The 144,179-nt window shown below is 38.9% G+C and overlaps 4 protein-coding genes and 1 non-coding gene across 5 annotated transcripts; 4 read left to right on the top strand and 1 right to left on the bottom strand.

Moving 5' to 3' along the window:
• Positions 1-27,409: 27,409 nt before the first annotated feature.
• LOC140228725 (serine/threonine-protein phosphatase 2A catalytic subunit beta isoform) lies at positions 27,410-40,263 on the top strand. Its single transcript, XM_072309005.1, has 7 exons — positions 27,410-27,676; positions 29,967-30,176; positions 31,507-31,680; positions 32,530-32,619; positions 32,865-33,026; positions 34,540-34,658; positions 35,620-40,263. Exons 1-7 carry the CDS (start codon positions 27,575-27,577, stop codon positions 35,690-35,692), a joined length of 930 nt encoding a protein of 309 aa, XP_072165106.1. The 5' UTR covers positions 27,410-27,574; the 3' UTR covers positions 35,693-40,263.
• Positions 40,264-43,243: 2,980 nt separating this feature from the next.
• On the top strand, positions 43,244-53,220 carry LOC140228724 (small ribosomal subunit protein RACK1-like). Its single transcript, XM_072309004.1, has 7 exons — positions 43,244-43,469; positions 45,889-46,060; positions 46,741-46,888; positions 47,554-47,649; positions 49,596-49,706; positions 51,618-51,758; positions 52,403-53,220. The coding sequence occupies exons 1-7, from the start codon at positions 43,352-43,354 to the stop codon at positions 52,571-52,573; spliced, it is 957 nt and encodes a 318-aa protein (XP_072165105.1). The 5' UTR covers positions 43,244-43,351; the 3' UTR covers positions 52,574-53,220.
• On the top strand, positions 47,131-47,285 carry LOC140229362 (small nucleolar RNA SNORA17). Its single transcript, XR_011901287.1, has one exon. It is a non-coding gene; the product is annotated as a small nucleolar RNA SNORA17 (small nucleolar RNA).
• A 5,141-nt stretch (positions 53,221-58,361) lies between the features above and the next one.
• On the bottom strand, positions 58,362-107,306 carry LOC140228929 (A disintegrin and metalloproteinase with thrombospondin motifs 3-like). The gene is made up of 23 exons (XM_072309195.1): positions 107,277-107,306; positions 106,496-106,535; positions 105,282-105,718; positions 83,408-83,564; positions 82,364-82,614; positions 79,857-79,940; positions 79,091-79,238; positions 76,410-76,515; positions 74,437-74,580; positions 73,693-73,825; positions 71,991-72,104; positions 68,415-68,551; positions 66,747-66,810; positions 66,165-66,276; positions 65,651-65,784; positions 65,314-65,440; positions 64,828-64,908; positions 64,005-64,168; positions 63,374-63,611; positions 61,518-61,788; positions 61,195-61,405; positions 59,071-59,212; positions 58,362-58,638 (listed from the first exon to the last, which is right to left on the bottom strand). The coding sequence occupies exons 1-23, from the start codon at positions 107,304-107,306 to the stop codon at positions 58,484-58,486; spliced, it is 3,480 nt and encodes a 1,159-aa protein (XP_072165296.1). The 3' UTR covers positions 58,362-58,483.
• Positions 107,307-118,743: 11,437 nt separating this feature from the next.
• On the top strand, positions 118,744-119,943 carry LOC140228928 (G-protein coupled receptor moody-like). Its single transcript, XM_072309194.1, has one exon. It carries the CDS (start codon positions 118,744-118,746, stop codon positions 119,941-119,943), a length of 1,200 nt encoding a protein of 399 aa, XP_072165295.1.
• Positions 119,944-144,179: the final 24,236 nt, after the last annotated feature.

The raw sequence follows: 144,179 nt of genomic DNA, 5'->3' as shown, positions 1-144,179 counted from the left end.
TTCGGTGGCTTTGCTTATAAATCAAAATTCTTGACGCATTTGCCATTTATACGAATTTTCCCTCGTGGCAAAAGGAATGATACAAGAAATATTACAGTTGCTAAAAATAATGTGCTTTGAATTGGTGTTTTCTGGCCCCAGGTTCGATTCCCCATACATTAAACATTATTAGAATATTTCGATATTATCATTATTCTTGTTGTTGTTGTTGTTATTATTATTTTTATTATTATTATCATTGTTATTATTATTATTATTATTATTATTATTATTATTATTATCATTATTATTATTATTATTATCATTATTATTATTATTATTACTATTATCACTATTATAATCTCTATCGGTGTCTTTATGTCGTCATTATTCAGAATATTTAGAAGAAATGTAGGAGAGGGAGGGAGAGAGGGGGAGACAGTGTCTTTCGAGTGAAATAACTTGTAGTTTCATACACAGACAAGTCTGTCTTCGTGACATGTCATGGTTATTCTACTAATGTGATTTCATTGGTTACGGGCATCACTGACTCTCCTCGTCGCCGTCATTTGTGTTGGGTGCAAAACTTTGTAGCTATGACAACAAAAACGGGGGTACCATTGACCCGCATCCCCCCCCCCCTTTAAGAAAAAAAAAACAAACAACCAAAAAAAAAAAAAAAAAAACGTTCCGCGGCCCTGCTCCTGTACTATCGAACTCGGATTCGAAAATTCAACGCGTTGCATCTGATGGTGAACGCAATTATACTGATAAATAAAAATAATGAATAAGGCTTTGTCAAATGAATTGTGAGCACTACGTAATAAAAGACTGTGTATATACCGTGATGCGAATTTTCATCGTGAAACCAGCACCATAGTGAACTACCCCTGAAGCCACTGGACTGGTGGCTGAAACAGATCCTGAACCTGAAACTTGCAGCAGAGCAAGCGTGTGTGACAAGAGAGAGGATGGCGATGACGAACAGATGACGCATGCGCATCAGGAAGATCTGCTTCTCTTGGGAGTTGTGTATTATCATCATCTACTTATAAACTTTCAATGACATTGTGTCCGCTGACTGTTCTCGATGGTGTAACTTCTTGGAACATCAATGACAATTGAGACAATTGCACGTCAGACTATATTGAATTGATGCTTAAAACGACAATTATAGTTTCTTGCCTATTGATTAAAGGTATTGTTTACCACTGGGAGCAGTTATGTTAAAAATGCTCGAGATATCACATTCGATACATATGTGTAGGTCAGTTGTATCACAAAACATCCTAGCATATAAAAATTTTGCAATAAAGCCTAAAATATCAGGAGATACCATTATTTTTCTCAATAACCCATAGCTGTAGATGGTTAAGTCTGGAAACATTTTTATTATAACTATTGTTCACATTTTGTATATTTAACAATATTTAACATTGATTATACTGATTCAAATTTTTACATTGGTTGTTTCTATTCCTGACTCACGTTTTACAACTATTTTGAAGCACTAAAGCTGGGTTTTTGTTTCATCTGCAAGTGGCAAATAATACGTCTAACCTGCCTATACACCAGGACCCGATTTATTGATTTATAATGGAGCCTTGCGGTTCATTTTATCAAATTTGATTAAATGTCTCAGGCGACTTTTTTTCACTTTTTCTTGAATACGAAAGACGCTGATGAAACCAATGGAAGAACGTTTACTATAGAAAAGGTTTCATCACTGTCTAAAATAGGCAGTTTGATATTCTTTGGAGTGACCTTTTAGCTTCCGAAAAGACGTGACGACATTAACAACATTAAAATTTTACATCGTCGTCGGTGAAGGGCTTCATCACAATGCCATGCATAATCAAGACACATGGAAAGGAACTCGCACTCCACGACCTCGTCAGAGTATCGATTGGATATCGATTACATGATCGACTGACATCTCGTCATTGGATCGCGTCCGTGTCCAGAACGTACTGTAATTCAGATCTGATGCTAGGTTTTCTCGCCAAGGGGGTTGAAATCTGCCTCAACATTACGAAGCCAAGATTATCGGCATCACCATGGTTTGAGGGTACTCCTGAACTTTTGGTACACCTTCGTGGATTCCTCACAGACATGGACGAGGAATACAGAGAGTCAAAGCATATCCTCCATTCCTTCTATTTCTCTCCCTTCTTCTGTCTCCTCTTAGTTTATTACGTGCCACTTTCACGATGTTTCTTCGGAGAGAGAACTTGGTGTCCTCGGCCGAAAGTGTAATCTGACAAGCCTTCGAGTCGAGTCTGAGCACGACCATGAACCCACCAGTTATTCAATAATCGCTTTCAAGAAGCCTTCATAACTCCCTCGTTTTTGCCCCGACACATTGGGCGTGCAGCTATTCTTGAAGTTTACCATGAGTAATCCCATTATGCCCTCTTTCACTCTTTTGGTTACCCTCCTTCTCCCCCTCCTCCTCTTCCCCCCCCCCCCCCCCATTCTTCCGCTACCCTCCATCACCTTCCTCCTCCATTCTCTTCTCCATTCCCTCCTCCCTCGACTACCCCTCTCCGCTCCCTGTATAACGTGTTTGTGCCGCTGTCTGTGTGCTTTATCGTGGCATGTCGAGGTCTCGACCGGCTGCACAGCCCACTCAAATACCTAGTGTGTGTGTAATGCGGTTATTTGTGATGTATGTATGTGTGGCTGTGTTTTGTGTGCGTTCGTGTGTGCTGTGTCAGGGCTATTACTGTCAGGTAAAGAATAAGGAGGAACTTGACTTTGAGAGCATGTAGCGTTAAAGAATTCATCAAAACCCTGAATTCTTCAAAACTTTAGCTGTTGGAAAACTGGCAGCCTAACGGACAATGTCAATCTTATAGTAGACCGGCTAAATAAATTCGCCGGTGGATGCAGAATGATTCAAAGTTCCGACTGAAGTTTGTGAGAAATCTCCCATAACAAAGCCTGTTGAATTGGGTGCACGTCACGAGCTCGACACCCACTAGTCATACAGCCCACGAGTCATACAGTCCACTAGTCATACAACCCACGAGTCATACAGCCCACGAGTCACAGTCCACAGGTTATACAGCTTACGAGTCATACAGCCTACGAGCTTAGTGAACACGGCTCACGATCTCGACATCAACTAAAGTAGACCGACCAGTTATACGGTCCACGAGCTATAGACAAATGGGCAGACAAGGCCCATGAGCCCGACATAGACCAAAATGGCCTATAGGCTTGACATTGAGCTTATTGGCCCGTTTTGTTTTCGTGGTGTTGTTGTTGTTGTTTTTCTTTTTTGTGTGGGTTTTTTTTAGCGTCTAAAACCGTGGGCCTGTTTTACTTGGTGTCTATTAGCTCGTATAGACAATATGACTGGTGGGTGTATAACTCTGGGCCTTTTCTAGATGTCTAGCTCGCGGGCCGTATGACTCGTAGGAGATGTTGAGCTCGTGGGATGGCCTCATTAAATCAGCATGTGTATTTGCCTATGTCAGTGTTTGTGACCAACCATGTCGTTCTCTTCAAAGTCACAGATATGAACATTATTTATAAGAACGTCCATATTAATTCATATCAGTCAGATGCCTTCTAGAACAAGGAACTGTTGAATTTGTTCCACGTGCATTTCTATGACGAAATAATCTTCTCGAATAATCGCAGGATTATTTTTTTTTTCTAAATTGAGTCTTGTGACGTAAGATATTTGTTAGTCACGTGACCACACCTCTTCTTAGTCATCCATTAAAAGTTTTGGCAGATGTAGATAGTCATTTCTTATATAATATTTATTTTCCGCAAACTTTGCTGCTGTTTTCCCTGCTTAACTTTAAAGGCCGTCGTCTGTACGATGAGGAAAACACTTTGGTTGATGGAAAGGGCGTCCATGGAGCTACAACCCACGTGGCCAAAATTCAGAGTGGTTGACGATTCGTCATCGGAATTTTGGCAGATAATAGCGTGTAATATTCGAGAAATCTCGGGAGAGTTTGAGCCCCAACCTCGACGGGAAATTACTGTAACCTGTACAGGAGAATGAACAGAAGAAAAAGGAAAAGAAGAAGAAGAAGATGATGAAGAAGAAGAAGAAGGAAAAGAAAGATATCGTGATGAGGCGTATGAGTGTTCAAATCTGAGACTTGCACGACGGACTGTGAACTTTCGACCCAATAGCGAAGATGCGTGCTTATGGCCCCTTGTCGTGGCTGTCGAGTTCACCCACGCCTTGGCAGTCCTCTCTAACCCCGTTATTTTAGACACAGTTGGATAATTGTACGCCGTAAACGAAATGCATGAAGTGTGCCGCGTGGAGGTAGATGATTCACAGTTTCCTTGGGAGCTCGCTCGAGCTCGACGCGTTTCTCCCCTCTATTAATTTCCGTCATTAGCTGCTCGAACTGTTACATCGAGGGTACAGAAGTGAACCAATCGGAAGTCGCGCATTAAGGGCTACAACGAGAAAATGACGCAAGAACCAGACCTGTTTAAAACGTCATGGCAGCGCATCTCTGCTAGTAATGAATGTAGAGTATCCAGAGCTGCGCCTAATTCTACTTGGGCTGAAAATCTGGAGAGTAGATATAAATCGGAATTTTGGCTCATGATAGATACGACTTGCTAACAATATGCCTACACTGCTTGGTTTATAGGTCGAATCTCATCTTTCTTTCTTTTTTGGCTCCATCCTGAAATACGTTGCAAACAGTGAATTAATGGAAATCTAATCGAATCTGGATTATAATGACATAAAAGTAAATACTACATGGATATAAGTGATTCCTTTAAAGACCTAATTTACCATTTGCAGATGAAAAAAAAAAAACAAACAAACCAGCATTAGTGCTTTAAAATAGTTCTAAAATGAGAGTTGGGGATAGAAACAACCACTGTAAAAATTTGAATCTGTATAATCGATATATGAACAATAGTTACAATAAAAATGTTTCCAGACTAAACCGTCTACAGTTACGGTTTATTGAGAAAAACAGTGGTATCTCCTTATATTTTAGGCTTTATTGCGAAAATTTTGTATGGTAGGATGTTTTGTGATACAACAGACCTACACACACGCATCAAAATGTGATATCTTGAAATTTTATCAAATCACTGCTCCCACGGGTAAACAGGACCGTTAACATAGCAACCCACAGGGAGTAAAGGGACTCTGATCACATGACCGTGGAGTCAACAATGACCTGAATTTGATTCCCTCAAGTTCATGAACATGCATTAACTTTTTTCTCTTTCTCTTAGGGATTGAATTTGAATTCAAGTATAGATTTGATATGTGATGGAATTGAATTCAAGTACAGATTAAATACGTGATGGAATTTGAATTCAAGTAGCCTACAGATTCATTATGTCTGTATTCAATCTATTCCAATCAAAGACCACTGTTGTTCAATATGTATGCATGTATATACATGTATATGAATGTGCATGTACAATGATAATAAAGGAACCAACAAAATCAAATATAATCAAATCTTTATATCCCCTCGATCTGTAAGACGTTAAAGGGATGGTACAGTATTGGTGGAGATGAGAATTGGGCTCTTAACTTTTTGCAAGATACCAAGAAATCACTTATGATATAGTACAGAGAATACCATTTTAAGAGGAATTCAAAGTTTATTCGATTGATATCGGGTTTGGAATGACTGAAACATCCAAAAACACAAAGTAAAACAAAGCGATCGTAATAAAGTGTGGGTCCCACACTTTATTAGAATCGCTCTTTTTTGGATATCTCAGCCATTTCAAAACCAATTTTGATCAAATAAACGTTGAATTCCTCATAGAATTACATACTCTTTCATATTTCACAAGAGGTTTCTTATTATCTCACCAAAAAATGTTAGAAACCTGAAATTAGGTCTCAACCAAAACTATGCAATCCCTTTAATAACTCCTCCATAGCTGTAACTCTCGCTATGATTCTAACAGAGAGGCTCCTCCCCACAAATCGTCAGAGAGTGAGAGTTGAAGTATATTAAGGAGTGAGTAAAGGAATCCAGAATCACCAGAAAGAGGGTGATAAAAACCCGCAGTTATTCAAGCATTAAAACAAGAGAAGAACATTAATGTGGCTTGTAGCCTTCAGTATTGCGTGCTTCTTTATTCCATTACAGGTGCAGTGATGCAGCCGGTAAAATTATATTTGCGGGGAACTGCTTCCACATAATTATAACCGCATTTGGGTGAAGCCAAGGCATGACTGCAACCAGGCGAAGTAGTAGTGGTAGTAGTAGTATAGTAGTAGTAGTAGTAGTAGTAGTAGTAGTGGTAGTAGTAGTAGTTGTAGTAGTAGTAGTAGTAGTAGTAGTAGTAGTAGTAGTAGTAGTAGTAGTAGTAGTAGTAGTAGTAGTAGTAGAAATAGTAGTAGTAGAAGAAGAAGAAAAAGAAGAAGAAATAGCGGCAGTAGTAGCGGCAGTGGTGGCGGTGGTAGTAGTCATAGTAGCTTGTAAGTTGTAAGAACTATAACATAGGATGGGAATTAACCATCATTACATAGACTTGATGATGATGATGATAAGCATGAATGATATTATCAAGAAGAGTAATAATAAAGGTATAATTATGATGATAATAACAATGCTGCGTGATATCAGGTCATTATTGTTATCATTTACATCATAATTATTATTGTCATTATTATCATTTTTTATCTTTTTTTCTACATCATAATGGCAGTGCGCTCAATATGATAATGTTGCCAGGGAGCTCCATGCCGTTTCTGACTCCCATTTTCCCCACAACCTCTGCACTTTGGGTATCACACTATTTCTTTATGTGATCGAGGGAGCTACATGCATCAGCATCCGCATCCCCCCCCCCCCCCCCCCCCCGTGCCCACAGGGATGGGTTGTCTTCGACGCGCCCCTTCCACTCGGTTATTCTCTGTAAGCTATGACCGTTTTTCGCGCCTCGGCCGCTGCCCTCTATCCGTGAGCTCTTGTCGCACGATTCAATCACGCCCCCTTCCGAACTTTTCCGCAATTGCGTATAATTTCTCGTGGTGAGTAACAGTGCACGACTACGAATTCTTTCTGTACGTGTTGTTGTTGTTTTTTTTTTGTTTTTTTTTTTTGTTTTTGTTTTTTGGTTTTTTTTTTCGTTCTGTGTGTGGGGTTCCTCAGCCGATATTACTCTGGCTTCGTATACTTTCAAGCTCACCAGCGTTGTTCCTGCCATGTTTATCATCATGACGTATAACTTCTACAAACTGAACATGGTCTCATTGATTTTTTTGTCTTTCGCTTCGACGAAATTTTGTTGACGCATAAATTCTGCTGCACTCACGTTCTCGTCCTCAGTTTGTCCACACTATAACAATAGTTTAATGCGTCTACAACTTAATTCGACGTTAAACAGCCTTAATTCACCATGAAGCTGGCCGCCATAATTGGTTTAAGCGTTGCTATTAATAGGTTCTACTGATTTAACATCATCTAATTCTTAGTCTCATTGCCGTTTCCTATGGTTACCTCACACTACTTGAAAGAAATTTAGCTAATTTAGTTTAGAAGACGCTTTTTAGGCCCTATGTGTTAATAGTCCGGAAACTTGCAAAAGGTGTGTAACCTATGAACTAAACTGACTGACATCGGCTTGTATTTCGCATGAACACGCTCTCAGATATTATGCTCCTCAGGATCCTTCAGGGGAAATGATAAATTTGTAGAACTGCCGTCTCCACGTCACCTCCTCCCCTAGTCTAGCTTCTGGACTCTTTTTACTCGTAGCCGTGATTGTACGCGACAAGCCGTATGAGGGCGTGACAACCGAGGATTGCGATACGCCGAGAACTGCGATACCCGAGAAAAAAGAGTCCAGTAAAATACTTTCGCCGCGTCGAGCAGGGTCAAGAGTTCACGCTAGAGTGGTCATGAATATTCATGACTCGCAGTCAATCAGACAGTTTTACTAGTTAATGAGAATACCAGCTGATCGCACTCCCGCTGGTAGTGTGTGGTAGTGCTGCCCACCTCCATCCACTACACTACAGCATTGTCCACCAAAATAGGGGGTTTTGTTCTGAAGTTGAGCCCACTAACTTGTACTTCGATCGCCAGCTCATACTGCATTATGTAGGCCTACGTGCTTTCTTTATGCATGATGAGAGACAAGATGCCCATTCCATGATTTCATGAAGTCATCATATAAAAGTCTTTACATAAAATCAAGGAAATTCCAAAGATTCTCATAATTATGTAGCTATATTATGTATACAAGAGAAGTTAAGTCTGTGTGTCTTATGAGAGAGAAGTCTTTTCATGAAACGTAGCCTCCATCCAAATAGGGGAGCTGTATACCACGATTTTATAGTACGATGAAAACATGTTTCATTGGACATATAGGTTTATTGCAGATTACAGACTTTATTTTAGATTGATTCCTCCGAGAATAACAGAATGACATCCGTAAAAGGGTCAATCCCACTATATCCGCTAAGTATGTGATCTTCATATACATGACTTTTGATCAATATTCCAATAGATTTAAGGGATCCCGTGTCACATATTTTTGGTAAAGCAACTCTAGCAAAGATATTAAAAACCAGACCCCCCCCCCAAAAAAAAAAAAAAAGAAATAATAATAATACTATTATTATCATTACAAAATATCGAATGTAGGAACCAGATTCAAATAGTCGATCGTGCCAAAATAGATTTCTGTCTTTGAAAGCCTGATTGTAGATAGGAATAAAAAAAATTGTCATGGTCAACAAAGGCAAGTGAAATTCATTGGATTGCGCCTGCGGGTAGGATAACGAAGAGGTTCGTGTTTTTGTTATTATTTTTTTTTTTTATAAAGATCGAGTCAAATACAGACGGATTTTACTGACGAATTCCATAAGGAATTTTAAGATTCAACGAAACATACGTGATACCCTGCTATGAGATTCTCCTCAAGGATTATGACAGCCTTATATAGCTCAACTGCAAGGAACTACTCCCATATCTCACTATATAACACATTAAAGTAACTTTATTATCTCATTTCCATGGAAAAGCGCAGGTGGGAAACGTATACGTTACGAAAACTCACTCCCTGGCCAACATAACTCGCAGGATTCATCCAATTATAAACTTGAACGCTCTGAGGGAATTTATTCATAGTAACAACTTTCATAGTCAAACTACTTCATCTAAACGTAAAAGCAACATTATTCCTTGCGTCCTTTTACCAAAACACTTGTGGCTTGCCTTTAAAACATATTATGCTGATATATTCGTGAGGAATATGGTGCTGGTTAAAAGCTATGTCTGTTATTCCGAAGGTTCGTTTATTCGAAAATAAAGTATTGCTCACTATTTTTTTTTTCTGATAATGAAATAATGTTCATTAGCCGAAACTTAAAAGAAGGGTTTGTAGTTATGTACTTGTAAATAGTACACTTAACCATCACAACAATACCCGCTGTTATGTTCACACGGCATGTGCTGATACGTGGCGATAACAAATGTCAATTCTTTTGATTTTATTAACTGAATGGATTTAGAAGTACATTGTAACAGGAGGGTTACACACATCTATTTTCCCTGAAAAGGTGTTAGTGCTAACCTATAGCAGTAAAGCAAAACAAAGCAAAAGGAAACAAACTTGTAATGGTATACACTAAGCCGTGTTGATCGAAGGATGATAATACAACATGACATTGTAATGATGAGAAGGAGAATGCTTCACAGACGCAGGTACACAGTGACTCAAATTGTCTTATGACTTTGAAAGCGAACACTTCTTTTTAATGGGTGCTCACCAATGTGAATGCAGGACGGAATACAGGTCATTCTCATTGATACACACACAAAAAAAAGGGGGGGGGGGGCAAAATTGAATAAGATACGACTAGCAAATTACCTCCCGCAAAACCATACTGTTGAAAAGACATGCATTTTACTTCTCTTTTTTAATGGGAGTGGACTTTCTCTTGTCTGTATGGTTAAAGATCACCTATTGGAAAGCAATACCCCGAAGTAAATAGTTTAGCAAATATTTACACATCACAGATGATATAACTTTCGAACCCAGCTATTAGTAAAATTGCATTTATATGCATTGAACATCTGTATAAAAATTAACGATGCGCAGTGTGGGGCACGACATTATTGCAATTTGTCTTAACGGTAACGTACTATTATGTTTCATTGGAAATACCAGATATTTCTCCTTTAATCATGCTGTTAATGAACATCTTTAATTATCGTCCAACAATGAAGGATTAAAATTCTATAGGGCAGCTAGATTGAGGAGTCCATGTTGATATCATGTGATATGTATTGTTCTGAGGAGTGAACCCCGGAGACTGTGGTATCAAAGTTTAAATGAATAATTAATGAATTTATTTTGCACTACGATATATTCATAAGCAAGTGTCTGATTTATGCCCTTCAGCATGGTGTTGTGGAGTTTGCCTGTTATATCAAGGAGGCTCTCTCGCCTTCTCGATGATTATAGTTTACCTCCTGATTGTTACATGGCATCATCATTATAATGCAAGGTGAATATCAGAATTGTATGATATCCGCTGCCCTCTGGGATTGGTAAATGCTGAATAATTCTGGAGTCAGAAATTTCTTATTTCTGGTTACAGTTTGTTTTTCTGAAGGTTCATTTTCAGGGTTTATTATTACGATGGTTCGGTAATCCAAAACGAAATAAGGTTCGTTTAAAATACTAAAGGATTGGTCTTCCGAATGTTCGTTTGTATAGCCCCTAAAAGAAAAATAAAGAAAAAAAAAGTTTGCAATACCGAAGGTTCGTTAATTTAAAACGATATTGGTTAGTAATTCCGAATGTTTGTTAAAAGTATGCAATTTTTCCATTTGTGGATTTACGAACCTTGTTTCATTTGTTTGTTTGTTTGTTTGATGTTTGCTTGTTTGTTTGTTTGTTTGTTTGTTCTGTTGTTGTTGTTTTTTTGGGGGGGAGAGCTATCAAACCTTCAAAATAATAAAGTTTCTCTTATTTTCAGATTAACGAACCTTCGGGAAAACAATGCCTATTCAATTTTTGGATACATAACGTGTATAAGGTTTGCCACGTAAATTCTCCATCAAACATGTGATATCTTTATCTTCCTTTGGTAAATTAGGTCTGAAGAAAATACCAGCTTATTTTTTTTTTTTTAATCAAAACTGACAAAATACTATTCCTTGTGAAGCTCAACGCGGTAAACCTTTGTATGCTCGCGTAATCAAAGCGTGTTTTTGTATTCTAACCTGTTTTATTTCATAACACATAAAGCTTTGATGGCTATTCATCGATGAAATCACTTATTACTAGTAATTTCATTGTCAGAGCCACACTCAGAAAGATTTGTGGATGTTTTTATTTGAAATTGCGTGGTATTTAGGCCCTATGCTGATAGTATTGTGGTTGTGTTTTGAATTATTGTTCTCCGGACATATATAGAAATCCAATTGTAAACCTACTTGATACGTTTATACTTGGCTAAAAAAAGGGGGATTCCAGAAGTTCAAGGCTTCATCTTATAGGATTGGCCCACAAGTACAACATACAGTCGACTGCAGTCGTAGTATACCCAGTCAATTTGCATATAATATCAATTTGATATTTAGAATGAGTGCCTCGATTTTCAAAGTGTTTATGGATTCACTCGGACACGGTGCAGCCGACTGAAATACCTCTCTCTTACAAAATCCTGTTGCACAACTAATTATGATACGAGCAGTCATGGCTCCTGTTGGGCCCTATTTTTTGTACAAAGTTGAAAAAAAAAAAATTAGAGAGAAATCACTAGAGATAAACGATCGTAGATCGCCATTCGTTTTTAGCTCCATGGCCAAACTATACTGGGTAAGGTACATAATTATGCAATGCATGCATGCAGTACTCCATCCGCCCATGGTGAGACCAAGGACAGATCTGCAGGGTGTCGGGAGAAAGGTACTGAACTGTGTAATACCTAGAACAGTCGATGACTAGTCTAATCCAATTTCAGCAGTAAATTCAGCATTATGTGTTCGTATTAGGCCTACTATGAAGAAAAAGGTACTGTATCTTTTCTTCAGAAGAATTGAATACTCTGAAACCAATTTGTGACCTATATGGATCTACATGTCATTAATATAGATCACATACGAAATCAGATAGATGCGAATTCCATTTACTGAGACTGGCTAAACAGACTACATACTACCATACTCGGTGGGCGGGACCTGTCAGAGCGAATGATTTATCGCGTTCGGTCAAAATCCGATCGGAACTGAAACTTTCTTCCCGGACCCTTTTTCGTTGGGCGCGCAGTCTCTCGATTATCGCAATCAGAAAATTTGCGCCCTCTCTTGGTCGCACCAAGGGGGACGGAGCCCAGACTACTCCTCCCCCAACCCTTGGCCCCTTATATAGGATTTTGCATAAGATCACACGTTGTCATAACCCGGCATACAACGCAAACGCTCAAGCAAGAAAATTTTACTTTCGAGTTACAGTGAAATAGCATGAAGGCGGATGTCGGTGTAAAAGAGGCCAGCACTACTGGCAGCGCAAGGATTTTACGCGTGCCCAGTAATGACCGCAATGATAAACGCGTTTTGCTTATAAATACGGGGAAGAGCGATGCTATTTACCCCCGAAATGTTTCTGTTTAGACGATATTCTTATCGATTTTGAATTGGGCCGTTAGTGGTTAATGACTTCTGCTTACCCTTTGGGCATCCGTCAGCCTGTGATGGTGTCATCATTCATTTTTAATGTCAGCTCTTAAGAGAAAGCTATTAACCTTTCCGCGCGGCTCTCCACCAAGTGGTGTGGAATTAGAAATCGCTATTCCTCGGACGCAATTCCTAGATTCTCGTATCAAGTCGCCAAGAGCGGAACGCGTTTTACCATCTCGAACTTTATACGAGGCCTCTCTGCGCCTGTCCAATCTCACAGCGAAGTGATCGAGAGACGTCGGAAAAAGAGCGAGGGGGGGGGGGGATACAAATAGAAGGGGAAATGAGGGGTGGGGGATTGGGGTGGGGGATTGAGGACGGGAAATATGTATGTTATTGTGTCAATGGAGTTTCACGAATGCATCCTTACTCCTCCCTCAGAATACAGCTCGAATTGTTCTTGGGCTAAATAGTTATTCGTGCTCTTCTAAAGAGTGCACTTAAAATGCGAAATGTGTGATGGAGTAATGCATTTTGTTTCATGCACTCTGGAAATAAACATGGTGAGTGCATTATGGTATGTGTTCACGCATCTGCTTGATTGTTGTTGTTTTTGTTTTTATTCGCGATTCATGACATTTTGTTGACTATTATCTTTTTCATCTTATCCATCCAGTAATTCGTAAAGCTATCTATTCGCTTTTTTTATATATTTGAAAAGGATAGCGCACCAGACTTGGATGAGGATTAAATATTTCTCCTACAACATCCTGTGGGTATTATATATATATATATATATATATATATATATATATATATATATATATATATATATATATATATATATACATATATATATATATATATATATATATATATATATATATATATATATACATATATATATATATATATATATATATATATATATGGCAATAAATGATTGAAATTCTGGTCACGCTTAAGTGAGAAGGACTGTGCAGCAATGGGCACACGTTAACACAAATGACGTGAATGTTTGTTCCGGTTTGTGTCCGTGATCAGAAAGTCGTCATTAATAACAATAATAATAATAGAAAATACTCGAATGAAAGAGATAACTGTAAAGTACAGGCAACAATAGTTTAGTAAAGAAATTGTCAGTTTGTGGTTTCCATTATTTGTATTTAAAAATGGCATCACAACATTTATAGTTGCATAAACTGAATTTTGTGGATTTATTACACGTAATCTTAGCTATTCGCCTATATCATTGCATGTATGCAAGCTGCCCGCAAAAGTTGATTTGATTTTATGAAGACGCAGCCTCACACGTTCGTAATTAGCCACAGAAACCATGAGACCCGTGCTCCTGGCTACCCATAAACCCACAATTCCCGCAATGATAACCTCCATTCCCTATCGTCTCGACTCCTGTCTTTACATGAGAAAGAACCTATTCCCAGTGCAGTCCCATCACATTTCCAATGCACGCGCCACCCGTACGTCCCAGGAAATGGCGCACCGATTCTTATGGCTCATTTCGGAGACACAATCTGCCGATTTCGATTATTATTTTCCCTGCCCTTTATTCACTGTGGAACAAGACTGGAATATCAATCGGTTACAAGTGGGCGAAATGAGAAACTTTATGTGTGTGAGGACAAGACCCCTGAACATTATGCGTCTGCTCTCGTCGCACATAAAACATGTTATAACTCCGTTTCCTTCATCCAGACACCGGAACAGTGCCACAATCATCGCTTTTGCGACAGAAATGTTTTTTTTTTCTTTTAATCCATACATGGTGTGGCTGTGTGAGTGTGTGTGTGTGTGTGTGTGTGTGTGTGTGTGTGTGTGTGTGTGTGTGTGTGTGTGTGTGTGTGTGTATGTGTTTGTGTGTGAAAAAGAACTGTGTATTTCGCACCTCAAGAAAATGTCCTTCTCGATGAACAGCCATGTAGTCTTACAAAAATATAGGGCCTGTATACGCTGTTGTCAATAACGTTTTTACCCAACTATTTATCGATTTTTTTTTTTTAATGATAGCAAACAGGAATTTGACATTCATCTTGTAAAGATTTTTTTTTTTCTGATCGAGGAAACTGGTAATGATTTCATCTCGACTCTGAACTCGGGACGAACATCGGAGGCGGCGTATCGTGCCCCCGCATGAGGAAGTTGGTCCCTGCAGGGAGGTGGGTCTCTTCCCACCTCCCTGGTCCCTACGAAGCTCAAAGGCACGGCAGGCAGCGACTTTGGCCGTGGGTCTGGCTGGTGTATGAGATCCAAGATTTGAGAATGTCTGGAAGAGGGTAGGGTGTGGTGAGGAGGCGAACTTTATGGGGAGGAAGACGATTCTCCAGCAAAAATATAGCCTATTCATTATGCACATCAATCAAACTCGCTATCCTTGAACTATGCCTCCGTAAAGGACTGTGTCCACAGTCCGTAGCAAATCTTTCAGATTGTCGAAAGATAACACTCACGTTCATAACGTTATTATATTTACGATATTGTGTACAAGCCATACCCTCCGATATTGCTGATAATGATAACGCAGTTCCAATTTTCAGTTCCGGTTAATTCTATGTGCGTTAGATCATACAATTTGCACTTTTATGTGTATACTTTGCACGTTGGATGTTGTAGCTCCGTGCTTTGCATTTCCTTCTTTGTGTCATGCCGCTCTTTTGTAGTTCAATGTAACGGACTTTCATTTCTTTTACATGATAATATATTCTTCGACATAATCATGCTTTTCTTGACTTAATGATTTTGTCATTCTTATTACTCTAAATCATAATGACGAATTCACTTAAGATTAACTTCTGGAAATCTATATGTCTTTCAAGCAATGTTTCTACGTAGATTCCTCAAATTTCACACGGATTAATTATCGTTAAAATTTGTTGTATTCGACAATTTGCACAGTCAATTTCTTGATTGGATCTCCTTGTAAAATGTGGAATATGGAACAATAAAAACAAATCCTGACGGCAGAATGATTTGGCAATTTCAACCTATATCACATAATACTGAGAACTAATGTCACATGGAGTGAATGTAACACCCGAGGTCAATTGGATGGGTTAGTTAACCCTAACTAGGCCGGACTATTTAGGAAGATCATAGAGCCGGGGGGGGGGGGGGGCCTCCCAGGCCCCCCCTCCAGATCTCGGCCATCGACCGCGCGATCGCGACGAAAATTGGCACACACATTGCCTATGATGTAGTCTAAAGTACCATGAAGTTGAATTTTAAAAAAAATTATCATTTATGCTAAATTATGCTAATTTATGAGTGATGATGCATGAAATCAGACAATTTGGTATAAATCACTAAATAAAGCTCAAAATGGGCACATTTTTGTGTAAATATTCTTTTTAGTGTCCAAAGTAAATAAAAGAGAAAAAAATTGTGCCATCAGAAAAAATTTCCTAAGTATTTTATTGTTTTTTGAATTTCTTATGTATTTCTTTGTTTTTTCGACTTTATGTTTTTCATTGTTTTTTCAATGAAACTTGTTTGCGACATTGTTCCGAACAAGAAAATATATTAATAATTGATTTTAATCAATAAAACCCCCAAATAATCATGCTTTTATGAAATTTGCCTGTAAGCACAGTTTGCATTGAAATTGTACACAAATTCACGTTTTTGAGCAATTTTTGGTCTGACATGCACATACATATTTATGCGCAACTTCGAAACCGCGCGCCCGGGCATCGTAAATTTGGTGTCAAAAGATGCGGGAGACTTGAAAGAAAAAAGTCATGAAACGTCGCGGCGATAGTTTTTCGCGTTAGCGATACATCGCGCAAAACGTCGAGGGGGGGGGGGCCTCGGAGCCCCCCCCCCCCCCCCCGGCCTAGTTAGGGTTAATAGTATTGGCTCACTGATCTTGCTTACCCAAGACTTTCAAGACTCCTCGCATTTCTTTGTAGATGAGGCCCGAGATTCGCTTCACACCACCCCTTCTTGCCAGACGACGGATCGCTGGCTTGGTGATGCCCCTGCTCTAAGGTGATGGTGACGACCGAAAAGGTCCTCGATTCAAACTTCCCGAGGGTCGGTTGGTTGATCCTATATACTCAATGTTACCTGCAAGCATGGATAACAATCATGCAAAACACAATCTCTTTTTTCGATGATGTGTGTGAGTTTTCGTTGTTATAAAATACCTTCTTTTTCAAATTGGAATACTCGGAGAAAACTGTAAGAAGGGAATTCCTGTATGCACATTTCCTCCAAACATTGACAACGAACAATCGTTTGTGAAGCAATGCCGCCTATACCTGCACCAAGGTAATTATTATGTACGAAAACATTCATTCGCCATGCAACCAAAAAAAAAAAAAGAAAAAAGAGAGAGAGAGAGAGAAAAAAAAAAGATGACGCCTTAGTATCGTTTACAAATGAACTCACTTTGACTATTCATGTAGATGTGAACTTCGTGCATTACTTGCCCAATTTAGAACCAGGAGTGACAACCTACGAATCAAGATACACATGCCAAATGGCGTCTGAAAATCAGTCTAGCTTCGGCGCAGCGTCACGTCGGCTTGGCGTAGAGTAACGCTCTGTGAATTTCGAGCCGTCTAAGAGCGCGGGGCGATCTAATTCCGTCGCGCTGGAACGTGATCGTACTGCGGCGATCCGAGAGCAACTCGCAAATCGATAGAGGGCTTCCAGTTTCACCTGCCCCGGCTCGGCGGCGAAGAAAGTGTCGGGGAAAACATCAGCCAGATCAGCGCAGATGCACCAGGCTTCGGGTGCTTAAAAAATGACCTCAGATGATAACTACGGTAAAAGCCCAAATCGTTGGTCAAAAAAAAAAAAAAAAAATTATAATAATAATAAATGCAAATTTACATTGCACTTGTGAATGTACATTCCTGGAACATTTGAAGGAATATATCAGCCCCTCCCTCTGATCAGTATTAAGTTATCAAGAACTCTATTTCGTTGAAATAATATTAAGTCTAGATACACCTGCGGCGCTCTGTTTTCATACGGGCATTTAAAATAATAGAATCAACGTTATGAATTCTGAAATGAATTTAACATCATGCAAGTATTAGGCAGACGAATGTTAATGACTTGATTGTTACCACCTTACCTTCCATTCTAATGTTTGCTAAAAAATTCCTGCTAAAATGGAAAAACAACCTAAAATGGTGAAAGCAATAAAAAACACCAATACCATTAATCACCTTTGCATTGATTTACATCCTTGTCGTTCTTCTGCTTCGAATTAATGATAAAAAAAGGAAATTATGGGAAGAGGACACTCGTGAACGTTACTGAAATGCGCAAAATTGTTCATGCGACATTATTTTGTGATCAAATCAACGAGGGAACGAGAAACAAACGGCTCATTTTGACGGGAACCGCAAGAGCGGGTACGTGATGGCAATTTTCCCTCCGGATAGGTTCTGTCCGCGAGCTCTGAAAAACCCTCGCTCCTTTCCGTTTCATTAGAATAAATACGCAATAAATCCGGGGCGGTGTGCGACGAACGAAGTTCCGCGGTAATGGCTAGGCGGCGAGCATTCGTTCCCTACATACGATAGAGGGGGGAAAAAAAGACAAGAAAAAGAGAAAGAGAGAGAAGGGGCGAGAGAGAAAGGGAAAAAAAGCCTGAGTAAAGTGCCTTTCATACCGCAATTTGCGCAGTTGGAATCTTAACGAATTCAGGGACCCACTGAGATTGTGCTCGTGCATATATAAGTTGGTCTCTTTCCCGGCGATACGTCGTCGTTGCCCGAGGAGTTTCGGGAGAGGTCTGAGAGAGTGAACGAGTAACGAGAAGATGGTTCTAGAGCACAAGAAGAAAAGAAGTAAGTCACGCGACAAGAAGAAATAAGGCGCCACTTCCAGATGCATGTATTTTCTGGTCTGGCGCGGATTTCTTATTCTTCGCCATGTCCTGGGGAACGAGTATTCAGTCGTATACTTGAAAAAAAAAAAAGGAAAATAGAAAAGTTGAGTATGCTCAAAAAATTTAATTTTGCATAATATATAAGGGGAGATGTCAGCAATAAAATGGAATATTTCGTCAAGGTGTATATTACTGTCAATTAGTAACTACTGATAACTTGCAAGGATTTTTTGTTTTACCTTCATCTTCTGTGAATTGAAAAAATATAAATCAGCAGACATTCAAAACGTCTTTGTTCAAATGAATTATTGTTGACTTCTTGGCAGATATCAACATCGTTGAAAGCAGGGTGTCATAATTCGACTGTATCTGTAACGACTGTGATAGAATTCAGCAGTTAACTCATTCAGTCCCACTGATGAAAATGATGGCGTAATATGTCAGTAGCGTTTAGGTTTGTGGTCCTGAGGGGTTTATCCAACAAGAGTGAAAATACTGGAGTTCCTTTTCACTGGACCATGTAGGCCCTATATTTTGCAACTACAGTACACACTACGCAGACAGAGACGGACGCACATCACAAAATGACATCATCGTATACTGTTTAGATACACGTGATGGCGCTATTCAAATTTTGCTAAGGGAACTCAATTTGTCTCGAGACTCAACCGTTGCACCCCTGTTCAAGTTGACTTGTCTGTTAAGTTATTTCGAACAAATGTTATGACAAAAGTTTCATCAAAAACAAGCAAAATATAACTTTGTGAATGTCTTTAGTGCACATAACAAGATGTTCGCACTGAAAGGGTGATATCAAACACAACTATATACGATTAATGGTTATCACCTTTGATACAACACAATAGTGATTACTCTTTACATGTTTTTGATGCGGAGGATAGAATATATTTTTCTGTATACTATGAAAAAAAAGAAGACATTTCGTGTTGATTTTGTGTAGAGCTCACTTGGAGACTGATGGTGAGGTAATAGCATCCTCATCATAATATAATTTGTATTGTGATTGCAACTGACATCATTGTATGGAGGGGCACTGCGCCAAAGTGGATAAGACCCGTGACTTTTAATCGTCTGCCTCGAGTTCGAATCTCATCTAGCATAGTGCTTACGTCTTTATTTACGCAGGATGTTTTACCCATTGTGTCCGTCCAACACAGGTGTATAAATGGCTACTTAATGTGAGGTTAATGATAATGACAGGGCCCTGTGGTACTAGTAGAACAATAGCAACAATGAAGAGGGTGCCATGGATAAAGAAGAAATTATCATTACTATAATGATTTTCTTCTTCTTCTTCTTCTGTTTCCGGAGAGCGCATGCAGGCTTCATTACTGTTTTTGTGTGGGTATAAGTATACATGGCCGGCGGAACCGGGGGCCGTGGGGGCTCGGGGCCCCCATACTTTTTGTGCACCATACAAAGGAAAACATAAGGTGTCATCACTTTGCCCACCCCCCCCCCCCCACTTTTGTTTTAACCCCCGGAAGTACGTAAGTGCACTAAAAAGAAATAGATAGAGATCATGAAGTGTGATCGCGTTAAGGTTATGTTTGTCCGCTGAAGACCCTTTTTTTTTTTTTTTTTTTTTGCTTGGCAGCTGAAGAAACCCGGAAGTGGAAGGAAAAAGATGAGGTGAAGACCATTTTTTTTTTTTTTTTTGGCTTGTTAGCTCATCAAACCCGGAAGTGCCCCCCCCCCCCCCCCACTTTTTGAAAATGCTCCGCCGGCCCTGAGGTAGGTGGATTGAAATTTCACTGGGTTAGCACCCTGCTCTTCAAATGAAAGAATGAAGCAGGATCTTTAACATGCATGAGTTGCGACTCTCTCTCTCTCACACATGGAACCCCGTTGTATGTCCTATATACGACGGAGGGATAACATTTCATTTTGGTAATCATTATTATTATCGATCATCATTATTAGGATATAATAATTATAATATCTCTTCCATATTTATGGAAGAAGGAAAGACTTGTATATTTCATTTATGAATGTTCAATAAGTAAATTCTGAAGAAGATAATGTGAGTTTGAATTTGAATTTGAGTTATTATCATTTGTCATACTGCATGGGAATGGCCAGAAAACAAGGAAGAAAATCATCAACTGCACTGAAGACTTAAGCTACCTATAACTTACCTGCTATACTTACCTGTCTTGTGCTGAAGACCAGTCAGCCTGTTGAAACTGAACACACATGATGTATACCCACACAAGATAAAAGCTCTTTTATAATAACATATAGGTATTACTTTTGAAAATTCAAATGGATATGGATTACAGAGTTAATAATTTCAAAATGTGTACTGACTCCAACATCTCTCTTTGCACGTTTCACTCGCTCTCCTGTTTTTTTTTTTGTTTTTTTTGGTAAGATTTCTTTTGTGTGATTTCCTTTTTTATGTGTGTGTTTTCTTCCATGTTTGTTCACGTTGAGGATGGTAGATGTGTTGTTTGTGTTATGATTCTTGAATCGGTATATAACGTAAAGTGTATCAATATTATGTTTTTTCAGTTTATTGCCAGAACAAAAATGCTGTCGTATGTTTATTTCCGCTCATTGGAGATATACCAACTCAATCTTGTGCGACATGAATAATCCATTCACTAGCATCGATCCTGATTTTCACTTGTTTAATACCCACAGTTCATTTAATTGTTTTACCTCTGATGAATTTAATGTGCATTGCAAATATATCTCAGAACTTAGTATGATTCATTTTAATGCCCGTAGTCTCCTGAAGAATTTTGAAGATATATCCATATTTTTGTCCTCACTGAAGCACTCTTTTAGTATAATTGCAATATCAGAAACGTGGATATGTAAAGACCCTGTGATTCCATTTAATTTACCCGGTTATACTTTCATTCATTCAGATAGAGTTTTTGGTCGTGGAGGAGGTGTTGGTCTCTTTATAAAGAATGATATTTTTTTTTCAAATTCGATCAGATATTTTGCTTTCAAGTGAAATTGATAAAGGTATTTGTGAGTATTTGTTTATTGATTTTGTACATGATAACTCCAAGTACACTGTTGGTGTCATTTATAGAAAACCGGACTCAAATGTTGACGATTTCATAGAATTTTATTCTGAAGCCCTATGTACTGTAACGAAGGAACATAGAAATATATTCATAACAGGTGATTTTAACGTAGACCTCTTTAAGTATTTAGAAAATCAAGGTGCTTATAAGTTTTTAATTGCTAATTTTTCATTTGGGTTTGAACCCCTTATAAAGAGTGCAACTCGCGTTACTTTAAACAGTGCAACTCTTTTGGATAATTTTTTCACAAATGTTATAAATTGTCAATCATGTTGTGGTACATTTAGTAATGATATTACAGACCATTTACCTATATTTATAATGTTGAATAAGATAAGGAAAAACAAAAACATTAGTCACAATTATTCCCGTAAAATAACAGATGAAGGAATTTGTTTATTGAATGAGAAACTGATTAGTGCAGATTGGTCAGCAGTATATGATACCTTCAATGCAACTGCAGCATATGATACATTGATTGCGAAATTGAATTTTTTATATGATGATATATTTCCCTTAATGAAAGTAAAAAAGAAAAAGATTCGCAAACCGTGGATAACTCCTTTTCATCTTCGATGTACAAATAAGAAGCATAAATTATATAAGAAATTTTTATGTAATAGATCTTTAACAAATGAAAAGAAATATGAAGACTATAGGAATAAAGTAAATAATTTATTACGACACGCCAAGAAAAAATTTTATTGTAGTAAATTAAATGAAAATAGAAATAATGTGAATAAAACTTGGTCTGTTATAAATTCACTGCTTAATAAATCACCAAATGAAATGCCTACATTTTTTCTACGAAATGACGATAAATAACAGGTTCTCAAATGATTGCAAACAATTTTAATTCATATTTCACAAATATTTGTAATCAAACATTATTATCTTTATCAAAACCTAGTTCTGATATGCATTTTAAAGATTATCTCCAATGTGATTTTTTCCATTCTTTATTTTTTAACCCTACCACAGAGAGTGAACTCTTGGAAATTTGTAATGCTTTAAAAACAACGTATTCTTGTGGTTTTGATAATCTAAGTTGTAATATTTTGAAACAGATAATATTTTCCATTGTTAAACCTCTTGTTTATATATTTAATTTGTCTTTAAGTTCTGGTGATGTCCCAACAAAATTGAAAATTGCAAAAATTATTCCAATATACAAGAAAGATGACCCGCATTTATTACAAAACTATAGACCTATATCAGTTCTGCCTGTCATATCAAAACTACTTGAAAAGTGTATAATATATAACCGTCTGTATTCTTTTCTAATAAAATTTGATATACTTTCTAATTGTCAATATGGCTTCAGACGAAATCATTCAACCACTCATGCTGTTATAGATTTACAAGATAAGATTATTTCTGCTCTAACCCTTAACAAATATGCTATTGGAATATTCATGGATTTGTCAAAAGCTTTTGATGTTGTTGATCATACTATTCTTTTATATAAGTTAGAACATTATGGGGTACGTGGGACACCTTTACTCTGGTTTAAAAATTATTTGTCTGATAGATTTCAATATACATCATTTAAGAATTGTTCCTCAAATTATTCATTAATAACCCGTGGTGTTCCGCAAGGTTCTATTTTAGGTCCTTTATTGTTTTTGATTTATATTAATGATATTGTTCAAAGTTCTACTATGTTTAAGTATGTGATGTATGCTGATGATACTACTTTGTTTTATACTCATCCAAGTTTGATTGATATTGAGATTAAAGTTAATCAGGAGTTAGATAAAGTTAGTAATTGGTTTAAAGTAAATAAATTAGTTGTTAATTTTGTTAAGACAAATTATGTTATATTTCACCGTAATGTTTGTGATGATAATTATATTTTTGATGATGTGTTATGTTCTATTAATTCTGTTCCTCTAAAGAAAGTTGATTCGGTAAATTTTCTTGGTGTTTATATTCAGAGTAATATGCATTGGGATGTACATATAACGAATGTAGCAAATAAGGTATCTAAATGTATATAGATTGAAAAATATTCTTCCAGAGTTTGCACTTTTATTGCTGTATAATACATTTATGCTTCCGTATCTTAATTATTGTGTATCTGTATGGGGCAAATATAATAAAACCAAGATAGAAGTTTTACATAAATTGCAGAAAAAAGCATTACGAATATGCTCTGGTAGTCATTATCTTGCTCATTCGGCTCCTCTTTTTCGTAAATTTAATACTTTGAATATATTTGATTTGTATACTTATAATACCGCTGTTTTGGGATTTTATTATTTCAAAGATATGTTACCTCATAATATTTCATGTATGTTTTCAACTAATAATGAAATTCATAAATACAATACACGAAATTGCAATAGATTTCATATGTGGGTAGTAAAAACAAATCTGGTTTCAAACTCCGTACGTCACCAATTTCCGTTAATCTGGTATTCAATTCCTAGAGATATTTGTTCACGCAATAGCCTGTCCTCATTTAAGAAATTTTTGAAAATATACCTTCTAGCAAATCACACATAGTCATAGTCAATTTATCATATCATTTGTCTTATGGTTTTGTTTTGTTTTGTTATGTTATGTTTTGTTGTATTTGTTGGTTTTCTGTCCATGTCTACACTTTGTACCTTAAAAATCAATTATTTTGTGCATAATCGTAAGGGAACTTACTTCACAAGGCCTTCTGGCTTTTCTCAAGTTCTCTTTTTTTCATTTTCACTGTTATATGTAAATGATTGATTATCCTTTTGTGTTGATTGTAAAATCCAATACTGTTGTATTGTTTTATCCGAAAATGAGATGAATAAACGAATTGAATTGAATTGAATTGAATTTGACAATGCTCTCATTCTACGTTGTTGTCAAATTAAGTCCTGTCGACATGTCATTGGTTTATTTAGAAACTCTGTATCTCCTATTGATAATCGTTAATGCCCTATATCTCCTTGGTATTCTGAAATGGAGTTAAAGCTTTATAGGAAAATGATTTCTTAAACAACAATTCACCATAATGTGGATGGAGTGAATGCAGTGTATGGGCACATTAGTGAAAGCTTGAGGAAAATAGGACAAGCCGTTTAAAAGTTATTTGTTTTTTAGATTTCTGCGCAGTCACTGCATGCTACATAATGAATGAGAAGACTACAGCTTGTGATGTCACATGCGTTGAACGATGTATGAGGAAAATATAAAGAGAATAATAAAAAAAAAGAATTGAAATTGTGTGAAAAAAGTGTAGGTCTACACATTCCCTCGACTTGTCGCTGACGTATTATTGTGAGGGGTAATTCCCCTGCTTTCTGAAAAAGGAAAATCAAGTGCTCTTTCATTATGCGAGAAAAGTGAAAACATGCTGAATTTTCTTTGTCCTTATTGTTCTGGGTGCTGTTCGTTATTCCGAAGGTTCGATATTCCGAAGGTTCCTTATTCCGAAGGTTCGTTAATCCAAAACACGCAAATTCCCTATACCTAGAGGTTCGTTAATCCGAAAATGAAAAAGGGTTCGGTAATCCGAGCATTATTTTGTGGCGTTATTCCGAAGGTTCGTTATTCCGAAGATTTGTTCATCCGAAAATGAAATTCGGAAAAACGAACCTTCGGAATAAGGAATCTTCGGACTGAAGAGCCTTCGGAATAACGAACCTTCGGAATAACGAGCTGTAACCATTGTTCTACACCTGTCACATGTGACATCACAAATGCATTGTCACAAGCGTATAGTCTTCTTATCCAGCGATCATGGCGGTACTGAAAATACAAAAATCCCTTATACTTTTACCGATTTTCCTCAATCTTTCACTAATGTGTTAAGTGTTGCTTTCTCTCAATTCACATGTATAAGAAATTGATTTTGTCCTTTGATAATTAAAAAAAAAAATAGAGACAGCTGATTGATTGCAAACCTGTGAGGGGGGTGACTACATTACCTCACTTACTTCAAACTGCTGAAATCTGATTCTTGGAAAATTATGTGGTCATATACTGCCAGTAATGACGATACATAATGATAATTTATAGATAGACGGAGATTATTTTTTCAAAAGCACAGTGATATTCAGGCTTTTCTCACATTTTTGACCAGGAGAACTTAAATGCGCTTAACAAAAGTTCTCAAATAATCTGAATTTGAGATACACTGGTATTTGAATAATCTGAGATTTTACATTCAACTATCGGATGAAGTGTGACAGACTTTAGACGTTTAAATAGGCCAGTCGGTCTTATTAACACCCTCAGCACTGTACAAAGTCCTCGGTAGATTCATTTTTATCTCGGATCTAAATGCTTCAAGCGTTATCCATATTGAGCATGAGAGGTCAAAAGCAATAATAAAACTTGGCGAACTGTGATCTTTCTGCTTTTCTTGAAGTTGAGGTGCTTCCGCATGCACAGCTTTCAAGTATGCTGTATCACAATTAAAAGAGTAATATCTAACAAGTCAGATGTGTTACATCAGTGGCTGAATCTGACTTGAAATGTACGAATATAAAATTAATGTTTGTTAGCAACCGCATCAGGTGCGAATCAGGGTCTGACCTATAACCAGAGATTACCCTTTTGACGTGAAATTAGAAAGTAGTTAACTGGTCTCCTCGGCATCAAATTTATCAAATATATCATTAGATACAAACTATATCAACTGTATCATGACGATGGTATTGATATAGGGGGCATTACGTGGTGTTTGTTGAGTTTGTGAGTTAGGTTCTATCTGCTGCAACCGTTGCAGCAGATACAAGCATGAAAGACTCTGATATTTCAAGTAACATTCTCACATTGTCCTATTTTGATGAAGCCTGTACCATTCTATGGGTTTGATATTACTCTTTATGTTAAAGGAATAGTACAGTATTGGTGGAGATGAGAATTGGGCTTTTAACTTTTTGTGAGATACCAAGAAAACACTTATGATATAGTACAGAGCATACCTTTTAAAGAGGAATTCAAAGTTTATTTGATGAAAATCGGGTTTGGAATGACTGAAACATCCAAAAGCAAAGTAAAACAAAGTGATCGTAATAAAGTGTGGGTCTTACACTTTATTATAATCGCTCTTTTATATATATATATATATATATATATATATATATATATATCAGCCATTTCAAAACCAATTTTCATCAAATAAACGTTGAATTCCTCGTAGAATTATATGCCCTTTCATATTTCATATGAGGTTTCTCATTGTCTCACCAAAAAATGTTAGAAACCTGAAATTAGGTGCAACCAAAACTATATGATCCCTTTAAATCAGATGAAACACGGTTTGGAATTTTGCTGTATAAAGCTGATCGGCATTATGATGGTAATTTTAAGCACCCCTCTATTCAGCGCAATTTTTAGATAAATCCCTTTCACATGCACCAAATTTGACGAAATACTAAAAGAGAGAGATGGAGAGATAAAGAGATTAATGTTATAGCCTGTTTACCACAACAAACACAAGAAAGAGAAAGAAATGTCAACTAAACATGCCAATCTATGTTATATGCTATAATCCCTATAAAGTGCGAGCGTGGATGTAGAAGATCTAGACCTTATATACAGTGCAAGTTGTATTATCCTTCATTTTTGAAAGGTTACAGCAAGGCTGTAAATTCGTAACAATTTTGACCAAGTCTGCTGCTCTGCCATTCTAGCCCACGAAACCATACAATTCGTATTAAATTGCCGAAAGGCCTAAATATTTCGCAATAACATTTATTGTTTTTATTGAATCCGCTGAATAAACTGTGACTCATCATAGACGAAAACTCATCGATTGTTACACGGTTTTGACACGCACTTTGCGAAGTTCATTCACGAAGTTCCCGTACGCAATGCACACACTACTATTACTACGCATATAATCCGCCTCGCCACCGGTGACGTCAGAGGAACGGCGGGTCAATCAGGCTAGCGCCGCCATGTTTGTTTGATAGTCCGTTGGTACAATTCGTCGCGAAGTGTAGTGGCTGTCCCTCCACACATATAAGGCCTACCCCCTGTAAAATTGCATCATTTCGTGTGCCAACAACGCGATAAATAGTGCAAAAGAGTTGTTTGGATTTGTAGAAGTACAACTAATAATCAACATGACGGATACAGCGTCTGCGAAAGAGTTAGACGCAGCTATTGAACAGCTTAACGATTGCAAGCAGCTACCAGAGAGTCAAGTCAAGCATCTCTGTGAACTGGTAAGAGCCGGTGTGGTAACGCGTTGTAACCGTGTGTAAACGTAAACGTGTGTAAAAAAAAAGCGCATCTTGCATGTCCTTCCAAATCATAACTATCGGTTTCGTATTCTTCAAGTGTTAATACGCTGCTTGCACTGCGGTGCACTTCTTCGAACCAAACAAGGAAGGAAAAGAAATAGTGTATGTTTATGCTTGTTAAAGAATAAAGCGTATGAACGCGGCAATATCCGAGTGTAACACTTGTGGGTCGCAGAATACATTCATGAACAAGTTAACGTTCGCATGGTTAGACGTCTGTCCGAAAGCTATCGGTTTGCTAGATAAACGCTAGAAAACGGTGTAACTAGTTAGGCCCTAACGTAGGCTAGGATGACTGGGTCCAGAAGCTACAAATACTGTATTTACATGGATGATGTAGTAGGACCTAGTACAATATAAATTTACACCATCTCCATGATCTCTGTACTGAGCTGAGGCATCAAAGCAGAAGTCAAGGAAGTGAATGATGACATGGATTACACTCTACGGTCTCTACATTATACACTAGGGACCTAGATCTACAGACAATGTGAAGACATGCTTACCTCTCACAAATGCATGGGCAGCTCTGCCAATTGTTTTTAGGTTCTATCTGTACTGTGTACCGCATTAGTTCAAAAAAGTTAAAAGATCATGTTTACAAACTGGAAATTATGCCCAGGTTTTTTTGTTTGTTTTTCTTTTTTTTTTTGTGAGTGCTGTACAGCAAAAGCAGCCTGCACACTTTGCTGGAGAAAACAGATAATCGTCATGATGTTCACTGCATAGATAAAATGTCATGATGATATGTGCTGGGCCGGAGTATTGGGGGGAGGGATAGAAATGGGGAGGGGGAGGTGACCTTTTGACTGCACCTTGGAAATGAATTGCATTCGTGCCCTCCCAAGTCTGGTCACAATACCACTATTTTGTGCATCGCATCCTAACTATATTGTCTAGAGTGAACTGGAAATGATTGGAAGAAAATTAGGTTATTTTCTTCATGATGGTAGTGTGTGATACATACATTGTGTATGTACACATTGCGGGTTGGGCTACACATGTATGATTTTATGTACATTATACATGCATACGTACATGTACAGCTGTACATGTACATGTGTACATGTACAATCCTTTGGCTACTTGTTGTATGCCTGTTCACCACTAATTATATGTGGTTATTCCAATTGTAACTTAACCATTGCATTTTTTTAAAAATTATTTTTATTTACATGTATTTATTTATTTATTCATTCATTTATTTTTTGTTATTTCATTTTCATTTTTTTTTTCATTTTTTTTTTTTTTTTTTTTTTTCTGCAAATGACCTTACTTGCATCTTGCATACATATGTATGAAATGTATTTAAATTGTGTTCATGTACGCATGTTGTACCTGGGAATATTACTTGTACACAGTAGATGTACTTTTACTTTCAAATGCAAGGCAGTTTTAGCTAAGAAAATTTACAGTACATGTGAACAACTTCTGTTGTACAGTACATGAAAGTACACCTACAGTACAATGTACTACGATTTGTCATGTTCAGCTTTATTTTTTATGAACTCTCTTCAGTTTCATGGTCTTTAGATATGGTACTGTATCTAGTGATATGACTTTGAATCTTTTTATTAGGTGATCCAAGTATCCTCTCAGATCACCTTCTGTATCTGCACGAATTCTTTGTTACATCAAGATTTCAATCTTCTAAGATTATTTTTTGATGAAAAATTATAGTCTAGATTGTCAAAGATACTTTCACTCAGGTGCTCAAAAAATGGACTGATTTGTCTAATTCTATGTATTTTTTGTTTATATTTTTTATATTTTTATATTTTTTTATGTTGATTTGATTGTACCCATTTTTGTAGTCTGAGGTTTCAGCCCATTTTGATATTTGTATCTCTGTTGTACCTGTAAGTGATAAAGTTCAGGTTGACACTTAAAGTCAATAAGATTTCAGACCAGGCTCATGTTCTGTGAACACGCACATTGTATGAGGTTGTACAATATAAAACGTTACATTGTGTGTGTTATACTGCAGACATGTAACTCTAGTGTATTGTACAGTCATAAACATGCATTGCTCTGTGACACAACTCCAAATGATAGTACTAGAAATACATTTACTTTTAAAGTTGCAAATTGAATTGCTGATGTGAATACTTCTTACAATATGCATGTGTCTGTTTGCTGTATTTATTTGCTGGGTTTATGTTATTGCTTATATTTAATGACTGATTTGGATATCTTCTTTAATCTTCAACAGGCAAAAGAAATCCTCACCAAGGAGTCCAATGTACAAGAAGTCAAATGCCCTGTTACAGTCTGCGGAGATGTCCACGGCCAATTTCATGATCTCATGGAACTCTTTCGTATAGGAGGACGGTCTCCAGACACAAACTACCTTTTCATGGGCGACTATGTAGATAGGGGCTATTATTCTGTGGAAACTGTGACACTTCTGGTCTGTTTAAAGGTTTGTAGTCTATACTTCACTGGTATCATTCTGTATTCACCTTTTCCCCGAGTATGGCAGTAAAACGGGTATGATGATGATATCATGAGCATGAAGGATGCACTATTAAACTACAAAAGCAATGTCAATGATAATGAGGAAGGAAAAGGGGGGGGGGGGTGTTGTACAGTACATGATACTAACAAAAAAGAAAAAAAAAATCAAGAAACATGTATTCAACCTCAAAGAATAACTTGCATAAGTAGATGGTTCCTACATTGTAGGTCTTGTCAAGATCTTTTCCAAGATCTAGACTTGCATTAAACTTCTAGATTTGTTTGTATTTGAAAGGAATTTCTAGCCCACCTACGTTTACATTGCACAATATTGTATCAAATACTGCAAAATGAGGAATGTTCGCATGTATTTCAAATTTTGTGAGAGCCAAGATTTGCGAAATTAAAATGCACATGAAAGTTCTTGTCTACACTATACACATTGAATGCTAGAGGCAACTCGCTCCAATTCGCAAAAATTTCATGCCTCAAAAATATCGTGTTTACAGTAATACTCTGTATGTGCAGTTTTGCACTATTGCAGTGGGGGAAAAAGCCTTACTCCTAGGATTCTAGGTTACATGTACAATGTAGTCCAGCTGTCAGCCTCTACCATAGAGGAAGGCAATTGTCTGGTGAAGTATTTGTGTAGAGCCTATAATTGACTGTGACTCATAGTTACTTCCTTTGCCTCTGTGAGACCCATGCAAAGGCTACAACTGTAGCTACAAGTACAACACTTCCCAATAACCATGAAATCCATCAGGGGATGAAGTGCATCTATAACAATGTGTATACAATGCATATATGCATTATGTATGTTATTCTACTTATTGGTAAAAGACTGCATGCATGCATGCACCACATCACTTCCTGTATGGCTGACTAAAATGCAGTTTATTTCATTGCTGAGTGTATACATTGTAAGATTGCAAAATCTTTGTCAGTTACATCTGTTTATGCCAGATGTACCCAGTATTGTTTGTTTCCTGTGCTACATTGTACCAGAATGTGCATCTTTGTTACTTGATAAAACTGCTTTGCATGTGAATTTAAATGGGGTCAAAGACATACACTGTACATGTACGTCAGCCTACCCTGTCATAATGCCATTATATTTTGGGCTTATAAAGGAAAGATGTTGGGTTACGGCTAGAATTTGATGAAACTGCAGATTCCTGTGATAATGTCAGAAACAGGTTGCAAACTCGTAAAAGTGTATGCGTAAAAATGTGTGTAGTGTTATTTGTGCCTATGATTAATGGGAATTATGACCTTCTTTCTGTATGCAACAGGTTAGGTACAGGGAACGAATAACTATTTTGAGGGGCAACCATGAGAGCCGGCAGATCACACAAGTCTATGGCTTCTATGACGAATGTCTACGGAAGTATGGCAATGCCAACGTTTGGAAGTACTTCACAGATCTCTTCGACTTTTTACCGCTCACAGCACTGGTAGATGGGCAGGTAAGAGTTTCATGAGCATGACTGTTTTCATTTCAGTGATGATCAATTATTCTCCTTATTGACTACTTAAATGCTCCATGTCCTTCCCTTATATTCTTTCAAATAGTGATCAAGGAACTTGTCTACAATGTAAACAAAGGGTACTACATGTATGTTTCACTATGGCTCATAAGATGTTTTCATGCCCTGTTTGCATGCAATTTCAGCAAATGCTGTGTAGCGTACACTGAAGTTTGCATGTTGGATCAAGTATTTCGCAAGACGCTGTTGTCATACTCTTTATTTAGCATGTAAATAATAAGCTCACACTATTGTAACTGATCAAAGTTCATTTGGCAGTGTGCCACTTGACCAACTTCATGCTTTGCTCTTTTAACCTTTGTGAGTCAATCACTGCTGTATATGATAAGAAGCCAGAAGTTGTTAAAACCAATGCCGATTGTGTCGTACCTTTATTGATTTATGAGCATGTAGTGCTTTTATGTTTTTATGTGTTGTTTTTTTTTTAACTCGAAATGTTGATAAACAAGCATAAAATGTTGATATCCAGCAATGAGTGTCACCAAAGGATGCACATGTACACTGTACACATAACCATCACAACATGTCTGTTTTAGGGTATCCAAAATAAGCAATTGCTAACATATGAAATACATCTTTTCTTGTTCATACAATTGTTCATTAGTTATTTTTTCCACTCTGTTTGCTTCAGTGAATAAGATAGCATATTACTGTTGTGATGATTTTTTTTTTTTTTTTTTTTTTTTTTTACAGAGTATTCTAATGATGAACTCTGAGTAACAGCAAAAAATTATGAATTGCTATCTGTTGTTTTTGTTTCCTGCTCAGATATTCTGTCTCCATGGTGGTCTGTCACCCTCCATTGATACTCTAGATCACATCCGTGCTTTGGATCGCATCCAAGAAGTACCACATGAGGTAAATGAGGTTTTTTTTTGTTTTGTTTTTTTTATATTCAAATTTACTGTTACCTTCAGGAAGATATGCAGCCAGGTTATGTGTTCTATGATAGCTGGCTATTGTGTGTAATGACACAGTGCATGCAGTTCACACCTGAATATACAACCATTGCTGGTGATACATCATTTTCATTCTTGATTTATTAGAATATTTGTGTGCATTTTCACAGCATAACCATGTGTCTTCCATCTGTACGTAAACAGGGTCCCATGTGTGACCTTCTGTGGTCAGACCCAGATGACCGAGGTGGCTGGGGTATCTCTCCTCGCGGTGCTGGCTATACGTTTGGTCAAGACATCTCAGAGACTTTCAACCACACCAATGGACTGACGCTCATCTCGAGAGCCCATCAACTCGTCATGGAGGTAACTTGACAAATTTTCTTTCCTAGCTGATGCTCTTGAACATCTTTTGAGGAAATAGTGCAGAAAAATGTCTATCAAGAGATGACCTACTTTGGTTAGTTAGTGAGTTTGTATCCACATTCTTATATCTCCTCCAAAAAAAAAAAACCCAAACAAACAAAATAAAAGAAGAAATAGGATGTTTAGATATTAAGTAAACAAGTACAGAGATAAATAAGGAGTCTGTTGATTTACCATTGTTTTCCATAGCTTATTGTCCCCGCCAAACGAGTTCGAGCAGGGGACTATGAAACGGGCTCCGTACGTGTGTGTGTCCGTGTGTCCGTCCGTCCGTCCGTCCGTGCGTCCGTCCGTGCGTCCGTGTGTGCGTCCGTGTGTGATCAAAATGTTCAATTTGCTACTTCTCTGTCATTTATGAGCCAATTTTGATTCTGTTTGCTTTATATGATAGCACTACATGGGAGCTTTAAAACTTCTACACAGAATTTCAGTTGTGACCTTTGACCTTGACCTTTGACCTATATTGTACATTTTGCTACAAAATGCTACTCCTTCGCCATTTCTAACCCGATTTCGATTCCGTTTGCTTTATGTGATGGCACTAGGTGAGGGCTTCAAAACTTCTACACAGAATTTTGACCTTTGACTTCTTTGACCTTTGACCTTGATTTTTGACCTATATTGTACATTTTGCTACAAAATGCTACTCCTTCGCCATTTTTAACCCGATTTCGATTCCGTTTGCTTTATATGATGGCACTAGTTGAGGGCTTCAAAACTTCTACACAGAATTTTGACCTTTGACTTCTTTGACCTTTGACCTTGATTTTTGACCTATATTGTGCATTTTGCTACAAAATGCTACTCCTTCGCCATTTCTAACCCGATTTCAATTCCGTTTGCTTTATGTGATAGCACTAGGTGAGGGCTTCAAAACTTCTACACAGAATTTTGACCTTTGTCTTCTTTGACCTTTGACCTTGATTTTTGACCTATATTGTACACTGGCTACAAAATGCCACTCCTTCGCCATTTCTAACCCAATTTCGATTCCATTTGCTTTATGTAATGGCACTAGGTGAGGGCTTCAAAATTTCTACACAGAATTTTGACCTTTGACTTCTTTGACCTTTGACCTTGATTTTTTACCTATATTGTACATTTTGTTACAAAATGCTACTTCCGGCGGGGACATATATTACGCACCGCGTAATTTCAACTTTTCCTTGTTTTCATATGTTTTAGTTAGCCATGCATTATTATGTAAGCCTATTGTAGGTGGGAATCAAGACCTTTCAAGCTATTGTTAGATGATGTATACTCAATTTAGTAGAAAATTTTTCAAAGGTATGAGTTTGTTTTGAATGGATATATTGAAAATGTGATGCTGTAATACTGAATGAAAAGAAAACTGATTTCAGGCAATATTGTGAATGGTCTGAGTGTTGGTTGTTCTGGTTGTTTTGTAATGTAGGAAGACGTGATCTGTATTTTCATGTTGTTTTTTTCCTAGGGTTACAACTGGTGTCATGACAGAAATGTTGTGACCATATTCAGTGCTCCAAACTACTGCTATAGATGTGGCAACCAGGCAGCTATCATGGAATTGGATGATGCTTTGAAGTATTCCTTGTAAGTATCTCTACAATACTTTGAATAAACTCTGTATAAATGATCAGGACCATATTGTTCATATTAATCCTTGACCCTGTATGATTCCTGCTCCCCTCCCCCCCATATTCAAACTCATATTCCCTTGTTCAAGGGCATCCAGACTTTATGATTGTAGCATTGAATTGCCTTAATAATGAAGATTTAAACAGTTAAAGGGTAGTCTCAGGAACCAAGGTGCTCAGTGGGGGAAAAAAATGAACTCGTTATGGATAATATTGAAGAAAGCCCTCTCTTTGTAATATCTTCTTTTAAACATCTACAGTATTACCCAACTCTTTACAGAAATCTTAGATTCTGTGATGCCATTGGCACACTAACTCAGATGTTGTATAAGAACCACAGTCATGTCTTTATTGATGAAAGGCTGTAGATGAAAAGCCTTGTATGCTCTAGTTGACAATGAGTCTAAGGTGCTCATTGGCATCTACCAAGAATTTCTGTGTGCTTATGTGCTCGTAAACTTATGACATAGCCGAAATGAGTTCTTTTCCAATTTTGAACTGCACACCATACTTGATACAAATAATGAATCCTACTTTTTGCGTGAATCACAGAAAGTCGGCATCATTGGGCTTGAAAGCTATTTTGGAAATTATGACAAGACTCTTTGCTAGCTCTGGAGATTTTTTTCCGATACAATTTTCAAACTTCCCCAGTAGTTACAAACTTTGGTTTTTGCATTTCTGCAAATTGGCGTCAATTTACTGTAAAAGCTGTCCTTTTTGTATACTAATATTTTCCTGAATGAGGAGGTCACAGTCATTTGACTCCAAAGAGTTATCGAAAGTGCGCTGATATGTGCGCATGTATTGTTAAAAATTTGGGAAATTTGTGAAAATAACAGCTTTTATTATAGCTGCCATCGGAGTTTTGCTGCTTACCACTGCTTACTGATCCCATGCTCTTTATTCACCCTCAGCTTGCAATTTGACCCAGCCCCTAGAAGAGGAGAGCCCCACGTGACCCGACGCACCCCAGACTACTTCCTGTGAGAAGATTGAGGGGAAAAATCAGCCTGAAGGGTTCTCATCTGACCTTATCATCCCTTCAGACTAACATGACATGGATTATTAGATCTCCCTGTCTCTTTGGCAATTGCTTGGCAATCCTTCAAAAAGAGATCAGTACAAATTTAGACAATGTTTCCTTTAGCTTCTCTCCAAATTAAATACAGAAGGTAATTCCCTTTGTTTGTTTTTCTGTTTGTTCAATGAATGTTATGGACTCAAATGAAAAAGGTTTTGTTGAAAATAATTTGTAGTCGTTCTTTTACTACATCAAATTCCAGGTAATGTCAGTTTCATTGTGTGGAGTGCCCAGGACACGAATGACACTAACTATTTATGGTAATGTGATACTGGCTAATGTGTCCACATATCTTTTTGGCATTCAGGTGGGAATAGTGCTATCATTACCATATGGCAAGTGTTTAGTTGCAGAGAAGCTAAGAGAAACATTAGTATGCTGCTTTGGTATTCCTCTTTTTCTTTTTCTCAGAAGGATGTTTTAACATCTGTACCCAAATATTGATCTCTGTGTTTGGAAATGAATGTGTATGTTCAATTATTTCATATGATGTCTGCATGGTATGACTTGTGAATATCACAAAGAGGGTATGAATACCAAATATAACTCTGACACCCTCAATTGTCATCAGTAAATTTTTGAACTGATGCTTATTCCCGTCAAAAGTGTGTCCTTGCAAACTAGTATCAGGACTGAAGTTTAATTAAGCTAAAGAAAAAGAGATAGGTATGTCCTTCCGTCAAAGGCATGATCTTAAAATTCTTTGTGAGATAAATATGCAACTGGATGGTGGGGAGGGGATATTACAATAATTTGTTTATTGTTTCCAGTGATACCAGTGAGACCATGCTCAGTTTGACTTTTTTTTAGTTGAGAAGTTTGCAATTTTGAGACAGATTCTTGAATAAGGAGAAGAAAAAATCACAACAACAATTAGATGTAGGAAATTCTGGTAAGAACAGATGATAGTGAACTTTACTTTTAGCATCTGTAGAACCTCCAAAGCAGAAATAATTTCTGATATCTAATACAAGTTTCTCTGATACTGCCATACTAATACTGATACTGACATCTACATAGCCATTCAACAGGTTTCTAGTTCAGGTCTTTACTTGAATCAATCCCTTTGTAAACCGTACTTGAAAGGACATTACAAACATGAGAAGTCTGTGCTTATGTGTTCATGTGTATCAAAAGGTTAAAGACTAACAAAGATTCATTTGTCTAAAAAACACAAATTGTCTATCTTAATTGTAAGTTCTTTTTACTTTGATATTTTTTCTTTGGTTTTGTTTCAAGAATTGGTATTAAACATTTCCAAGGACTGAGTGTAGTTGAATTCGTTGACGTATTTCCTCCTGTGACGTGTGGCAGTTTATCACTGTTTTACTGGTTCAAATAATCTCAACACACCATGTAAATGAAAAAGTATAATAGAAGTAAATCTGCCAACTGTCCAGCATATCTGGCATCTTTTCAAGATATATTTGAGTAGACCATGATACTTTTGATGATGAGATTTGACTCTTCTTCTGGTGTAGGGTAGTTTTTCTTCCGTGACAAATTAAAATCACATTGAATGGATAGAAACGACTTGTAGAGGCAATGATTTAAGCAGTCATGAGTCAAAATGTTTTGCAGTAGGTGATAAACTACTATTCGTTTTGTATTACTCAGTGGAATGTGGGTGTAAATTCATTCCTTGAGTATTTTAATCATAATTCAGTTTCATATAGACAGAGTCTGCACTGACAGTTACTCAAGTCACCATATTAGTGAATGTATGAAGGACATCTACATGACATTGTGTAAGATAGATGAAACTGTTCCCAAAGAATCGTAAATGAGAATGATTTTGTAATATTGAAATGTTACATATGTACTCTGTTTTAAGTGATAATTGTGGCTTAAAAAGAAAAAAAAGAAAAGATCCTTAAGATGTTATCGAGGAGGGGAAAGAATCAGGATTACTCCTTGAAGAAAGTGTTTATTGCAATTAATCTTAAGGTATTTATAAAATTGTTAGGCCTCATGAGACCTGTCTTGAAAGAGATTTGCCAGGTGGGATTTGCTATATAAGAACTAAACATTTATAAAAAGATGTCTGTGCTATGTGTTCTAGTGTTTGTATGTTCACAAATGTATTTGCTGAATGTGTTGTAAGAACAAATTTAATGTATGAAGTATTGGTGTTGTAATGCATTGAGCCAAATTTGGAATATTTGATTTTATTATTATTTTTCTTATTGACCAGCTATGGTAGTGGCTATTACCCAGAAGCTGTAACAAAGGCAAATACATTTGTGAACATATCTATGTAATGACTTGCAGCCTAGCTGTGAAATAGAAAGCAGCTTTACAGAAACTGTGTATTTGATCCATGTGAAGTGCATTTACACATGTGAAAGAGTAATGTTACAGGCTGCAGCGTGATTTTAGGTAAAAAACAAAGTTTTGTATGTTTTTATTATTCATTACTAGATAAGTAGGCAGCAGTGCTCACTCATCAGCATCAGCTATAGGAATAATGGAAAGACACCAGTCAAGTTCAGGAGATGGTGAAAGATATCGGCATGCATACTCGCAGTATGTGGGCATTGTCCTTTCTGACTGGTTCAGTTTAAGGAAGAATTTAGTGTGCGGATTCTCATATTGAATATCTGCATTGTGCAAGTAGTAATCATGTTTACTCACTCCCACTATGTATGCACACATTTTCATATCACTCTGCAGAACAGTTTCTTGTCATTTTATCCATATAGGCTATCTACTGCACTCATGTTACAAGGAATGAACTTTACTATTCTGTTAATTGGAAAAGGCCTTTAAAACAAAGTTCAAGGAACAGAGCTGTGTAACATACCACAAGTGTTAGTTCTTTCACCAATGAGAAATGTGCATGTGTCTGCATTGTATACTTTAGAGGAGACTTCACCTGTGGTGAAAATTGGAATAATTGATACAAAGAAACCAAATGCAGTTCAGCAAATGTTTGAGCAATACTAGACAAATGTCAAGAAAATTTGGATTATTCAATGTTGTCAGTAATCTTTGAAATTGGCATTCTTACTAGGGGACCTTGAAGCGGCAGTCCTGTGTGTTAAACATGATGCATCTTGTTTAGAATCTTCTTTGTCAAGTACCAACAGAAGAAAAGACCTCAAATTTTAGCATTTCTTATGAGATAGGAATCAGTTCCTCCATCTAGATAGATTTGTAAGTGCATAGTGTTCATTATATTATAGAGGTATGAAAGTATTTTTTTTTTTTTTTTAACAGTATTCTGAGAGATGGCATTTCATGCCGAAACACTGGGTTTTAGGGGTATCACACAAGCAGTGATAAGAGTCTTGGGACAGCTATAATGGCTGCCCTTGAAACGCTTTGTTTATTTACTGATGGACTTGATAATGTTCAAATCTTTCTTCAAATATGTCCTGAATTGCTCAAAATTTGACTCTTCTGTGTTTCATTGTGCTACACTCACACAGTGTTTTATCTTTTTCTTTGAGTGCTTTCTCCTTTGTGGGAGTGAAAGTCATGTAGGTGAAAGTGATAGTAAATTCCATTGATATTACATGTACAGTGGTAGCCAAATAAGTTCTGTTTTTCCTTGGAACAGAGCATCATTGCCGTAGGATTACCCTGCGCTGCCTACGAATTCCTGTAAGAGCCGTCAGTATTTTTGTTCATATCCAAAGTATGTTGTATGTCAGGAATGCTTAAGCACATTATTTTAGCACCATGCATTTTTTTTCTTGTTTGACACGAATAATTTCAAGTGACGTTGTATTTTGTTAACTCAAGTAACATAAGTGAAACTTAGTACATTATATATCAACAGAACAGTTTGTTTTCATGAATCTTTAGTTGACTCCCAGACGGAATATTGTGTAGCTACTTTTCCAAAGAAAACACCATTAGGTTCAAGGCAGTAAGTCAGTACAATGTGCTTTGATTGACCTTATGTATGCATCAGTCTATTTCAGGTTAGGTTGTAAAACAGACACCTGTACATTGCATGAGCATCACCAGCACTGTTGCATTCATAAGTTATGTGCAAACTTTGCCCTTTTCTTCTGCACTTCATCACGTAAGAGGCACACTACTTTCAGAAATGTATGTGCAGTACAGATTTATTTTTAAGATTTTCTGTCTGACTGACACTTGCAAATATACAAAGGTTGGCAGTTTTCATTGTTTGTTAATGTGCCAGATGCTTCTGAATAAGGACACCATTCAGCTAGATCAGAAAAAAAAAAGGAACAATTGATTTATGTAGAGACAGTGTTAAACTCTGTGTAATTCCCAAATTAGTGTCCATTTGTGTATATTTGACTGAATACTGTCTATGTTCATATTTGGTAACAGACTTGTATTTAACCCTCTGTAATTGCATTGCATACCATCAAATTGCATTTATTCAAAAACTTTTGTTACTTTCCATGCTTGTGACATCATTTAGGTCTGAGAGTGAGAGAGAAAATTGTTTTCACGTGTTTAAGAAAAAAAAATAAAGCAATGCTCTAAGTGTGAATTATTGATCTTTCTCTCCATTATTGAGTGGTAATGTGTGGAATACGTGTATTGATAAGTCTTCACAACCTTCCTCTTCACTTCAAGCCAGATGCTATAGCAGAAAAACACGCCAAAGTCAGGCTGAACATAACCTTTTGAGTAGCGGCAATTACATTCCTGCACAAGATTGTTTCCTCCCAGCTAGATTGGTCGCAGCTATTCTTTGGGCTGTGCACATAAACCTTATTTCTCATTGATAATCAAGTCATGGTCCCCCCCCCCCCCACATGTGCCAGCCAGTTTGAGAGCCCCAGCCTATGGAAAACGTATACATGGCATTCATTGGTCACAATGTCACATTTTACAGAAAATGTAGTCATTGACACTCTGTTCAAGATGATGACAATAAACGTAATAACATAAATAGGCATGCTAAATGACAGAATCTTCATCAAAATCACAAATAAGAATAGCAGAATTTTAGTGTTATTCATGTCTTTTTAAACCACATTATACAAATCAGATGAGATGAGGATTGCACCATATTATACAATTCTTCCATTTGTTTGAATATACAGTATGTTATATATATATATATATATATATATATATATATGTATATATGTATATACGGTACTAAACCGTTATTTTACTGAAATGTGTTAGATAAATGATTAAAAAACAACAGACCACTTCATCCCAGAATTTCCTTCATTTAGTTCTACAAACACAATTTTTATTTGGTACTGCTTGGTTTTCCCCTTTTATTCTGTAAAAACCAGAGTGACAACATAAGTGTGCATAAATGGGAAATCTCTGCGATGTGACGTCATTACTACTGTACTGTTTGGTTGCAACTTTTTCTTTTCTGTAAATATGTGACACTTTCAAATGCCATGATTTGAATTACACAGTCATGTACATACAGATGTATTTCATGTAACAGTCGTTAAGTTTACTTTTAAGTGGAAATTTGATGCCCTCGCAAAATAGGAGATTGCCAAGAATTAATGATAACGCCAGTAAAAATGATAATGGCAGCTTGCCATGAGAGGACTGCATTGTTTTTACTAGGAATGTTCTTTTTTTTTCATTCTTAATTCTTATGACTTTATTCGATTGGACAAATTCTGCACTGGCTATATAATGATGAGTTTAGTTGGCCCCCCTTTTTTAAGAGTTGAAATCTTGTGATTTCAAGTTGTGACGCATTCTGTTCGTTTTTCGGGTACCATTTTGATCTTCAGAGTAGAGAATAGAATTGGCAGAGGAATTATAAAAGCCTTCCAAAACAAGACTGCTAAACTTCCGACAGCTTTCATTATGATAATGAGCAGTGTTTGAAGCAAAATGTGGTACTCTCTGTACATGTAGGAGATGATTCCTCTGAAGCTTGGCCATAATTATGGAAAGAATATACTTTTGAACCCACACGATACATTTCTGACAATTGGCTGTCTCGAGATATTCAATCCCAATACACACTAGTTTTATAATCTTGGCAGTCTATCGTCTCCAACAAAAACAAAAATAGGAGGTGTGAAGCCTGTTTTTCTTAGCTGTAAATTGTGAGATCTGGCACATAGTAAATAATTCTAGCTTACTCTTATAACAATTTTTTTATTCTCTTTTATTTATTTAATTATTTATTTATTTGTTTATTATTATTATTATTTTTTTTTTTTTTGGGGGGGGGTGTCTTTTTGTGAGGCGTGAGTAAAACTTGTCAGGGGTGTAAGCGTGAGAAAGACTTCCGAGGCTCACGCCTATAATGGGTGAGACTTGTGTCGGTCTGCCATTTATTATTACACTTGCCAAGTGTTGTTATTGTTACACTTGCCAAGAAACGTGAACACATAACCCCAATCCTTCAAAATCTGCACTGGCTTCCTATAAGGTATCGCATCCAATACAAGATTCTCCTCATCACTTTCAAAGCACTACATGGAACAGCCCCGCACTACATTACAGAACTCATAACCCCATACAAGCCTTCTAGATGTCTCCGATCCTCTGCTCGAAACTTACTTGTCGTACCCACCATGCGAACAAAGTCTTATGGGGATAGGGTTTTTTTTTCATTTGTCGCACCCACTTTATGGAATTCTCTGCCAGACCCACTGAGAAGTCAGATGCCAACAGACAATTTCAATCAAAAACTCAAAACTTATCTATACAAAGTAGCCTATGATTGTTAAATTTGAAGTCATTAATGCAGTTGTCTCAGTAGTACTGGCAACTCTAAAAATTGTGCTTGGTAATTTGTAATTTCTGTTATATTTTGTATTATGGTATAATTTGTTTGTTTGTTTGTTTGTAAAGCGCATTGAAATTCTTTTCATGTTTGAAATGCGCTATATAAGAACTTGTTATTATTATTATTATTATTTATTGCCCCCACCCCCATACAGAGTGAGTCTGTTTCCTCCAAATCACTGAAGAAAATGTGTTTCTCTGTTACTCTCGTTATTCCATCCATCAGTGCAGTCACAGAACTATGTCAACAGGAGGCTAGGTAGTATAAAGGTTTACTGAAAATATGCATGCACACAAGATTATGCTGTTTCTTTTTCTGTTTCTGTCTCTGTCCATCCATATAAAAAAAAAAAAAAAACTAACGGACCATTTAAGATCAATCGACATCTGTAGGCCTACTGTACCACCTTAGTCACCCGTCAAGACAACTAGGGGCATTTATGGGAATTAGATATTTTGAAGATAATGTTATAGAAACCTAAAATGGCACAAAAACGCTTGATCCTGCCGTGGAAACGCATGTATTAAAGAAATAAAGGACCAAAACAGGTTAGTTAACGCTTTCTTCATCAGCGACCAGCGTGTAAAATTGATATTAAACATTAGGATCCGCTTCTGAATCAGACACACAACAAGGTCTTGCTCCTGGCCGAAACGCATCGTTCGATTTTTCTTCTATGTTTTACCCTTGACAGCCACCATAGATTAATGACAGCACATCAGTGGAGGAACTGTCTTATGCCGAACAATCACACGTTATCGGTCTTTTCTACAGGCAAGCCTAACCTGCAATACTGAAAGGCCGCTGCCTTTCTCAAAATCCATCGTAATCTGTTGGAAAAACAGCCAAAATGTCTGGACCACCAGAACAACTTCGTCTTCAAGGAACCCTGAAGGGGCACTCTGACTGGGTAACCCAGATTGCCACTACACCCATGGTTCCTGACATGATTTTGTCATCGTCCCGAGGTGAGCAGCAGCCATAAATGATAACAGAGTCACACATTGTGTATCCGCCTGCGTCTGTCTGTGTCATGCCAGTAAAATGAATGAATCCATGTAAAGCAAAGTTTTGCCATACTGTAACAGTCTACGTAGTATGGTTGGGGCACCACCTATCGACAGGGCACCTTCCCATCGACACCCTGCGTATCATGGCTGTTTGCGTATAGAACGAAAAAGTACGCGCGGGTTTAAGTGTCATTAGCTATAAAAACAATAAAAACGAAGAAACGAAAATCAAACTCAAACAAACCAAGCTAAAAATTACTCATCCGATCAGTAACGACGCATGGCTGTGAAATTCACGTGTATTACCTATGGCCTGTGAAATTCACGTGTATTACCTATGCTGTGAAATTCACGTGTATACCTATGGAGGAGAGGGGGTGCCGATCGCAAGGTTCCCTTTTTAGCTGCGCGAAGAAAACGAAACGCACGCACTAAAATTGCGCTATTTTAAAACGGAGATTCATAATCAACGAGACGGTCACGACATTCAAAACTGCAGTATTTATGGCATATTTGAGGTAAGAATTAGGCGGATTTGTATTATATTTTTAGAATAAACAAGCTACAGATCCTTAGGGTGTCGATACGTGGTACCCCCAACCCTACATAGACATCATACCACAAAACACAGTCCACACGCAAACCTGCAAGGAAGTGTAGTGTGTCAGAGATAGCACATGCGCTGAAACATTTGCCAAACGAGATGGTAAAAAAGTAGTGATTGACATGTGTCATGTTACATTTGCCATTTGTCATTTTTTGTTTGTATGGTTATGGTAACTTTAACATGGGTAGGAACAGAGATGTTTGGAATGGGGAAGGGATTTACAGTTACACTGTAAAAATTTTCTATTAAAGGGAAGGGAAGCAGTCCTCACGAAATTAAAAAAAATGTTGTTGGTGGTACCTCCAATCAATGAACTACTTTCACTGAAAACAAACTTTCAAATCACCAAATAAGCTCGTACATTTTGGTTGAAAAAGTGTGAATCTGCATGGTGAATATGCTAATGAGCAAGTCCTGACGTAACTGCGACCAGCCCCAACGCGTACAGCGTTGGGGAACGCGTACAGCGTTGGGGCTGCGCCGTTTTCGCATTCAGATCTTAATGTTGTAGTCTCTTGTACAAAATGGGTGCCGTTCTGGCGCTATATTTCCTTTATTTTTCAACAAAAACTACTAGGAATACTTACATGGGTCGATTAAACCTACTGTAAATGATTCTGATCGGCGACTGTTTGATGCATTTCATTGCTTATGATCATGATGATGCAGAAAATGTTGTCTTATAAGGCGAATTATCTTCAGCTCACCGATGCTCACTCAACTCACAATAACTTGCGCAAGCGCATGCATGCATGCAAACATGGCCTTGCCATACTAAAACTAGTTGTCACCATCTACATATGTAGTATTTGTGGGGTTGTGGGGACATTTGATTGATTTGTTGTCAAGAAGAGATGTAGTAATCTTTGTGAAATGACACACTCCTGGGTCACAGATTTGACTGACCAAATCAGGAAATGACGCACCCATGCCCAGGGATAACAGGGTGAGACTTTACATTGACAACTTGGGCATTACCCACAGGACTCGGGCAGACTTACATTGTACATGTACAAGTTCGTAAGTGTAGGGAGTGCTTCACACCACAGGACAAATTTATTTTCAATAAAGAAAACAGTATCAGATGGTGAAGGATGGCTCTAACCATAAACTACAGTGTACATGATTCTTGATCCATTGACAAGATCAAAATGTTCATTGCTTTATCTAGAGTACATTGTAGAAGTACTAGAAAACTACTAGAATCTATACACAATATGTCACTCGGCTATGATAGAGCTTCCCTTTTGTTTGTGATGTTAGTTTTTGTAAAAGCTAGTGTGGTTTGTTCAGAGACAGATATCAATGCTATCAGTCACGATCTGTAATGACAATATAGTGTGTACAATGTACATACAGTCTAGTAATAGTATGGGTCTACAGAGTTTTCCAGTAACATCCTGTTCTTCCAATAACATCTTAAAGGGATGGTAAGATTTATCAGTAAATCTGATTATGATTCTCCAAAGCACTGAGATGTCATTTACTTTATGATTAACATTTGCATTAGCCACTTACAAATTGTAGGGTTTTATTCAGATTCGCTAGTTCACATTTTAGGCAATTTGTTACTTTGAGTTTATAGGCATAGTACACTGAATGGAAAAGAAATGCACAAATGAGACGGAGGAAAATCAATCCAAACATTATGTAAGTTGCTTCTCAATTATGAAATACTCGAGTGAGATTCACTTTTTGAAAAAAAAAAAAAAAAATATGGGTGTACAAGTGTATGCTGTCATAACCATGCTTCATGTGAAATCATTTCAGACAAGACGGTGATTGTGTGGGACCTTCCTCGTGATGACATGAGCTATGGAACCCCAAGGAAAGCCCTGCGTGGACACAACCACTTTGTGTCTGATGTAGTCATGTCTTCTGATGGCCAGTTTGCTCTGACTGGATCTTGGGACACCACCCTCCGTCTGTGGGATCTCAATAGGTGATGATTTTACATGATTTTTGTTCATTTTTGTTTTTGTTGTTTTGTATACATAGCTATACAGTATTTAAACATATAAATGGACTGCTATATATTTATGTGGTGAGGCCTACAGGTCACAGTTGTTGAGTTTACTTTTTGCTGCCTTGCAAAATCAGAGCTTGCCAAGAATGAAGGATAATGTTAATAAGACAAATATTAATGACAGCTTGCCATGGGAGAAGTGCATTGTATTACTAGGAGTGTTCCTTTTTTTTCATACGTACTGTATGTCTCATGGCTTTATTCAATTGGACAAATTCTGCATTAGCTATGTGATGAGTTTTGTTGGTGGTTTTTTTTTTTTTTTGTGGAAAATTGAGCAAAGAAAATGGGATTTCATCCCGATGGAATCCCATTTTCTTTGCTCAATTTTCCACTAATAAATAATATTCATTCTGGTCAGTTTTTCTGTTGCATTTTTTTTTTTTTTAATAAGAGTTGAGATCTTGTGCAGAGAGAAAATGATTTGAAATGTCATTTTAGCAGAATTCTGAACAACATATCGCAAGTCTATATGTATAACTCATTGCCTGTCCTTATTGAGCCCCCACGTACTTGTTTTCCATTGATCCATAATTGTTGCCTTTGTGTGTAATAGTGTGAATAACAAATTGCATATTCTACTGTCTTTTGGGTAGTGGCAAGACTACACGAAGATTTGTGGGTCACACAAAGGACGTTCTGAGTGTTGCCTTCTCAGCTGACAACCGTCAGATTGTGTCTGGCTCCAGGGACAACACCATCAAGCTGTGGAACACCTTGGGTGTCTGCAAGTACACCATCTATGTAAGGAAAACAACAAGATGTTTCACATGTGATTAAAGCTTGCATGGCAGTTCAGGAGAAGTAGAGTAGAATGGTTTTACAAAAGAAAGTAACAGCATAATTAACGTATGTGGTTTAAAGTGAATGAGCTGTTTGAACATAGCTAATATATCTGCAAGTGCAGCTTTATGGATTGACTAATATCTAGTGATGTGGTGTAGTTTGATTTTAACCATTTGTAAATTGATTAGTATGGATTAGATAATGCCCATCGAGGCGTTCCCAGAAGGGCTGTTCACTGTGCCCTTCTGGGGCTGTGATGGGCACAAAGAAACTGGAGTCTGTCTGCATGCTTGTGTCAAAGTCCCTAGTTTCTGGGAACTAAGTGTCACAAGCGCGTGAAAAGCACTCCCACATGTCCCCTTTTTGCTGTTTCCCTACACAAATAACAGAAAGATATGATCATAAGCCTACATATAACTTTTTATTTTTCATGTATGGAAAGGCAAGATAAGCCAAGTGGTAGAAAAGTGAAAAAGGAAGTAGAAAAGCTTTTAATGTTATGGAGTCCATGTGCCGTAGTGATATACAAATTTACATGCTGTGACATAAGTGATGCCAAGCTGGAAGTTCTTTGTGCTGTTTTAACGTGAATGCCATCTTGCTGTTCCCTCCGACTCTCACAGGATGATTGCCACACAAACTGGGTGTCCTGCGTACGCTTCTCTCCAAACTCACAAAACCCCATCATCGTCTCTGGTGGCTGGGACAGGGTTGTCAAGGTAATTGTTGGAATGGGCTGTCCTTGTCCGTCTTGCAATTATTTTCAGGGGGATGTTTCATCAACGCTTGTCAGTGCCGACAGTTGTCGGCGCTGACCAATTTCAAAATCCTTGGTTTTGATTGGCTGAGATGCTCTGGTCACTGACTGTTACTATGGTGATTCAAGTTGTCAGCGCCGACAAACGTTGATGAAACACCCCCCAGATTTCCACGTCATGTTGTGATGTTCAGATAAGGAAAGGACTGTGTACGCAGCTTCCAATCTTTACTTCAGTCATGAGTGTTATATGAGTGGTATAAATGTATCCTGACAGCGTTATGTTCTTTGCTGCAAGAGATGTACTGAAATTAGCAAATTATATGGACTTTTATAGCCTGCAAGTGTTCAAGTGTTTGTCATGTCTTATCAGCTATGAACCAGAACACCATTGTTAGCATTGTTAGCACTATACAAAGGTTACTGTAGTTAGTGCCCACCCCCCCCCCCCCCCCCTTCCCCATTCTCGCAGATTACTGTTATTGTTGCTAAATTTCAAAGTTTAGAATTAGGGTGGTTTGTGTTATTTTTGTTTTTGGTCCCTCAAATTGTTTGTCACAGAACTTTTTTAATGGTTGTAAGTTCATGATTTCTAGTAATCATATGTTGATGAAAGTGTGATAGTTTAAAGGTAGGGGATACCTTTTACAGAACTCCTAAAATGCAGCAAAACATTAAATATGAACCTCAGTGGACTTGTTTAGGCCACTGCTTGGAAATTTGGAAGGCCACTGCTTGGAAATTTGGAAGTCAACAGTTATCTACAAGTTGAATAATGCACAAAACTCAACTACTCAGTAGTTCTGTGTGTCAGCCACACTTAAGCCTTTTTGTTGCAGTCTTCTGTATTCTTTATCTATAAACACAAGTCTAAAAGTATAAGAGCTGATGTAATAACAGATTGTGTGGCAAGAATGTATATAGAAATGTTTGTAAGTTTTGATGAACTTTATTCACAAAATATACATGATGGACACACATGCAGTGCATGGGTCTGCAAAGGTAGCCTAGTAATGTACTGGAATTTACGGTGAGCCCCGAAAAAAATTCAATTCAAAATCTAACGGTCAATAAAAATGTACTAAACATTACCTTCCACTTTCAATACTTTATGGGAGTTTCTAAAATGATACTCTCTTCAACATACCACTGTGTTTATACAACTCTTCATTTAAGGCATGCAAATGGGATTCCCTACCTTTAAAGGACTTGACTAATGAACCCTAACATTTAGTAATGAGGATATACATGTAAATGCTCATGAATATTGGTGTTTAATGCCTTGTAAATAGCATTACATTTTCCATTCTTTTTGAAAATGACTGGTTTTGGAGTTGAACACTATGATTTTAAGTTCATTTGCCCACATGAAGCGGTATCAAAATCACCATGTCATATTAGCTTTGCGTGATTTGTTTTTCAGAACCGCCTGCAGTGTCTCGCCGTTGTTGTAATTTTCTGTGGCCATGTAGGCCAGGGTTCAAGGCTCCAATTAATGTTTCCCCACTCTAAAAAAAAGTAAAATCAGCTGCATGCTTGTACATGTGATTGGTGTCACTGATATCGAGTGAATAAAAAGCTATGGCAGCAGCTTTGTTGAAAATGAATGCTAGGTACTGCTAAAAAGTGAAAAGCTGTAAGTAATCTCATTTACAAAAGATAATTTTCCATGGCAAGAAGTGAGAAGAAACTGTTTTGTAAAGTTGGCATAGTGGTAATTTGTTAGAGATAGCTTCATAGTGACAGCATGATGCTCCAAAATGTTGTATGCGTGAGTGCTTTTTCATCCATCTAAATCATGAGTATACGGCTTAGTGAGCAAAGTTTGACCTTACCATTGACAGACCATTGAGAATATTAAACAGTGTCTTTGATACTCCTTTTTTTTTTTTTCTGTCGTTTTCCCAGGTGTGGAACCTGACCAACTGTCGTCTGAAGACCAACCACTTCGGTCACCACTGCTACCTGAACTGTGTGACGGTCTCTCCCGATGGCTCTCTCTGTGCATCAGGTGGCAAGGTAGGTCCTGATGTGGGTTTTTTTGTTGTGAGTATAAAGTATACTGTATACTTCACATATTTTGTGAGTCTAAATTTTCGCGAATCGGGACTTCCCGACAATTTCGCGTGTGGTTAAATTCACAATCGTAGAGTCATGTACTGAACGGAGAAATGTATATGCGTACGTCACAGTCATATTGGTATTAGAGTCAATATTTTCGTGTGTTTTTAATTTCGCGAATAGCAGTTGACTCGCAAAATTCACGAAAATAAAAACCTCGCGAAATATTTGGCGTATACAGTATTTATTCGCTCAGGTGCCTGGTGAGAGTTAGTCATGACTTTGGTGCATTTGAGTGCTCTCCTAAAGCATACCATACAGCACCGTGCTAGTTCTAGAGGAACTTTTGAATGCTCCCAAAGTGTACCGTACCATACCGCGCCAAAGGTGGGCCACTGCTTGGTGTGCTCCGCAATTACCGTACTGTACCATGTCAAAGATTTAAAGGGGCATTCCGGATGATTTTCATAATTTCACATCATGTAGTACATAATTCAACAGCTCCATGTATAGATTTGTGGAATTTATTGAGGTCCTAGAGCACAGAAACCAATAAATTGAAAATCTTACACAAATTACACTGAATAGTCTTGATGACATCAGAGCCTCATATATTTCAGAAATGTACACTGTAGCAGTGTAATTCCATTACAATACCGCTTGCTCAACAAGTTCACCTGTGAAAAATCTATGCATGCCTTCTTCTTTTGTTCTGCTACCTTGAGCCCCAACTCGTGCATTCTTATGGTGAGGCTGTCATGTCATCATCCTTGTTCATTGCAATTTGTTATACATTTTTAAAACATTCTCATTCCTTATCCCAATCACTATAAATTCTGAAACTGTGTACTCAGTTTGACTAATTTATAGTTGTTCAAATGTAAAAGTCTGAAAATCATCCGGAGGTACCCTTTAAAAGCGCTCTGAACAAAAATGTCTAAAAGCATACCATACAAGCTGTTGACAGGAGAAGAATGTGCCTGACACGCACTATGCCATAATACAAAGAGTTGATTCTCCTTGTTATGGACACCTGTATGTTGCATAAGCACGTAAGTTGAATGTGTTGGTTGCTGTAAAATGCGTTAGCCTTCTGACTCGGGAGTCCAAAAATAGCTCATGGGGTATTGTATCTCCACGGAACACTTGAATGTTCCCATCTGGCATGATATGGTTAGGTACAGTTCAGTTCTGTTCACTTTTTGAGCACTTGAATGTGGCCTTTGACTGCATATTAGTAAGGGATAGAGGAGGAATAGGTTTGTATCACTGTCCTTGCAAATGAATGGTTATCCATCCCAACAGGGAAGCAAACACAAAGCGATATTTCCACAGAAGCAGTGCATGGCTGTGATGAATTGACCCGTTACGACTTCTAAAGATTTCCCTACATGTTTCATTGTGAACCAGAGGGGCATATAACTCACTTATCATATAGACTGTTGCTCTAGATAGTGACCGACATCACAAAGTGTTCAAAAGAAGTATCTACATATGCAGACAGCAAGCTCTGATGAGAAAGGGGTTAGAAGGCATGTGGCACTATAAATGCAGGTGTAGCTCTAAGAAGCGGTTATACACATGTATGTTGAACATGGAAGCCTCTTCTAATATGGTTGCTGGGACCACCAATTTTGCCTTGTTATATCCAGTACCTCGTTAACACACTAAAAATGCAGCTGAATACAGTTATCTCACTTTCGAATTCACCTTGTTACAGGCGTACCTTGTTGTAACGAGGTATTTCTGTACTTGCATGTCCAGTCTGTTTTAGTGCCTGTAAAATGGGCAAGTCCGAGTGATTATTGTGATTGTAAATGGATTTCATCACTGTGCAATTTCTCCCTGCTACCCTCCTGCTACTGTCAGGACGGTCTCTCCATGCTGTGGGACTTGAACGAGGGCAAACATCTGTACACTCTGGACAGTCAGGAAGGCATCAACGCCCTGTGCTTCAGCCCCAACCGCTACTGGCTCTGCGCTGCCGCTGGACCCACCATCAAGATCTGGGTAAGCGAGAAGTATTCTGTCACAGTGTTAATGCTGTATGGCACTCTTTGTTTATTAGCTTGTGCTTCAAGCTAGTGCCAGCTTAAATGTAACAAGCTATTCTCAGTCTCAAATTCATTCATGCATGCTATAAGGATTAGAACCAACATTTGCTGTCGGGTGGAAGCTTGGTGGTCTAGTGGAGATGACACCTGTGCGAAGATCAGGAGGTCGTAGGTTCAAATCCTGCTGGACTATGTATGCCCATGATTTTTATCATGGCTACTACTAAAACACTGATCAATTCAGTGCTTATTTATGTCGATGTAGGGCAATTGTAAATCAGTTGCAATATTCTCAGTCTGTAACTATTATGCCTATTATTCGTCTGCATATAAAATCACCTGACAAATGTTAAAACTTTGAAGTTCTGTCAACAAATGTGTGCAGTCATCGTCACACAAAAACATTATCGGAGTAGTATGGTTTGCTATGTTATTCCTTAACCAAAGGTTTCACTGTGTTCGAAGATCATTCTTGACATTAGCAAATTGAAGCTTTTCTTGAATCTGTGTGGATTCAATACTTGGATGGTGTTTTGTTCTGCATTTTCATTTATAGAAAACGTTTTAATGTAGTGGTCTTGATTTTCTGAATGCTTGCAGGATTTGGAGACCAAGTCGACTGTGGATGAGCTCCGACCAGAGGTTGTTGGACCCTCAAACCGCAGGACGGAATGCATCAGTTTGGCCTGGTCAGCTGACGGCCAGACTCTGTTTGCTGGATACACGGACAACCTCATCCGTGTGTGGCAGGTCACCATCGCTAGCAGCTAGACGCTTGCTGCTTCCCATCCCTCAAATTGATCGCCCAGTCAGCTATATCATACCAGCATCCATAGTAAAGTGTACAGCATAGGCTCCCACTAATACCCACGTGCGAGACTCGTAGCCTTTGGGCAATATCAACCAAGCCCATGGCTATTTGATGAAAATCATCGTTGATGTGAAGTGAAAGCCAATCATGATTTTTCACTTTATTTCATTCATCAGAGAAACTCCCATTCCCATGAGCTGTATTATTGCTTGAATGATGTCCATATCTAATTGATCAAAAGCTCTGACCAGGGGCAGTATTGTATATGATCTACTGAAGTACTATTCTGTTATTCTACAAACATTCATAGAGCCTTTGGATGGGTGGTTTCAAGCCATTTTACTACAGCACATATAAAAAAGCCGAAGTTCAAATAAGTTACCGTAATATATTTTTAATTTAAGGAAGACTACTTCAGTGAGTTACAAAGTGCAAAGAAAATCTTGTCTAGGAGATGATTGTCCATTTTCAGGAAAAATGTGCCTGCATGCTGGCTGTTTTTACCGACACATAACAATGGAGTTCAGAAGAGAAGTACATTGTATATTGTCACAGCAATTTTGTGTCAAGCTATGAATAAACAAGGAAAATCCTTGTCACATGCCAATCATGGAATGTCTTTTGATTTTTCCTTCAGTCTTTTGACATACAGGCAAACTCTGCTATCATGTGGTTATATAGAATAGCTACATATCCTCAACACAATGAAATCTCACAAAAAGTCATCTTCACACTTTTGTCCTTTTTTTTTTTGCTCTTTGTATCTAAAGCATGTACATTTGTGCTTGTTATTAACAGAATTTGCCTGTGTCAGACCTGTAAGTTGAATGCTTGTCTGGGCATAACTTGAAGTCTCTATATCTGTGACATATCGATATGGTATGAGTGTTTGGGTGTCTAATTGAGAATATTGACCACAAAGCATGGAAAAAAAAATGCAGGGATTATGGTTAGCTGCATTGGAGAAGAGGGAGATGTTCTTTGTGTCAAAATGACTCGATGATTTTGGCATGAATTTAAAAAACAAACTGTTGAGAGCAGGTGTTGGATATTTGTTAACGCAGAAAGTGTCGCGTAGAGTTTCAACATTTCTCTGTACAGCAAGGTTGCTGTCACTGCAAAATGATGCTGTTGATCAGATGCAAGGATGATGGTACACATCCCTATCACTAATCATCACAACTACATCTCTACATACAAGACTATAATGAGAATATTATTGTGCAAGTGTAGGTGCATGTGCAAATATTTCCATTCAGCTTGAAATAACATGCCATCATTCTCTCTCTCACAGGTTCAAGATATGTACATATTTCAAGGGATGGTATAACTTTGGTTGAGATGGGGTTTCAGGTTTGCAACATTTTTGCGAGATACAGTATTGAGAAGCTTCTTATGAAATGTGGAAAAACATATAATTCTACGAGGAATTCAAATTCATTTTATTTGATGAAAATTGATTTTGAAATGGCCGAGATATCCAAAACCAAAGATGTCCTAATAAAAGATGGGACCCACCTTTTTTTAGGACCACTCAGTTTTACATGTACTTTGTATTCAGATATCTCGGCCATTTCAAAACAATTTTCATTAAATAAACTTTGAATTCCTCATAGAATTGTAAGCTCTTTGATATTTCGTATGTTGTTTCTAATTATCCCTCAAAAAGTTATAATCTGAATGATCCTCCATCTCGACCAAAACTATACCATCCCTACCTATGCAGTACGGTGTTAAACTACCCCGTACGATGAAAACAAATTTATTGCTTGATTAAGCTTAGGTTTGGAAACTTAGACTAAAGTTATCTTTTAAAAAAAAAAATAATAATAATAATTAATGATAATACATATATATATATATATGTATATATATATATATATATATAGATATAGATATATAATACGACAGCACATTAATGACAGACAAAAACAGTGATTCAAAATCTGTATATTTGATATGAAATGTTTATTTTACATTTGTACATTACTGGCAAATACACCAGGATATAACATACACTGTAGCATCTCAATGTTGCTAAGGTTACAAAAGTTGACTCCAGGTAGATAGAACATAGACTGAAAGCTGCCATTTCTTCCACACGCAATAACAAAACTGGAGAGCTTCCGGTACAAAGAGATAGTGTGTTGCGGATGGAACTGAGGGAACTCAAACTTTGGATGCGAATCTACACTACTTGCCAGTGGTTGTACATCATGATAACACAATGTTATCACATGCCTAACTTAACACGTCCGATGAGGGCGTTATCCCAGTCTGATAGTCGCATGATTTTGATATTAAATGATGAGCACACTCCTCGCTGATGGAATCTCGACAGCCTAACCCTCTGACTTTAACATCGTCAGGGCAGGCACTTCACTTTTGAAAGTATGAACATATCTTGAAGCTCCATGGTACGAATAAGCATATCTTGGGTAACTTTCTAACCCCCCACCCCCTTCCCATATATCTACCTATATATCCATGCATCTATCTTTAATTACATTCTTGCGTCAAGTTGTTTTTGCACCGAATTAATTAGTGTTTTAGCATAGTAGCCATGATTAACATAATGGGCATACATACTCAGGCTGGATTCGGACCAATGACCTGTCCGGTGATGAGAAGGTCGTTGGTTCGATTCCAGCCCGAGTACTGTATGCATGCCTATGATGTTCGTTACCAATGCTACACTGTTCAATTCGGTGTTTATTTACGTCGATGTAGAGCAATTTGTCAATCAGTTGCAATGAAACAAACTTGTATAGAAGACATTATGCCTAGATCTAGTGTGAGTAATTTTTAATCGATATAAAATCTAAATGTCTGCTCTTTTGGCATGAAGAACACGAAAAAGCGGCACAGGTGAATCTAGGCGTGTCTACTTTCGGCTTTTAACATTATAGAGGAGGAACTTTCTCTGCCATTCAGATGTTTATAACGTTCTTGCTGTCCCAGTATGAGCTAACATTGGTTACATTGAGTCTTTATACAATGGTGCACTTCATTGCAAACATTTGTCATTATGAAATCAGGTTTACAGATAGAGACAATAATAGGAAAACAATAAGTACATGTATTTCACATAATTTTAGCCTGGATTTTTATTCCTGTTCATCAAAATGTTTGATTAAATTTACGAAACTAAGTTTTTACAAGTGAAACTGAACAACGATAGGAAGACAATTAAACGAGAATCCCTTTTTGGCAAAGCCGGGAACGCAGAGCTAATTGCTCGAGGTGTAGCAATAATCTACAATAAGACCACAAACAGATGAACAAAAGGAAAATACAAAAATATTATACACTTTGCATAGCAAAATGGTTAATGAAGGCCAAGTTCTTTGCGTTTTTGCAATTGACTAGCGCAGTAATCTACTATTTGCTTGTGTCTACCAAGTAATGTACATTATGAATTTAAGTTATAGTTTACATGTATTTACATCCAATAGCTGCTTTATAAGAGCAGTGTTCACTCGCGCTTGATTATTTCACTGCAGTACACGGCCTTATGCTGGGGGAAAGCCTCCCGCCCGATTACTACTATGTAACGTTTAGTATATTAACAGGAGAAAACAAACACAAGTACAGGCACGATAGTTAATGATGGATTAAGGATCTATACAGTAAAATGCTTCCGTCTCCTTGATTCAAGAAAATCCGTAACCTTGGTCCAATGGATTACATTATGGGTAGAAGCATTCCAACAAATTTCATTCTTCAAAAAATCCCATTTCTGCTACATAATTATTTCTACAGACGATCAGTATTATTCTTCTTCCTTTGAAGAATACCATGGAATACGCCATAATAACCATTAAAAAAAAATCACCAAGAAAGTATCGATATAAACTGTAAATCACTGTAAATACAGTGAATTATTTGTTCATGATTAGTTGTCATTTTATTTGAACATATATATATATATATATATATATATATATATATATATATATATATATATATATATATATATATATCGTATATATATATATATATATATATATATATATATATATATATATATATATATATTGTGCAACCTAAAGCCCCCATTTGCTGTAATTGGCGTGTTGTGAGACATGGACTTATGGATCTCCACCCAATTAAACCTTTCTGTACAGCTGATGTTATAAATTTCAGCTCAAATCATTTTCAGACAACCAATAATCAAGCGACTTGAAATCTTTCACAAGATTTTAACCTTTTAAAATGTATATTTTCGATAAGTATAAAATGGCATATCAGTCAAAATATAAACTTACAATGCTTTGTTTTACTGCATTGTCCAAATTTGTAACGTTGTGTGTTATGACAAACACAGTTTGCATAAAATTCCTCTTTGGGGACGCAGCCACGACACATAGTAGCGAAATCCAGCATATTTGCAATGTACCCAGCGATTAGACCAAGTACAGTGTATATCCATTCGCTTACATTTTACTATAATACTGTGCTATTTACGAAAACAACAGAAACATTATAAAAGGTCATTTTCGATGACTGAAAAACAAAACCAACCTAGGACAAACATTAAAACACCAGCTACGTATAGATAAGACTATACTTCTGAGAGGCACTTAGCGCGTTATGTAGGTCCAGCACCAACTGGATAATTCAATATAATTTACTGCACAGCAGTATAAAGTCGTATTCGTCTTTCTGTCGACCAACCGATTGGTAAAGATGAATCAATGATTTACAAGGATAAAGACCTCGATAAAGTATTGCTCAGTACAGAGAAAATCTCCCTGAATGTTTCCACTGTTTCATTTCTAGGCAAAAAACACATGGAAATGTGGTTGCATCGTGAAAAATGAAAATAATCCGATCACTTTGTTCATATATAACATCACACAATATTTGTGAAATATGAAAAATGAGAGCACGAAAGTTTCCGCCGAGGTCGGAACACCAATATGGTTGTAAGACCAAGCCTCATGTATACTTTGTATTAACCATCATCATGATGACTCGATGAAGAGAGAGGCATCAAAATGAGGTTTCTTGGAAATATTCTCAAGAATGAAATTCTATTTAATTCAAATTATTCTCTTGATATAAAAATTCACAACTATCACTCCCATTCCACAATGATCGTGGCACTCACCAGGACCTTCACGGGATATTAGTAACACCTTGCTTCAACTTTAATTTTTCTTCTGTACACCTTAGTGCATACCACACTCAATCGAAAATTTCATCCCACGTACACTGAAAAAGAATATCTCACCTCTTTCAAAAAATACACAACCACATGACCTGTCTTGACGTCACATAGTCCGTCGTGACGTCATAAAAATGTTACATTCCGACTATCACTGTCTTCTTACCCCATTAATTTACATTAAATGGAGAATGTACACAAGAAGAAACTGTTATTTTAAATGTGACACTGTTGTATTGAATGTCAGCATTGATACAAATGTAACAGATCAAGAACATTATTGGTCGAAATAGAGCAATTGTCATATACTCCTGGCCAACAGATGTCACAAAACCATCCTATACCGCTCATTTAGGATAGCTCAAGTAAACCAAGATTCCTATTGAATAAAATGTAATTTAAGGAAAATACCTTAGAGAGAAACTTATCCAAACATGGAAAGCCAATGTCGTCATCTAGAATAGTTCCCACTTCTTTTTTTTTTTTTTTTTTAATCACGTGGTTATGATCACTAGTATTCCCACAAAGCTTGTCGGACGACAGGACGAAGCTGAAAGATGAAGGAGACAACTTCCTCTGGTACATTTTGGCGACTCTGGCGAAACTTTCAAATAATAAATATAGTCAATAAATATGTCCCTTATAGTGATGTAAGCGAGGTTTCTATGGGTCTGTCAGCTCATCACTTTGTTGGCCCGGTTCATGCTTCGCGGTTGCCAGACCGCTGCCGACGTAACAATTGTTTCTGCTTCTTACACGTGGTGCAGCATATCTCCTCGTAACGTGGCATCTTGCAGTATATCCTATATTTGTTGCGTTTGCAGATGACCGAGTCCAACGGCTGACATTCTCCAGCTAGGGTGGTAGGAAAGAAAACGACCAACAATGATTGTTTGCACAACAAAACAGAGCAACTTTACACTTGAACTCAGTGTACAATTTCAGAGCAACAAACACTACAACCTAATTCATTAGCAAACAGTCAAAACCACAAGGTCATGAAGATCATTACATTTCAATGACGTAGATAAACAAAACTTCCATCATCAAAATAATCTTTCAGATCACAAGCAGTTCGTATAGTACTATGGATTAATTCATTGATTCCACTGTTTTTGATTGAAACACCCATGTCCCCGAAGTAGTAGCTCCTTCAGAACAAACTGTTGTAAAACAAGGTGCTGAGTGAAATTAAAATGGAACTTCAACCGATGAACTGAGCTGATCTAAACTGAATGTACTTGTAATCAAAATGGGGAACACCAAAGGTCGAGGGGAAACACTCACGCGCACACGGGTCCATCTCACACGACTTTGACGAGGGTGGTCGCTCTGCGAAACAATGGAAGGACCCTGGGACGCCCCCACCGTCTGCCGTTTCACACGTCACTGATCTCGTCTTGGTGCCAGTTCCACACGTTGCAGAACACTGTGTTGAAAACATAAGCAAAGGAGAATGTCATGATTAGTAAAGAGGAAAGAAATGTTCTCTGATATCGGTATTTCGATGGACAACTTTAGCATATATGTACAATGTACTCATCATCGGGAGCTCATGCCAACAAAGGAGAAAATGTATATTGTAATTTACATGGTGAGAGGCTCTGGCTCTGTTAATTTGCGATGCACTATGTAGATTCCTTATTGGTTGATTGTGGCAGTGATGGAGACCAAAATATACAGGTCGAAACGCCGAACACTTCTCCAAAAATGTATATACGTAATGCACTGCAAACCATCAAAAAGAAAGAAAAACTGAAAACAAAGAAAAGACGGCTAAGGCGAATAAAGAAAATGCGGCAGAGGTGACGAAACCGTTCCAGTGAAACTTTTGGTATAACGTTTTGGTATACTGAATTATTACCACAAGATGGATAAAGGGATGAGGAACGGTTTGAAGGAGTGATATCAAGGAACAGAGGAGCAGCTATCAGAACAAGATCGTACTGGACCTCTCTTCCGGTTAACCCTAATCAGGCTGGGCTTTTTTGGCTATGCTATATCTGGGGGGGGGGGGGGGGGGCGGATTCCGCCCCCCCCTTCAGATCTCGCCTATGGAACCCGCGATCGCGCCGAAAATCGGCACACGCGACGCCCGTGACGTATTCTATCAAAATGTATGGTTGCTTTTTTCGAAAAATTTTTCTTATATTTTATATTAATTAATTATTGTAATTTATGCATAAAATCAGTTTGGGGCTCTAAATCACTTATTTATGCTCCAATTAAGCTAATTTCTTTTTAAAAATGTTTCTTGTATCATTCTTCTGAGACATAGGATAAAAAAAAATCTGTATCGAAATTAATTTCTTATGTATTTTATTGTTTTTTGAATTTCTTATGTATTTCTTTGTTTTTTTACCTTTTGTTTTTGTTTGTTTTTTTGGCCAAAATTTGTCACAGACATTTCTCAAAGCATTATTATGCTAAAATAAATTAATTTCGGCCATTCTAAGTGAAGATATGAATTTTTATGTGAATTAATTGAAAAAACACAATTTGCATTGGATTTGTACACAAAATCACGTTTTGGAGCAATTTTGGGGTTGACAAATTTTTTTCGAACGGGCGTCGCGTCAAAACGGTACGCGCGGGCGCAACAATTTTGGTCTCAAAAGTTGCGCGATACTTGAAAGAAAAAAGTCATGAAACATCGCGGCGGGAGCTTATCGCGTTGCGAAGATATTGCGCGAAACGTCGAGGGGGGGGGCGGATTCCGCCCCCCCCCCCCCCCCAGCCTGATTAGGGTTAAGCATCAATACACATGTCTCACCGACAAGTCGCAAAATTTTTACACCTGGGCCCCATTTCATAAAGAGTTGACATGATAGCAACTCTTGCTGGAATGGCAATTGTCATAGTAACGACAAGAATCCAGCTTCCTGATTGGCTGTTGCCATTGGAAGTTGCCATTCCAGCAAGAGTTGCTATCATAACATCTTTTATTAAATGGGGCCCTGATGTGCAGGCCCTACACAAAGATCTAGAAAGGAGCATACAGGCCACAGAGATGAGATGCTATCGCAAACTCCTTGGCATCTCTTACAAAGACTACATTACCAATGATGAGGTAAAAACCAACAAGCCATCAGGTCCTTTGAAGACCTACTGTCAACCGTGAAAAACAAACAAACAAACAAACGTAAAGACAAATTGTGTGGCCACACAGTGAGATCTTCAGGACTGGTCAAAGCAATTTTACCGAAGGCATAGTGAGAGGAGAGAGAGCATGAGGAAGACCAAAGAGGAGATGGGAAGACAGCATACGAGACTGGACAGGCCTAAGATTGAGAGAGGCACAAAGGAAGGCAGATGAGAGGGAGGGATTGAGGAAACTGGCTGCAAAGTTTTCTGTGGCGCCAAAACGGTCTTCTCGACTATATGAGATGTAAGATGTAAGTACAGACTTACCTCTGACCATGTGCCTGTGACCCAATCAGCAGGGCATGGTCCCCTGTTACACGCCTCGTTGTCTGACGGCTGAGGTGGCAAGCACATGGAGGGATCCACTCCCGTTCGCTCCTCGTCCCGAACTTCTACACACTGCACCTCTCGTCGCCTGAACCCGTTGATACCGCATGTCTCAGAACATTCGCCCCAATCTAGAATACTCCACTCAAACCTAAAATATGCAAGAGAATCGCGATATAAGCATACGTATTATTGTCTGAGTTAACAATATCATGAAGAGTGGTGAATGATTTAAAGAATGTTTCGAGACGAAAAATACTTACGTCGATGGAGGCAAAGTTGTAGGAGGTTCTGTTGTAGTTGGTGGTTGCGTGGTTGTGGTAGGGAGCCGCGTAGTTGGTTCCACTCCGTCCCTGCTTCTGGGGATCGGTGGCTGGGAAGTTGTGGCGTCCTGGGATGGCGATGTGCCGCACTCGTGCTTGTTACACCGCTTTCTCTGACCCTTGGGATTGTAATCGTCCATCCCGCAAAATGATTTCTTCACCGTGACTGAAGTGGCCCGTCGAAAGCATTGATGTCTGAAGAAAGAATAACCTGTGTATATAATGTAATTATTAAATGGGAAAACATAAACAACAACAGCAACACCAACAACAACAACAACAACAACAAATCTGGTGAAACCAAATAAGTGCCTCACGGTCTGCGTTGATAACGACGATACGTGGGTGCCAATATTCATACCTAGGAAATCATACCTTGGAAAGTAGGCTTAAAGTTATACCAAACATATTTGCCCTTCTGCACCATATAAGATGATTTCTGTGTGATAGGTTCTGTGCAGCTGGAGTACATGGACATTTGAAAACTTCATCAAGGTTATAGTCATCTATCTTACCGGAACTTGTCAAAAATTTCTTTAAATTTGTTTTGAAATGTGTTGGTTGAAGTGCTCTCTGTGCTACATTATGATGGTAGACTGTTCCATTCCGACATTACTCTTCGAGAATAAGAGGATTGCCTTAACTTTTCCCCGACATTCTTCTTCAGTCTTAAATCGACGTCCTGTTTTTCGTCTGCCAGATGAAAAGTCAAAGAATTCAGTTGACTGGAGATCATACATTCCCTGTACAATTTTATATATAGGTTAGTATCGTGTCTCAGGGGCGGATCCAGGGATTCCGTAAAGAGGGGGCGTGTTTACAAAATTAAAGGGGGGGGGGCGCACGCACCCCTCCCCCATTTTTTTCTTTTTATTTCTTTTGTTTCAACAAAAAATAAAGGGGGGGGGGGCGTGCGCCGGTTGCGGTCCTCCCTGGATCCGCCCCTGGTGTCTGATCTATGACGTATGTACGCTAGTGAAGGAAGCTTTTGGTGCTCAAAGGTAGCTTAAGTGTTCATACATCAAAATTAGGGAGATTAGGGATTATTTAATCACAATTAGATTAGGGATTATTTAATCACAAAAATAATTCCAAACTTAAGGATAGTTTTATATTTCCTGGTTAGTACATGACGAGAAATGTACGTTTTCGGGGAGCCTATTACAGACTCTGAGAGACTTGGCAAGTTCGGATGACTCTTAGACGGTGATGGGTAATTTTAAGGTGAACATCATATTAGTCACACAGATCATTACAGGTGGTAGAGGGGATTTCATGTTTGCATACAAATATGATTCCCTCTCAGTTCGCAATGACAGACTAGTTTACGTACATGTTGAAGGACAATCTGCATTTTCTTTTCTGCTTAACTTGTTTGATGGTCTTAACTACCAAATTTGGCCTCTTCAGCGTTAGCAGAGATCTTCCAGAGGGCTCTGCCATTATCATTACTCAAACCTGGTCCGTTTCCATTTATATACTTTGATATGAAGTATCAAGGTATCTTGTCCAAAGAGATACGACCGGAATTTGAAGGAAGGATCTCCTACTTTAACCCTTTGTGTGCTTTGAGTGCCGATCGGAACAGAAAACCCTGTAACGCAGTACATCCTTCCCGAAGTTCCTGGCAGGGAGAGGGTCAAGAATCCAGATCCGTGCCCACCATACCAGAGTACCCATAATCCATAATCATCTTCACACAGTAATGATAACAAATTAGCGAATCATCCACTGGTGTTGTAAAATGTCCTCCAAAACCAATAGATGGACTCTACATAGACGAGTTTCCGGCTTACCTCCGCCACACTTTCTGTTACACTTAGTCCAGCCAACCTCGCGCCACTCGTATTCCGGTTCGTCAGGCCCGATCGACGGATCGATCACGTTCACTATTGGTGGCGTGTTCCCTGTATGGGTATTACCGTCAAAGGCAACATCGACGCTCGACCCCGGGTCCGGAGTGACTGCCGAGTTTCGCGACTCGAAGTAAGTCACGCTGTAGTTGAGCGTATTGGTATCCCTGGTGATGTAGGCCTACGGACAAACACAATTACCGGTGACAAAAGTGGCAAGAACTATTCGTACATGTCCGAATCGTAATTTGTTATGGCAATTGTAATGAGCCTTTACAGCAAAAGTTTCAAGCTTCACGACATCACAAAACGAACAAAAACTTTTTCTCTGTCTATTATTCTGTTCCTGTGCAAGTAACATACATTTATTGATTTATCGATTAAATTTCAATAAAAATTAACCTCCGAGAAACAGAGCAAGCAATGGTCACTTTATGACCATGTTTTTAGAGTAGGCCCTACCCCTATGAAAAAAAAAATGTTTACAAAAATCCGTAAATTTTATTTTAAAAGTTATTACACTGCCTGATTTATCATCTCTTCTACTGACACTTCATAAACTTGTTGCCCTCACCATCAAATAGAGCTCTTTTCCTATTGGTCCTTTGCTGACTAGCCTTTCACGATTATCGCTGACGTCATAGGAAAATCGGGCGCCATCTATAACGAAGTCCCTGGGTTCGGATCTTCTCCTTCCGGGGTTTAGGATATATTTCCCTGAGTCCGCGGTTTTTATTGCTGCGAGATTAGAAAAAAAAATGGAATCAAAGTTAGGAAACCTGACGGTGGAATCCACACTACTCATACCTTGCAAGGTACCGGTAGTGCGTCCTGGGCCTGTTTACTTAAGATTGATTTACAGCATTACAAGCTGTGAATATTGCGTATTATCTGAGTATGGTGATGGAATTTGCAAATGTATACGTCCTTTCTGATTAAGAAAGTCATGCCGCATCATGGTGATATACACTTCTTCGTTCAGTTTATATCCTCCTAAACTTTGATGAAGACAAGGCAATAGCTTCCGAATGAAGGAATGAAGGCATAATTTGATATCTGTAAGTGCTTTGTCACATACACGCTCACAGCATAAAGACGGGTCGGCAGCCTCACCGACATCTTATTATACAAATTTGCAGTAATGATAACTCCACTGGAGGTCAACGTACGAGCTTAAACAAACAACTCTGCAGTTGTTGACATGGAAGTGGTAACATGACGTCTACAAAACTGACTTATCACATTGAGGACTACATGTTTCGGGATATTCTGTTATGTAAGGGTGAATGAATGGCAATACTCTAGAGGTATTTCGATAAATCATGGAAACGTAATCCATTCATAGGATGAATCACCTCGATCACCAAGCATTGCACCTCTATAGTGTAAATACTTACCTAGAAAGTGAGATGATGAAACAGTTTTCTTGATATCTACGCTTCGTATAGCTGGCATGAGCAGGAAAATCTTTTTGTACCCTGAAACAGAAGAAGTTCACAGAAAGAAATAAAGATTATTTAAAATACTCTCTGCAGGTTGTTCATCAACAACCACTGATGGGGAGGCGAGATAAAATGATTATACCAGGTGGTGTCATCCAAATGATGATCAAAATGAGAAGATTTTTTTTTTTTTTTAAAGCAAGAGGGTGCGTAAACGGTGAAATATTGCAAGAAATCTATTCAAATTCGATAAGAAACTATGCGTTCTACTCTCATTTCTCAATTAATCGACGAATGAATCACTCTGTGTATTTATAACTCTATTCACCAATTTCTCTGTCTATCTATTTGCCCATCAATTTATAAATTCCATTATTTTTCTTTTATAATTACGATGGATTCACATACTAATTACAGTATTGTTAAATACTGAAAACTCACTTCTCTTTTTCGAGGCATCGTCGCTGATATCTAGTTTAACCCGTTTACAGCTGGAGCCGTCACCGCCGCATTCTCCACACTTGTCAAATTTCACATTGGAGCCGAGCCGGTTATCACAACCCACAGACTGAGAAAAAGGAGAAAATCACGGAGGAATAGATAAAACACTACGAACCATAATCAAATAGTCCTAATGTTGAGGCAGTGATACAAGTAATCGTCATCGGACAACGTATATAAAATGAAACGCGCGCGCGCGCGCGCGCACACACACACACACACACACTCATACACACTGTGCATCAGTACTGATGAGGACTTGAGATCTAATGCTTACGACTTGCTTGCCCTGGATGCAAATGCTCTCTGGGTTGTCGTAGGAGAAGGGCGTGCCGTCCGTCACGTTGTACTCTGACATCGCCACTTCGCCCGTCTCTTCAGAAGCACACGTCAGTCGACATCGGAGTGTTTCTAATGATGACGTAATCATATAGAGCTATCGTGATAAGTATTCATTCTCATATCATTTACTTTCTAACTTCTCTAATGAAGATAATTTTAGCCAAAAAATAAAAGTACGACAATGTTCTTCTACTGCCTGCCTTGTAATTACTGTGATTAATGATGCTGCATCTCTTTTGTTAAAACACACACACACAAACAACAACAAATAAACAAACCTTGGATCAGGTTTTTTTTTTTTTTTTTTTTGGTTGTTGTTTTTTTTTTTGGTTTCTACGAAACTAAAGATTAATCTATAATATTTAGGTAGCGACAGAACTGTGAAAAGAGCCACAACTTTTGTTTTTAGATCAATAACATTTTCCATCACGAACAAGAGAATCACTTACTATTCCTGTTTTCATAAGGTAGCCAGACGTGCCTCTTGCTACGGTGAACCCAGTTGGTGAAGAAAGCCAAACACTGCTCAGCTCGCTTGTCAACGGGCCCGCCAGGACACTCCTGTTAGAAAAGGTGAGGTCCAAACAATTTATCTTACAGTATCATCTAACTAATCAATGCTGTTTCACTATTATTGACTAATCTCCAACTGAGTCAGCATTTGGGATATGTCAGATCGTAAAAAAAACTATCAAGAAGTGACTGTAACACTCCTCTGCGGGTGTAAATCTTCCAGTTGGTAAAATAGCTTTTCTCTAACTTCTATCGAGATTTCCAAACCAGGGTTGTGGAAGGAGACTAACTACCTACCCAAAGTCACTATCGAGCTAAGGGAAATTTTGGAGCCAAGCTGTAATAAGTAGATACTTCATTCTCTGTGAAATGGCATTAGTACAAAATAGATTTTATTCCACTTTACAGCACCAATAGCTCGGAAAAGATGAAGCAAGATTTAATATATATGAGTTCATACTGATATCAGTAACACACCACAATCCCGAAACATAATTATGGTAGTAATTAGTCCGTACCCTGGTATTGCACAAACGATACTCCTCAGCCTTTCCGACACAGTCTCGCCCACCATATTGAGGTCTAGAAATGAGAGGAGGTGGTAATAAGAAACCAAAGTTATACGAGATAATGTGTTCAAAGTACTTCTGACTGAAAATAATGAGAAGCCTACCAACGAGTAAAGGATCGCCACGTATAGTAATAGGATTTAAACAATGTGTGTGACAGAAGTATGGCGTTCTTTTGTGAAAGGAATTCGCCCATACAAGAGACCAAGGGAAGGGTAAATATCATTCCAACGTGTTGAATGTAAACAAATGAGAGTCAAATATGGACGATAACACAGGATTGTGAAGTTATTGAACTTAAAAAAAAAATACATATAACATCTACTTCATTAATCGTATCATTACTTTAACCCTATTCTAACTGGGCTATTTGAGACCAAGTTTTTACTGAGGGGGGTCAATTTGACCCCCCCCCCCCTTCAGATCTCGGCCGCTGATGGCGCGATTGCCGCAAAATTTTGCCTGAACATAGAGCCGGATGTCAACCACAAGATTACACAGTCATACAATCCAAAAATATTGATTTTCTATTTTTAGTAAATTATTATGCAAATTCATGCATTAAATCATATTCTCCCCGTAACTCCATTATAAAGACTGAAGGATTTCTAAATTTTTATGTCAGAATTCCTCAAGACATGTTAAACAATTTTCTTGTAAAAAAATAGCACAATCAAAATCAATTTCTTTTGTTTTTTATTGTTTTGTTAATTTCTTATGTATTTCATTGTTTTTTTAACCTTTTGTTTTCTATTGTTTTTTTTTTCCAAAAATTTATTGCAGGCACTCTTTCAAGCTTATATAGATGAGAACTTATTAATTTCAATGATTTAAAGTTTAAATAATCTAATTTATGTCAATTTAACAAAAAAACACAATTTGCATTGAATTTGCACACGATATCATGAATTAGAGCCGTTTTCGGGTTGACATGCATATGCAAAACATTACGTAACACCAGAATGAAGTACCCGGACGTCGCAAATTTGGTCTCAAAATATGCGGGAGACATCAATGAAAAAAGTCATGAAACGACGCGGCAAAATCTTTGTGCGGTGCGGAATCGTGGCGCGAAACGTCGGGGGGGGGGGTCAATTTGACCACCCCCCCCCCCCCACCAGTTAGAATAGGGTTAATCCAAAACAAGCTACACTTTTTAAACTTGTCATCAATGTTGGATAGATGGATCATAATTCAAAGGACTGATGGTACTCCATTTCCAATTACTCTTTTTCATATTCACATTATTATTCTTCTCTACTTGTCCAGCATCATACACTGCCACAGCCAGTAAACAGTGGATACCTTGGTATATTATTTGTGCAATGTTGTATATGACAAAACTTGGTGCAGCGGAACTCGAGTAACTTTTCAGACGAGTCATGTTCCGGCACTGATCTCTATTAAAGTGCAGACACTGGTGTCTTCTCGTAAAATGAGCGATAAACTAATATCAACTGCAACAGAGGGCGTTTTTTCACCTCTCGTGTTGGGGTGTCTGATCGTAAACGATTATCGCACCTACCAACGGTGAAAACTCCCTATCAAAATTATTGCATGATAAAACAACATCCAAGCCCTTGGACCCTCCTTAGGGATTTCTTGTCCCTCACTGACCTGGGATTGTCGCAAGTCCTGGACCTGTATTGAGCCCCTGTACCACAGGTGTACGGACACTCCGACCACTGACTCCAAGCGCTCCAGTGACCATCTATCTGGTTCTGGGAGTACCGACATCTCCCCTGCACGCACCACTGGGGTAAAAGAAGAAAACTTTAAACATCAGTCATCATCTCTTTAAGATCTATAATGTTTGTTTTATGTTATAAGTGCTGTCTGGGGCAAATTATTTGTATAGGGCCCCATTTCTCTCTCTCTCTTCTTTCGATCTTTAAAATAACAACAACAACAAGTTTGAGTGATGGGATGACGATAACGATGCACACTACGAAGGTAATTTGGTGACGAATTCAGCGCACAATGAATGGAACATGCACAAACCAATGACAAATCATTTAATCATGAATTCACCAAATTCTTTCTGGAGTTTGATCATCATAATCGAAGGAAAGAGGCATTTTCCTGGCCGGATACTACACGTGAATGACTTATGCGATTAGTAAAACTTCAACCAAAGAGACGAGTTTCTATAACACACAAAATGTTACTTGTCTTCGTTGGTTTGCGTGGTTGGTTCTCGATTATATATCAAATTCCTTTATAGATTATTTTCAGAATAACTTTCAAAATACCGTGGTACATTCAATTCAGTAAAAGTACAACTATATTTTGACGCATATGTAGATTACTTAGTCACAGTTCTGTGCTATCAATGATTGTCTAAAACGCCATATACCTACAACGTAGATCAACAATTTTTCCAACAAAATGGTAGCGTGAAAATGTCATTCGTTTAGCATAATATGCAACATCTACGTTAAAACACGTCTATTGCCATCTACACACAACACTACATGAAAATTGCAAGACATTTTTGGAGAGTGTAGTCTCGTAGCAGTGAGCTTTCCTCTTTACGTGTTACAATAACACAGAAAACTGTAAACGCATCACTCTTTCAAGAACATTGCATGGTGCGTATAAGTGCATGGCAAATCACATGAAATACAATATTGGCTTAACAACATGACCGTCGACAATGGCTTAGGTTGGGGTGCTGGAAGATACGTAGAGGTAAAAGGTTATTCAAGCACATTCGTCGTGACAATGCACTGCAGACAACATGCTAGGCTGATGTACTTTTTGAGCGTCGATATCACTGTGAGATCACGTGATCAGGCAGATTCCGCACTGCGCTTTCAAGGAGTATCATGAGTCCTGGAACACGACCCCATTCTCAACTTTCATCCGTGAGGTTACCATGGGTTACAGGAGTGGGTCGGTACTTAAAGTGCAATTCTACTTCGTGATTATACGTTGACTATAAAAGATGTAAAGTTGAAATTAAACAAAGAGAATAGGCGAGAAGTCAAATCGGACCTAATTACCAGAAGGTTATTGAAAGTTCACATTTGGAAATGTCTTTACTGACCAGTAAAACGAACAGCCACTGACCACATCGTCACCTCATAAAGAGCTTCTTATTGACCTATAGACTTACATAAATTTCACTACATTTTGTGGGGCTTATTTTACACACGATCAACAAGAGCTACTGTCATCTTTTTCACACCATATAATGTTTGAAGTCTTGTGATACCCAGCATTGACGGATTTCAGAGGATACATGTTTGTAATTTCTTTTGTGTAGAAACCAGTCAGAATGTTGGGAAATAATTACATCATTCCATGTTTTCACTTATCAGTGTGGTTACGACCCAATGTCACTATTTAAAGAAACATAATATGAAACTTTGATATGCAAGCAACACTTTCTTATATGTCCGGTTTTGATTTAACACAGTGTTACCACTCTGTTCGTCTAAGTTCACTCTACTTACTAAGGTCAATTTGAAAATGGTGTGGAGTTGCACTTTAAACCTGATATTCATTCGATTTTCGTCCGTCTTGTATCCAGCGACGGAAGTTAAGAATAATTTCGGGGCATCAATGCATTAAAGTCTCTCCTTTCTTGCCCCAAACAGCCCGCAAATAATTATACTCCAAACGATCCTCTTGCTCAAAAACACACCAAGATAAATGATATTTCAAGTGGTTGCATCCCTCAGAAAGTAAATACGTTCAACAGAAAGGTGGGAATTGTGGCAAATCTAAAGGTTTTAAAATGCTGGAATACCTATCAACAATTGCGCTCCCACGCAGCCATAGTATTGTAATTGATGATATATACTGTAAGTTGTATTCGCATTTCATTTTTCCCTTTTCTATCACATCAATCGATTTGCTGACCCTATAAAGTCGGTTTTCTCTCACGAGAGACACAAAATTCAATGCACACTTTCTCGGATACAAATTATGGATATGGCGCGAATAGAGCAATGATAGTTCAGGACAACAATGCAAAAAGCCTCTCCTTGTGGCATGCTGGATGATGATAAGGCGAGAAAACATTTTCACCGACTCTTTGCCGGATTCCAGCTGAGATTGTTTGTTGTCTGATCAATATTGATGCTTTTATCACCACCAAGCATATACACATTCCCACTCTCATGCTACGTGCAATTCTGACCAAAGTCCCGCATTCCAGTAGCATGCTCTAAAAAGATGTGTGTCCCTTTAATACTGAGCAGATGCTTCTACATAGGGCTCGAAGTTAGCTTGGAAGCGATTACTTGTACTTATTCCGTCATCAGGTTATAATCTTTTCCAACAACATCTATGCTCTCATTGACAGAAACTGTCATGCAAAACTAAAATCACTGATTGCATCATCTCATAATTTATCTCTTTTTATACAGGGGCCAAAAGTGTTAATATCACTCTGGCATAAGTACCTAAAACAAGTCAGAATCAAAGTCACGGTTACCTAGTTACCTAGTTAAATAATATTTAGTAGAACAGTAACTGTTTATGCAGACCCACTCACTTTTATAATGTGGTATCCCATCACTTAAATGTGACATCACATTTTACTTCAGCGGAAGCTGTAGTGCTGTCATAGGCAAACGTCAGCCGCAAAATAGGAATTAGCTGAGCTCGATCTCGCAGGAACATATTGTAGGTTTTATACACGACAACCGCCTGTCCGAGTGCAGTTTTACTTCATCTACTGAAGTGGCTCGTGATCAGTATAGAAGCATATTATAAGATTGAACGGAGGAGCATGACAGAACATGCTTAGATGTGTGAAGTGCGTAGAAAACTAGAAAATTGACTAGACATTATTTCCGAGGTTAACGTGTCATAAGACTTTGAAGTTCTTTTGGTTGATCCCCATTCACATGAAATATGTTATTTACGCTTGTAGCTGCATGTGACTTTGTATTTTTGTGTACATGTATTTTATGATGGATGAAATAAACTGAACTGAACTGAACTGGATATCTGATTCCCCTTGCTAGAACTCATGGTTATAGTTACCGGCAGTGCACTATAACAGCAACAGTGAATGTCACGTGGTCCCGATTCCACCAATCACAAAACATGTTTCGAATATTCCACCATTCATCACGTGATGGCGACTATTCTACAGGAGCATCAATGCGGCATTCCGAGGAGACAAACACCATACATACTATTCACATGGCCAGCGTGCACATACGCATGCCATCTTACCATACCCGGACCGCAAGTAGACCCGTCTAAGGGCGGCCCTTTCTTGGACCGACATAAATACTTTTTGCGTGGGTGCATGCACCACAACTGCTCGCAGCGATTGTAGTCGTTGAACTGTTAAAGAAGAAAAATGGATATAAAAACAAACAATACAGAAACATAATAATCTCAACATCGATATACAAGCAGCAAAAAGGTTGTAAAGCCAGATATAGGACATAAATCATGAAAGAAGCGACAGCTTGTAAGAAAAACAAGCGGGAAATTTGTAATGACTAGAATCCTCGTTTGTGGCTTCAAAAATAAACTGTGTGTTTCCAAGGGTTGTTGCTTGCTCTAAGAAACAGATAAATGTGTGTACATTGCAATATAAACACTAGAAGTACTTTCCATTTTCATTTCAGTTCATTTGTTTTCCTTTGGGCGAAATGTTGCATTCAGTCAAGTTCACATCGCAGATCTGGCTCTAGAACCCTTTCACCGAATTTTAGCAGACACCTGCTGCCTTACCATGCCGGGTCCACAGGCAGTGCCATCGAGGGGCGGACCGTTACGCGATCGACAGTTGTAGCTTGTGGGATGCATGCACCAGAGTTCTTCACAGGGATTGTAATAGAACTAAAATACCATGGTAGTGGAAGGAAAAAAATGCTCCATAGTTACTTCGGTCAGCTTTCTGAATGAAAGTTGAACTATCAAAGTGTTGTGTTCAAAGGTCTTGTTGATTTGTTTATTTTTCCCTCTCTCTTTCTCTCTCCTATTTGTGCATATTTTGTATTTTTTATATTGTACACTGTATCTTACTTGTAACCTCGCTCGGGTGATCACGTAACTCTCCAGAAGTTTTGTGCCGAGGACATTGTTTTGTTTGTCTTTTCCTTGTCTTTTTTTATTCTTCAACGTTTATATTTCCCCTATTCACAAATTGTCATTCCTTTCAATTGTAAATATCCAGTAAGAATTAATTTCACACGAGCATCTGGGAATCTACACCCTACAAGCAATGCTTCTATGTAGATTCCCCATACTTCACAATTTATCCACGCTTTGTATTGTTATGTTTACGGTTTATTTATCTATTTGTTGAAATGTGGAATATAGAACAATAAAAAAAAAAAACTTCAATCTCTATACCCCTATCTCGAGAAAAAAAAAAAGAGTATTCCATTTCCAGTCCTCGTCATACGCAGTTTCACAAATTTGATATTGAAACTTTCTTAACTTACAGCCTTTTGGGAGTTGTGAAATGTACCATTGCCATACACACAATTAGAATCTTCGATTGATTTCAAGACACAAAAGAACCTTTGCTTTGGGGTAATTTTCGCATCTTTCGATACCTGCTAAATGCATATTGAATATGATACTCAAATCCTTTAAGAAACATCGGTCGCTTTAAGAAACATCGGTCGCATATTCTATTTCTCAAATTTGGAAAATCAGCGAAGATCAATATCAGTTATCTAATTAATCAATACGTACTAGGCTCTCGTTTCATATCTCGAAATTCTATTGATTCAAGTTTTCTTTCAGTCGGAATTCGAAGTTGGCAAATCAACAATCGTAAACAATAAGCCCACTGCTGTAAAGAAGAAATATTCTACAACTTCAAGCACCCCAGTAGAGGATGAACATTTCTGAAACACGTCACATGGTCGTTACGTTCGTAAGGTTTCGCTTGCTTGTTCAGAGTGTTACTCACCGCGGTACATGTACGATAGCCATGTCCGAAATCAAAGCGACATTGTTCGTCCATGGTATAGCGTTGGCCCGGATAACCGCGTATCTCTGGATATCCACCATCAAATGGATCGTCCCACAAGCAGTAATATCGTCTGAAAAGGAATGTTTATAACAGGCTTCGTAAGAAGAGAAACTTGGGGCGGAGGAAAAAAAAAACACTTTTAGTTTAAAAAAAAAAACCTTAGAAAGGACTGTTGAAATGGGAAAACTTGTACAAAATAGCAATAACTTTTAGTTTAAGGTAACCATTCGTTATTCAGTAACAAACATTAATTTCAATGCGGTTTTACTAATGTTTACACACGAATACTGTTTCGTTCATCGGGGGTTGTCCAAGCCATGCAAACCGATGACATTGTGGGATATCAGCAGCACAGCAAAACACCATCATCCAAAAATTGAAATTTTAGCACGTGGTTCACATTAAACAACACACAACTTATTGAAAGGGTGGGTTGTTGTTGTTGTTGTTTTCCTAAGGAAACATACATTTTCACCCAGGTTGATAAGAGACAAGCGTAGATTTAAAGATGATGGAAGTGTATTTAAAAAAAAAGAAAGAAAAGATAATCATAACAAAAAGACGGCTCTCCTCCACATCCACCTTAATAGTGAAAAGAAAAACAACTCAACAACAAAGATAAACTGTAAAAATAATAAAAAAAACTGTAATAAAAACAAAACACAAAAGCAGGAAACTCACGACAGGTAACGATGGAGCTCACGTCGGCTGCATTTGGACCAGAAGTAGTGGATGTAGGTTGATATGACAACGGGCGCCATGATGGACCCCCTGGTGGCATCATCCTCACAGGCGTTACCCTGCCCGTCATGCTCCATGCCAAACCTGTAGAGAAGATTGAAAAACGTGACGGAAAGCATTTGAGAGCAAACGCTCATAAGTAAAATAATGATAATAAATAACACTTATACAGCGCTTAATACTGACGTTTCTAAGCGCATTAAAAGGGGAAAATATTAAAATAAGATATAGTATTATGTACGTATAAGTGCCTCTTTCTTATAGAGTATGTTAAGGCATCATTGTTGGATTAATTATTGTTTCTCTCAGTTTCTCTCAGAACTTTTTTCTTTTATTTTATTTTCTGTTAAAGCCATGCCACGAACTACTTCATAAAATCATTATTGCGATGTAATAGATGCTTTACCGTGCTGTTGTTACCCTTGTTGTTCTTTTCTTCTCATTCAACCACTGCTAGATACTACTGCTGCTGCTGCTGCTGCTACTACTACTACTACTACTACTACTACTACCACCACCACCACCACCATAACAAAAACTAAGAACTTCTTAAAATTTTCTTCTTATTCTCCTCCTCCTTCCATATTACCATGTCTGATCTCTCTCACTCCAACCATTTATTTTCCAGTCTCTTTCTCCTGTCCCTCTCTCTCCTCCCCTCGTTGATCTCCTCCTACTAAGGGTGGGATTTCACGGAGCACGCGAACGATTTGCGAATGACGCGAATGGCAAAATCCAGCATTCGCATTTTAGTCTGCAAAAGATCGCCAAACAAACGTGAGGGTTCGGAAGCGTCGTCAATTGTTCGCGAATGTCGTTTTTACTTCGGCGAGAATTTCAAAAAAGTTTGAAATTTTTCGCGAACCTTTTCCGCACACTTAGTCGGGATTTGCTCGTGAATTGTTCTCGAAAGTGTCTTTAAAGCTTCGTCATATGCGCAAGACCTTCGCAAGACACGCGCGATGTTCGCAAAATGTTCGTGAAACCCCAAACAGACTCCGAAACTTCTGAGAATGTCTCGCGTATGTTACGCGAAATCTGCGAAGTTTTTCCGATCATTTTACGACGTAATCGCAAACTGTTCGCGTACCTTTTGAGACATTCTCGCGAACGTTTAGCGCACGTTTGGGGGATGTATGCCCTGTACGTTTTCTGCAAATAGAAATCGTAGCATACATCTAAACATCAAACAATTATTAACAACTATAGTAACAAAAGAAATTATAGACTAGCAAAGAGAAAGAACATTTGATATACAAAAAAAAAATCGCAGAATATACTTAAAATCAGTCTTAAGTATGTAAATTTCATTTGAACTATAGAGATTATGTGTTGGAGGAACTGCAAAAAAAAAAAAAAAAAAAAGATCAAATGCTTTACTAGTGGAGATACGTCCTAGGGGGAAAAAATGTAGGCAAACACACGATATGAAATGAGAGAAAACGAAAAGAGAAATAGAGGAAAGAAAAAAAAAATCAACTCAAGAAAGCCGATTTGAGTTGATCTTTTTTTTATTGCTTCCACCTCTCCTTGCTACATTTTCTCCCATGATTATTGAAAATTTTTCGTTGTTCGCATTTCCGTCGCGTGTTCTTCGTGTACGTAACATGCTGTACTTTAGCAATGATACACACGACAATCGCACATACGTCGTGGGAACTTCGCACAAATTGCGCAAGAATAGTTTCCGGCTTCATTGTCGGAAAACATTCGGAGAAAAACTTTTCCGAATGTTGGATTTTGTCATTCGCGTCCTTCGCAAATCGTTCGCGTGCTCCGTGAAATCCCACCCTAAGAAGCATGTATGTTTCACTCTTTTTAAGGACAAATTTTAAGGACTAATACAATACTACTACAACTATGAACACTGGAATCATCCTGTTTTGAAGCTGATGTGCCGAGTCTCAACTCACACGTGGCCGGACTCGTGGGCGATGACAAAGGAGGACAGGAGACCCTCATCCTTGTTCAGTGAGCAGCTCCGTGTGATGGCGCACATACCCGTTACAGGGGCGTAACCTAGGCAACAAGAACATACCAATCGAAACTGAATCATTATAAACTCATGAAAGTTACAAGTATATTGTCATTACTGTACTCATCTGCTGGGGAATTTTATTTTCCCACCATTTGGCTGCCGTTCTCAGTGAAGTAAAGTAATCATATCTTTCTGTATACAATGAGACGGTACTGAAAATCACAGATATTCAGTGGTGACGTGATGAGCCTGAATAACCTTTGCAGCTGTTGGTGCTCTCTGTAACCACCAAGACAGTTCACACCTACTTACATGACTACCATGTACAACATCATATCACACGAGCCGATTGCACTCATCAAGTCCGTAACAGACCATGTATTACACAAATCACAATATAATTTTGTTATAATGTGTAAGTAATAACAGTATCAGTTTTTGAAGTATGAACACTCACACGCAAACAATGAGAACGTTCTATGAGGCAATAAAAGGAGAGTGAGACAAAGAACGGTATTGTTTCAATCATCTGCTTCTACCCTTTGTCTGAAGAGAAGCGGATGGTCTTTCCTGAAGAGCATGTTGCAAAATTGATTCTGTTTTTGAAATTTCTGAGTACGTTCTGATAAAAATCTAACCCCATTCTGCAAAGCCTATTTCATGATTGATTAGTTGGCAGGAGCAGAATTTCTACACACCTCAAGAATTTATACGGCACCAAAGAATACGATTCATCACTATTTTTTTTTCTGAAAAATCCGATTAAAATCGCTTCTCATTCTATGACATGTGAATATATTCTTTTCCCCACAAGTCCCTAGCTTCTATTACTTTACTTTATTCCGCAAAAACCGCACAATGATTGAGAAAACACCAAGTTGCAAGCAATACATTGCATTAGCTCGTTTCTGTGCGTGAACTCTTTCCAAGTATACCGAACACGGTTTATGGACCCCTGAGTGGCAAACTGCATTAACATGCCCGCCTTGCAGAGTAGTATTAACGTCTCATGGCGGAGGATGACTCAATCTTAGCCACATCCTTCCGAACATGAGCACTGTTACCATGAAAAACAGCAACTTTGCATATCCACAAACACACAGCAAACAGAGCAAATCGAACAATCCTGCAATCCTTACTGTAAAACCACGAAGACGTGTTTCGGGAGGGCCAAGTAATTGCCCCCCGTTGTTCCAGAAATCGGATAATACACACAAGTATAAGCCAACCCACGAATAATTCAAAGCCCTTTGCCCACACTTGACCTAGTTAGATTCTATGTCTCTTAGACTTGACATTAAGACGACGTCGCTAGGAACTGTTGCGACGACAAAGGTGACGTCAGGCTACTGTGGTACATGACTTCTGAGAAGGACGGTAAAGCTATCATTACTAGCCTATTTCTAGAGGGTGAATAGAGCCCCCGATGTGGCGGTACTTGGCAGGTGATTTGCCTTAACTACGATTTAACATCCTTTTGCACTGGAGGGCGCTCCTATGAGCATCAGCATGAGAGATCTTGGTTTTTGAGCCAGCTGTTTCTGAAATGGCGACTGGTTTTACTACAAGTGTCGAGGTCAGTAGATGAAGGGTAGACATCCTTTGATCAGTTACTGTGTATCAGCAATGTTTCCTAGATGGGAAGTCGTTTCAATGATTGTGTCTGCTTCCTGTCCCCTCATAATATTTAATCAAATCAAAAGGTCACTTTTGGCCCTTTTAATGTCAGAGACATCTTCTCAACATCGTCATTCTGGATTGAATTATACAAGATGTGGAAAACGCAGACCCAAAATTTCCCTGAATTCATGGGACGGAAATTAGCTAAGTTCTAACAGCTTTATACCCAGGTCTAATAACGCGGTGTGTTACATAGGTTGTGGCATGTCACATCACCAAATATCATCAGAAACACTAAACTTCCTTAAGTGACCTGAAATAATCGTTATATGAATGATTAGTGCAAAACTTATGATACCGTATCAAGGCCTTCATATACAGGAAAAAATAGGTGATAAAAAGCACGCCTCACCTCGCCTCGCCTCGGTAAAAACACGGTGTGTGGATCGAGGAGTGTGTAAATAGGGCCATAAATATGGCAGCCCCTGGCGATCGGCGTTTAAAAACTGACAGTCAACATACACATGACAACGTTTCCAATGAGAGCCTAGAGAATCTATCGGTCCCTGTCTGGAATGTTTACTTGCAGGCTGGAATGCTTTCTCACGTTCTATCTTCGTAGCTGCAAGATATCTCACATCTATAACGACCCTATATCAAAGGTTAGGTCAGCAGTCGTTTGATGAGCCGTCACAGCATTCTAGAACTCTGCCTCATCCATACGGGAACGATGTAAAGTTATCTTTTCCCATGGTTATGATGGCATTCATCATGTAATTGATAGATTCTAAAGCCTCATAAACAGACGCCAATAACAGCCTTTCCTACCACGAAAGGCTCTGATTCACCTGTTCCTTTAACGCCTGACACGGACATAAAAGTACAGTGTGTATTCTTTTGAGTTGGTTTGAAAATCGAGAGGAAGCGACCGTTGAAGATACATAACGCACGTTTGGTTGAGACTGAGTAAATGATGGTGTTTCCATGGCAACTTACCAGCAGGACCAAAGTTTTCCTTAGTCACAAAGATGGCGTGATCGTGATGCTCTGGGGCAGAGTCGTCACGGGTGGTCTGAGTGGCTGCCCATCGGCACACGTTGGTCAAGCTGGCCGGAGCATTGTTCTCAACCACCATATATCTGGACTATTTGAGAGTCGGGAGAGGGTGAGGTGTAAGAACAAAGTTTGTAATGATGAGCATGTGATGGTAATGCAACAGTGATGCATGGGAGATGTAATGATACACAAAGACAATTTCAACAAAAATCACTGAGAAAGAACGTACGCATTCACCGCTATGGTCAGGAGATCGCAACCACTCTACCCATTAAACGCCATGGTATAATGTATTTAACATTTCACACCAAACCCTTTCGCAGTTTGAAGTCTAAATTGCATGATTTGTTGTTGTTTTTTTATGAGTACAACAAACATTTAGATACAAATACGCATCATATTATTACACACAGATAAAATGCTACATAGCAGGTTACAAGCTTAGAAGAGCTCTAAGACCAAATTTCATTTCGTGCAGGACGAAGTAGACATTCCGTTCAAGGAAGATCTGTCACGCGATGTCAACATAAATGCCTCCAAGAGTTGCTTTACAACCATCTCTTTGACCCGTTTCTTGGAGCAAGATCTTCTGTTCAATGCCCCTGCCACCCAGACAGTGGGTTGTTTGTCAGTGCTGCTGAAATCCGAACCCGAGCAATCATCCGTCACCATCATCCCCGAACTGATCGGGGAGAGGTTCTCTTACCTGCTGCTTATTGAGAAGGACAATCCTGACTACGACAAACTGAATATTAGCGTCCAAGGTATGGTGTTCATAGGCGGTGTTTACCTGTGGAGTGGTATCAGGTTGAGGAGAAGAACGAGTTAAAGGGTGTTAAGGAGTTGTAACATCTTACTGGAGGGAAAATGAGCAGAAGTTGTCACTTTCTAGAATTGGTTTGTGTCACGTTTGTTTGTCTCGCTATCTGTGCGATTGTTGTGAGGAACTCCAACGAGAAATTGTCGAGTTGACCAATATTTTGTTAAATCTAAATAAAACTTTCAAGCAACATTAAACTTCCTGGATATGTGTATAGATTCCATACTATCAAAAGGGTAAAGTTGTAGTTGTACAACGTTTCAAATTCTTGCTTGAAAACTAAAACAAATATCTTGTATCTTTGGGCACCCATATAATTACACCACATTTAGGTCATACATTCGAATTAACGGCAGTAAACTCATGCATAATAATAATATAATTCATTGATCCTTTTTTTTTTTTGCAAATGAAGATAATTTGGTTATTTACTGGTGTGATATTGATGTATTGTTCTTACATTGGAACGTTCTGCTCTTCATACCGTTCATCATAACAACGTGCGATCAATTCTAACGTGGTAACAAATTTTCGTCACTAGTTGGACAAGTCGTGAAAACTAATGACTCTAAACCATAAGAGGGATCGATTAACCCATTTGATGTAAAATCGGGTGCACCATTTCTTGAATCCGTGAGGAGTTACAATATCATGGAAGTCGGGTTCAAAAGTAACAATTTTGTACAATGCATATATTGAAAATCGTCCGAAACGAAACAGAACAAAACAAAAGACTAGTGTAGCTTTTGCGATACAACTATATTCTGCCAGCGGCTTGCATCACTCAATCTGTGTTAGTCATATCCCGTTACATAGATATCTTGTAAATGTTTGACATTGATTGATACGATGACATCCTTTTTCACACATAAAAATGATAACGCGAGAAAGTGGATATAATTGGTTCTGGCCATAGTATGACAGTTTCGTCTTGCGGTGAAAAGAAGCGATACACTTTCGGTGTTATGTTTGGCCACTTACGATTGCTAGGGAATTCCCCATTTGTTTATTTTGTTCTATCTTATTTTCACACATTATTTGGTGTAATGGGAGGTTTCAAACGTCAATGACAGATTTTCGCTAGAAATAATGAAATCAAAATAACTGTTTGATAGCAAAAGATTGGTCTATGAACTATACGTGACTAGTTCCACGCGGTCCATCCCATTTACCATTATACACAACACAGTCGACCGCATAGCTTAGAGAATAATACAGCATTGATATTCACATTTTCATTATTATTCAGACGTGTTCACACTGCACTGATTATAATGAAGTAATGCATCTATTTACATTGAATGGTGACCAACAGCGCCCGTCTGTATTCACATTGAAGATATTGGCATACAGTATACGTCATGTGAATTTACACTGAATAGTGGACGGAAAGTGCGTAGTGTATTCACACTGTAATGATGCACAGTGTATTCACACTGTAATGATGCACTGTGTCTATTCACACTGTATCAATAGTGCATCGCTTCTTTTCGAAAGGTCGTGCACGGCCGGCTGAGGACAAGTCAGTCAACAACTTTGAATTAAGATGGCTAACATACTTTCTCCTGCTCATATTTCAAATCTTTCAGGCTGAGTCTGTACCATTTGGACGGAAATCGATTGATGTCCTTCAAAAACCCGAGGCATTATGTATCACGATTTAGCGTCGTTTATCCACACAAAAGATGTATGTAAGAAATCACAGAAATGTTTTGCTACTCATAATCCGCGATGCGATTAACCAAATCCCCCATTGACACTGGCATCTGAGGAATGTTTAGCGCGGACAAACTAGTTGGTCGTTAGGGAATACCACTCGATGTTGGAGCCGAACATCCAAGAGATAACGAATAGCTTAAAGGGAACTGTTCCAATCGTATATCTTGTCAAGTCTTGTCAATTTCTTGATGTGACGTTTGGCACTACAAAGCTGTGCTTGTCACGCCGCCCCCGCTTTGTTGCTCCTGCAATATAATTGCCTTGCATAACAAGATACGAAAAAGGCAAAAATACTTGTCTTTCTTGTCTATGATTTGGTAAGACAGGAATCAGTATCAGACAGGAATCAAAGTGGTTACAAAAGATGCCTCTAATACCACATACACACTCACACAAAAACAATAATGCTTCATTCAAACTTATTTGATACCCAAATATAGTTGATATCAAAACACAAAATGATAATGGGGGAGGGGGAGACGGAGCAGGAGCAAATCAAACAAACATATAAACTAGAGCCTAAGTGTCCAGTTGATAACAACACCACAAATGAATATATTAATAAAAAGTGAAGATATTGTCATTATTGCACTTTCTCCCGCATAAGTAGCGTACGCCACGCGCAAAACACTAGGCTGCGGATGGACATTGTTGATTGTTGTCAGATCACTTACAATATGAATCATAGTGATGAGGTAGATGTTGACCGCCCCACCCCCATGGAATGAGTGCATGGCGTGGTCGACGGTGATCATAGTCTCCACGAAGTTCTGTCGCCCGGCTGCATATCGTGATCGTGATCGTCGCTTCTCACGATGTCGTGGAGTCGCCGATTCTTCAGCAAGCCTGTTGTAATCGTCGTCCTCCAGGTCGAAGTCCGACAGGTTCGTATCGGTATCATTGACTAAATTGCTAGAAAATGTTGCTAATGAAAACAGAATAGTGTGCAAGGGAGAAAAGGACTGTCAATAAATGAATGGTAATACTGTGATCCCGAATCTTGCATCGTTTCCCTGGTTCAAAGTGATGATTTCATTTTTTTCTTTTACTAATCTACGGACAGATCTCAAACATGATACGTTAGAACGTTAACATGCCATTTTTATCACTTCACACGAAAGAAGGAAAAAGCTTCCATCTTCCCTTATTCATCTTCAACCAAAGGATAGCAAAGACCCATGTGCCCACTAAGTATAAAGGTCAGAAACAACGGGTGCTGTTCGTTATTCCGAAGGGTCGTTAATCCGAAACACGCAAATTCCCTATTCCTAGAGGTTCGTTAAGCCGAAAATGAAAAAGGGTTCGTTAATCCGAAAATTTGTGGCGTTATTCCGAAGGTTCGTTACTCCGAAGATTGGTTAATCCGAAAATGAAATTCGGAACAATGAACCTTCGGAATAACGAATCTTAGGAATAAAGAGCCTTCGGAATAACGAACCTTCGGAATAACGATCTGTAACCGAAACAACATCTTGCGTTCCTGTAGCAATGCTACAATTTGAGCTTCATCCAAATACAGAAAAGACTTCCAAGAAGACAAGGAAGAAAAAGCAAAACAAAACAAGTGAAAAGCGACGAGGTTAAACAAAGTCAAGTGTTTTACTGGCGGGAAAAGAAGGGAGGAAGAAGGGAGGAGGAAGAGGAGTAGAGTTGAAGCGAATAAGACAAGAAAGAGGGAGAAGGAGAATTTTTAAGACAGAAATTGAAGACCCACTTACTTCCACTGGCAGTGCCAAGTCCGGTGCTATTGGACCGAAAGTCCCGCCTTCGGTACAAGACGTGCAGGTGTCCCTCGGTCAGGTTGAACGCCGTCTCGTCGTCTGCTTCGAGGGGCTCGATGACGTACTCATCGTCATCAGTCTGAATGTAGCCACTCTGTCATGAGACAAGTATAATAATTAAGATGATCATGACAATAAAACAATATTCCAGTACGACTTAATTGCATTTCTCAATAGTCTGTACTGCTAGTAGATTTTGTTCTCATACAACGAGCGCGATGAATTGTCATCCTTTGCGTTGTGAAACTCATCAAACTGTCATCATGTCTGAACATAAACGTCATATGTTAACGGCTTTGCATTCATATCTCTCTCAATGATAACTCTTTCGGATGTTTACATTTAGAAAGAAATAGGAGAATGAAGCGGGACAGGCAGGTATGACAACTGTTTGCTTTCATTACAATGTCTTGATATTTGAAGTTATCTGATCAAACATTGGTAGTAACGGTAAGAGCGTAAATCAATCTTGATCTTATACACGTATACTATGCTCGTGATATTATCTTGGTAAGCTGATAATACTAGTGGATGGAATATGAGAAAATAACATGAAATCTACTTAAAAGACTGTAAAAAACAATAACACAAACGTAATTCTTGAAACGTAATGGCATGGTAGCCAATGACAAAAAGAAAGAAGAAGTTTATCATTCAATAACCTTCTTATTAAGGAATCTTATATTGATGACATAATTTTTAATAAGCTGGTTTATATCGAACATGGTGTGAAATGGCATTTTAACGTTGATAAGCAGCAGTGAAACAAGAGAGGCGCTCCATGCTGAAACTCAAGACATACATCGCTGGTTAGAAGTATAAAAAGGGATCGACGACTGGAAAAAACAACAATAACAACCCAGAAAGCACAAGAAGTGGGCGGAGTGGATTTTGAAGAAGACCAAAGAGGAGATTAAGATGCTGATGATGAAGAAAAGGAGACTCATGAATGATAGTAGAGGTGACGGTAATTGTGTTTGTGGTACGTACTAGTAAGAAAGGTTTAGTACGTGAGTGATGTCAGTATTTTCACTTCCTGACCTTTGAGCGGAAGTTATCTCTCTCCTAGAAATATTGAAGTTTATGCTTCATGTCAGTTTTGTGTTTTATTGTGTTTTGTTTTTCTGCGACAAACTGAAAGAGAATTCAAACCAAGGATGAGTAGGTCGGCACCTCCTTTGATGCATGTGACTGCCTTGCAGTGTTTTATGGGACTTTGGCCGAAGTCTCCAGATTCCCAACCGCCATTAAGGGGCTAAAGAGGGGCGTGAGGGCGGGAGGAGTGAAGAGGCGATGGATCATCGTGTAAATCTCCTTATCATTTCTGCCTCCGGACTGCGGTTGAGTCCGTGGGAGGAGAGGCGATCCCCCGGTCAACCTATGACACCCCTGGAACAAGATTTCTTGCCATGATTAATACAGAGTCCCGAATCAGACTGGACAGAGATAATACCACTTAAACGAAGCTAGGTGATTTTGTCTGATCCTACATAATATCGACAGAAAGGGTCTTCAATCAACATCCGTTAAGAGATGCATTCATCTTTCCTCTAAATGCTGTCTGAAAGGACCAGGGGGATTTCGTTGGGCTTAGAATCTTTCAACTTCAATAAGATTGCAACTGAAATCTCCACATGTTTGACATGTTTGACTCTGGAATATAGCAAATCCTAGGTGCACGACACAGAATTCAAAGACGCAAGCAAAAAACAAAATCGTATACACTTAAAAAAACAACAACAAAACAAATCGTCATCGTTATCTCTCTAATTTATGGCATGTTACAAAGTGGCGCCGGAGTCTGTTAGTTCTTCGGAATAACACAAGAAATTATAGTTTATGCTGATCGGGTAGGTAGAAAAGCGGCGGTCATTGCACGACTCGAACGTAGATGTCGTCATTACGTCAATAAGGGTTTTACAGCATCTCATTTCCACGTAAAACATCAAAACGTGTTCCATCAGTCATGAACTTGATGAAAAGAAACACTTCTTCACACACACACACACGCTTCACACACACACACACGCACCCGCGTGCGCGAGCGCACGCACGCACGAGTAAAATTCAGAACTCTCTTTATTAACTGCCGAGAAACACACCATCCAATCGCGGATAATTTCATTCATGACCCAAAAAGAAATCAGAGATACCTGCTGCTTCTAGTACAAAAAAAAAAAAAAAAAAAAAATCTTTCCTCCAGTTCCCAGAAAACTTCTGTGGCCGAGTTATTCAAATGCTTACGTGCTCATTCGTTATGGACAACAAAGTATGATGTCATGGCCATTCATAACTACTGGAACTATAAAGTACCAAGGAACATCTCCTGGTCCGAGTATCTGTGAAAAGAAAAGAATATAATTGTTGCTAACCATGCTTGCATCTCGTTCCGACCCAAGCTATAACCAGGGAGGTGAAGAGAGACCACCTCCCTGCTATAACAAAAGACTGTGACATCAACACTTCGGTACTCTATCATCCTGAAAGATGCCAAATTCTTGACCCGTCAATGATATCATGATTTCCGGGGAAACAATGATTTTGCATTATCTTTATTCCGAGGGTGAAATGATAGGCGCATGGGATGACAAATTCTCTGGGTTTCAGAGTCAATTGCATGGCGCACATCTTATAATGGAAATGTCTGTGTCTATTTCATTTGAGTTCAAAGATAACTATCTTTTCAAGGGCGGCGGAAATTGATATACTATATCCTGTGGCCTTTTAGAAGTTGTTTGGCACAACACCTTGATAACTCTTTGACAGAGAACAGACATTGTATGGGAATGAATGGATTGGAATACAAAATGATTCCGAGAAATGTTTACTGCGAAAGGCTCACATCTGGCTGAGCTAGAGCTATGAACAGGATGTGTTTTTTGTAACTTCTTCTTTCTTATTTTTGTGTTGTTGTTTTATAGAAAGAAAGAAGAGAGAGAAAAATGGGGCCCTTTACAAATAATTTGCCCCAGACAGCACTTAACATAAAACAGACATTATACCTTATTATTTCTTATTTTTCTGTAAATTTTTCTTAAGGTTAAAGGCAAAGGTATGCAGGAGTAATCTAAGACTCTTATCATGCTTAAAGGGATTTTGTTAGCTTTGTTAGCTTAGACCTAATTTCAGGTTTTAAACATTTTTTTTTTTGGTGAGATTATGAGAAACCTCTTATGAAATATGAAAGAGCATGTAATTCCATGAGGAATTCAACGTTTATCTGATGAAAATTTTGTAATGAAAATTGGTTTTGAAATGGCTGAGATATCCAAAACAGAGCGATTCTAATAAAGTGTGAGACCCACCTTTATTACGATCGCTTTGTTTCACTTTGTTTTTGGACGTTTCAGTCATTCAAAACCCGATTTTCATCAAATAAACTTTGAATTCCTCTTAAAATGGTATGCTCTGTACTATTTCATATAAGTGTTTTCTTGGTATCTCGCAAAAAGTTAAAAGCCCAATACTCATCTCCACCAATACTGTGCCATCCCTTTAAACTGAAGGATGAAGGAATTTTGTTGCGCATTAACATTTAATTATTCATCGTTTTTGACGCCCTTACAATAGGGAGCTTTAGATTTTAGACGCGCGGACGTTCAAAGGGGAAAAAACATGGTCTGAGCGTGCGCAGTAACTTGACGCGCGCTATTGCGCACGCTCAGATCATGTTTTTTTTTCCCTTTGAACGTCCGCGCGTCTAAAATCTAAAGCTCCCTAATAGTTCCAGAGTGAGGAACAACATTGATACGTGGAAGCGGTGTACAGGTGTAGGATGGAAATCCCCCAATTTCTGATTTTGTTCAAGAGATGTTTTGTTCTTGTATGATTTCATAATCGTCATGGAAACTGCCCTCGGCGTAATGTATTGTATTCTGATTTTTGTTGTTGATGTTGTCGTGGAATATGATAGTTTTGAATCTCTTCCATCCTTTGCTATGAACTGGACCAAAGCTGATATGCAAACAATGGAAAATGTGGCAGTTGCATCTCCATCGCTTTATAGTTAGGCGATTCCAGGAATCGGGGTATCTGTCGCTTCTATCTCTAGAGCCTCACACCTGTCAATGCGCTATATGTAAGTTAATTCCCTCATTTCACCTTTCCATATTTCTACAATTCTAGGATTTCTCTTTAATTCTGCAAAAGTTACAAAATGGAAACCATGCCGGTGCATACTATATTGTTACTATGTAGGCCTACACATATTCATCATTACGATTATTTGTTTTCCTCGAAATTATCTCAAAAATTTCCATGTGTTCAAAACAACTGTATGTACGGTTGGGGGAGGGGAGGGAGAGGAGGTCCTAAGCACGTGTCAGTACTGGAGCAGCTCTTCGTTCTAATATGAGATGCAATTGACGTATTGGCAATCAAGGGTCGTGCTTGTATCACACTTTTGTTTTGTTAATGTTGTTGTTGTTGTTGTTGTTTTGTTGTGGGTGTTTTTTTTTTGGGGGGGGGGAGGGGATCGTCACTCATTCAAAATAACTTTCTCGCAGGGTAAAGCAAGGGCAGGGAAATGGCATGCAGCGTCACATGAGTTATAGACGATTAAAGAGAGATAGAGAGGGGGGGGGGTGGTGAAACACGACTCCAAGAGAATGAAACGAAATGGTCTTATAACGTGACCAAACAACAGGTGCATGTTGTTTTCACTAGCAAAGTGATATACACTCGGGAGACGCTGATGGAGCCAAGAAACTCGTGATTATAAAATTATTTCTTTTTCCTTTTTTTTTTTAATTAAGAGATGTAATCTTATGCGAAGGTAGTTGGAAGTACATTGTATATTTTTTCTTTCTTAAGAAATATCGTATTATTTTACCGTCTTTTTTTTTATCCCGTATTCTTCTCATCCCAATTCTCCTTGTCTTTTCGTGATGTACGTGATGGGACACTAAAATTCAATGGTTCCATGTAGAGTCTGTATATAGGGAGTCTAGTTCAACGATCTGTATGGCGCCTGCATTGTCGGAAAATGGTCCCGATTCGAATTAAAAATGTTGCAATGATTCACAATAGAATGAGTTTTTTTTTTTTACAATCAATCCAAATGTCTACACCAAACGTCATAAGGCATTATTTGTAAGTTCCTTTTAATAGAATCTATTTTACATGGCCATGTTAACTTGGAAAAGCTGAAGCATTTGGCGATAAGATCTAAAATTCGCAGTTGAGTATTTAGGAAAAACAGGAAGTCCATGAAATATTGCTTATTTTTAAATTCCAGAAATCGAGCAACATGTCGGCATTCTATCGAGACAGTGGCAACAGAAATTAGTGTTGTTGAGGTCATTCATGATATCTGAAGATTAACGCGTATTACCAACGGGAAGACGATGAATATAAGCCATACGGTTGATATCGCCTCCCAGCAATTTTTACTTTTCATCCACGTTACTTTTTGTCCGTTTTATCGAGTACATCTGTTCAGATCTATTTCGGGGCCAGAACCGTGCATGTCTGTTTTCCGGAAATGAATGTTGTTGCCTTATGAGTCTTGAATATGAGTCATATGAAGGAAACCACAAACTAGATCCGTGGATATGTGTAAAACATCTGTCCATTATGAGCTATTAATGGTGCATCAAATTTTTCAAACCAACTTATTATACCATTGTTCTGGTCTCCATCTTTCTTACCACCTATTCGTCTAAATATCTAGGTATTTATCAATCAATCAGTCAATCAATCAGTCAATCAATCGATCAATCAATCAATCAATCAATCAATCAATTAATCAATCAATTAATCAATCGCTCAGTCAGTCAGTCAATCAATCAGTCAATCAATCAATCTATCCATCTATCTATCAAGTTATATATCTATCTACCTATCTATCTTTTTTTCTCATTGAAGGAGACGACGCATATGGAGTTCTCCTGGCTTGTGATTAATCAACCATGGGTTCACCTGTTACAACACAGATGACTTCATTGGCAGACACCGTGGGGATGGCATATAAGTCGAAGAAAAATATGCGACAGAAGAAGCATGCACTTACAAAGGTCTACAATGCGATCATATACACGTAGACCAACCTGTATATTCCGCATAATATTAATGTGTAGACGCATCAAATCCTATAAACAGATCGAATACGATATGAAAAGTCCACACTGTAATCGTCGTTCCTGCTAAACCATATCCAAAATCAAGCCCTAACTAACACGATTGAAATCAACCTTGATTTTCTTTTTTTTAATGCTGCGTCACGTCATCAGCTGGGATCAATTAGACCTGTGAGAACTTGATCTTTACGCACCCTGGAAATACGGGGGCGCAGTTTGTCGTGTGGGAAGCAACCCAGCCACGCTTATATCAGTCAGACCATGGAGCTACATTAGTAGCTCCATGGTCAGACCAAGGAGCTAGATATTTACTCCTTGATGTGATCTGAATGTACTTCCTAAACCTGTCTGTTGAGCTGTAACGGTACGAATGTTAATGTGGTATAAAGCCTATATTGAATAGGCATGTTAGGTGCATGATTGTATGTTTTATAAGAGCTTATCACATGTTTATTTCCCTCCATCCAATTCGTATCCAAGTTCAGCATCACTCAATTTTAATACAAGTGAAAAGGACATAATTAGCTAGCTAACCACAAGTTTAACTGCATATAAAAAGGGACTGGAAAACACGTTCTCAAAAGTAGGTCTCGTTGTGACACAGCTAGTGACATCACAGGTACGTGGGGATGAAAGTGTATTTGGGTGGTATTACACTGAAAGTTGAGATAGATTCTTCGTTGCATGTGGACGGGTTCTTGCGGTTTGAGGCTACGAACTATCTATGAGGAAAAACACAGAAACCAAATCAAGCACATCACTGATACAGGAGCTTCTTCGCTCGATGATTTTGTCATGACAATTCACCATGGAGATCGTAATCTCCATGGTGATGGCCCACTTGTCGGGACATCAAAGAGAGACTGTTGGAAACAAAAAGTATGTTAACTTTGAACCATGGTTTTCACGCACAACCAAGGAGTGAACCAAAAAGTGAACTTTATGCGTGTCTGACGCGTGTAATAGGATTGCCTCAACAGCACTGTGGCGTGCCCGTTTCTCAACCTCATCCAAACTTCTTGTGTCTCCTTCCTGTGAAGACACACACAAATCGGAAGAAAGATTTGAGCCTCATCTCATAGGGAGAAAGCAACGAGGCGCCAAGAACACCAAGAAAGTAGTTGAGTACAGGTCAATCAGGGAGGTGGGAAGAGCATATCCACAGAGCTGGGATGATAGCAAATGATCACAGACCAAATAGGGTGTTAAGTTTTTTTTTTTTTTTTTTTTGGGGGGGGGGCGAAACTTTACATCAAAAGAGGCTGCTTCAATTTGGTGTAGTTTGGAAAAGTTTGATAAAGTTGATTACTGTTGACACATTCTTGATCATGTGGAGTAGCTTAAAAGAGCTAGAAAGGTTCCACCTAACTTTCTCTAGATTGTATAGTACACGCACAAACACTGAACTCAGCATTTGGCTAATGTGATTATTTTTTTTTCGTTTTTTCAATTGTTAATTAAAAAAACAATATGAGTTTTAAACTTCAGTCTCTCGGAACTTCCTTTCAACAACTTCTCCTTGAACACATTTTGCATGATGTTTTCTTGGGAATGGTAGAGAAAAGAGAAAGGAACGCTCTTTATTTGAATGTTTCTATAGTTTGTTATAAGTGCTTTCCCGAAAAAAAAAATGTCGCGTTTCAGGCGGGTCATGGACAGGCAGTGACCCGCAAACTTGCGGGATACTTGGGGAACGAAAGTAAAGCTAGTGGATTTGTCAGACACGAATGTGCGTCAAGTCTCTGCACGATCACTTCAAGCCGAACATGAAACGTAAGCTGTATTTCTTTTTTCTTTTTTGCTTTCAAGTAGATAAAAATTTCAACAACAAAATATGAATGAAAAGAAATGAACCTTTTTTTTTTGGTCCAGAAATCATCCCTTCTGTTGACAGTAATAGTATCATTATTATCCTTTATTTTCGTCATAAATCCCATTAGCTTTGATACACTCAATCCTCCGTTTCATTCATAGTAAAGAGTCAATGGAATTGTTGTATTATCCTGTCATAGAATTAAAGAAGGCAAAGCAAAGAGGAATGACATCATTGGAGTTCATCAGTAAGTGTTTTCTGTACATTATTCGTGTGAAAACACTCTGCGCTGGAGTTCTGTGCTTTTGGCAATGTAAATCATAGTTTTTACATCAATCAGTGTTCATATTTCGTTAGTTCTTGGGACACCGAGAGAAAAGGGGGGGGGGGGGGTAGAGAGGGAGAGAGAGAGAGAGAGAGAGAGGGGGGGGGGCACGTACACTGCTACCCTAATCCGATGCCCGTATGTATCCTGCCTGCGACGGATCTGACGTATCACGTTTGGAACTCACAGCATCACAAGATTGACAATTGATATTTCCCTTAAAAAAAAATGTCTTCGAGGTTAGTTCAAGACTACTCATTATTACATAATTATCTCTGACAATGCATATTAATAACAATAAAGATTGACGATGACGATAAACCTTGCATTAAAAAAAACACAAAAAATATTTCAAGAAACATTATGAAGTTAGTCCTAAATGAATGACTTCATACAGGATAGTTTTACTGTTTATGCTTCATTTTGATAGGTCTGTTTTACAAAAACAAGAACAAGAACATAAACAAAACAAAACCAAAGAACAGAAACAAAAACAAAAACAGCGCAACAGGGACATAAACGAAACAAACAAACAAAAAAAAAAAAAAAAAAAAAAAAACCAGACACAGAAAAACCGCACTTTTTGTCACAGCAGTTTGTCGCATTTGCTTTATCTGAATCCTGTCTTTCCAAGGACTGCACGTGATCACTCAATGCACGTTTAGCCGTCGACTTATATAAATCTTGCAATGCATTGGGACTCTATCCGACACTGGATCCCGCAACAAGCTGTCAGGACTATCCATGGCATCCGTGGAATCTCACAGGGCTTCTACATGCTTCTCTTATTTCTCAAGGTGATAAGTCAGCAAACTCTCTCTCTAACAGATTAGAATACTTTTAGTTTTCTCATAAAATGGACATAAACTGCCATATCTCAGTCAAATTCCCATGTTAATAAATTGTTACACTTCTTATTTTTTTTTAATGATTCTTAATTCGAATTTGCCATGCACAAAAATCACATAACACATAGATAAAACCACATTACACGAAGAATTACCATTAAAGGCGATAAGGGGTAAATGACATCAGGTTTTCTTCTATTAGGCCTACTCTTTTCAACCTTGAGAGCTGGTTGGTTTATCCTCTACGATGAAATGAAACCTTTAAGGTGGGAGAGAATGCTTGAATGAATAGCTCCACCTACATAGATCATAATTCGTTTCCTGGGATGCACCGACAGCTGGATGACAAACTGTGATCAATAACACGCAGGAGATGCTCACGTCGGGAAGAAAGGGAAACATGATGTCTGTTCATCACTCCGTTTCCCTTCATTAAAGATTTCATAACTTCAAAAGCACACTCAAATCATGTTGCCAATTCTCCGCGCAACTTAAGGGCTTTTTACACTTGTAAATTTTTGCTTAGCCCCGGACTATCGGTGGGGCTAAGGGGGGGCCTTAGCCCCACCGATAGTACGGGACTATCCTTAGCCCACTTTCTGTTTACACTCGTTTTTGCCAAAGTGGGCTAGCCCCACCGATAGTACGGTACTATCTGGCCCTGCAAAATAGCAGGGGTTAGCACCGCAATTGCGGTGCTAGCACCGCAATTGCGGTGCCAAGCGAGTGAGTGTAAACAGAACGAAAAAATAATCCTGGGCTAAGCGACGGAGACGAAGTGCGACCCTCACTGACCAATCAGAAACGAGGTAATCAAGTGCTGCCGGTGCGTGCGTGTACGTGTACAGTACACAGCGTAATTATGAATATTCATGTGGTTTGGAAAGTCCGGGGCTAAGAAAGACGAGTGTAAAAAGGTCAGTTTTCTCCTTAGCCCCGGACAAGAGATAGTACGGGACTAATTGGCGAGTGTAAAAAGCTGAAAAAATTGGTACGGGACTAACGATAGTCCTGGGTCAGAGAAAGTCCGGGGTTAAGAAACACAAGTGTCAAAACTGAACCCCTCTGTGTGATGCAACGTGATATACACATGAATCAAAACATACATTGCTCATAATGCCGTTCATACTACGAAGCGCTACCTCGCATCACGTTTATTTTACAACTAGAAGCCCTCTATTGTCAACTTTGGTCTCTTATTGCACTTGGAAAGTTCAGCGAATTGATTCGCGAGTACATACTGGGAACAACCAGGAAGACCACCTACCTGGAACAACAGAGGATTTAGAAAGTTAATCTTGAATAGTAGAAATCTGCCGTCCCTATTGAAAAGTAATTCACACGCTGCATAAATCCAATTAATTCACACATAATCATAATCTACCTGATTTGTTGTTAATACTCTGCTGATATTAGTTGTATTGTTTTGGGGGACTTTTCTTCTCTAATATTGCTTCAAGTCATGGCGTTATCAAACTACATTTATTTGAAACTATATAGATGTGGATGTGAATACATTTTTGTGTAGTGGTTGCTAATTCACGAGTACAGTGAGTAAACATCAACAGAACATACAAATATAAATGACTGTCATTAAAATAAAAAAAAAAGAAGAAATTGCTAGGCAAGATGCTTGCATTCAAAGGGTACTTCGAAAAAAAAAAAGGTCCCCATCTTCCCAAGACAATGACGTCATCTGCGAACGACGTAACGTTCGTTCTCGGCTATTCAGCTTTTCTTTTGATGACTGTGCAGGAGGGAGTACTGGAGGGTAATCACATTGTTTCACATCTTCCCAAACAAATTGGGTTTCTATTCTATGAAAGTATCGACTTGGTTACCTTCCCTAGACGGCTACTTCAAAGCCCCAGTACTACACAATATTAATTCCCGATGTTTGGGCTTGGAAAACACTTTCGCTGACGACGTGTGTATCGTTGTTGCTGTTTTATCATCTCATGTTATTTGATGTAGTTAGCTATATAACTAATTCTAGCTACTTCTGTTATACATGTATACGAATCCACGTCTAAACTGAGGTCTTCGACTGAGGTCGATTTTTTTTAATATATTATCATTCATTTGTTTGGATTTGGGGCATATCAAAACACAATATAGTCCCCAGACTGAGCTGTTATACCTATCGAATGATTTTGCAGACACAGTTCAAATAAATAGTGAAGGAAGAACTTGTTAAGAAGTTAACTCGAGGAGAAAGGAAGTAGGCCTATTGCAAAAAGAACATGAAAAAGTAGTTGTGAAGTTTCAAGTCATTTATCCCTTTAAAGTGAAAAAAACAACAACACACACGTTGGTACAATAATGTGGGCATTAACAAGTTAATTATCTTCTTCGATTAATTTTTAACTCAAAGCAGCCATCCCATTCCAATTAAACATCACATTACGCTTCGTAAAGACACACAGGATATAAGAGATACATTTTTTCACACTGAAAAGGTTGATGATCGGTGCCGATGGGAGGGTATGTCCGCTACCCAATTAGCATCCCCCTGATTACGATCTGATCCCGCTTTCCCATCAACATCCAAGCGCAGTGATAAATTCGACACGACAGCTCGAGACGTGTTCATTTTCTTCTCTCTGAGGGAGAATGACGAGATGCTATCTGCCCGGAGCCGATATGACTTGGCCGAAGATGGGGCAGAGGCATAGGCGCCGGAAGTGGGGGGGGGGGGGGGGGGGGCAGGGGGGGGGCGGCCGCCCCCCCAATCCAAAAAGTGGGGGGGCAAAACGCATTTTTGCCCCCCCAAAAAGCCCCCTCCCAAAAAAAAAAAGAATAAATAAACAAATGAATAAAAATAGATAAAATAAGAAAGATATGTATATAAATGAATAAACGCGAAAAAAACATAGCTACAAACGGCAATTTTTGGACTGTAAAATGTCAAAATTTCCAAGCTCGCTCGCTCCGCTCGCTCGCATTCAATCGCTATGCCATTCTCCTGATGTTGCTGCCAGTAATTGCCAGCAGTTGCGCCTGGGCCGCCCCCCCCCCCCCTTAATTTCCAAAGCGAAAAAACAAATATAGCTACAAACGGCAGTTTAGGGACTGTAAAATGTCAAAATTAATCGTCAAATTTATTCGTTATGCCATTTTCCTAACGTTGCAGCCAGTAAATGCCAGCAGTTGAGGCCGGTGCGCCTCCCCCTTAATTTCCAAAGCGAAAAACATAGCTACAACGGCAGTTTTTGGACTGTAGAATGTCAAAATTTTCAAGCTCGCTCGCTTCGCTTGCTCGCATTGAATCATTATGCCATTCTCATAATGTTGCTGCCAGTAATTGCCGGCAGTTGCGCCCGATGCGCCCCCATTAATTTCCAAAGCGAAAGATATAGCTACAAACGCCAGTTTTGGGACTGTAGAATGTCAAAATTTTCAAGCTCGCTCGCATTGAATGGTTATGCCATTCTCATAATGTTGCTGCCAGTAATTGCCAGCAGTTGCGCCCGATGCGCCCCCATTAATTTCTAAAGCGAAAGTTATAGCTACAAACGCCAATTTTGGGACTGTAGAATGTCAAAATTTTCAAGCTCGCTCGCTTCGCTCGCTCGCATTGAATGGTTATGCCATTCTCCTAATGTTGCCGCCAGTAATTGCCAACAGTTGCGCCCGATACCCCCCCCCCCTTAATTTCCAAAGCGAAAGATATAGCTACAAACGGCAGTTTTTGGACTGTAAAATGTCAAAATTTTCAAGCTCTCTCGCTCCGCTCGCTCGCATTTTATTGTTATGCAATTCTCCTGATGTTGCTGACAGTATATAAGTTGTGGTTTCACACCGTCATTCCATAATCCATGTAAGGAAAACTTACAATGTTCCTCAATGACTGCGTTGTTGAATGTATCACATTCTGTAATGTACTGTAGTCCCATTATTGCGCACGCACACACGCACAAGCATACACACCGTCAAAATTACTTTTCCACAAGGTGCCCACCCCCAATGTTTCGACCCATCGTACGCCACTTTATATGCATACACACACACACACACACACACACACACACACATATATATATATATATATATAGATGTGTGTGTGTGTGTGTGTGTATGTGTATATTGTGTAACATATGTATGGTCTATAGTGAGCCCCCTCCAATATTTGCCCCCCCAATCCAAAACTGCTTCCGGCGCGCCTGGGCAGAGGTCAACATCTTCGAACCATCTCCGAACCTAGTCTTGGGCCATCGACTGTAATACTTACAAGCGAAGCGAGCGCTCGTCTCGGAAAGACTAACTGCTTAGGATGTGCGTGAGTAAAACATCAAAGTAGACCGACATTATCGTACTCGCTAGGCAACCAAGTCTCAATCTCACCCCTTGAACACTAGTATGATAGGCCTATATCATTGTAAATACATTCTACCATTTCCGAAGTTCATAGGATTTAACACTATTGAAATATCCATCAGGAAAATCAAAAGCTACCTTTGATGACAGGGCGTTCTCGTATGCTGCACCAAAATTATGGAATAATCTTCATCTGTTTGCGAGGCAAGCAACTACAGTTAATGAGTTCCAGACCAGGTTAAAAACTCGTCTTTTGAACAATGCATTCTATGTTTGAATTATGTGTGTTGCAATTAGTACTTTGTAATGCGCAGTTGTGTAGCATAATAATACGTCATTATAGTAACTGCGCAATGTAAATGTCTTTTATTATTTTCATTATTATTATCATTGACTTCTAATGCAGTCTTAATAGTGGTGATGACAGCGTTGAAGAAATGACTTCTATTATGATCAGCTATGTTTCCTTCCAATCACATCCGTCCTATTTTATGATTACATTGAAAGAAAAATGGTTTGAATAACTGTCGTAAATCTGACCAGCAATATCTCATATCATTTCGATGAAGGGTTATCACAGGTAATCTCTCTATTGAAAGGATTCTTCCTCTCAACTCAACGAAATATTCGTAATCAGAATAGGACCTTCATGCTTTCAGTGGAGGACGTTTATATTGACAAGCTAGTCCGCCGGGGATAAATCTGATTCAGGTTTGTTTATGAAATCTATTCGTCATCCTTCTATATTGGACTGGTATCATTTCTTCCGTCCGTGTGTTTTGCGAACACAATTGGTGACTGACAAGTTACGTAGGCAAGGTCTGTGCACAAGTCCTTTGATGTCTCACTTTGAACTTCTCTCTGAAATTGACAGTTTAATTTGCCTTTTATTCAGTCATTAATGAATTAGGCTTGTCACATTTCAGTACATTTAAAAGAAAGTCCTTGAATTTCACCCGAGGGGTCTGTACTTCAGAAGGAGACAGAAAAGTGTCGCACTAACTTGTCTAAACAATAGACCTGAATGCTCAGGTCCGCCTACTAATGTACTATAATTGGGCGTATAAATCGTCATCGAGCTGTGAGCCGTCACACTCACTAGATGATAAAGAAGAGCGGTGCTTTTGAAGTCTCTTGATTCAAAATGTGCCGTGAAACCAAACTAGAATGAGAAAGGGTTCTTGTTCTGGCACAAAAAGACACGAGTGTCTCCTTGTTCCACGGGTGATTTCGCTTGACAACCGTTCATCCATCCAATGAAGTCAACACTCGCGTAAAATATACTGAGATTTACGACAGGTCCATATTACCGATGAACTTCTGACCCGCCTTGCTTCGCTCCAGCTCTGTACAAACTGACAAAGCTTATAATCATGATCAGTGAACTTTCCTGATGGTTGTCGTCCTACGATGCTAGTGGAGGGAACTGATCAACTCTACACATGTATGTATGTACTTTACAGAAAGATCGGTGTACTTGACTTAAAAGGTGCACCCCTACATGCGTTCAAGGGTCAGACCAGGACCGTTCAAACCCCTGCAGTCTGTCTAATACGATTCGACAAAACGTGGCTGAAAATAACTTGCATTGTGCACCTGCTTAAAACTGTGCGTCCTCGAGTGACAAGAAAGACAAGCACGTACAAACCAACAATGCATTTGACCCTGTCACAGACCCTGGAAATCGGAGGATAATTCTCGAGTGTAGCATAACCACAAAGAACATGATACATCACTACGAAGAACTTTGTGGAAGCTTAATCCCTCTGATCGTCAATATCATCACGAACACCTGGTTGAGGTGGTGTGACTTTCAATCTGATGTAATGACAAATCTGCGTCATCTATGACATCATATTCAACTTCAAATTTTTCATGTGCTTCTAATATTGACCAAATTTCTGCAAAACTGAAATAAGAATGCATTTTCTTGTTTTGGTTTTAAAAAAATAAGGTGATGAAACCCAGAAAAATCACTGATTTTTTTTTTTGTTTTTTTTTTGTTTTTTTTGTTTTTTTTTGTTCAAGAAAATTTCACCGTAAAATGCCAGGAAGGTAGCTGCCGCTGGGCAATTGCAAAATGCCTGGAGCAGCAGGTTCCCTTGTACTTGCCTGACATGAACATTCATCCCATAATTACTCGACGTTGCGAAGTCATTTCGACACACACAATGCAGAGTATGAACAAATATTGGCTACCTATTCTCACGCCACCAATGATGGTTATATAATGAAATTCGAGCCACTGAAACTTGTGAAAACAAACAAAAAAACAAACAAACAAACAAACTTAAGAGGCTGTTAGCAAGTGAACAACGTTACCACAAATGCCCGCTGCTCTACAACTCATGTCATAACGTGTTTTTTTTTTCTCCATCACTGAATATCAAACTTTCGGGGATCAGTCTCATTATTTCTCCCCTAACACCTCTTTACGTCCCGTTGTGACCGTCGCTAACCTTCACCTTTCAATAGCATGATTGACATAATGTTTGTGAACTCATCGGTGGGAAGTGACAAATTTCATCCGATTCGAATTACAGATTGCATTGGTCGTTTCCTTTCATTCAAAAAAAAAAAGCAAAAAAACGCATGGCGGAGAGCACCACGAGAGCCATGAAAAGAGGAGACATGTGACAAGGTTTGTAGTCAGATAAAATGAAGACCAAGAAGAAGAGGAAGATGAAGAAAAACTACAAGAAGAACAATAAGTGCAGGTTATACAAAAGCAGTATATCTATTACTGTATAGTTCACAGGAATCGATTCATCATAAAAGCTTACAATGAAAAGATCCATTATACAGTTGACCAATCCTAGGAAGCAAAACAGATTTGTGCTCAAAATGAAATAGTGATGAATGTAATGCCAGTAGTTGTGATGAAAATTCAAAGCAAACATGATATTCCGTGCGATTCTCAATGTTGATTACCGCAAGCTACGGTTGGCGCAAAGCCTATATTATGGAAAGTGGGTTCGGATGTCTGTCTTCCCTATGTCTTCCTCATGAGGATGGATAAACCTGACCGTTCAGACGTTACCATGACAACGCAAATCTCCATCCGAGTTCACTCCCTCGTTGAACAGCGAGACACCGACTCTTAACATGCAGATCCTCGCACGCAATCCATCATGGGGCAAAATAACTGTCGCTGCATGAACAAAAATATAAATAATGGAGATTGATCTGTCTAAAGGGTCAACGGTCAGAAACCAGAGATAACCCGTGCCTGTTGGACCATCAGTCATGTTAGTAATAGGGAATTATTGAAGGTGAGAGGAATGACCTATCAACTCTAAAGGTTAGCTGGCAACACAGCTCTCAGGGCAAGGAAATTTGGCTCCATATATCCAGGGAGGTGGTCTCTTCCCAACTCCCTGATATCACTACCCTTCTGGTAAACCCAAATTTGAATCCTATTGAACAGTCCACTTCTAAGGAAAGTCCGCTCCATCTTCAAGTGGACTTAATAGAAAAGAGTGAAACCGCACTAGCAGAATGTTCAAATTTCTGCCGATATCGGAAAAAGACAAACGCTATGAAATGTTTTAATTGTTACTATTACCCCCCTCCCCCGAAATGACTTTTGTAACGCTGTGTGCAAAGACATAGGGCCTAATGGATTTTTCACATAAATCACATTACTGTTTATGTTCTTCAGCTGTATGCTAGTTTCTCTCTTTCCACCGAACTGTTCGAACAATTATTTTAAACATCCCCAACAGCATTACATTCTCCCCTGCATAAAACTTGGTGACTTTTAGGTTTTACCATTGCATCTCCGTAGTCAGTGTGATGGGAAGTTGCAGATAACAGTACAAAATTGTATTCTCTTTCTATCTGGTTCTCGCTCTCCTCTGTTTGTGAGATTCCGAACTCTGTTCACTGCCTGCAGGTTGTCGTCCAAAGTCACGACCCCAGCACCGTATGTCGTCATTCAAATATTTGTGACGTCGCAATGGACAGGTTGGGCCGCTGGGACCCATCCACCCATTTAAGAGGGAAAAAATACAGAACTGGAGTACCCAAAGAACATGACCAAGTTTATCAAAATAGCTCGAAGACAGAAACTGACAACGGGCAAAGAGATTGAAGCTCAAACATTCCTAATTCTCTTATCAGGTTACCGCCTATCTCTCTACTCGGATTACTCGTGATGACAAGTTTAGAGTGTAAAATGTCTGGAACCATAACATTTGACAGAGGGATGCAGACAAGCTGTAAACTACATTAAGTTAAAATTTCAGTAAATTGGATGGTTTCAATTACGAGTAGGTGAGAAAAAAACGATAAGAAGAAAGAACATGTTCCTGGAAAAGAACTTCCGGGTTTACATAATTTGCGCTCAAGAATGTGCGAACTTGGCTGGTAGCAGAGTGTGTTGTTTGATCCCATAACCCTGTAACGATCAACAGAAGTGATAAGATCATGAATATGATATCAAACATTGCTATCTGATGATGTGTGCTACTAACATTCTGTAAGTTCTTCTTCTTGAGAACTTTTCGCCATCACTGGCCGGGTCTTAGCTGAGGATTACCTAAAACAAACCAGCATCTCTCTCCGGCTGTCAGTCAGAACTCTCATCAAAATTCTCGGGGGAATCTCGGCGGGGGAAAAAGAGAGCAAGATGTCTGGAGACATGCATAAATATTGAGATCCGACTTATGTTTTGACGTCTGAGTTTAAGTTCAAGTATTCAGATGTCTACACACAAACAAGTCGTAGCGACTCTTGCGGGCGACTGTCCAAATGGCTCTTGTATATACTACAAGAAAATTCCACTCTATGTTTCTCGTTGATTGAGATCAACATTATAACTTCAAACACACAGTTGAAATGAAATCGAAATTAAAAAACAGACTCGGGCATTAAACTTTAAATTGGCCCCACTAACTTTCACAGAGATGTGCGCATCAAACAATTATACTACATGTACTTTCATTATATTTTTATTTGTTCGTTTGTTCGCTCCTTATTTTACGTTTTCCTTTCTTTTTTTTTGGGGGGGGGGGGAGGGTGGGAGTGAGTACCTTGGAAACTATATACGAGTATACCTCGTATGGATTCCTCATTACGATATCATTACCACATCAGAATAATATGAAGCAAAGAAATATCGGGAGTATTCGTGTGCCAGCCAGTGGGAAACTTACGGTACGATGACGTCATGAACTCATCCAAACTAAATGTCATTTATTTGCAGTTCATTACAGAACATCACAGAGTTAGGTCGCCAGGGCCCTGTTTTATGAAGAGGTATAATTGATTATATAGTTCATAGTTGATTTTTATCATAAGTCTATGGCAGCCTGTGTGGTAAGGAAATTTATAATCGATTATATCTTTTGATAAAATGGGGCCCAGGTATACCTGCCCAGAATGTGATTTCATGGTGTGTCTTATGGTACCGCAAGAACACCCAGGTGTTCCACTGACTGCATCTTCAATAAGCAGAACGTAAAAAAAAGGGGGGAACTGTGATCCAATTCCGTTAATTTGACATCTGCAAATTAAAATGACAATTAAAATCAACGCTCCTTTGCGGGAGAGTTTGCTTTCTTCTCAATCTTGGATATTTCCAAACAGTGAAAACCTATCAGTTTATGCGCTCATAAAACCAATTATAAATATTGACAAACGACCGTTCTATTGGACTCTGTCAACCTATTCTAAACCCGAAACACTTCCGTGAAGCGATCATGCTCGACGAAACTAGACTTAACAAGAATGAAACATCCATAACAAAAAATATTGCAGCCCTGTGGGACTGCCATTAGCGGGAATGCACAAGTGAGACTGAATTCCATTCACTCTTTCCTCTCCATCCCCCTTTCTCACTCTTTCTATAGATTTTGTTTATAATAATCATTATCATATAACATCATAAAGAGGAGATAGAACAAAATCACATCTCTTACAAAAATGGATTATTATGAAACAATTTTTTTTTCAACATGTATTATGTTTGACTTTTGTTATACGCTTTGTGAGAAAATGATCTCCCACTTAGTGTTGACGTCGAAGAAGAGTCATGAAATATGAGTTTTCTAATTGAGGGTGATTGCCGAGAGTAAAAATATTAACTGTAAGGTCGGGCTTTCAAAACAGTGAGTAGATATTTTGGCATCCCCTGCGATGGGCAGTTCGCTCTGTTTCCGTGTCCTTATACACCATGGAATCCTTTTCTAATCATGAAATCGAAAATTAATCCGAAGTGAGTGATCAGTGATGTAATAAATCACTGCTGAACATGATGACTAAAATGATGATTTTATGCACTAGGGATTTTAAGGTTTCAATAATTGCTTCAGGAATCAAAACAAACCTGCATCTCTTATTTGACCAAAATAAATTGTCCTCTTTTTTTTTTCCATAAAAAAAGAGGAAAAATTTCCTGAACAAATCGAACAAGATTGCAATCCTCAAATATTGACCATGGGGTGCAGTCGTCACAATTAAGAAGTCGTTCTCATTTTCATTTTCTTACTGCAATACTCTTCCGATCATTTTCTTTCCTTATAATCCTTGGACCTATATACGAGTGAAAGAAAATGCTACAGAATTTCCTCTGTCCAGGACGGGGGCAAGGAGACCTCCCCCATCCGTCCGTCTGCTAGTGTCCACTATACATGACATGCAGGAGGCATCATGCTTGAAGGGCGGCAGGAAGCAAGGCAGTTCAGAATTTGGAGATGAGCGACAAATGGCTTCCTCAATATGATCTGAGCAGGAAATTGACAAATTCTTGCCCAAGATCAAAAATGGTTTTAAAAAAAGGGGGGGGGGGAGGAGAAAGTGATATTCCCGCTGGCATGTCGGCAGGTAATCAGGCCGACTTTAAAAGGGGAACGAGTTTAGAATTTCTCTAAGTTATGATAAAATTCTGTGAAATCTTATTGCAATTCCTTTAATGACACCAATGCTCCAGCATTAATAGAAACCACACGGTATTATTATATTTCATACTAAGAATGACAATATTTAGGAAGTGACTTATCATTGATATCGCACATATTTTCATGATTAGCACAATGTTTACTGCAGTAAAAGTAACTTGCCTTTCTTTCAGCATAATGACTATAACATTGCATCGGTTCTTGTCAATTAAGAAATAATAATTGATAACCAACAGGTTAAGTCACATATCTTTGACTCTGAGGACGGACCTGGAGAGATGAAGTTGATATCAATCATCAACATTGGTCAGATTCCCCTAACCACGTTTGACATCCACATCCGCTGACGAGAAGACAGCTCAACTGTACACCGGCTCTCACACAAACGCGCGCCACTCAAATTAAGAAATGGCTTCACCGTTGCGGGTGAAGGTTAAGGTCAAAGGATGTGTCGTCTGCCACGCTTCACTCAACCTATCGATTTTCCCCGTATCGTAATCGGAAGGCGGCGCATGATAGTGGATGCCATAATTCACCCTTGCTTCGTCGCCTCTAGCAAAACACCTTCCAGTCTATTCTTACACCATGTGTGGACAGATATTGACGCCTAGGTCGTGGAGAGTGTTATGTTGGCATGACCGTCAAGTTTACTACCACATCCTCCAAACTAAGCACACCAGCAGACATGATGTGAAGTTTTAGCAACATAACACAAGTTAGTTGATTTTTTTTTTAAATCTTGTTGTGGGTATTTGTGTGTGTCCGTGTTGGTTTTGACGCGTTTCCGTCTTCTTCTGAAACTCGATTTTGTGCCAGTAGATGGTTTTCACATGATCATTAAAGCAAGAACAATCTTTTTACTCAATTTAATATGTATCAGGTATGACATTATGCTTTCCAAATTATGCATTTAGAATGTGACACTGTCGTACTACTACGCGATAATTTAATATGATCTGCTATACGGTAAAAGTTAACAAAGGGGGAAACAAAAAACACCTTATGCCGCCTCAGCCATGTCCTCAACGACGATTCCACTCGATCACTCCATTTCGTTACAATGCATTGCTCGAACCAGTAAGGAACAACATGACCAAGTGCTGTGCAATCTTTTATGTGCTATATTTAAAAAGTGATCATACTATGTGACGGAACCTTGTCCGATGCACAATCACACATTGTTGCGAGATAAAACAATGGTCTCCAAGGGACGTTGTGCACCAGTGTGGCAGCAAGTTGACAAAAGTGTTCATTGTATACAAAAATGTGAGAGAAAAGGTGCCTTCACCATGATGGAATCATGATGATGAAACCGAAGAGAAATGCAGTCAGAGACGGATTCTATTAAAATTTTAAATCGACAGTAATGATGGTGTGAAAATCTCAGTAGCTTTCACGAATAATGTACTACATGAGCATCGCAATCTCCAACATTTTCAAACAGTCTGCATGTCAAGCGTGGCAATCAGCTACGAGTAAATTTCGAATAGAAGGTGATATCATGCATAAAACAAAACAAACAAAAAACTTACCAGTCCTTGACAGTTGCTAATGGCAACACGCGAGACTGTGGTGTTTGACACGACGCCTTTGTAAAAACAGTTAGTTCTGGGCGTGAAGGTTTCCACGCTGCCGTCGTCAAGGTAACGCTCCACTCGAAATCTAGGCGACACTAATCGGGTAAACCTCGATACATTCAGGACTAAATGAGCTCCGAATGCTTCCATCGAGAAGTGAAAAACGGGATCCGCCTCGTCAACACCGTCTCCCTCTTCGACGAATACATCGCTCTCATCGTTGACGTCGCGTCGTCTTCTCCGATGACGTTCTTCATCTCGTTTGATGCGGAGGTATTCCAGTCTATCCTCCTCTATTTCCGTGGAGAGGACATGGGTGAGAAATCCTCCGTCCGCCGTGGAACGATACGGCCGTATTAATCGATAATCATCTAGCTTTGAGAATAGATGTTCTGTGGAGGATTGGGAAAATGATTAGAAAAATGAATAGGTCGACATAGTATACTGTTATTTGGGGGTGATGTTCGTTATTCCGAATGTTCGTTAGTCCGAAATGAAACAAGGTTCGTTATTCCGAAGCCTTGTGAATCCGAAAAGGAAATGAGGGTCGTTATTCCGAAGGTTCATCAGTCCGAAAATGCAATAAGTTTCATTAGTCCGAAAACATAAAGACCTCCGGAATAACGAACCTTCGGGATAACGAACTCTATCCGTTAATTGTAGAATATAGATTGACTAGGTTGTTGGTGCACAGGATTACTATTTCAAATGTGTTATCGTTGACTTACGTATACGAACAAAATCACTTGATTCTCATATTACTGCTTTAAAGATTTAATTTCCCTTCAAAATACTGAGATACCTACATCACCACTGATTTATTTAATCAATGAAGCCATGTCGTCATCTCCATCATAAGCATAACATTTCTTACTCCGGAATTTCTCTACCTTTGGATTGGAACCGTGCAGAATTCTATTTACCCTTTCAAACTAGGAGGAATTTATGCGCTGTGTAAAATCCCTTTTCCATTCCCCTTTCGTCGTTTTCTAAATTCGTCAGTCCTTTTGATTTCCACAAGTGCTAAAAAAATCATACCATTTCCTCGGCATAATTCCAATGGAATGTAAGACAAAACAAATGTAAATGCAGTTTTCAACATCAGTTGTGCGAAAACTATAATGCGAATACAAAAATGCAGGATTAGCACAAGTGGTACATATACTTACCATGTTTAGGGTGCAGTCTACGATTTGAGTCGCCCTGTACCTGCAGGGGAAAAAAGTGAGAAAAGACTTCGCTGAAAATATGACCAACATAACAGTCATGACAAAAAAAAATAGGGTGTGTGGAGATCAAAGGAGTGTAAATTTTCGTTAATTCTTCCTTTTCATGAAACACTGCTTGTCGTGCTGACGTGATTCCAAAAGAAAGAAAACATATACAACAAAAGAACAAGATGCAAAGAAGGAGGTGGAGGGGAAGAAGAAGCGAAGATCTTGAATAGGCCTAAATGAAAACATTCGACGCGAAGTGATTCATAACAAACTGCTGATTAATATCATTTCTCAACTTAAAAGACGTGAAATCGCGGGGGTCATGCACACGTGCATCGATGTAAAGCGTCTTTCAAGCAGGCAAATCGACTCCCCCCCCCCCCTTTGACTTGTACGATCCACACGACAGTATGAATACTCATTAGATTTCATCTCTAGATATTCAGCTTTAAACACTGCGCAAATCATTTGAAAAGGAAAAGAAAACAAAACAAGAATATCAATTGGTTATTGAGCAATCACGTTTCAATATATTTCATATCCTTTGAATCAATGTTCATGGTCGATAGTATTCATGAAGTACCAGTATCGTACAATGGTCGACGTCAGGATGAGGGGTACCGGCGTGAATAGGAAGAGAAAATCCAACGAGAAAAGTATTCGGTACAATGCTCATACAAATAAAACTGCCACCTCATACAATGCCAAACGATTTCCCATAGTTATCTCCTACCATGATGGTTTCCACCACTGCATGAGTCATTCTTCCTACGTTTAACCTCTCGACCCAATGATTGCGCAGTCAACGTTTTTACCTCCATCGTGAAAGAGCATTTCTGGTAAAGCTTTTACCCCTATATGGGATGAGAGAAAGAGAGGGAGAGAGAGAGAGAGATGATGAGAGTGAAAGAAAAGTGTCTTGATTCTACTTCTTTCATTCTGGTTTTCGCAAAACGCAGAACTAGCGTTCATTGGCGCATTAAATGGCGACATCTTAATTGTTTATGATGCCTGATATCGAATTAGTCATTGGTGAACTATTCGTCGTAGGAGACCCTTATCACACAAAACCAGTGTCTCTTTAAGAGATTGTTGTGGGGTGGGAAGCGGTTGGGTGGGGTTGCGGAGGGAGAGGGAGGGGTATCATCATCTGTTAAGTGCATAGATAATATGTGCAAAATCGCATGAGACTCTGGGTCACACGAAATATTGAATAGGAGGCGATGATGAGTTAAATTTGCCCTCAAAGCCGACGATAGCAGTGGCGGATCCAGGGGGCGCACACCGGGCGCCTTCTTTTGTTTTGTTAAAACAAAAGAAATACAATGAAAAATGAAGGCGGTTGCGTCCCCCCCCCCATTTTGTAAAGGCGCCCCTTTTTTACGGAAATCCAGGATCCGCCCCTGATTTGGTAGGAGTTCGATAGGAGTTGACCACTCCGTCCGTCACAAACAGAAGTAAAACCTTTCACTCGTATAGTTTGGTCAAATCAAATCGGGAGTTCGTGAACTCCGCAAAGATATTCACTTCCGAAGCAAATAAATGATCTTCTTTGTGTTTGACAGCAGTTTGAAGTGAGGAATTGTTTGTGACTTATTGCGATATTCAGCGATGAAATACCTTCCTTGTTTGAGTGATAACGTAGGTGCTGCAGAAGATCAATCATAATTGTTGGTGATAAAATTATCCAGTTTTACCAAGAAGGTACTTGCCTATATCTCCTATGTTTTAGAACCTCTTCACAGGGAACATAAATCTCCTTTGTCCTGGTGGAGAAGTTCAAATTGATGTATAGACTTTATGACATTCTAAAGAACTCAAAAAATAACTTTAAGAAATTAAATGGCTGACCCCAATTCATTCAGTTCATCGGAGCACAAGTCATAAACACTGATATCATCAATAGTATACACGCATCCGCCTGGTAGATTCAACGAAAGTCACGAACGTGAGTAGAATTCCCTGGCATTCTTCCAGTTTATAAAGTCATATCACCTTGTACTGACCGAAGGCCAGACGAGCATGTCGTGACAGAAGCTTAAAAATTGGATGATTTTTTTTTTTCGCAGTGGAGAATTACTTTATACTCTGTGGAAGCAACTGTATTTAGGGCAAACTTGATGGACACTCCCAATTTTCTACCAATTAAACCCGACAAGATCATTGCTGAAGATCGACTCTGGAGACTCAAATCGGATGGACATCAAAGGGAGGAAGCTTGCTCAATAAATCTTGTCAATGATAATTGAAGCATAATATTATAAGACTGAATTTCGGGGGGATTTCAAGACTCGAGGGAAAGACTTAGGGCATTAAGGTAGCATTCAGTACACCTATTCCATGACACAATTATGGATGTACCAGTTTTCGTGATCAAAGCAGACATATTCTCTTCACCCTCCTAGGTTAAAAAAAATGAAATCAAGTACCAAAATGTTGTTTCATACCTAATCTTTACATCTTAATGGACTTTAACATAAGTTGAGGCGATTGGTCACTCTCTTAATTCTCCTCAAACATTCGAATATCGATAAAGAGGTTTCAATCATCAGTAGGAAAGTGTGAACACTTGCACGTTCTCATGTACTGCACAACGTATGGCATCACTTCTACTGGAAGGAATCTCATATATTTCTCGACTCCCCCTCCCCCCGAAATCTATGAGTTCTTATTCAAGCATATGAGATTATTATACTGGCCCTCCACTTAGATTATTTCTTACAGTTCATCACTATACAGAGTTACACATAAAATTTAAATTTGTCGTATCAGATCATTCAAATGAGAATAGGCCTACATTTTCGGCTGACAGGGCTATACAAGCCGTGTGAGATAAAATTCATGCAGACCTGTAGTGGAAAGTTATCTGTTGCTTGTTGTTATTTGCGCTTTCGGGTCACAGGGATAATCACTCTTCGTTTCCCCACCCACGCCTGTCTTAAACAATCACTGTCATCCATTTTAGCTGAACACAGATATTCGTTCAGCGCACTGGGTACTGGAAATACTTATCTATTTTGTCAGGAAATGTGCACGAATCAGAAACCATGCTCTATGATCAAATTGCTTTAGGCGGTAAATATGACAAACGTACAATAGCAACATAGAACTAAAAAAGACACTTTCCCCTTTATAGCAAAGACATTGAATGGTCCTCATTTCTTGGAATCCACTTTTCTCGCGAACAGCTGCGCAAGAGTTTACCCCACCATGTGATGGTGTGCTCGCTGGTGGCAGGACTTCTATCAAATTCTCTCCGGAGTGCTTGGCCTTCCCCTGCCTTCCTCTCCCCTAATACGCTGCGGGATACATTGCCAAGTTTTCGTACAACTTCCAATTTCCAGGATCGGCAGGATGGAGGATGGGGGTGTAGATGATGAGGGGGACAGGTTGCATGGGGACATCATCTGGGGGTGTCCCCACCAGGTCACCTCCCCTGTGTGATGGCAAGTTCTCTGCCCCTCCCCCCACCTTCATTTTTTTATCTGTCTGTCTACCATCATTTTTTTCTGTGTGTCATGTGTGTGCTGTTGTGTGTGAGTATGTGTGTGTATGCAGCTCTCTTCAACTCTGTCTCACTCTCTCACTCTGTCTCTGCCCCAACCTTTCTGTAAATAAAGGGACACTTACACAGAGGATCAAAGTTTAAGTTAGATCACAGCTGTGTACTGATGGATCAGGGTCTAGGTTCGCACCTAGGGGTTGGTGCACTCCCCTTGAAGGTTCCCTGATGAAGGTTATTAGAGGTTGATGATTGCCTACAAACTGATGTTCAAATATTTCTCCATTAATAATATATATAGCACATATGCAGCAGGCTAATGTACTTTACGTTTCAGCAAATAGCAACTGACAGTAATCAGTACCCGGAGTGGCAATTTCTCTAAAAGTTTCAAACACGACAGGTGGCCGACATCGTACCCAAGCCGCCTAAATTTATCAATGATTGACGTTTCGTCAATCGCCGTCGTGAAATTACCTTGTTATTTTGTTAGAAAATTACAAGATCAAATATTTTTATGTCTCTTTTCCACTTAATATATAGGCCTATTTAATAAAGAAAATCATACCTATTAGCGCAGTCACGGTTTGTATTTGCTTGCACTAAATATCTCCCTAGAATGAATAGATATGCTGATCCTAAATAATGAACGTTATGCGGGGGGGGGGGGGGGGGACATATACAGGAACGTTAATTCGTTAATCTGTTTTCCCTCTTTAGCATAGTACGCATTGCAGTTACTTTATCTACCACAAAATCGCCCATAATATTGCCATATTGACATCACAAAGCGCATACGTACAAGACAAGCAGGCCAGACCGGACTACTTTTAATACAATGTCTTGAAACAGACAATGCCGTAAAGACTTCTGTTTTCAGTCCATCGTGTAGTGGTCCTCTTTTGTGCACAAATCTTGAACTCATTCAGGAATAATTATGAGATATCTTTCTCACGTGGAAGTTTTCACGACATTTCATGAGATCGAACTATGATCCAAGCAACGTCATAGTCACCACTGGCAACACTTTAAAAAGAATGGTCATTATTAAAAAAATAGTTAAAGAGTTTCACTTATCCGTTATATAAGTTTCTTTGCCTGATTAAAGAAAATCATGATAGTTAGGCCTCACAAGAAATCATGTCCCCTTAGTTCACAATTAAGTCAAATACACCAACATCATCTTCTTTGCTGTTATGATGGGAGGCGAGATGACAACAAATAAAGGCAGTGTTTATTCTCTGTGCAAAGTATATATTAGCTTTACATGATGACTAAGCAGAGTAGATACAATGACCCATCTGTTGGTCACATTTTGTCTGTTCTCCAGTGACAGAATGAGGTCATTCTATGCAAACCCGTCAACCTGTACTCCATTGTTGTGATTGTTTTCCTCCAGGATTTGAGGGTGTCTTTGCGGGTAGCGACCAGTCACTCGACACTGATGACACTTTGACCGAGCTATGTTGAGGTTACAGAGCTTATAGACAATGATGAAAGTCACCATGCAATATTCAAGACACAATGACATCACTGTTAGTGATGCGAAGAAGAGGTGGTGATGTCAACACAAAAATCCCCTCTAGGAAAACCTCTTCCTCTTCCTTTCCAACGGGTACGACTTTCCTCCCCCCCCCCCAAAAAAAAGGAAAAAAGTTCAAGGTTCTATAACATTTTAAAATTTCCCATAGAATTATAAAATATGCTTTTTGATCAGTATACTGATATGGGCACCCCTACAGATCACCAACAATAAAGTCAGCCGACTCTCATATGCTGAGATCACACATCTTTGCGAGTATGACCATAGATCTGGTGAAGCTAAAACGGTATGACAAGACAGCCAATGAGGCAAATCGAAACTTTTACCCGCTGTATATTGCAGGGAATTCGGAAATGGACTTCCAGGAACATCTCCCAGAAACACTGCAAAGTACCCTGAGCAAATTTAATTCCACGTCAAAACGCACGTGGAAGATGCGATGACTCGGATCAGCAGGTAAGAAATTAATCTAGAGGAAATTCGAGCATGTTTTCCACCCATTCATGCTCAGTTTCTTACCGATGTCATACGAATTAAATTAAACTATAATGTCAATCGAACACATGGTGGCGGATACGTTTGCAATATCACTCTTCTGATTTGGAAATACAGAGCGCTTCTCATCTTCGACTCGGTACATAGCTGGATGAGAATTTCTAATAACATGCACCAGAACAAGTCGCGATGAGGTGTGCAAATACACGTGGATGTTGAAATGACTTCCGGGTGGTGACCCTAATCAATCCAAAGGCCCATTTTGCTGTGCAAGCTCCCAGGGAAAATGATGACTAATTTGAATACACCACAATCCCGCACACTTTGGATAGAGTAACAATGCATGCTATGTTCACATCCTCAACTGTCTGTTTAATTTTTGCAAACCTGTGCTGAATATTAGACTGCGACAGAGGAGAGTGCTGTCACTTGATAATATCTTACTGTTCTAAAATGAATAAAAGTGGTCTATTGTTAACAGCTCTTGAGATTGAATTGCCTGTTATCTATAGACACAAGTCTTTCCATAGTGCTCGTTGACTGACTCGAAATATAATGATTAATCACAAAGAATCGGAAAGTGCTATACAAGTAAGTCTAACGCAATTAACATATACAGAGTTGCGATTGATGCCCGCATTTGTGCATTGAGGGGGAGTAACAATTATTATGAAGGACTCTCTGATCTCAACTACAGCAAATGTGTACAGAATATGTGGCATTCACAGCGAGAAATGGCACACCTTCAATAATTGGTGCTAATGGTAAGAGGAAAGGCAAAAGACACGTGGATGAAGACTGGTCCTGTCACCTGGAGACTCACAACACGAATGACAGAACGAGGAGGAAGATTCGTTTTTCAATGGATAACACGCTCAAACTTGAGATTATAGGTTCGAGCCCCTTCTTGGCAGCAACAACGAGGAAAACAGCGAGACGTTATGAATGTATCTCTGTTGCCTAGTCTTTCGGAGGGGACATGCACATGTATTTTGAACAAAATGTTTATTGTAACCTCTTGTGCTTGTTCTTACCATTTCAGTTTTGCATTTTCGTGACATAGGTTACATGTAGGCTACCTGTTAGGTACACCGCTCTGGAAGACAGCTTAGACATGTCATAGCTGATTACGGCCATCCACCCGTAATTTACGCTATTATCAAACTGTTATCATTGCTACAAAATTATTTGGTGATTGTTTTATAAGAAAATAAACAACTATCATAACTGTCGGTCCTTTAATTGAACCCTTAAACATTTGTTATTCTTTAGTTGTGTATCCTATCAAACCACTGCCCAGATTCAACCGCAGCATACGTAATCTTACCACATTTTGATTGTAATGAGCGACATGCATTGTCCAGATCTCTTGAGCATTAATAATAAAATGTGAAAGTAGAAGACAACCTAGCAATTGTAGCCATAAAATTCATGAAATCAGACTGATGTACTACATTAGAAAAAAAAGAATATCACGAAAGTGATATTCCATTTCTACTCGTTCATCATCTACCAAAGACAACACTATCACGCATTTTCCCCTGCTTGTTTGGTCAATGAAAAACTACCCTCAAAACATACGAATCATACTCAGGCAAACTCGTGACAAAACTTCAACCTAACCGAATCTAAATAATAATGTTAATCTACTCGCAATCATCTAATTAATCTACTTCGCAATCATCACTGAATTAACATTTTCTATCAGAAACCGCTTCTCTCCAACCCTGGTTGCCCCCAGGGTTAATATTGTCCGTGTTGCTTCAATGTTGTTGCAGTTGCAGCGCCATCCCTCTTTCCCATTTCCGTGCTACACCGGTCATACTACAGCACCACCCGAATATGAACAATTAAATCCGATCGAGTGAAATCGGAAGTTCGGGTCTTCCCGAAGCACCTCGGTGGTGAATGTATCCGGAAATTCCATTTGGGTCACATTGGAGATTTGGTGGCAAGTTCACTCCAAGGTTGCTTGCTAAGCACTTACTACAACGGCAGGGCACTGGCTGCTGCGTATAATACAGAACACTGTGAAAATGGACTTATCCATGGCTATACGAAGAGTAAAGAGAAACAGTAAGAAATACAAACAAAAACACTAATAGTTTATATATCCACAATATGATGGACCTCTTGTGAAGAATGCGAGGCTAAATTGTCGCTGAAATAGGCGTATATATGAATATGTATAAAAAAAGAATATGTCCTTTTTTTTTTAGAACACAACATCATGAAAGCAGAACTTGAAGTAGATATTGATGGATATTAGTTTAGGAGTGCTGTCAGCTGTACTTTATCATTCTCTAATATCTTAACGGGTCTCATTACCCATTATCATTCATCTTATCCCACTGGTAATACCTTCAACTTCTGAGAACACTACCAATGCGAGCTATGACGGGCTATAGACGCGTTAAAAAGGTTTCCTTCATCGATTGTGTAGCTGAAAATCGGTACATGCTTATGTAAGTCAAGGATTAAAACGTCTTGGTGCGGAGACTAACTCTCAAACCGTTGTCATTCATGGCATCTGAGGACCGGCTTCTCATTTTGTAGCAAGGCTGGCGGCTAGTACGAGCCTAGTCCGACCAGTTCCGCTTCTCCCAATATGGACCTGGAAGCTACATGAATCAGCTGTAGTCTTGCTGTATGCTATACGAAATAAATTCTTTACATCTGGCCTTGCAGGCAATTAGAGTGGCCAAGAAGAATTAGGAGATAAACCATTATTACATTTTCTACTCTTTCTGTTCCTACCTTCTTGGACAATGAGCATTTACAATACATTTGTGAATAAGATGGATAAGAGATGCAAGAAATCATGCGCGAGTTCGGAAATTGGGAAGGCGGAAGGACGGAGAGAGTGGTAAGAAATTAAAGGAAAAGACGAAAGGGAAAGTGAGTCTAGAGTTGGCTTGGAAATGAGGGTTGTGGGTGTTGGAGATTGTTTCTGTGTGCTGTGTGTTTGCGTGTGTAGACGTAATTCATATGAATGTGAATGGAATGAAAGCCAGAATGTAAACAAGGTCAAGAAAAGTCAGCAGGTAAACGTTTCAAGGACACATCTGCGCTGGTAGGTCGTTCAGTGGGAACTGGGTTGTCTCAGACTCTCTTGTCTGCATTTCTCGTCAAAACACAGGCAGGCAATACCATAATTATTTAAAAATATTAAACTTACTTCTTTATTAATTCCACTGAAAAAAAAAAACAGAACCATGACACCCATTATATAATTATAACCAATGGAAATAAAAATAAAACATAATGTCTGGACCAGCTGAAAGTCATTCAACAGACACGAATATCGCAAGTGTCAATCCAGTGACATTTGGCGTGACCTCAAAACGCTCTTAAACAGGGGTATCTAACTCATGAAATTTTCACTAGGAAATATCATCAATTACTATTGCCTCATGTTAATAAGTCATGTCAAACCTCAGAATCCATTTTCAAATCTAATTCATATCGGGGAGGTCACAGGCTGTACACCGCCGCCTGATTCTAGGCTGGGGAAATTAATTGGTGATCAGTATTGGTACCACTACACGTCACAGCCAATCGTGTATCATTGCGTGACACTTTCAATAACGTCCTTAAATCGTGTGTGTATTTTAAAGGGATGGGTATAGTATTGGTTGAGATGAGGAGTGAGCTTAAAACTTTTTTGCGAGGTACAAAGAAACCACTTGCAAGTATGAAATGCTACAGAGCATACTTAAATTCATTTGATGAAAACAGGCTGGTTAAACTGGTTGGAAATCCATAAGAAGCTAACATGAAATAGGAAAGTGGAGGGCACTTCGCAACCTTCACAAATTTATACAAATACAAAAAAAAAAAAAAACCTTCACAAATTTCAAATGCGTTTATCAGCTAGCGATTTTGAAAGCAACCAAACTTTTGAATGAGCAGAGGTCATATCATCATCCAACTCTCCCACTGGTATGCGTAACGACAACCCCCATGTCATCATGGCTATTGGTTATTGAAACTTATCAGAATTAAATAATAAACGCGAAGGATACACGATTGTCATTCTCACTTCCTGTGGGAGAAAAGAAATTTTATAGAAGATCTGTGTCCATGAACGCCAGAAACCTAGAAAAAAGTACATTACGCAATTTATATTTGGGACAGCACGACTGTATGATGTGGCCTCCATATTGGAAAATTAATTTCGTTCAATCAAGCAAAGTTATTCATTCATAACAAAGTACTTGACTTGGTAGGTCTATTGCAGCGACAATCACTGCATTAATGTCATGAATGTCTCAACCACAAACTGCGCTGCGGCAAATTCTTGCGATGGATATTGAAATATCGGAGCCAATATATTTTGGTCTGTTTAAACATGGTAGTAAACTTCTATGGCGTTGCTGTTTGTTTGTTTGTTTGTTTGTTTGTTTTTTCTTATTCTTTTTATTGGCCCACGTCCCGCCCACAAATTAAAAACAGGATCAAACAGAAACGGCGAGACTCAAATAAACAGACCATAAATTAGAACTTTAATACTTCATGCCTTTTTTTTTTTTGAAAATATGAAAATTCTCTAAATGCTTTGTCACAGGGAAGAACGAGCACACCTCCCTATAGTCACAATAACGGCATTCAGCTCAATAGAAATCAGGTAAACCAAGAAATGGGTTATGCGTTTTTGTGTTTTTATGTTTTTCTATGTTTTTTTTTCTTCTTCTTACATATTCCTCAAGATGCTCATTTCAAAATAATTCCTGCACGAACCACTTATTGGACTCATGGCTATGTTCACTATATTTCTTCGCTCGGTATTCGATCGTCTCATACAAAAACTGCCGAGGACAGTTTAAGTAGAATGTAAAAATGAGTGAAATGCTTTATTCATAAAGTAGTGAGATAGGGGAAAACTGATACATAGAGATCATCGTTAGAGAGCACGTACAGAATAGCTTTCACACAATGTCCTCAGCTTTTTACGTTACAAAAAAAGACATCGCTCTAGATGCTATTCAACAGATTCTATTGAGAAAGATATATTTAAACCATTTTATTTGTAATACAAAAGGAAGACGATTCCTTCTCAAGTCTTGAACTGAACTGAGTTCAATAAGAAGTATACGTTTCTCCGGGAAACAAATTTTACAGTAAATTTCTTCGCTGGCATATCACCTCCCCGTTGCAATTCACAAAACCTTTTAGTCTTTTGTGAAAATCTTTTACCGAGAAAAAAAAAGAAGAAATCAATTTCAGTCTTTTCACACGCTATACTATTAATGGTTTTCCACTGAAAATAAAGTTCCCTTTAAAGGTAAGATTCAGAACGCTTTCTGAATAATTCGTTCAAGTACAGAAAGTATTTATTCATGATCCGGTCAAAAAAATATTCTTATTGCTTCAATCCTAAAGAAGCCATTTGATTTTACATAGAAAAACTTGATATCTCTTCTTCAAGAATGCACAGTCAAATATAAAGAACTATTTGAAGTGTTTATGAAATCTTTTTCTTCTCTTCTCTTTCTTCTTCTTTTTTCTACTCTGTTTTTAAATCACCGGGAGCTTTTCGCACTACCATTTCTGACGTTTGAGGGTGTCCAACACGCCCGTTACTCCTAGCGCACTAAAGAAAACAGTTATCAGGAGTCAGGGACATTTCATCTAGGATATGTTCATGAGAAATGGAGAGATGGGGGGGGGGGGAATAGTTATGTCACGTGACTTATCGAGCTGTTAACTACGGAGGTCATATTTAAACGCTCCGATCATCAAAGCAGTAGATCTTTCAGTGTCAATTCAGCAACCAGACGTGGTTCAATTTACTTGGAGAATTTTGAACGGTAAGCACATTCCAAACGGTATATTTTATTTCAAACAACGTTACTCCATCACTCATTCGTTCTCTTTTATTACATTTGACTGGTCCAAGCGAAAATTATAATGACATTTCGTACTCATAACAGCGACATTAGTGATTTTCTTCATTTGCAAGCCACTGTGGAAGTCTAAAAAGAAATGCGAATAATTTTGGATTTATACATCATATCGTTGGCTGAGAACCGGAAGGGCACTATCGCAAGTTTGAGGGCATTGCGTTATTGGTATCACGTTGTAGAGCTTGATCTTCTCTACATCATGGCGTCACATTCTAAGTTATTTTTATTTCCAGTAAAATATTAAATATCAAAATCACAAGGGCATTTTTAAAACCCAGTATTTAGATCAATGTATATACATTTACCTACTACATGCATTGATTAAATAAACTTTTTTTTTCCTTGAATTAATTGTTTCGTTTTTATTCATACTCAAATCTAAGAATGTGATAGCGCCCCATACTCAGCTGACGATATATCGTAACACTTTCACATCAATACCATTATCATTATCATTATTTCATTAAGATTATAAGTTATGAAAGCAATACAACACAGGCTTATGAATAACAATGAACTGATCGTATCCCATTGATGTGATTGTGAGTCCACAAAATAGACATTGATATCCACATTTGTTTAATAAACATAAATATCCATATTTGTTTATTAAACATCGTAAGTTTGCCCTGACAGCATAAAAGAGCACGATACATTTAACGCACGGCAAGGTATTTCGGCAGATCGAACATAATTCAATGTTTGCTAAAATCATAATCTCTTCATTTTGTGTTTGAACCTATCCACAGGGACAATGGAAGTGTCTGAAATCACATCGATCTCCAGCCAGGGGGAAACACTCTTCGAAAATGTCACAGGAGAAGAAATTCTCGCCATGCCAAACCTTGCACTAACATTTTCGTCAGCGGAACTTATTTTCATCTCCACAGCCTACTCCGCGATCTCGCTTTGCGGCATCGTCGGAAACTTCCTGGTTGCTCTCGCCGTTGTCTTTTCTCCCCAGCTCCAGACGACCACGAACGTGTTCGTCGTCAGCCTCAGTATCAACGACTCCCTGTCATGCCTGACGATGCCATTCCACTCTGTCACACTGTTGATGGGTAAAGTTCTCCCTGACTGGTTCTGTCAGATCATTGGCGGTACCGTGATGGGTGCGGTCGGAACGAGCGCTCTTACTCTCCTCATGATCGCAATTAATCGCTGGTTCCTCATCACAAAAGCTAGGCATGTGTATGCCAGAGTCTACAACAAGAGAAACACAGCACTAATGATCAGTTTCGTCTGGTCCTACAGCATCTTCATTTGTGCTGGTGTGCCGTACTTTGGGCCAGGCAAGTTGGGATACAGCAACCTGCCACATTTGTGCAGCTTTAGAGAGAATGGTACTTGGGCCGACTCCTATTCCTTGGTGGTTGCCATGACGACCTTACTACCTGCAGTCATCATCACTTCGGCGTGTTACATCGATATCTTGCGTTACATCCGTCGTCATCATCGACAGTTGTTGTCGATCACAAAAGGTGAATCGCCTCACGGAGCGAGCACAATGACCCTCCAGACAACAGCTAGTGATATCCCCTCCCAGGATGCAAGGTACGACATGAAGGAATCGGTGAGCACCATCAGTCAGGGGGACAGCGATACTGCGGCGCAAAGAATGCGAGCCCAAATCAACAGGCGGGAAATCGAGGTTACCAAAAACCTCTTCCAGATCGTCTGCGCCTTCTTCTGCTGCGTCTTGCCTTCCTCGGTCGCCTTCTGCATCAGATGGCGTAACAAAGGGCTCCTGTACACCAGCATCTTACTCCTCATGAATGGCTGCGTGAATCCGTTCTTGTATGCTTTCAAGCATCCACACTACAAGGCCGCGTTCAAAGCGATGCTGACCTGTAAAACAGCAACGCTTCAGCGAGATACTAATTACACCACGAAAATGACCACAGGACAGACACACATAAGCAGATCTACTGCCTCTCAGTCGGACGCCGCCTAGGTGGTGGTGGATTGAAGAACCTGAAGTAAGTTCTTCATTGTTCCTTATGCTGAATGAAGATTGTAATAGATTTTGTGTGTAAGCTCTATACAAGATATTATCGATAAATTATGTTTGTAAGTCATAGTCTTCTATCTAGAATACTTACAATCTTCTTCGGGGTGCCAGTATGCACTCTTTTCTTGATTTGTTATTGCATATGATCACGTTTTACTAGTTTGACTTACGGTTGTATCTGTGTTGTAAGTTTCAATTTCAATTCGGAAAAAAAAAAGTTTAAAAGGTTGAAAAAGGAGTTTAACAAACACAGAAGACCTATAGTTGTCTCAGTGTTTGTCATTACCTAGCTTACTATTAGTAGATACAAAATTACTACTAATAAAACCATCACGATAATTTGGAAAAGTATAACGGAAGCAGGTTATTCACATTCCAGAGAGTATATACATAGAGGGTAGCTCTGCTTCGTACTACCGTGTTATCTGGCAGATGGGCTAGTTTCTACACGAAAATTCTGTATTGTTAGAGAATAGAACTTTATGGTCATGATTAGTCAACGAAACGTTGTCATTCATAATAATAGACACCTTTGCCAAAATGTAGCATCACGTATTCTAGGCTGGATATACACAGACAGAAAGCAAGTAGGTCTACAAAAGCATTATTTACATTTGCGTGCACATAATTGTTATATCCTCATTTTGATCGCGTACTGTGTCTAAATTTGTAAGTAAAGTAAAGTTGTGGGGCTGGGCTGATTAAAAATATATATTTTGTTTACCTGAATTGAATGTTGTAAGCCTACTGTACTCTGGGATTAGAAACTTTGCATTTTACTCAGTTTTTAGGAAAGTAAACTTTAAAAAAAAAAAAAAAAAAAAAACTGACAAAACGAAGTGTTAAATATACTGTACGTATGCAATTTGCAATTCGCATACTTGTCGAGGCAATTAGATTAACTATGAGTTCAGTCACTAAATGTGTTTACTTACTGGACAAAAAAGGGGGCGTCATGACTGTAAGTTCAGACGAGAAAGCAAAAATTGACATTAAAAAGGGGGACAAACTTTTTCACGTTAACAGGTGAAATCAGAGCTTTAGTGACACGATTTTTTTTTTACAGTCGTAAATCACTTACACTAAGACAAAGTCAGGCATTTTTCCGGCACATTGTTCCATTTGCCGTGTTCTTGACCGTTTTGTTTGTTTAAAGTACTTTCATCATTTACGTCAACTTTTTTTTTTTCATTTACTTCGACTTGAACATGAAGATAGGTTTCTTCATAATTTGTCTTGTTAAAGTTCAGCCATGGATATACAAGCATTTCAACGAATCTAATTTCAAACATAGATACTGAAAACTCTAAAGACAAAACGTTGTAGTCTTTACACTCCAGATTGTTTATCTCCTTAGAAATTGATCACTTTCGTTTTATACCGTTGCTAACTAAAATCGTTATTGGTATACAAAATGCAAAACATTTTTCAGGTGTATCCTCCTGTATCGAATATTTAGCCCAAACATCCGGCTACACGCGTCCGAGATTACTTTTGCTTTTCCGACGTGACCAGACGCGTGGGCAAAATGGCATTATCTTCTTCGGTCAATGTAATAACCACAATTCATGGAGATTTGATACGACCTATACTACATGTATTGCATTCCATCCAAAATAATGATAACAATAAAAGTGTGTGAAATCGATCTTTTGTTGTGATGAAGTGAAGAAGGCAAATTTACTTTCGTTGCTATAGTGACATTTATCAATCCTGATTAGCATTACGCCTACAGGGAGTGTTACTTCCGCAATTTATCTGAAAATTGGGTCAAGTGTGTAAATAAGGTGTTTTACGAAGTTGGTATACTTTGGTGATAATTTTGGGTATACATCAAGTCGTGATCTGAGTCAGGCATTTGAATCAAGTAGGGCTATACACTTCCATGGATACTAGAGAAAAATCGTAAGAGTCTAGAGTTTAGAGCGAAGTTGACATAAGATGGTCGTGCGAATGTAGAATCCTAGATTTCGCGCGAACTTGTCCCGAACTTGTCCCAACAATCAACGGCCGAAGCAGATACGATGTTTTGTTAGCAGCCTGAGAAACTCCACAGGTGGTCATGCAATGGCTGTACAGCCCTCATGACCAGATGTTTATACGATGGGGGCCGAATTTTAATATTTTCTTTAATTTGCCCATCTTTACTCTTTTTCAGGACAGTGTGAGGCCTGCATTGTAAAATGATTTTGAATGTTAAAAAAAGGAAGTTAATTCGGATTTAGGAAAAAAAAAAAAGATGACGCTATGTCTCCGATTAAATCATTGAAAGTCACTGATACATGTATACGTTGCAATACAAGTAGAAAGCAATCTCCGCAAAACTTTATACAATTTGGAAGCTTTTTGAATCAAATACACTGCTGCCAAATTAAAGTCATTTCATAATACTAGTCCAGTACTGCAGTGTCGGGTGAGATTGCAATGCCACGAAATAAGAAACATAATTACACAGAATAATTGACTCATATAATTATACAAATTATGAAAACTCGTAACGATCTCATTCTCAAGTCCATAGGAGGACAGGTGAGATGATGTATCCTAATCTTACGCTTAATTCTGACGAAAATGCTTTCTCAGATTAGACCGCATGGCGAGACAAGAGGTATTTCCATCAAAAATTAAGGGTTTGCAACTCATGTGCATCATCTAACCTAAACTGTGGTGATGGCATAAGTGAAACCTTGAACCAGGAACACAAGGTCGATAACTCCGTCCTAAAATAACACAGCTTCCCCAAACAGCAGTTTCATGGCAGATCGTCAATTAAAAAAACCGGGACACCGGCCTAAAATGTAGCCCGAATTGATGGCAGTGTTCGAGGTCGTACGTAGGAAATAGCTGACACCACAACTCACAACAATTTTAATCCAAGAGAATCACGCGAAATAACACCCACTTCTATTATTTGGTGATGCTTCTCTTTACGATGCAGGAACATATTTTCCTTCTTTTTTTTTCAAAGAGATGATTTATTTCTAAGTACCTATGAATCATATAGCGAAACCAAAACTAATCGGGTCTAGACAGATAGATTTGAGAGCAACTATCTGAAATGAAAATCATTTTTGCACTAATTAGAAAAAAAAAAACTGATATGCAAAAAAGAAATAGAGGTGAGATTCGAGTCGGCAGAATTTGTATGGATCATTTCACTCACACAATCCATCTGCAAAACACAAATACCGAGTATACACGTGTAATGTTGAGCATAATTTTCAAACCATTCCAAAATCAGTCAATTAATGTTGTTTTGTTCGCTAACTTTGATATATCAGCTTCGCTTCCCAGTCGAGAAGAAGAAGAAGAGGAGAAGGCGAGAAAGAAAGGTGGGAGAAAGATTTGCGGGAAAAAATGGGCACAATGAATCTGGTAAGAAATAATATCAGCTGATACAGCGTTCTGCCTATACCCATCTTCATTTGGAGCTTGGTTTGAACATAAAGCTATAAATACAGCTCCATAGTTTGAAGCAGTCAATGAATGTCTGATCAAGTCAGGAGGTGGTAAGTTGTTACATCACTTTTTGTTTCTTATCGAAATGTTCTTCACCTAGATAACTGCTACTGTAACGGTGCATTATCACAAATTACGTAATACCGCGCTATACCACAAAATGCGCGAAGCGAGTCACGTCTGCCAGTATAGTCGTCCCACGGCGCATTCTGCACATGGTAGTTTGAAGCAGAGTTCATAGAGTGGAAAAAATAGACAACGAGCATTCTCATTTCTCATGAGAATATGACATCTATTACTCTTCTTCCCCTGGATAAAGAATGCTCTTTGATGAAAGGTGCAAGATTGACACTAAGCGGATGTAACATGAATGAACAGCTGGCATTCGGTAATACACAGTGCCACAAAACAATACCACTTGTCGTCACATAATTGGAACGTTCCTCCCATGTCACATGAATATTCTACACCAAAATTGAAGTCATCTTTAGCTTCATGCTACTCATTAAAGCCCCAATATCAAAACTGCGTGTCTACAATGGAGTTGTTGGAAGTTTGAATGTTTGACCTGACCTCTTTGTTGACGTAACGGCAATGGAGCTAGAGATAATCAAGGTGCCACCTTCCGTCCTGAGAATGGCAACATTTCAACGAAGTAGAGATAATCAAAACATCTTCCGTTTTCAGTTTGGCATTACACTGTATATCAAGTGTGTAGACTTTTTTCAGTATATATGGTTCTCTCAAAGACTCCGATTATTGACTTTTAAAGGAGAAAAATAAAACACAGGACGGATGGTATTTAAAACACGAATCTATGAACAACCATGACATAACATAGATGCGTTAGCGAATCATACAACTAAACTTACACACAACCAGATAATGGGCAAGCTATTGGTATACGGTATTTGCATCCTAATACGTTACTGGCAGACATGCACAACTCCATCAGTTTGAAAATTCGTGTTACGACAGCAAACATTCATATTTAGTCACTTCCATATCAAGTAATTGTCAAAATTTGAAAGCTTAACGTCTAGGGAATTAACTCTCGTTTAGTTGCGAAAACCCTTTCTTTCTTTCTTTCTTTCTTTCTTCTTTTTTTTTTCTCTTTTTGCTGCCTCTTCCGCTTTAAAATACAATACCCTCCATCAGCGCATGCCCTCCATTGTCATGTGGATTTTAAACCACAGTAAAATCAAGTAGACTGAATGGTAAGGGTTTCGACATTGGACATGACATCCAAAACTTTTGAAAAGTGAAATTTGCACATATTTTCCACAAATTTACTGAAGTGATAATGTCACTCTTCATTAACTTTCTTATTCGTTTACACACACACACACACACGAACACACAAAGTCAACTATTTACCCCTAAAGTACACCAATGCGTTCATTAAGTATATACTAAACACCAATAATTTGATGCGAACAATACAAGTTCTCCTCGATGTCACTTGGGGGAAAATTACGTGCGGGTTTGTGTAGAGGTCATTAGGAGACTAATGATTGCGAGGAGTTACATCATCAACTCAAAGCTCATCGACACATCGCATAATTACATAGTTACGCCTTGCATTACTATTATGTAAGCTACCTGTGAAGTATTTAAAAACTCACAGTTTTCTTTGTGTTGGGACCATTCTGTCCATTTGAATACTCTAATCATTTGTTTATTAAAGTCATCATACATTTGAATGTTGGGTTTTACCAGATTGTCTTCCTACGCCTGTCCTTCGCAGTTTATCTCACCTGAACGTACAACGTGTATTACAATATGAAAAACTACATGTATATAATTGTTACATTTGCGTTGCCTTTTACTATACTAATAGATTTCAATAATATTCCTCACGTTTAATAGTCAAAAACTTTATAGATATCATTTTGTTTGTTTTGTTTTGTCTGTCAGTGTTTTGGGGTTTTGTTACTGTTTGTACTTTGTATTGTTTTGTTTTTGTTTGGTTGCTTTGTTTGTTTGTTTTTTTTCTTCGTTTCAGTCACTTCCGGGTTGTTGTTTTTTTTTTTTTTCGCAACAAATGTTTCCCTATGGTTCGTCAGTGTTGTGGCGGGGACGTGACTAGCAGTAGAGTGTTTGGATCATCAATCACTGAGACATAAAGATATTTCTGATATATTTCATCTGCTTTTTAGCCCTGTGTGCGTCATGATGTTGAACCCATTACGTGATGTTTACATTCTGATCTAGGACGTCGATGTTAATATGGCATTTTGTCACGAGCAATATTCATCTTTCATTTGACACTAAAGAAAAGAGAAAAAACAGTCTACGAAACTCAACATTCGTTCGTATTTCTCATTTGAAATAGACTAAACGAAGAGATTTCTTTGATGAGAGAAGAATCGGCTTTGTTGTCTACAAAACGCATTCATCAAAACGCACAGTTTGTTTGAATTCCTATAAACAAAATACTGCTAACAGTAACACCAATGAAAAAAAAATGTGGCCCATAGGTTCCATTCCCTTTTTGCCCTTCCGAGTTTTTCAGTCGTGTTGTTGAGTTTGTCATTGGGTGATGTGGCAAATGAATTGGAATTGGAAATTGGAAATTTTGGAAATTGAAATTGGATGATGAAATAGCACTACGCCAGTTTCGTTTTCTTTGTGTATGTGTGTAATTCTATTTCAATTGAGATATAAAAGAGGGCATTTTGAAAGACATTCCCTTGTGACACCGTCAGGATGGTAAATCAAGCATCCAATGAACGTATTTGGTCCGCACAATGATCAATGCTAAAAGAGAGAGAAACGGAAGCAACTTACAACGTATTTTCATCCCATGTCGCTTCTCACTCAGCCCACATTCTTTCTTTCATGCAAGCTGACAATCAAGCATAATTAGAGTGATATCATTCAACAAGGAGGAAGATTCGTTGAAATAGCAAACACATTGAATTTTGAAAGGTTTTTTTTTTGTTGTTTTGTGTTCAACAAACTGACGATTTGTCGCAAAGTTCTCCATAATGACGTATATCATAATACACATGTATAAGGTAGTTATTATGTCGTTATTTGAAATGAAATAGATAAGATAAACCTGTTATTCCACTTCAAATATCTGAAGTACTTTACAAGCCAAGTTGTACCATGGACCGGATACGGACTTATCGGCCACACTGGGAATTGCCACGTTTTTGTCTTCAAACGAATGTATGGAAGCTGAGACCCTTGGATGCGCTCATCATAATTACACTCAGTTGAGTTCAACCATTTTTTATCCCATCCACTTTCCTCACAAAACAATTCAAGAACAAAAAAACAACAACAACAACATAATAACATAAGGCAATGCCTCCTTCAGTTAAAAGCCTACACACTGCAGTAGCGTATTTGAGAGAATCACTCATTTGCTTCGACTGATTTCACCTGTTGAAGGTTGAAAGGGACTTTGTTTGAGAGGAGAGAACACTCGGTCACCCATGCACCTGTCTCGCGGGAAGGAAAATACGACTCAAGCTCGGTACTAGTATAAAGAGTACCACACGCTCTCTATAATACAGTAATACCACCTGACTCTCCTATCTTGAAGCCGCTTCCTCTTTCCTTCTTTTTTAGGGTTTGTACGATGACATGCGTAGGAGCGAGATTACCCAGACAAAGATTTCAACGTACAACACACGATCAAAACAACAAGAAACAGACCACAGCCAGCAGAGTGCTATCAAATGTGCGAAAAGCGTTGTAAAATTGTTCGTACAAGTCAAAACACCAAACGAAATACAAGCCGAAATGTTTTAAAATTCAATTCTTGTCAGCGATAAAATGGATCTGTTAGAAACTAGGACATTCGCTTGTTTGCTTTTGCCATTTGGCTATTTATAAAAGGGCATGCCTTGAATATAGAAACGGGTTAACTCTTGCTAAATAATATTATGTCCACTGGTACTGCATTATGTACTGCTATGCTACCCTATATTCAAGTCTTCAGTTTCATCCTCTAAAAACCTTTCCTCCATCAAACATTAAGTGGAAAAGTTATAGATGTTAATATTCATTCGGAACTCAACTGGTAGTCTCCACCTTCTACCATGTCTACAGGATCATTCAACATGTTCAAAAATAGCAGTGTTTGATATGAGTGAGCATCACTCGCAATGAACTATATACAGTGTATACATTCGCAATATACACCTACTGAGTAATACGTCGCTGTGTGATATGGCATTTGCCTAATTCTCTTTTCTGAATTCTGATCCATCTCCCACCTCATTTGCTTCCTTAATCCACTTTGCTACGTTGACTTTTCGCACCCATGATATTTATGGATTAGCACTTGTACCGACAACACGGAGAGGAGATCTCAACATTTTTTTTTTCATTATTGTGAAAACTGATATTCATATTTGAATGCTTCAACCAAAGCGGCACAGCGTATCTGCCTCCATTTTACCCCTACACGTCTTGGTAAACATACAAACATAACTTCGAACAGAATACGGGTGGGGGTCCTACATCCTGCCTGTGTTTATTTGGCCACGACATTGCGCATATCACATGGGATGGGAGCAACATCGTGTCATAATTCACCCTGATCTCTGTCATCAGAGCTGACCCCATCTCATCTTTTAAATCTTTGTTTTGGAGACACAAATCAATGGAATCCTTTCAGTTTCTCCTGCAAGAGAACCTTACCATTAAACATGTTAAGTCTTTGAATAAGACTAATCAATTTTCTGTGACACATAAACGGTCTGAACCCAAACATCTCCTGCCTACTACCATGTCTGGATTGTGACTATCGTACGTATATGTTGCGAAGACAGCGAGTAAAACGCGCATTGAAACGAAACGTGTATCCCAATATCATTCCTGAACTCTCTTCGTGAGAAAGGATGTAATGCTGCGAATCAACACCATCTCCCAAGAAAGTTTTCTTGTGGAAGAGTAGGGCTATGATTTTCAATCACTAAACTCACCTTTGTAACACCAAGAAGAAGCAATGTGGTCATAAAACACAGTACAATCCTCATTATGTGTGTTATACCGGTCTTCCAAGTTGTTCTCCCTTTCATTCTCCCTGATAGGCCAATCAGAGTACAGACGGCAGACACACAGCTAGCAGCTGTGTGGTAAGTATGGTAGTTCCAAATGAGGAAAAACACACGGTCATGGAAAAGTTACCTTTGATATATATATTTTTTTCGTATATCTTCCGGAAGAACGGAAACTTGCAAGTACACGCTGTTAATGGTTGGCTCACGCTGAACAAGTTTGGTATCATGTAGTGTAACAATATCTCATCGGCAATTCCCAAGGTTGCGGCATGCGTGTGATATGAGTGTCCAGAGGAGGTCCCAGGCTTTGTGATGCTGTCGAAGTGACAGCCACGCTTTAAATGATGACAGTGGGCTGGGGAGTACGAGTAGGAGTGTTGTGCGTGCCAGTCTCACTGACAACAAGCCGGTCGTTTGTCCCACGCAGGAACATCCGCGAACTCTCCGCCACTGGTACCTGTAGATCTGGAGGGGCGAACAGAGACTGGGAGAATGGGTCATAACAGTGTGTGTGTGTGTGTCAGAAAGACATAAGGAATAAGAGCTAAGGGGTCAATGACAGAATCAGAGCAATGAAAGGCTCCACGCTGTAAATAGGAAGTCCAATTGCAGGCTCGTGTCAAATTATGAGAATCTGTAAAGGTAAAACAGAGAGAGAGAGAGAGAGAGAGAGAGAGGTAGAAAGATAGACAGAGGGAGAGGAGATTGTCAAAGTGAATTGAGGGTAAAAATCTGGGGGAAGTGGAGAGGGGAAAAAGTGAGTTTCCGAAAATCAAGCAAAGTCAGCAGGAGTTGGTCTTCCAGATGGCAAGCGCATGACGGGAATTGCGGGCTAAGGCTGGGATCGGCCCTGGGTCGGTCTGGGAGGCTTACTATATCTCGCAGGGATTTTTAAAAATATGGATAATGATCTCTAAAACAACACTGCTGGTTGAGAGATCAGTGGTAGCTATAGGGATGCCGTGTGGTCATGTGACTCTTAGTGCTGACCCCCTCCCCCCTCCCCCCCCCCAAAAAAAGTGTTCAATAAACATGAATTCGCCCAACGGAGGAGCCATCTTAGCATGGCAGCGTGGAAAGTCAAACACACCAGGGAGGTGAGAGTTATTATTCACCTCCCTGAACACACCTTGTGCTATCGTTGTAACTTTAACCAGGACGTACATTTATACACACTTCATTAGAACGAGAAGTACAGCAAACATATTTCTCTTATAATCCAATCCTATGATAGCGGCATGTTTAAAGGTATTAGCCCACATTATTTTGTAAACCTGCAGCAATTGGTCTCATAGTTAGCATGGAGTTTGGGTATGATTGCAGTAACACCTGTGCAAAATTTCGTTCCAATTAGTCCATTACTTTCATAAAAATAAATGAAAATGCACCGTAATCCGTATGCATGCGTATAACGCTCGCTAGTTCCGGTCCACGTACGTGTTACATGTACAATGTACGTAGCTATAGCCCGCACTCGTAATTCGATTTTGGGTCGGGTTGACCCGGTTTGAAAATTGATTTTAAAACGATGATTTTCTCTCTTTTATCGAATGGTATAGACAAAGAGCGACAGGTGAGGTATGTTACTGTTATAACTTGTACTTGAAGTCATATTGGACCTGTTTAATGCAGTTTTGATTTTCGTGGGTTTGCAAATGTGGGCTAGTACCTTTAATATAAATGGCACGCGAGGTTCAAGATATCTGAGTTAAAGAGGGGATACTAATCAATGAGTCAATAAAATAATGTTAATGACATTTTTGATACGATAGCTTTCAGACAATTTTTGACAGCAGCAATCTAACGCATTGTGTTGTCATGATCGCGTTCTCTTTTTTTCTAAATGGCTAGAGATTATAAATTTCTCTTTCTCTTTCCACACAAACATATACACGCACTCACACACACGCAAGCACGCATGCACAGACGCATGTATATATATATATATATATATATATATATATATTCATATATATATATATTCATATATATATATATATATATATATATATATATATATATATATATATATATATATATATACATATATAATACAGATCGATCGATACCTTTCTATCTATCTATCCACCTATAGATAGATAAATAGATAGATAGACAGACAGATAAATGAATGGATACAGCACATACAATAAAAACTTCAAGACTTAGACAAAGGATTGGAAAATCAAAATGATCTACACTTTTGTCGGATATAATTATAATACCCCGTTTAGAGTCCCCCTGTCTGTTCCGGTTGGCTATCGTTTCTGTTTGAGCCAAATACCCCAAGTCTGACGTGATTGTCTAGTGTATTTTTTGCTGGGCAATGCTCTTTAATTTTTGACGCATTAGACAGATTAATCCGAGTTGTTTTAGTAATGCTATAAAGTGAGATCAACAGTCAAACCATGGAGCTAGTAGCTTCATGGGCAAATTGACTAGAGTGAGGTGGAAGAAAGGCCAAGGAAAACGCTATAAACGAGACAACAAATCAAAGACGCTTCAGCCTACTGCTGCGGGGTGAATGACCGTCCGTTGGACTCACATAACACCTCATCATTCAGTCAATCTCTCCAATATTTGAGTTCCTCTCTTTAAGACTTCCACAAACATTGAGGTTTACGTCATGTATCATATAGCGTCTGACGGCCCCTTCTATTTCCCAAGGTAAAGTCTCTTCGATTCTATTCCCCTTTTTTTCGTCATCGGCATCATATTCAAGCCTCGACAAGATTAGACTCCCCCCGTCACCCGATCGCCGCTCATCTTTGATGTCACATTTTCGACCTGGCCTCGATGAAAAGGAGCGGTTTTGGGGGAGAACATCTTGGATTTGGGATTCCACCCACGTGCTCGGCTTCCACAGTGAGAGAAGAAGACATCAAGAAAACAGAAAGTAGAATTCTTTCCTTTTTGAGTTGCTTTACTATTAACGTCAGCGATATAGAAGTGACGCATTCGAGTGATGAGATTGCTTCCTAGAAATTGATCGTGTATTCTGTTTCCCAAAACAAGATTTGATAAAGGATCTTCTGTATGACGTCTCAATTTTTTAGGTATGACTCGGACGTGCTGCACTTTCAAAGTATTTTCTCGATGTGTTCTGATTCTGATTCTGATTTTATTTCTGAATTTATTTTTCATACATAAATGAAGTACAAAGTCAATTGAACAAACAATTTGAGCACAGTATAAATTGAATCTGACAATTAAAGCAAATAAATGATTGATTCAAATATTAATTTTTTCCCCTGATACAATTCAAAATGAAAATAAACTATTTTGTGCATACATTTATGCAAACATAAGTTACAGTATATCTCTTGCTCAAAGACAAATTAGACAATTCTTGATGTACAGAAATTCAGGAGACCATCGTCATAAGCATGATAATACAACATTGTAAGATTATAACATAATAAGTCACCACTCACTGAGTGGCGATAAGAAGAAAGGGAGGGAAGAATGAGGGGAAAAAGTGCAGTGGTGCGTTGTGCATTGTGAGATGTGAGGTGTTTGCGTGGAAATGTGTTGTGAATATGTGTTAATGTTCATGTTTGTTGTGTATATACGTACGATCAGTTCGGAGCCCTTAATTTAACTATGGAAGTGAAAAAAACCCAAATACGTAGCAACATGCCCTAACATTACTTTGAGTTAACCACATATCTTTAAACTGTCTTTTCAATAAATGAATAGATCTACATTGTTTAAGGTCAACGGGTAAAAAATTCCAAACATCAGGGCTATGATGTTTTTAGGATTTTTGTGCTAAAACAATTCTTGGGTTTTCCAGATGACAATCACATGAACGGCGAGTTGGGTAAGAATGAATATTTAAATTAGGAATTAGGAAATCATTGAACACCGAGGGAAGTTGGTTGAACGTGTATATTTGGGCATAAAAAATTGCCTTTTGGAGAGTATGAATCTCATTAATCTTCAATGTTTTTAATTGAGAAAACAACGGGTCAGAGGGAGATAAGTAGTGGGAGTTTGTAATCAACCACATAGCTCGTTTTTGTAAAAGTAATATTGAGTTTGTTTTAATTGTATCAAAATTCCCCTCACACAATATTACAATACGTAACATAAGGTATTATCAAAGCATTATACAATATAAGCAAAGATTTCTTAGAAACCAAGTTCCTCAGGTGGTATAAAATTCCGATGCCTCTAGAAACTGAAGTATGAACATTGTGTAAATGATCATTCCAAGACAAATTTGAACCATATGGAATCGTATGGTAATACCTAAGAATTTAGTAGATGTCTTTTCAGCAAATGGCTGTCCGTCAATATAAATACAATCATCCGTACAATTATCATTCAAAGAATCATGAAGCTTAAATCTAACAAAATTTGTCTTAGAAGTGACATGGCATCATGGGTTATCAATTTTTACTCCCAAGTGTTTTATAAAGGATTACAGTGTACCATATCGGATGTTGCTGCTAATCACTTCTAACTGATTTAAATTTCCATGTCCCTGCATAGTTACATAATGAGTTAACCCGTTCCACACGAGAATCTGAACTTTCTTGGACTTTGTACAGGAACCATACAGAGAAATGCAGTGAGTTCAAGGGTTACTTGAGATATACACACTTGTAATATATATTCCGTCATCTATCATCCAGATCCCTTCTAGTTGCATCAACAATAATTAAGTAATGAGTCCTGATCGCTTGAGGTTGCATCTGCTGAAGAAGGAAATTGCTATAAGTGTAGTGATTTGGTGAGATCAAGAATCTTTCTGCACTCGTTCTTTCCATTCCCTTGGCTTGTTTCAAGGCTACAGAGACGTTCTATACCAACATCTGATGCCCTAACACGACTCACACATATAATCTTGTGGTCAATAAAAAAAAAAAAAAACAAACAAAAAACATTAAAATGTGACTTTTATGATATGCACACCATAAATCGCTGAGTCCGTGATTATCTCTATCACCACCATCACACCGAACATCCAAGTATGGGGCGGGCTCGTGAAGAGAGGGCCAAAAAGTTCACATGGTGGCGCTGTTGCCAATATCGTGTTGTACCAACTTTGGCTGTGATTGGGGTTCTGGTTCTCCTGTTCTTTAATCGGGAGACACATCTCCATGCTTTTGGAGTGTCCTCCACTCGAATTCTTGAATGTCAAATATAAATCTACTAAATGTTAGCATTATACTGCAATCACGTAGAGAAGCAAAGAAAGAAGGGATGTGTCCGGTTAGACGAATAATGATTAAAACAATTGCTGACATTATTGGTCTCGTGATTATGGCACTCAAATGAATTGAATTGAACTGAATTGAATTGAATTGAATTCAGTTCTATTCTATTCAATTCAATTCAATTCAATTCAATTTATTTTTTTCCTTCCACAGAATATCATATAAATGAGAGCTACAAATGATCTTGAGTACACAATAGTTGACTGTACGATGAAAATTCCGCGAAAAGTTAATTGCGGAATGGAAAGCATGTACTTTCATGGTGATATGCACACCATAAATTGCTGAGTCCGTGATTATCTCTATCACCACCATCACACCGAACATCCAAGTATGGGGCGGGCTCGTGAAGAGAGGGCCAAAAAGTTCACATGGTGGCGCTGTTGCCAATATCGTGTTGTACCAACTTTGGCTGTGATTGGGGTTCTGGTTCTCCTGTTCTTTAATCGGGAGACACATCTCCATGCTTTTGGAGTGTCCTCCACTCGAATTCTTGAATGTCAAATATAAATCTACTAAATGTTAGCATTATACTGCAATCACGTAGAGAAGCAAAGAAAGAAGGGATGTGTCCCGTTAGACGAATAATGATTAAAACAATTGCTGACATTATTGGTCTCGTGATTGTGGCACTCAAATGAATTGAATTGAACTGAATTGAATTGAATTGAATTCAGTTCAATTCAATTCATTTCTATTCAATTCAATTCAATTCAATTCTATTCAATTCAATTCAATTCATTTTTTTTCCTTCCACAGAATATCATATAAATGAGAGTTACAAATGATCTTGAGTACACAATAGTTGACTGTACGATGAAAATTCCGCGAAAAGTTAATCGCGGAATGGAAAGCATGTACTTTCAAACCAAACTTGCACATTGTGTATTTTGTCAGAAATAAAAGAAAGAATCCCCTAAAAAGAACGACATTTGTATTTGTATTCTGTGGACAATTCATGCAATCAACGCAAAAAACCTAGACTCTCTTATTCACAAGAAGAAAATATAAAGTAACTCAAAACAGGACAGACATTACGAAAAAAAAACTAGCAAAACATTGAAAAAGACAAAAGCACAGCAACATGTCGAGACAGTCTCCACTCGTCTGTCACTTTATTTAGTTTGCCGTGGAAATGTCACTGATTCGTCTTTTTTCCGGCTAGATTTTCAATAAACATCTACATAGTTGAGATATAGCGAGTAGTTTGTATTAAAAGCATCCCTTGTAGTAGGGAAGCGTGTTGCTAAGTCATAATTGTTTTTCGCTTTTGCTCGAAATAAGCAGACATCCTCTAACGCAAGAGATTTGATTTCCCCTGTTCCTGGTTTCCGGTGACAGCGAACTTTTAATACCATGTTTATGCTGACCTGATTATATAAAAAATGTCATTTTTATTTTATCGATTTGACGTTCTTTTTTCCAAGTCCCTAATTCATCGGATGCAACGATGACGTCACAAACTCCTTAATGATACCAGTACAAACCTTTTTTTTTTCTTTTACTTCTTTTCCTTCTTCTTCTTTGTCTATCCCTGTCACTATTACTGCTACTAGCACTACAAAAACTTCTTCTTCTTCTTCTTCTTCTTGTTCTTGTTCTTGTTCTTCTTCTTCTTCTTCTTCTTGGAGAAGGACGCACCCTTCACGAGCTCCTGTAAGTTCAACCTTTTCACGCTCTGACCACTTGGTCACCTGATTACAACTCTCATTTATGTGAGAGACGGTTTCGTAGCAGTACCTAGACCAAGTCCACCCACAAAATATATGTGTATTTGTTGTATATAAAAGGGTTTTTTCACCTAGTATTTCTTGACTTGTGTACGCGGCCATTATGGCCAGCGAGGCTGTACAGGTCCCCCGGGACCAGCCGGGGACTAGTACCTCGCAGCCCGCACCAGCTGCTTCCAACGCTCCCGCCACGCGAACGGAGCCCTTCAGCTCCGTGAGCAGGGACAATGGAATCTTTTTCGCTGCCATGCCAGATGTTTCAATTCATGAGTATGTGAAAGCTCTCTCATTGACTACCTCTGCCGAATCTATTATCTCTGCATCACGAATAAGCAATCGGCGCATCGCTGTTTACCTGAAATCACGACAAGCTGTTCTAGAAGCAGTCAACAGCGGGTTGACATACCAAAACACGTTCATACTGATTAATCCCTTGGCACTGCCCACAACCAAGCTTACACTCTCTAATGTGTACCCAGAAATCCCAAATCATGTTCTGTCAAAGCATATCTCAACCTTCTGCAAAGTGGTGTCCCCAATCAGACCTATCCCCCTTGGCTTCAAAGACAAAAACTTCTCCCACATCATGTCTTTCAGACGCCAAGTCCAAGTCATGATTCTGCCCAATGTAACACCACCTGACCATCTGAACATAAGCTATAATGGGGGGACCTACCGTGTCTTCGTGTCTACTGACTCTGTAAGGTGCTTTGAATGCGGCGAGCTTGGTCACGTGAGCCGGGCGTGCAAGAAAGTCGCAAATCAGGACCCCATCGGGAAAGGGAAATCGGACCCCAAACACCCCCCGAAAAAATCAGTAAACCAGCACCCCGACCCCACCACTGCCCCTCCAAAAACCCCTACCCACGGTGCTGGCCCATCAAATGCCAACCATGACCCCACCCCTACTGAATCGCCCCGCCCCCAAAAAGAAAACTCCCCTACCCGCCAACTAAACGACACTGCCCCGCCCCCCGATGACAGTAACAGATCCCCTCACCGTGACGCCCCCTCATGTTCATCAGTCTGGGGCTCACCACCTAGACCGGTTAGGCTGTTTTCTGACGTTGTATCTAAAAGGAAACAAGACCCACCAACTTCAGCTGTGGAAACATCCCAGCTCACTGTACTTGAATCTCGAACCCCTCCACGCAAACTCATGAAAAAAGCCTCCTCTCCCACAAGTTCAAACCCCACTCCCACCCCCACAAAATCCTCCAACCCCGCCTCCTCGGGACTCCCTACCCCCGGGCCGGCGACACCAACACTTTCCACCCCCGTGACCCCAAGTCCAGCTACTCCCACACTAACGTCCCTCCCCTGCCTCTGTTCAGGATAGCAGCATCACCGATGCAGCTATGTGGGAAGATGCACAGACATCCGATGACGAATCCGTCGATTGGGCATCATCCTTCCCCTCGAGCCAAGGACCCCTCTCTGACAAACAACTCATTCACTTTCTGAAAGTGGTTAAGTCCCGCAAAAAACCCCTCGAAATAGCCAGGAAGTTCACCCCAAACATCCCTGGACTTGTTCGTCAACTAAGACCACTCAGAAACAGTCCGCTCTTTAAAAAGAGCACACAGCAGAGAATAAGTAAATTAATCAACAAACTAGACGACTGTATGTAAACACATTAGCTATGGATAGATCCCTACATGCTTTTCTGCGTTACCTTATGACGCTGTCATTGCTCACCCTAAACTCTGGGGGCTGCTCTTCACCACTGAAGAATGCTTCCATTAGCTCATACATTGAAAACATTGCCTGTAATCCTGACATCGTATTTCTTCAAGAAATCAACGATTTACCTCAAAACTCCCCCTGCTGGAATGTATGGCCATTGTACACCCCGGTGTGCACTCCCAGTCGTACTCGAGGCTCAGGAGTAGCGACCCTTCTAAAACACACTGTTAATGTTGTAGACTCTGCATGTGTCTTTGAAGACCACATCTTGTATGTTAAAGCCGAGTGTAACGATACTCTTTATCATTTATACAATGTATTGATACCTCAAGACGACAAATTTGCATTGGAAGCTATCCGTCGTCTTTCCGTTGACCTAACACAACATGAAGATGGTGTAATTATAATTGGAGGAGATTTTAACAGCACTCCAAATCCCTTGCTAGACCGTTTCTGTACATCACAAGAGCACAGACGCAAAATATCTGACTCTCTTAAACATGTCCCAGAGAGCAACCACTTTTGTGATGTCTGGCGTAGACTACATCCCCTCGACCAGGAGTACTCCTGGCAGAGAAACAACCCCAGCATCACTAACCGCGCTTCGAAAGCTAGACTAGATCGCTTTTACACACCTTTCAACCTAATGCCATCCATATATTCATGCTCTATTGTCCCCTGCGCTCTGTCAGACCATTCTGCTGTCATCCTGAAAATAAAACCCCCCTCTTCACAAAAAAGAACCAAGCATATTTGGTACTTTAATAACACCCTCCTTGAAGATCAAGAATATCGAAACACCATCATACATTTCTGGTCCAACTGGCGAAGTGAAAAGAGTAGTTTTCCCAACGTCTCCCTATGGTGGGACTTCGGAAAAATACATATTAAATCACTCACGCAAATGTATAGCTCCAAACTTGCATCTGAAAAGAGAGAAGCTCTGATTACCATAAACAGAAAAATTAAATCTCTCCAGGCTGAATCAAATATATCACCTGACCTCCAACAAGCCCTCGCTGAACAAAGGAATGAATCTAATTCATTACTTATGAACCAGGCCAGAGGAGCCCTTGTCAGATCGAGATTCAAACTCGCAAACGAAGTAGACACGAGCTCCTCATTCTTCTTTAACCTTGAAAAAATAAATTCTTCCTCCAAAACAATCAACAGAATCAGACTCCCCACAGGCATTATCACTGAAAATCAAAGTGATATAAAAGCCCATGTACATGATTTTTATGAAAGGCTTTATAAACGTGTCGACACTGATCAGAACTCTTTTAAGACTATATCGTCTGATCTACCAAAACTCAATGCTGAAGACTCAAAAAATCTCGACACCCCCTTCACGCCTGACGAAATTACCACAGCTGCTTCACAACTCGGAAAAAATAAGTCCCCTGGCCTTGACGGCCTGACATCCGAGTTCTTTCAAACTTTCTGGCCCACTCTCCGAAACGACTACATTGAAGTTCTACAATACGCAATAGCCTCCGGAAGTTTACCACCATCCTTCCGAAGAGCTGTAATCACTCTCATCCCAAAGAAGGGAGATCTAGCAGATATCGCCAATTGGCGTCCTGTATCTCTTCTAAATACAGACTATAAGATATTTGCCAAAGTACTTGCTAACAGACTAAAACTGTGTGTTGACGAAATTATTCATGAAGATCAAACCTATTGTGTACCGGGCCGCACCATACATGATAACTTACACCTATAACCCGAGATGTAATTAATTATGCCAATTATAATAATACTCGACTCGCAATTGTTAATCTCGATCAAAAGAAAGCTTTTGATAATGTCAGTCATGTCTTTCTTTTTAACACCATGAAAGCCATGGGTATCGGCGACTCATTCATCTCCTGTATCAAACTCTTGTACGAAAACACCGAAGGCATGGTTAAAGTGCACGGGTCCCTCACCGCACCGTTTTCCCTACAAAAGGGGATCCGACAAGGCTGCCCACTATCCGGCCTTCTGTACTCCATTGCCATTGAACCCTTTCTTCACACACTCAGGCACAGACTCAATGGCCATAGCTTTTTATTACCTAACACCAGCACGTGTGTTTCAGTGTCAGCGTACGCTGACGATATATCAATCTTTGTTACCACTGACACTGCCTTTGAGATTATTCATGATGTGTATTGCATATTCAGTAAGTCATCCGCAGCATGTCTTAACTATGACAAGTCACAGGGACTGTGGCTTGGCCAATGGGCAAATCGTAGTGACAAGCCCCTCGGATTTAAATGGAGTAATGAGGGGCTTGTCATCCTCGGAGTACACTTAGGTAGTAACAACAAACACATAAATTGTAACTGGATTAAATGCAAGGAAAAACTAAGTAAAACTCTGTCTCGTTGGAGTTCACTCTCCAAAAGTCTCTCTCTCAAAGGCAGAACCCTAGTTGCCAATCAACTAGCTGCCTCCAAAACATTCCATTGTCTCGCTATTCTTTCACCACCCCAGCGTGTTCTGTCTGAATTACAAGACATGCTTGTCAATTTCATTTGGTGTAATAAAAGACATCTGTTAAAGAAACAAACCTTGTTCCAGGAATGTGAAAAAGGTGGACTTGGTCTAGCTTGTCTCCAAGCACGAATTTTTACTTTTCGCCTTAGTTTTGTCCAACGGTTTCTGAACCTCTTTCCTCACCCCGCGTACAAAATGTGCTCACACAATCTCCAAAAGTACAAGAATCTCAAACTAGACTGTCAACTTTTTCTCACTGACCTAGAACCAAAACATTACCATAGCTTGTCACCCTTTCATGCTGAACTACTTAGCGCTTGGAGAATATCCGGAGCTCATATTGAAGCGTCGTCCCTCTCCTTCAACCATGTGATGAATACACCCCTGAACCATCCCCTATTAATTCCAAGCTCAGTAGTAGGCCACACGGCTTTCCCCGCCAGACTCTTCGCAAGTGGTACCAAACTCGTCAAAGATCTCATCAACCCAACCCATGGCAAGTGGCTCCCAGCCAGCGACATCAAGCTTCCCCTTCTTCTGCGACGATCTTCACTCCGCCTTCTTGATCACGAACTTTCCCATCTACACGAATCTCTCATCGAACACTTCCCTGCCCTCTTCACCACTGACGGACTTCGGTCATCCACACATCCCCCTCATCACATCTCCGCAGGCATTGTTTCTCCCCTTCCGGCCAGAACTAGTGACAATCGAAACCTCCTCATCACGCCCACCCGTTCCATATACCGCATCCTGAACAAATCAGTGAACTCTTTGCCGTCTTTCACCTCAACAGCCTGGCACGAAAACGGCGTGCTGTCACCAACAAAGACAATTCACTGGTCGGACATTCATCGTCCCCCCTCCTCCAAACGAGATGGAGATATACGGTATAAACTGTTACACAATGTCCTGCCACCACTCACAGTCCTCCACCACTTCAACCCTGACATTTCGCCAATGTGTGGATGGTGCGACGAAAGGGGGACCATTCTTCACCTGTTCCTCACCTGCGAGGCCATACAACCTGTCTTGGACCTTCTCCACAACCTGCTATCGCGTCTCCTGCCTACGATTAAGCTCGACTTCGACCTCTACTGGACACTGGTCCCACACGCGCGGGGTCGAAGCAGGGAAGCCGTGTGCCTATCCAATTACCTAATCATCAGCCTAAAGAGCACCCTCTATTGGCTCTATCGTACCTCTCGGTTCCTAGACCCGATCCCCTTTTGGACAACAAAGATAAAGAACAGGATCACTCTTGAATATGAATTTTATAAGCTACAGAACAACACGAGCACCTTCACAAAACGATGGTGTCATAACAACTCACTCTTCACGATGCACGGGGAAAACATCACATGGTTGATATAAGAATTGATATTATTGTCAATATTATGACCTCCATTTGCTTTCGTGTCACTCTTGGCTCAACACACCTTGAGCGAAAGTATGAGATTTCTCCATGCTGACTGTAAGCACAGTCACATTGTTCGCCTTGTATGTACGCATCATAACACGTACCAATGTGAATAGGTTGCAAGTGTGATGTAAACAAAGTGTCTTTTTCAAAAGCCACAAAGTTTTTCCCTTCTTTGGTGTAGAGCTCACTGCCTCCCTATAACGCGGCACAATGTTTTGCTATGTTTCTACATTATCCGCTCCTAACACAGCATCGGATACGCTATAACCTGGCAAAACAAGCACATTTGAGTTTCTCATGTACACCCGCTGAAAACAGCTAATCAGTTTTAATATTGTCACGAGCATTCTATTTACAAGCTGGCTGCACTTTGTAAAAACCTCTCTTAGTTGTTATAATAATGCAATCATGCCGACTGCAAACGCAGTCCTCGATTAGTGTTAGACCCGACAGTTACACAGAGTCTGTTCATTTCCATCTACCATCGACTGAATCCCCTGATTTGTATTTAACACCTCGACTCTACCGCATGGAAATTGCAAATCACCCGCGATGTATTAAATGCCAAAAAAGAAAAAAAAAATTGGAAATGAAAATGTCGAGGGCGAATATGTTTTCCCCCTTTTCTTGATTTTGTATGTTTACACCGCATTCACCATGTGAAAAGTGTGCAAAAATGCAAAAATGCAAAAAAAGTGCAAAAATCATTGTTTACTGTGTCACTCTTAGCTCGTCATGAGAAATCTTCATGCTGACTGTAAGCACAGTCATCAATTGTTTTGACTTGTATGTACACATCATAACATGTATCAATGTGAATAGCTTGCAAGCATGATGTAAGCAAAGCATTCTTTTTGAAAAACCATAACGTTTTCTTCTCTTTCGGCGTAGAGCTTATTGCTCCCCATATTACGCCGTACAGTGTTTTGCGACGTTTATATATCATCCGCTGTCACCAGCATGTACGCCATAACCTGGCCAAATAAGAATATCTGAGTTAATCATGCATATACACTGTATACCCACTGAAAACAACAATTTGTTCTCAATATCATGGTTACGAACTTTCTGCTAACAAGCTGACTGCAGCACCGTTGTAAAACCTCCTTTAGTTGTCATGACAATGTAATCATGCCGACTGCAAATGCAGTCATCAAATACAAGTGTACTGTTATACTGTTATACTTCATTTGATATGTATTTAACACCTCGACTTTACCCCATGGAAATTGTGAACCACACGTGGTGTATCAAAATGCAAAAAAAAAAGAACGAAAATGTCGAGGGCGAATGTACCCCCTCTTTTAAAATAATTTGTATGTAAACACTATATTCACTGTGTGAATAGTGTGCAAGAGTGATGTAAATAAAGTACCATTTTGAAAAGTCAAAAAAAAGTCTTCTTCTTCGTCTTCTTTTTTGTTTCTTCTTCTTTGTTTCTTCTTCTTCTCTTTCATTCCTTTCTTCTTCCTTGATTTTTCTAATGCACTAAAGTACTCAGCTGCAATGTCGTTATCCCTCACGCACTTACCCACTCAATCAAGCCCATAACTACTGGGGTTGTTGGGGGTGGGGTTAAATGAGGAAGATGCAGGCTCAGTTGTTCTCCAGGCAGTTCGATTAGCAGCTGTTGTGAAGAGATCCGGCATCATCACCCTGGTCCATCCTTTATATCTTTTTGACTAGCTATTTTTCTGCTGTCCTCGTCTGCGTCCTCCTTCAACGACACGCTGTAAGAGTGGTTTTGGAAAGGGTGCTGTGACGGAAGACATGACCAAACCATATGCAATCCATGCCAACTTCCGTCGTCTGACCGTCGCCGGTGTAGGGGTTCATGGGGCCTGATTAGGTCTGTGACCAGGTTCCGCACGTATTCGTCGGTCTTGTGCTCCCTGTAGAAAATGTGGAGCAGTCTCCTCATGTGCTTGGTCTCAAATGTCTGGATTCTGCTCTCTGTCTCTGCCATCACCGACAGAAAGAAGAATTTTATCATGTGCTAAATACATGTACAAATAAAAGTTACTTCCATTCTCACCGATAATTTTCCCAGTATAACCATTCGCAGCGATCAGGTCAAACGGTAACCTCCTGTTTTCAATGTTCTGTTTCTTCACCTCTGAAAGTGAACTAAGTCCGCAAAGTATCGTGTGCCGGCAGAGCCCTTTCGCTGTTGCAGGTAATGATGTAGCGCCCTCTCATGTCGTTGCTTTTTTTTCACCTATTACTGCACTTATGATGATTATGAAAATTAGGATCCCACCCCCCCCCCACACACACACACAAACACATACACACTCATAGACACGCACACGCACACGCGCGCATACACACAATTGATGGCCATCTCCGACAAGTTATCTGTTGGTGAGCGGCTGCTGTGTGTTTTGGAAGGGTTGCAGACTGCCAACAGGGAGGTGCTAGAGAAGGAGGGGCAACTAAAGCTCTCCTTTGAAGTCATGCGCGGCACCGCCGAGAAGTTATGCGTTCAACTACAGGTGTTACCCATGTGCTTTGACAAAAGAGAGCATAAATAATCAGGACTAGCGCTCTCACATCTAGAAATATTTGCTCCTACTGCAATTCGCTCTCCCTTTCAATGTGATGGCAACAATGAATTTGTGTACCTCGAATTGGAGCAGAGAATCAAAATGCAATGTAAAACTCACAATTTTAACAGCAAATAGTTTTAAAACACGCTTGAACACGCTTTAACGAAGTACTTTATTTGAAAGATCAAAATATCCCCTTATTAACAGATAGAAAATTAACATGCGGAAATGTGCACATTGTAGAAAAAATTAGGTTTTTAAGAGGGCCTAATTTTCATTTCCTTCCGATTTGCGAATTACGAAGAAACTAGAAATACATGTTGATAATATTGAATTCTTTCCTAAACTATTCTAAATCAATTCGAGTATTTCATTTAAAATTTTGCGGTGAAATAAAGCTTGTAATTCAACGAAAGGTGAAATGCGTTCTTCGTCTCCGAACTTCGTCTTGCAACTAGAGCGGTGCCGAGCATGACTTCAAAGCGTAATGCAAAGCTACCAAGTCTCACGCATTGTGAGTGAGACTCAAGCATTTAGGGTCTGTCTCACGATCTCACGCATGACACCCATTTTTCTCACGCATTGGGAGCATAGCTTAAAGG

Source organism: Diadema setosum, chromosome 5 (genome assembly GCF_964275005.1).
Source record: "Diadema setosum chromosome 5, eeDiaSeto1, whole genome shotgun sequence".
NCBI lineage: Eukaryota > Metazoa > Echinodermata > Echinoidea > Diadematoida > Diadematidae > Diadema > Diadema setosum.
Note: the sequence above shows the minus strand (reverse complement) of the source record. Positions and strands in the feature narration are given on the sequence as shown.

Coding starts and splice junctions, on each gene's coding strand:
- LOC140228725 (XM_072309005.1), top strand. CDS start 27,575: ATGACGGATACAGCGTCTGCGAAAGAGTTAGACGCAGCTATTGAACAG. Junction 31,681..32,529: donor CAGCACTGGTAGATGGGCAG/GTAAGAGTTTCA, acceptor TTTCCTGCTCAG/ATATTCTGTCTCCATGGTGG. Junction 33,027..34,539: donor CCCATCAACTCGTCATGGAG/GTAACTTGACAA, acceptor TTTTTTTCCTAG/GGTTACAACTGGTGTCATGA.
- LOC140228724 (XM_072309004.1), top strand. CDS start 43,352: ATGTCTGGACCACCAGAACAACTTCGTCTTCAAGGAACCCTGAAGGGG. Junction 47,650..49,595: donor GCTGGGACAGGGTTGTCAAG/GTAATTGTTGGA, acceptor TCGTTTTCCCAG/GTGTGGAACCTGACCAACTG. Junction 51,759..52,402: donor GACCCACCATCAAGATCTGG/GTAAGCGAGAAG, acceptor GAATGCTTGCAG/GATTTGGAGACCAAGTCGAC.
- LOC140228929 (XM_072309195.1), bottom strand. CDS start 107,306: ATGACTCATGCAGTGGTGGAAACCATCATG. Junction 106,536..107,276: donor CAGTGGTGGAAACCATCATG/GTAGGAGATAAC, acceptor TTTCCCCTGCAG/GTACAGGGCGACTCAAATCG. Junction 59,213..61,194: donor TCACAGGCACATGGTCAGAG/GTAAGTCTGTAC, acceptor TTTTCAACACAG/TGTTCTGCAACGTGTGGAAC.
- LOC140228928 (XM_072309194.1), top strand. CDS start 118,744: ATGGAAGTGTCTGAAATCACATCGATCTCCAGCCAGGGGGAAACACTC.